Consider the following 144,179-nt stretch of genomic DNA (forward strand, 5'->3'; position numbering starts at 1 on the left):
TATTTTTATATATTTTTTATATGAACATTTTTTATATGAATTTTTTATATGAATTTTCTATATGAATTTTTTATATGGATTTTTTATATGGATTTTTTATATGAATTTTTTATATGAATGTTTTATGAAAACACATATATATCTCCATGCATTTATATCTTGCATCCTACACCAATACAGTCCAGTCCCAAAAGGTATCCAACGAACATTGGTATTTTCTATTTCCATCCATTCAGCACACTCCCTTACGATCTCGTCTCCCCTCTCCCCCATTCCCCCCCCCCCCTCCTGGATGTCCACTCCATTTCTCTCTCTAGTTCCACCTCTGCCTCCACTATCTACATCTCTTTGCCGCTTTGCACTATTGTGTCCCCGCTGAGCCTCCGTAATTCGCTTTCTGAACCACTGGCATAAATGCCCACATCCAAAATGGCCCCTGCACGGCCTGAAGAAGGAGCGGAGCTCCGCAACGCGTCGCCGTTTCACCCCCACTGCATCTCCAGGAAGTGATGTCACAATCCTCCGACCTGCGTACCGAAGCTGCCCCATCGCCGCTGTGGACCTGCAAATCCCCTGCCTCGCAACAGGAGAACATCGCTCGTCCCTCACAGCACCAGCTGTGCAGCAGAATCAAGAGGACACCCTGGATGTGACCACACAGACTGCCCCACTGCTTTTGAGATGCCTGCTTTTAATGGACTCTTGTGAGTAACACTCTTTTATTGATATTAAAGAAACGCAAATTGCTACACTTAGATCGGCACTTGGTTTTTCTCTTTCTCATCTTTCATAAAATATCCCTATTTAGATATATTTTGCCATCCAACACTTATAAAATTAAGTTTAATTGGTACAGGCCTCCAGTAGCTGTTTTATACATTACCACTCAAGGATTAAAAGACTTCAAGTGGTCATTAAAGGTATCACATTCAGTGTCAATAAAACAAACCCAGACTTTACAAACCCTGTGGGATATAGCCACCTCGGAGCAATATAGTAAGAACAAAATGATGGCCTGGAGGATAATGATTTAGCAAATAAGTTCTTTAATTTAAAGAAACAGAAATTATTAGATCTATTAATATCAAGGAGAAAGAAAAAAACTCAAAAAAATAGCCACTAAAATAGCTGAATTAAAAGAAAAATTGAGTCTATTCAAAGAAACGTCAGAATAAAAAGAACAATCTGCTCAAATACAAAAGTTTGTGGATAAAGCTGATAAAGATATCAAACACAAAAAACTTAAAATGATATATTGGAACGATGATAGAGAAAACAAAGTATATAAGTGGCAGGAATTAAACATCAATTAGGTGATTGACTCCAGGGAGCCATCATTAAATAGAGAGGCTCAGTCAGAGACCATAGGAGGGGATGTGATGGAAACACCCACCCACCCTAACATAACCACTTCAATACAGAGCAGTTAGACCCCCTTCCTTCCCAGACCAATTTTCAGCTTTCAGCACTCTCACACTTTGAATGACAATTGCTCAGTCATTCTGCACTGTAACCAAACAAAATTTTTATCATTTTTTTCACACAAATAGAGCTTTCTTTTGGTGGTATTTGATCACAACTGGGTTTTTTTTTCTTCGTGATATAAGCAAAAAAAGAGCAAAAATTTTGAAAAAAAAAACACTTTTTTTTAGTTTCTATTATACAATTTTGCAAAAAATTAATTTTTCTTCATACATTTAGGCCAAAATTTATACTGATACATATCTCTGGTAAAATTAACCCAAATTAGTGTATATTATTTAGTCTGTGTGAAAGTTATTGAGTCTAGAAGCTATGGTACCAATTACTGAAAATTGATCACACCAGATGTACTGATGGCCTATCTCCTTTCTTGAGGCCCTGAAATGTCAGGACAGTACAAATACCCCCCAAATGACCCCTTTTTGTAAAGTAGACAGTCCAAGGTATTTAGTAAGAGGCATGGTGAGTTTTTTGAAGTTATAATTTTTTCCCACAATTCTTGGGAAAATTAAGAAAAGAATTTTTTTTTCTTTTTTTTCCTAAAACGTTGTCAATTTATAGGATATTCCTAACACATAGCATGTACACAGCAAAAATGACACCCCAAAATACATTCTGCCACTCCTCCTGAGTATGGCAATACCACATGTGTGAGACTTTTTCACAGCCTAGCCATATAGAGGGGCCTAACATCCAAGGAGCATCATCATGCATCCTAGCCACTTGCCTAGGCCTATTTTTGACATTTGGTGTTTACAAGCTAAAATCAGTTGTTTTGCTAGAAAACTGCTTAGAACCCCCAAACATTATATATTTTTTTTTAGCAGAGACCCTAGAGATTAAAATGGAGATTATTGCAATATTTTTTATCACACCGTATTTGCGCAGCGGTCTTCCAAACGCAATTTTTTTGGAAAAAATTCACTTTTTTTAATTAAAAAATAAGAAACCAGTAAAGTTAGCCCAATTTTTTTCCATAATGTGAAAGATAATGTTACGCCGAGTAAATAGATACCCAACATGTCATGTTTCAAAATTGCGCACGCTCACGGAATGGCGACAAACTTTGGTACTTAAAAATCCCCATAGGTGACAATTTAAAAATTTCTGCAGGTTGCCATCTTTGAGTTACAGAGGAGGTCTAGGGCTCAAATTATTCCCCTTGCCCTAACGATCACGGCGATACCTCACATGTGTGGTTTGAACACCGTTTACATATGTGGGCGGGGTTTCCGTATGCGTTGCTTCTGCGCGCGAGCTAACGGGGACAGGGCGCTTTAATTTTTTTTTTTTTTTTTTTACTATTTATTTTATTTATTATTTTTTTATTTTTACACCGTTTAACAAAAAAAAAAAAAATTATCATTTTTATTTCTATTACAAGAAATGTAAACATTACTTGTAATAGAAAAAGGCACGACAGGAACTCTTTTTTGTGAGATCTGGGGTCAAAAAGTCCTCAGATCTCACAAGTACACTAAAAGATAGAAAAAAAAATAAAAAAATTATTATATAAAATGAAAAAAAAAAAAAAAAGGACCTTTAAACCGGTTGCTAGGCAACAACATTTTCCGTAGCTCCGGTCCTCCAAGACCATAGAGTCAAGTGAGGGCAAGCTTGCCCTCACTCAACATCCTGTCTGTGAGGATCCGGGACCGGATCGTTTTCCCCGCTGCCGGCGGGTCCGGTAAGCGGGGAAAAGGACCGGACGCGGCGGGAGGGGCACCTCTTCCGCCATCCCGGAAGGGTGATCCCACGGCGAATCCGCCGCTGGGACCACCCTTATCGGAAAGCCAACCGTCCACCGTTTAAAAAAATACCAGGGTTATGGCAGCTATCTGCTGCCATAACACCGGTATTTAGGTTTAAACGGAGGACGTATATAAACCTTTTTGGACTTGGACATGGTGGCTGTATGAAGGGTGACAGGTACTCGGGTACTTTGTTGGGCAGGTGACAGGCAGGTGACAGGTACTCTGGTACTGATGAGCAGGTGGCAGGTACTCGGGTACTCCGATAGGCAGGTGACAGGTACTCGGGTACTCTGATGGGCAGGTGACAGGCAGGTGATAGGTACTGATGAGTAGTACTGATAGGTGATACTGTACTGATGGGTACTGATGATCAGTACTGATACGTGATAGGTACTGATGAGTACTGATGAGTAGTGATGGGTACTGATGAGCAGGCGGCAAGTACTCGGGTACTTCAGGCGTCAGGTACTCTGATGAGCAGGTGGAAGGTACTCGGGTACTCTGATGGGTAGGTGACAGGTACTCGGGTACTCTGATGGGTAGGTGACAGGTACTCAGGTACTCTGATGACGGGTACTCTGTTGACATCAGAGTACCCGAGTATCTGTCATCAGAGTACCCGAGTACCTGTCATCAGAGTACCCGAGTACCCGTCATCAGAGTACCCGAGTACCCGTCATCAGAGTACCTGCGTACCCGTCATCAGAGTACCCGAGTACCTGTCATCAGAGTACCCGTCATCAGAGTACCCGAGTACCTGTCATCAGAGTACCCGAGTACCCATCATCAGAGTACCCGAGTACCTGTCATCAGAGTACCCGAGTACTCGTCATCAGAGTACCCGACATCAGAGTACCCGAGTACCTGTCATCAGAGTACCCGAGTACCCGTCATCAGAGTACCCGAGTACCCGTCATCAGAGTACCTGCGTACCCGTCATCAGAGTACCCGAGTACCTGTCATCAGAGTACCCGAGTACCTGTCATCAGAGTACCCGAGTACCCGTCATCAGAGTATCCGAGTACCTGTCATCAGCCCATCAGAGTACCCGAGTACCTGTCATCAGAGTACCTGATGGGCTAGTGACAGGTACTCGGGTACTTTGATGGGCTACTGACAGGTGCTCTTTATCGGGGGGGGGGGGCAATCAGTGTGTTTGGGGTGCACTATGATTGGTAACTAGCTGTTACCACACTCTCTTCCTCACACAGGATCAGTGTGTGAGGAGGAGAACACGGTGACAGCTAGTTACCGTGTTCTCTGTTGACATTTGTGACCGGCTGTGATTGGACACAGCCGGTCACGTGGTAAAGAGCCAATGAAATTGGCTCTTTACCTAGATCGGGGATCGACTCTGTCCGAGGGACGAGCCTCGTCCCCGACCGCTGCTCTGCGCGCCCCCGGGGGCGCGCATGGCAGAGAGAACGAGCGGCTCGTGCTGGACGAGCCTCATCCCTGATCGCTGCGATGCGCGCCCCCGGGGGCGCGCAGTAGCAGCTAGAGCGGGCGGACGTCATATGACGGCCGCCCGGAACGGTAAAGCCATCCTGCCGGCGTCATATTACTATGCGCCGGTATGGATGTGGATAAATAATACTGGGAATACAGGTAGGAATCCTAGAACTAACCAGAAGAGAGGAGAAACCCAGCCTCCTCCTTTTAGCAAGGACCATCCATCTAGTCATCAACAGGAATGGCTGCTAACACCTAATTATGGAATCTCTACCTATAACAAGTTTCAGCCCCTCTCATATACCAAGACCCATATTATGGTGGTGGACCCAAATATGGGGGGTTCCACAGAGGGGACGTGGAGCCCCCCCCCCCCCCCCGAGGACCAACGCAAGGGGTACTTAGAATCAGAACAAAGGGAGGCCATCTGGAAGGTGAAGGAGGGGGGAGGTCATTTTTGGAACCCTCCATGGCAGGGTCCCTCCTGGCAGGGCCCTGGAGGACCTCCTCCACTCTGGCATGGTCTGGAGAGACTACCTTCTCCCCCCTCTTGACATGGTCCAGAGAGACCCCCTATGGGTAACAAAGAGAGAATTCCCACTGGCAACAGGAGGAATCAGATTGGGAGCCCAGAGGACTCCCAAGAAACTTAGGAGAGGATGCAGAGGGGGAAAAGAATAAAAAGGAAAAGAAACCAGTAGGTCAGGGTATTTTTAATTTAAGTGATGCAGAACTTACTAAAAATGAACTAAGAGTTTTGAAATAAGGTCTAAAGTTTGCCCCAGACAAAGAATTAAACAAATTTAATGCATATATAGATAGTTTGTTAGGAATTGAACGTAAAAATGTTTTTGCAGAAATACCGACCAATAAAAATGATAACACTCCAGTTTTTAAAAATAGTGGTTAAAGGAATAATTTAATTTTTAAACCCAAAGAAATCATCTAATCATTCTCTAGAGGTTTTTAAGTCCATGGTAGAAAAAGATTAGATTACATAAAACCAAACCCAGATACTAAAAAGGTAACACTAAGAAGGGCATTAAAGCTCTAGAAAAAGGAAAATGTAATTAGGGCAGCTGAAAAGGGGTTGTGGGATTGTTAATCTGAGTTGAACAAGGAAGTGGGGGACACTAATACACAGGGTTTTTTTCAGCTGGAACTTGGTGGAATTCAGTTCCACCACCTTTGGCTCAGGCCCTCGCTCCCTGCCTACCACTATCACTTGTAAGCACAGGGGTCTGGCTTCTGTATTTACAAGTGACAGCTTGTCTTGCAATGGCTTCCATAGATCTGATCTCCTGAGTGGCTCCCACTGAGTGCAGGATGAAGACAATGGAGATGCAGGTGCCTGGGATGCAGTGGGGATGCGGACACTCCTACTGGATGATCTCCCTGCAAGCGAGAGAGGCAGAGCCACCCACAGTGTGCGTAGAGGTACTAGAGAAGAAGATGGGTGAAATTGAGATGTGGATGGGGGATGCAGAGGTAAGCAGCCATGGAAGAAGGCTGAGCTCTGCACTCTGTGTGTAGTGCACTCCCAAAACTCTGCACATGGAGCACCCCTAAACTCTGCACTCTGTGTGTAACCCCACCAAACTCTGCACTCTGTACATAATGCACTCCTGGTATTTAAAGCCGAGTTCCACCCAGGTAATACTTTTTTTAATAAAAATACCCCCGGGACAGTCAGGGCTAGTACATTCCACAATGGCTAGCCTCTGATCTGTCCCGGGTTGCACTTACCTTTTAGGAGAAATACTTACCTTGAAAATGTATTCTCCAGCGCTGCCATTTCAGGTGTGGGCAGCTTGAAGCCAGCACGATCCTCTTCTGCATCCTCTTCCGTCTTCTTCGGTCCCACGATGCACTGCACCGGCCCCGCCGTGGTTGAGTTCCTGTACCTATTTTCTGAGAAAAAAAGCCCTGCCAATACATACAAAAAAACTAAAATGGAATCCTATAAATAAACTGAAGGCAAAATTGAAGGGTTTAGTGAAAATGGCCCAGAAAAAAGAGATTCGAACAAAAAAGGAGGCCAGATATCTCACACCAGATGCACCTCGTATACCAGTGATATATCAACTACCCAAAATCTACAAAAATAAGGAAAGACCTCCTGCTGGACCTATATTTTTATTGTTGTTGTGTTTTGCATTGTTAAACATAGTTTGCTTTGCAGTTACCACCATTCTACTTACATAGTTACATAGTAGGCGAGGTTGAATAAAGACAATAGTCCATCCAGTTCAACCTGTGTAGGTGTGTGTGACTGTAATCATCTAACATAGCCCTCAATCTCCTGATCCTTGAGATGTAAGTCTAAGAGTCTTTTGAAAGTCACCATACTACCCGCAGAAACCACCTCTTGTGGTAGACAATTCCACAATCTTGTAGCCCTAACAGTAAAGAACCCCCCACGTTGCCTGAGGTTAAAACGCTTCTCCTCTAATCGCATTGTATGTCCTCGAGTCCTCATGCAATTCCTTCGAATGAACAGCTTTTCTTCTAAGCTGAGATCCCCATTAAGATATTTATAAATTGCTATCATGTCCCCTCTCAGACGTCTTTTCTCCAGGGAAAATAAATCGAGCGATTGCAGCCGCTCTTCATAGGTAAGGTCCTCCAACCCCCTAATCAGTTTAGTTGCCCTTCTCTGGACTTTCTCCAGCTCCAACACATCCCTCCTGAGGACTGGCGACCAGAACTGGACAGAATACTCCAGATGCGGTCGGACCAGAGTTTTATAAAGTGGAAGGATTATAGTCTTATCTCTGGAATACATCCCTTTCTTTATGCATGCTAATATTCTGTTGGCTTTGGAAGCTGCCGCTTGGCATTGCATGCTGTTGCCTAATCTATCATCAACTAAGACTCCCAAATCTTTCTCCATTTTTGATTCCCCCAAGGGTTCCCCTCCTAACGTGTATTGTGTTTTTATGTTTTTGGTCCCCAAGTGCAAAACCTTACACTTCTCCACATTAAACCTCATTTGCCATGTCGTTGCCCACTCCGTAATTTTGTCCAGGTCATTCTGTAGGATATCTGCTTCATGCTGTGCAGTTATTGCCCTGGCCAATTTTGTGTCATCTGCAAAAACTGATAACGAACTACTGATCCCTTCCTCAATGCTGTTTATGAATAAATTGAACAAGGTTGGTCCCAGGACTGAGCCCTGGGGCACCCCGCTTACTACCTCAGACCAGTCTGAGTATGCGCTGTTTATTACTACCCTTTGGACACGGCCTTTTAGCCAATTCCGTATCCAAGAGCAAACCCTGCTGTCGATACCTGCAGACCTTATTTTATAAATTAAGCGCTTGTGGGGAACTGTATCAAACGCCTTAGCGAAATCCAAGTACACCACATCCACTGGTCTCCCCCTATCTAGCTCACAGCTCACTTCCTCGTAGAATGCTAAGAGATTGGTTTGACAAGAACGCCCATTTGTAAACCCGTGCTGGTTACTACTGATGATGTTGTTGTCTTTAGCATACTCTACGATATAGTCCCTTATCATCCCCTCCAAAAGTTTACATATTATTGATGTCAGACTGACAGGCCTATAATTTCCCGGGATATGTCTCTGGCCCTTTTTGAATATCGGAATCACGTTAGCCTTCCTCCAATCCCCTGGTACATCTCCTGTCCTAATACTGTCAGCAAAGATCAGGAACAGTGGTCTAGATATAACCATACTGAGTTCCTTGAGCACTCTCGGATGTACGCCATCCGGGCCTGGTGATTTGTTTGTGTTAAGTTTATCCAGTCTTTCCCTGATTTCCCCCTCTGTTAGCCATAGTGGCAAGTCCTGTGTATTACTACTAACCATACAGTCATGGTCAGTGTACCCCTCCGTTTCCTGTGTAAAGACTGACGAGAAAAAAGAATTCAGCACGGTTGCTTTTTCAGTGTCCTCTGTAACCATCCTCCCATCATCGTTAATTATGTGTGCAATATGCTCTGCCCTAGTTTTTTTGCTGTTGATATATTTAAAGAATTTCTTTGGGTTTTTTTTACTATCCTCCGCTATTTGTCTCTCAAAGTTGATTTTAGCCATCTTGATTTCGTGTTTACACTTCTTATTTTCCTCCTTGTATTGCTGGAAGGCCGATACTGTGCCCTCTGATTTATATTTCTTGAAGGCCAATTTTTTTCCCCTAATAAGTTTTTTAACGCTACGGTTTAGCCAGCCAGGTTTGGCTTTGTCTCTTCTAAATTTATTCCCCATAGGAATGCACTGCAAGATGCCTTTGCTTAATATTGTTCTAAAGCATTCCCATTTTTCCTCTGTGGTCAGTGATCCCAGGGTTTGGTCCCAGTTTACCCTTTCCATCAATGAGTACAATTTTGGAAAGTCTGCCCTTCTGAAGTTTAGGGTTCTTATGTTCCCCACTTGCCTTTTTATATTGTTATTTATACTAAATGTGATCATCCTGTGATCGCTAGAGCCCAGGTTGTCCTGGACTCCTACCTCCGAGATTATGTCTGGGTCATTAGTGATCAATAGATCCAGGATAGCATTCTCTCTAGTAGGGGAATCCACCAACTGCGACATGTAGTTATCCTGTAAGGTTTCCGTGAATAGCCGGGCCTTATGCGAGTGTGCAGTCCCCTCTTCCCAGTCAATGTCGGGATAATTGAAGTCCCCCAATATGATGACTGATCCTAGTTTTGCCGCTTTACCTATTAGTGCTAAAAATTCCAGCTCTACCTCCTCCCCTTGGTTAGGTGGCCTATAGCAAACCCCCACAACTACTTTTCCCTTATCTTTTTCCCTATCGAGTTCAACCCACACAGATTCTAAATCCATGCTCATCCCATCCGTAATGTCACTCCTTTCTAGCACCTTTATATTGTTCTTGACATAGAGACATACCCCTCCCCCTCTTTTACCAACCCTGTCCTTCCGGTACACCGAATACCCTTGGATATTGGCCAGCCAGTCATGTGAGGGGTCGAACCAAGTCTCCGCTATTCCCACAAGGTCTATGTCTTCCTCATGTACTAACATTTCCAACTCATCCATCTTATTAGCTAGGCTCCTGGCATTAGCATATACCCCTCTTAGTTTTACGGAAGTTAAACGTGATTGGCGGTTTTGTTTATTTCTGTTTGGTCTGCTGTTCTCCCGCACAGACCTGCCAATTGATGTTGTTGACCTACTGTCGCTGTTGACCCTACAACTGCCTTCAGTCCTCTGCTCCCTCCTGACTGATTCTACTTCTGAGCCCTCCCCCCCGTCTCCTAGTTTAAAAGCCCCTCCAACTCGGTGGCCATCTTTCTCCCCAAAAGAGCTGTACCGTCCCCATTAAGGTGCAGCCCATCCTTACTAAAGAGCCGGTAGCCGACTGAGAAGTCAGCCCAGTTCTCCAGGAACCCAAACCCCTCCTTCCTACACCAATTCCTCAGCCACTTGTTAACTTCCCTAAGCTCCTTCTGCCTCTCCTGTGTGGCTCGAGGTACAGGCAGTATTTCAGAGAAAACCACCTTGGAGGTCCTTTTCCTCAATCTATTACCTAAGTCCCTGAAATCGTTCTTAAGGATCCTCCACCTACCTTTAACTTTGTCATTAGTGCCCACATGCACCATGACCGCTGGGTCATCCCCAGCCCCGCCCAACAATCTGTCTGCCAGATCTGCGATGTGCCGAACTCGGGCGCCCGGTAAACAACAAACTGTTCGGTTCACGAGATCTTTTTTACAGATTTCCCTCTCTGTCCTCTTGATAATTGAGTCCCCAACTACCACAACCTGTCTAACCTTTCCTGCGTTACGGCCCCCCTTCTTCCTGGAGCCGTCCCTCCCCTGGCAGCTGGGGGAGGGCGCATGCTCCAGCTCTGCCACCCCTGAGTTGATATCCCCCTCAACCTGCAACTCAGCAAACATGTTAGGGTGTACCAACTCAGGACTGGCCTCCCTGACTCTCCTCCCCCTAACATTCCTAACAGTCACCCAGCTGCGTACCTCTGCTGCTTGCGTCTCCTCTATTCCTCCCTCCTCTATGCTGACCCCTGCCAGCGCCTGCTGGGTAATGTCCAAGCTCCTTTTCAGGTTGTAGATGCCACGCAGTCTTGTCACTGTGTTCTCTAGATCCACGATGTGGGCTTCCAGAGCAACAAGTCGCTCACATCTTGCACAGCAGTATTCGTCCTCGATTGTTTCATCAAGGAACGCATACATGCCGCAAGAAGTGCACTGAGTGGCATCCCCAATCCTGTCGGACATTATTACCCACTACTCTATGGGGATAATATTAACGACCTGCTCTTCCTTACCTACACTACCTCTAACTTCCCTGGTACTAAACCTGGGGTACCCACCAGTCCCTAATACCCTTACCAGTCACTAGATACTCACCAGTCGCAAGGATCCTCACCAGTCGCAAGGATCCTCACCAGTCGCAAGATACTCACCAGTCGCAAGATACTCACCAGTCGCAAGATACTCACCAGTCGCAAGATACTCACCAGTCGCAAAGATACTCACCAGTCGCAAAGATACTCACCAGTCGCAAGCTACTTCACCAGTCGCAAGGGTACTCACCAGTCGCAAGGATACTCACCAGTCGCAAGGATACTCACCAGTCGCAAGGATACTCACCCGTCGCAAGATACTCACCAGTCGCAAAGATACTCACCAGTCGCAAAGATACTCACCAGTCGCAAAGATACTCACCAGTCGCAAGGACACTCACCAGTCGCAAAGATACTTCCAGTCGCAAAGCTACTCACCAGTCGCAATGATACTCACCAGTCGCAAAGATACTCACCAGTCGCAAAGATACTCACCAGTCGCAAGGATACTCACCAGTCGCAAGGATACTCACCAGTCGCAAGGACCCTCACCAGTCGCAAAGATACTCACCAGTCGCAAAGATACTCACCAGTCGCAAGTTACTTCACCAGTGCAAGGATATTCACCAGTTGCAAGGATACTCACCAGTTGCACGGATACTCACCCGTCACAAGGTACTCACCAGTCGCAAGGTACTCACCAGTCGCAAGGATACTCACCAGTCGCAAGGATACTCACCAGTCGCAATGATACTCACCAGTCGCAAAGATACTCACCAGTCGCAAAGATACTCACCAGTCGCAAAGATACTCACCAGTCGCAAGGACACTCACCAGTCGCAAATATACTCACCAGTCGCAATGATACTCACCAGTCGCAAAGATACTCACCAGTCGCAGGGATACTCACCAGTCGCAAGGATACTCACCAGTCGCAAGGACACTCACCAGTCGCAAAGATACTCACCAGTCGCAAAGATACTCACCAGTCGCAAGATACTCACCAGTCGCAAGGATACTCACCAGTCGCAAGGATACTCACCAGTCGCAAGGACACTCACCAGTCGCAAAGATACTCACCAGTCGCAAGGACACTCACCAGTCGCAAAGATACTCACCAGTCGCAAGGACACTCACCAGTCGCAAGGATACTCACCAGTCGCAAGGATACTCACCAGTCGCAAGGATACTCACCAGTCGCAAGGACACTCACCAGTCGCAAGGATACTCACCAGTCGCAAGGATACTCACCAGTCGCAAGGACACTCACCAGTCGCAAGATACTCACCAGTCGCAAGGATACTCACCAGTCGCAAGGATACTCACCAGTCGCAAGGACACTCACCAGTCGCAAGATACTCACCAGTCGCAAGGATACTTACCAGTCGCAAGGATACTTACCAGGTACTCAGTTGCAGAGACAGTCACACAGCAGTCAGTCGCAGTACAGGCAAACAGCTATTGATTTCTTACAGAGTACAGTCACACAGCTTTCCCCCTGTTTGCAGCTGCTGCTCTACTCACAGCTGCTGACACACACACACACACACACACACACACTGGGACGGATGTCTCCTCCTCCTCACTGGGCACGGACGGTCCTCCTCCTCTTCTTCCAGGCACTAAGGAAGGCGGGTTCTGACCTCCGCCGCCGCCGCCGCCGCCGCTCTCTGCCTCGGCTCCCGTCCTCCACCTCCGCTCAGTTGCTGGTCCCTGCACGGTGCACCCGCACCCCTTGTGCGGCTTCCCCCGCACGTGTCCCCGCAGCTCCTCTTCCTTCCTCCTCTCTCCCTTGCCGCACGAACCGCACGAACCCTCACTTCCGGTTCTCTAGTGTATAGAGAAAGGCAGAGTGTCTACTGTTTTACTGCACTGTATACTATTATATTGTAATGTTTTATTGTTACCATTGTTTGCTTTGCAGGTACGACCATCAGCTGCAGCACTGAAATCCTGCAAAGCAACAGCGTTTGCTCTCAGCATATACATAAATTAATGATTGCCGCGCTGTAGGAGGTGATCTCACCACCACAGTTAAAAAAAAAAGAGTATATATGACGAAGCATAGGGGATGATGTGGACACAGAGGGCGGATCTTCCCAATGCGTCGTCATATATTTTTTGACACTTTTCTTGGCAGAGATTTCTTCATCCACATCGATCAATGTGAATGAATGAAGAAAAAAAATGTATGCCCATCATTAGAAGTGGGTGGATGCTGTGAGGTCTAATGGTGGGCATACCACACACTTTCTGGCAGAGATTTCTTCAGGCTGCATGAAAAAAAAAAGAACCTTACAATATATGCCCAACAAGGACCTGCAATGTACTGGTACATCGCTGGACTTTGATGGTCATACCAGAAAGATGCCTGCAGATTTAGGCATCATCTTGGTATCATTTTTTACAGCCAGCGGTCGGCTTTTGTGTGAAAGCAATCCTAGCAGCTTATTAGCAGCTAGACTGCTTTTACAAACAGTGGGAGGGGACCCCCCCTCCTGGCGCCTTTCACGGTTTCTTGGGGCTCTCCTGTCCCACCGGGTAACCCAAAACTGCAGCCGGTGGTTCCGTCAGCTGACCATAGAGCTGATTGGAGACCTAAATGGCTCCAATCATCTCTATGGCCTAAGATACCGGAGGCTACGAGCATTTTTTCAATACTTTAAGCGCCATTGGGAAATTGGGAAAGCATCTTATCACACCAATCATGGTGTAGTCAGATGCTTTAAGGGCAGAGGAGAGCTCTAGAGTCTAATAGACCCCAATTTTTTTTTTTAAAAAAAGGAGTACCTGTCACTACTTATTGCTACCATAGGGGATATTTACATTCCCTGTGATAATAGAAAAAAAAAATGAAAGGGAAGGTGTCAAAATAAAATAAAAAAGCAAAATAAGTAATTAAGCAAAAAAAAATTCAAGCACCTCCTGCCCCCGCCCCCCGATGTTTGGACACAAAGGCGAACGCAAGCATTCGTTTGGTGTCATATCTAAACAGCAATTGCACCATGCATGTGAGGTATCGCCAGGAACGTCAGATCGATAGCAGTAATTCTTGCAGTAGACCTCCTCTGTAAATCTGTGGTAACCCGTAAAGGCTTTTAAAAATGTATGTAGTTTGTCGCCGCTGCACTGAGTCCATGGAATATTTTATATTTTGCCACAAGTTTGGGGAATATGACAATTCATTTTTTATTTTTTCAAAAAGTTGTCACTAAATTATATATTGCTCACACATGCCATGGGTATATGTGGAATTACACCCCAAAATACAGTCTGCTGCTTCTACTGACTACAGAGATACCACGTGTGAGACATTTTTGGAGCCTGACCGTGTACTGGACCCCGAAAACCAGAGATGTATAGTAACTAAGTAGAACTACTTCACTACTGTACTTAAGTACCGAAAGGCGGTATCTGTACTTTCCTAGAGTAGAATTTTTTTCTCCTACATCCACTTTTACTTCACTACATTTTTTCGATGATTTCAATACTTCTACTCCGATATTTTTTTTTTTGTGCTGCTTAGTTACTCGTTACTATTATAAAAATTACCATTGCCAGAACAGTAGATGGCAGGTTTCATGAAGCTCAAAACATGTGTATTATCAGTGCATACGAAAATAAAAGCTACTGTATGTATATATAAAAGCTGCATTTGAAATAATAAAAAAACAATATGATGTTCAAACTTTTGACTTCTTTCTTTAATAAATACATAACACAGTACTTGTACTTTTACTTTCAGTACTTGAGTAGCAATTTTTTTTCAAAACTACTGGTACTTTTACTTTTAGTACTTGAGTAGCAAATTTTTTTAAAAAACTACTTGCAATACTTAAGTACAAAAAATGTTGAATACTTTAGTACTTCTACTCAAGTCACTTTTTGATCCAGCACTTCCACTTCTACTCAAGTCACTTTTTGATCGAGCACTTGTACTTTTACTCAAGTATGGGTTTTGAGTACTTTATACAACTCTGCCGAAAACCAATAACCGCCTTCATGCTTTCTAAGGGAGTAAATTGCTAATTTCTTTATCGTACATCATGGAACACAGAGCCATATTCATTACTATATAGGTTTTAGGCCACCTTCAGGTAAATGGACACTGGCAACCAATCGGACAGGAAGTCTCTCTACATACCCCTCCTAAACAGAAATTACCTCAGTTAAGTAAGAAGATTATGCTACATACACCGATCTAAGATCTCTGAATCTAAGGGGTTAGCAATCAGATCCATCCAAAATAGTAATAGTAATAGGAAACATAAGGGTAATAAAAGAACACTGAATTTCAAAAGAGCCAATTTCCCAAAACTGTGCTCTCTGCTAGAAAATATCAAAGGGGATAGAACCCTGGGAACAAAGAACAAGGAGGAAAAATGGGAGTGCTTCAAGAGCATACTAAACAAAGGGATTGGCCAGTGCATTCCAAAGAGAAATACATTTAACCACTTTACCACCGGGGGATTTTGCTGTCTTACGTCTGGGCCACTTTTTGCGATTCGGCACTGTGCGACTTTAACGGACAATTGCGCGGCCGTGCGATGCCGTACCCAAATTAAATTGACGTCCTTTTTTTCCCACAAAGAGAGCTTTCTTTTGGTGGTATTTGATCACCTGTGTGATTTTTGCTTTTTGCGCTATAAACAAAAAAAGAGCGTAAATGATGGTTGATTGGTTTGCGCAAAAGTTATTGCGTTTACTAACTAAGGGAAAGATTTATGTCATTTTTGGTGTTTTTTTTTTAACGGCGGCGGCCTGCGATTTTTCTTGCGGGACTGCAACATTGCGGCGGACAGATCGGACCCCTGACTGACATTTTTGACCCTTTTGGGGTTACCAGTGACATTACTACAGTAATCAGTGCTATAAATATGCACTGTTACTGTAAAAATGACACTGGCAGGGAAGGGGTTAATTTTTATTGGTGATCAAGGGGTTAATGTGTGCCTGGTGCTTACTGACGTGTGTGGGGGGAGGGGACTATGTGACACAAGGACAGATCGAGGGTTCAGCTATGCTGAACCCTGCAATCTGACCCTGCCTGTCACTTAGGAGATCCGCCCGCTTGTGTTTACACAAGCAGGCGGATCTCCACACTCGATTCCCCAATGATCGGGGAAGAGCAGCGGCGGTCACCGCCGCTCCTCCCCTGGCCCGACTCCCGCTGTGACTGAATACAGCGGGAGCGAGGCGCGCGCCGCAGAGAGAGGGGAATGTCTGGTGACGTAGTACTACGTTGCCAGACGTTATCGAGCCACTTTGCCGAAGTACAGCTCTAGTGAGCAGTGCGGAAGTGGTTAAAAGAGCAAAACTAAACCCTGGGTGGCTAAACTCCAACATAAAAATGCATATTAATGCTAAAGAAAAGGCCTTCAAAAAAATACAAGACTGAGGGGTCATTGACAGCATTGAAGCATTACAAAGAGTGCAATAAGAAATGTAAAGACGAAATCGAGGCGGCTAAAAAAGAACACAAGAGACATAAAGCGGAAAAGAGTAAAAAGAACCCCAAGAAATTCTTTAAGTATATAAACAGTAAGAAAGCGAGGCCAGAACACTTTGGCCGCATAAAAGACGACAAAGGAGATTTGGCCACAGAGGACAGGGAAAAGGCGGTAGTGTTAAATAATTTCTTCTCTTCAGTCTTCACAAAAGAATTGGGGGGCTACACTAACCAAGCTTGTAAGGCCAAAATAAATAATACACCTCAGGAAGTACCGCCATGGCTAACAGAAGATAGACTTAGAACTAAACTAGAGAAACTTAACATAAATAAATCACCGGGACCGATCTTTAAGGATAGTTTACAGATAGGTATGGTGCCAGCTGATTGGAAAAAAGCCAACGTGGTTCCAATATTTAAAAAAGGGCCAAGATATATCCCGGACAACTATAGATCGGTCAGCCTAACATCAGTAGTCTGCAAGATTTTGGAGGGAATGTTAAGGGACCACATACAAGACTTTAGTAATGAAAACTTACGGTTAGTGTACTGGTAACGGCCTTTCTCTTAATCCTTCCAGGACGGCCTACATATGAGAGATTGTGGCTCCGCCTCACAGGAAACACAACTAATTTGCAGCTGTTAAAAAGGTCCCACCCATCCTTGAGCTTCAGTAATAGAAAAGTACCTTTCCAACCGAACCTTCAAGGGACACAGTTATTCAATAACATACAGTTACACATATATACATATACATTTTTAACTCACCACCACCAATGGGCGGGAAGTAGGCCGGCCGTCCTGGAAGGATTAAGAGAAAGGCCGTTACCAGTACACTAACGGTAAGTTTTCTCCTTTCACCCTTCCAGGACGGCCTACATATGAGAGGATAATAAAGGAATCCATACTGGCCTACCTTAGGGCGGGACCACTACCTGTAAAACCTTTCTGCCAAAGGCTAGGTCTTGTTGCGACAGTACTTCCACACGATAGTGTTTTAGGAAGGTATCTTGACTGGATCAGGTGGCTGCATGGCGGATTTGCTCCCAGTATGCCTCGGCTCTTTCGGCCCAGGAAGTTGCCATGCCCCTTGTGGAATGTGCCTTTAGATTTGCTGGTGTGGGGGTTCCTGACACCTTATATGACATGCTAATGGCTTGCTTAATCCACCTCGAGATCGAGGGCTTTGACGCTTGTAATCCCCTTCTAGGTCCAGAATGTAGAACCAACAGGTGGCTAGACCTTCTAAACCCTTTGGTTCTTTCCAGATATGCAAGAAGACATCTTCTTACATCTAGGCAATGAAATTTTTGTTCCTTTGCACATTTAGGTTTTTCACAGAAGGATGGCAGGACCATCTCTTGGTTCCTATGAAAGGAAGAAACTACCTTGGGTAGGTATAGTGGGTCTGGTCTCAGAATCACTCTATCTTGGAGAATTTGCATAAAGGGTTCCTTTATGGACAAACTTTGTAAATCTCCCACTCTTCTGGCTGTGGTGATTGCCAACAGAAACGTTAACTTAATTGACAAAATGTTTAAACTAATTTTGTTCAAAGGTTCAAAGGCTTCACTAGATAATGTCTCTAGTACTAGCGTTAAGTTCCAAACTGGAACATTAGTTCTGTTAATCGGAGATGCTCTTCCCTGAGCTAACAAGAATCTTTTAATTAAAGGCTCTTTGGCCAGACTTTTGTCTAAGAAAACAGAAAGTGCCGCTACCTGTACTCTAAGGGTGTTAACTGCCACCCCCTTATCTACCCCGTCCTGTAAAAATTCCAGGATAATCGGGATTGAGGCAGAGGAATTTTTCTTCTAACTCTGCCAAGTACAGAATGTTTTCCAGATTTTGGAATAAATTTTCCTAGTCACTGGCTTTCTACTTAAAAGGAGGGTATCAATGACCCTATCTGAACAACCTTTCTCCTTCAGGATTTGGCGCTCGGCTGTTAACTGAAAAAACTGTGGTCTGGGATGAACCAGAGGTCCTTGTAGCAACAGATCTGGAACCTCTGGTAGTTTCCAAGGAGCTTTCACCGATAGGGACACTAAGGTCGCGAATCACATTCTCTTTGGCCACCCAGGTGTGATCAGGATGAGGCGTAGTTGCGGCCATCCGCTGAGTCTCTGTAGAACTCTTGAAATCAGATTTTGTGGGGGAAAGGCATAGGCTAGCTTGAAGGGCCAAGGCTGTGCTAGAGCATCTAGGCCCAACATACTCCTTTTCCGTGTCAGAGAAAAGAACTGTCTTACTTTTCTGTTCTGCCAAGTGGCAAATATGTCCACTTCTGGCTGACCAAACTTTTGGACTAGCCGTTGAAAATTTCTGGGGTTCAGTTCCCATTCTGTCTGTTTGATGGAATGACGACTGAGGAAGTCCGCTTCCCAGTTGTCCTCCCTTTTATGTACATGGCTGAAAGAGAAATCACTCTCTTTTCTGCCCAACCCAGTGTCTCCTGAGCTAATCTTAACAGGGTGGCCGATCTGGTCCCCCCCTGATGATTCAAGTAAGCTACTGCTGTAGCATTTTCTGAATGGACTTGAACTTCTTTCCCTAGAATGTTCTTCTCGAAGGTTCTTAAGGCCTTCCCCACTGCTTTCAGTTCCCTGTAGTTGGATGAGGCTTGACTCAGCTGTATATCCCAGTTGCCCTGGGCCCGAGCTCCTTCTAGGTGAGCTCCCCACCCTTCGGAACTTGCGTCCGTGGTGATCTTTACGGGTAGTTCTTGACCCCAGAGTCGCCCCTCCTTCAGATTTTGGGGAACTGTCCACCATTCTAGAGATGATTTTACTAGAGGGGAAAGTGTAACCTTCTCGTCTAAGGACTCCTGTCTCTTGTTCCAAGAGATCAGGTGGATAAATTGGAGGTCTCGTGAGTGTAGTTGGGCCCACTCTACAGCTGGAATACATGCTGTCATTAGCCCCAAAACTCTCATGATCTGTCTCCTGGAGCACTGAGGAAGAGAGCGGTTATCTTTTACCACTGAGACCACCTTTTCTTCTGGGAGAAAAAGTTTCTTTATTCTGGAATCTATCTTGTACCCCAGATAGACTTGAACCTGTGCTGGCTGTATTGAAGATTTCTCCATATTTAACAGCCATCCTACTGTTTGTAGGACCGACATCACCCTTTGGGTGTCTGCCATGGCCTGTTTTTCTGATCTTGCAAAGATCAACATGTCGTCCAGATACGGGATCAAATTTAGGCCTTGCAGATGAAGATGGCCTACTATCTCTGCCAAGATCTTTGTAAAGATCCTTGGACTTGCTGCTAAGCCAAAGGGAAGAGCTCTGAACTGCCAATGTGCAGTTCCTTCTTCCGTCACAATTGCGAATCTGAGAAATGCTTGATGCACCGGATAAATTGGGACATGTAGGTAAGCATCCCTTAAATCCAATGTGGTCATAAAGACGTTCTGGAGCAGATTTTTTCTGACCGCATAAATATTCTCCATGGAGAACTTCTTGTATATCAGAAATTTGTTTAAATTTTTGAGGTTTATGACTAGCCGGAATTTTCCTGAGGGTTTTGGCACCACAAATATGTGGGAGTAAAAGCCTTGGAATACCTGACCTGGTGGTACAGGTGAAATCACCCTCTGGTCTGCTAGTTCCAGAATACCTTCTATCAGTGCCTTTCTCTTTTGTTCTACTTTTGAGGGATAAGTCATTGTTATTTTTGACACCGGCTGAGAGGAAAACTCCAGTCGGTAACCTTCCCGAATGATCTGGAGAATATAGGGGCTGGCTGAGATGTTTTCCCATTGGGAAGCAAAATGGGTCAACCTGCCCCCTACCCTGACGCTGGCGTCAGTTGGCCTCTTTGGACTTGGGTCCTGGTTTAAGGAACAGTAAATTGGTTCCTTGTTTTCCCTTTGTTGGACCACCTCTCCTGGCCTGTCCCCTGAAAGGCCTTTTTTGATGTTTGTCCTGGAAGTTCCGAAAGGAATACCTTCCCATTTTGTCCTTGTTCTTAATGGGGAATTTTTTCCCCTTCTCTGCGGATCTGGATAAAGCATCATCCAGTCCTGACCCGAACAGGAATGAACCCTCAAAGGGTAATGCGCAAAGCCTTACTTTGGAAGCTATATCACCTTCCCATGCTTTGACCCAAACTGCCCTTCTAGCGGAATTCACTAGCGCTGCTGTTTTTGCAGATGCTACTATTGACTCTACTGCTGAGTCTGCTAAGTAGGACACTGCTTTTCCAATCACAGACAAGGAATCTATTAGGTCTTGTGATCACTCCATTGTAGAGACATGTTTAGACAATTCCTTGATCCAGAAGTCTGCATTTCTGGCCATACAGGTATTAGCTAGAGCTGTAGTCATATTATGAGTTAGAGGCCCAAGCCTTTTTTAGTAGGGATTCAATCCTGCGATCCATGGCATCCCTAATATGACCAGCCTTTTCAAAGGACAAATCTGTCCCTCTTGATAGCTGTGCCAGAGGAGCGTCCAGTTTTGGACTTTTTTGTAAATACCTCCAATTCCTGTTCCTCAAAGGGATACCTTGTTTTCCAGCTATTTGGTCTGGATAAGGCATGCATAGGGAATTTCCATTCCTGGTGTATCATGTCTTTTAACGACTGGTGAATGGGAATTGTTCTGTACTGGGCTCTTTCCAAGCCTTTGTACACTTTGTCTTTGCTGGAAGATTCCCTCACTGGGGTAGGGATTCCTTCAGTGGCATGCACCACCTTAAGGAGACCCTCCATACATTCCAAAGGAAAGAGGCTTTTGTTTCTTTTGAACTTATCTCTTTCCTCCTCACTGTCACTTTCTGAGTCCTTATCCGAGCTGGATGGACCTCCCATGTAACTAGTGCCTTCCCCAGGATCCTCTTTTTCCCTGACTTGTGATGAGGGAATGATTTATGATCCTGACCAGAGAGACGAGGGTCCTCTTGACCACCCACTATCCTGAGAGGACAAGCTATCCTTGGATACTTCCTCTGTGTGTGTTGGGGTCTGAGGGATAGCTGCTGTAGTCCTGAATGACTGAATAATAGCTAACATTTCCTCTTGCATTGATTTGAGAAAATCCTTCATTAGAATTGATGCTTCTTGCCCTGCTAACGTATAAATACAAGTATGGCATAAGGGCTTTAAGTAAGACTTAGACAATCTATCCCCACAATTTCCACATTTTCTAGACATGCTAGTGTTGGTGTTAGAAGGGGGTTTGGCAGGGGCCTCCTGTGCCGGTGGTAGACCTGTGTATAAACACAAGAAGACAAAAGAGACACACTAATGTGAAACAATATACATCTCTACCACTGCGGCTACTTAGGTCAGGAAATGGCAAGGCATGCCTGTCTTCCAATAGACAGCAGTCGGCCCGCCACCGGTGTTTTCACTTACCCGGTCCTGTCGCCACCTGCGCTGCCGCTTTCTCCTCTATGGGAAGTGCGGACATCTGTGTCTCTTTGGGGTGTTTCAGCCCCTTCGAAGCCAGAGATTCTGCCATGAATTCACATGGACCCGGCGTCTCCTCCACGCTGCGCCTCTTCCGGGTATCACTCGCTCCTCCTCTTCCTCCCGGAACTTCCGGTCTCCACAGCGAGGCTTGAGGCGCGCTCCTTGGCGGGAGATTCAAAATCCTTACCGCCTAGAGGAGCAAATGGAGGAGACTTTTCCTGCAGAGACAACAGGACTTCAGGTATTGAGGGACCTTCACTGTAAGGTAAACCGACTACCTGGCATGTTGGCGACCTGAAAGTTCCTGTTTTCAGGATGCAGATAGGGAGGAACCTGCCATTAGGCCGTCCGTACCTGCCTTCCAGGGGTACCTATCAGACAGTCCTTTGCCTTCAGGTCAGAAAAAAAACAAATGTTCCGATGTGAGGTTGGAAACACAACTGAACTGAAGCTCAAGGATGGGTGGGCACTTTTTAACAGCTGCAAATTAGTTGTGTTTCCTGTGAGGCGGAGCCACAATCTCTCATATGTAGGCCGTCCTGGAAGGGTGAAAGGAGAAAATGGTATTATTAGTAGTAATCAGCATGGATTCATGAAAAATCCTTCTTGCCAAACCAATTATTTTTTTAATAATAATAATAATAATCTTAGGAGGAATTTGGATCATCTTTAACCGGTTGCCGACTGCGCACAGTATATTTACTGCGGCAGTCGGCCCCGGCCAGGCAGAGTGACGTAGGTCTACGTCGCTCGCCTGTCACTCCTTCCAGAGCCAATAGCGGGCGGGTGCGTGCCCGCTGAGGCGCGCGCCCGCCTCGGCTCGTTCACGGAGGAGTGCGGGAGTGTGACTGGCGGACCCGATGTCCGCCGGTCACACTACGATCGCCGGTACAGCGGGAGAAAGACAGAGCGGCTTATGTAAACAAGCCGCCTGTCAGTTCTCCTTGTGTAAAAGTGAAGATCAGACAGTTCTACTATGTAGAACTGTTGATCTTTGTTTTTACACTAGTAGACCTGTCCCTGCACAGTTAGAATCACGCCCCTAGGACACACTTAACCCCTCCCTGTCCAATACTGTTAACCCCTTCCCTGCCAGAGTCATTTTTGCAGTAACAGTGCATATATATAGCACTGATTACTGCAGTAATGTCACTGGTACCCCCAAAAGTGTCAAAAATGTCAGTCAAGGGTCCGATCTGTCCGCCGCAATGTCGCAGTACCGCAGAAAAAATCGCAGATCGCCGCCATTACTCGTTAAAAAAAAAAACACCAAAAATGACAAAAATCTTTCCGTTTGTTAGTAAACACGATAACTTTTGCGCAAACCAATCAAAATACGCTTTTTGCGATTTTTTTTACCAAACATAGGTAGCGTAAAACAAATTGGCCGAAAATTTTAAAAAATTTTGATTTTTACATTTTTTTTTGGGGGAATTTCATATAAAAAAAAGTGAAAAATATTGTTGTTTTTGCAAAAATTACGCTCTTTTTTTGTTTATAGCGCATGATCAAAAAATCGCACAGGTGATCAAATACCACCAAAAGAAAGCTCTGTTTGTGGGAAAAAAAGGACGTGAAATTCGTTTAGTCACGCAGTAAAAAATCGCAAAAAAACCCCTGGTCTTTTAGCAGGAAAATCCTCCGGTGGTAAAGTGGTTAAAAGCCCATTTGGTCTGCTTGCTATATGGTAACGTAGACCAATTTGATCTGGTGAGCGCCCAATTCATTTGTTTATCTGGTGATGGGATACCTTCTTTCACTTTAAAGATATATTGTGTTCACCGTCAAGATTCATCACATTCATGGGACTTTTTTCTTTTTGTATGGAATTTGACATGGGACTTATTTGAATCATTATTTGTTTTTTTCACCATGCTATCACAAGTTGGTATTGTCATGTTAATGCCTTCATTTAATTTTTTAGCGCTCCACTTATTTTCCTTTTTTTTTATTTTTATAACTTGTATATCAGTTATTTTGTGCTGGCTGCTCACACTGTGGTATTAGCGCTTATTAGAATTTTATCCTTTTAGTATTAGAATAGTCGAAGACTGAACCTAAGGAGGGAAAGTGGGACTGAGAACCGGAGGGTGAGCTTGATGGAGGAGTAGCTGGTTAACCCTGACAGAAGGCCAGAGAGGACAGGGGAGACACTGACAGTAGCTTGACTGGGAGCTTGAAGAAGAGTCTGACTGACGAGTATATGGTGAGACCCTGACTAAATAGCCAGATTGGGAGAGAGACTGGAGGGCACCTTGGCTGCAGACTTGAAAGGCAGACCTGACTGAGGAGTGTAATATTGGATGTGCTTGCTAGCTAGAGCTCCAGTTGATGCTTGAATATTGGTGTGAATTTAAAAGGTATTTGTCTTTTTAGATGCAGGGGCTTTATTATTAGGCAGCATTGAGTGTTTTTGTATATAGGGGTCTGTAGTGATTATGCCTTTGAAATATTGGAATTTTATGTATACCCTTAGCTCTGACAAAGCTGTTAAAATTAATTCTTTGTGCAATATAATCCTTTTCGCCTACAGTGTGTTTCATTGCCGACCTACCCCTAAAAAATAACGGTGAGAAGTGGGCGTGGAATAATAATATTGATATTGTTTATTAATGTCCATATTAATATTTGTGTAATCACCACCTATTTACCTACAAGGTTACCCCTTTACCTTCCAAATCTAAAAAACAAAAAAACTGAAGAAGGAGAAAAGTTAAGGAAAAAAGCAACAAGACAAAAATATAAGTAAACATAGGTGGCCATTTTATTGATGTTAAAACATGGGTGTCCAACCTTTTGGCTTCTCTGGGCCACATTGAGTGTAGAGAAATTTTCTTGGGCCGCATATAAAATACAGTGGGTATGGAAAGTATTCAGACCCCCTTAAATTTTTCACTCTTTGTTATATTGCAGCCATTTGCTAAAATCATTTAAGTTCATTCTTCTTCCTCATGAATGTACACATAGCACCCCATACTGACAGAAAAACACAGAATTGTTGACATTGTTGTAGATTTATTAAAAAAGAAAAACTGAAATATCACATGGTCCTAAGTATTCAGACCCTTTGCTCAGTATTTAGTAGAAGCCCCCTTTTGATCTAATACAGCCAGGAGTCTTTTTGGGAAAGATGCAACAAGTCTTTCACACCTGGATTTGGGGATCCTCTGCCATTCCTCCTTGCAGATCCTCTCCAGTTCTGTCAGGTTGGTAAACGTTGGTGGACAGCCATTTTTAGGTCTCTCCAGAGATGCTCAATTGGGTTTAAGTCAGGGTTCTGGCTGGGCCATTCAAGAACAGTCACGGAGTTGTTGTGAAGCCACTCCTTCGTTATTTTAGCTGTGTGCTTAGGGTCATTGTTTTGTTGAAAGGTAAACCTTCGACCCAGTCTGAGGTCCAGAGCACTCTGGAGAAGGTTTTTGTCCAGGATATCCCTGTACTTGGCCGCATTCATCTTTCCCTCGATTGCAACCAGTTGTCTTGTCCCTGCAGCTGAAAAACACCCCCACAGCATGATGCTGCCACCAACATGCTTCACTGTTGGGACTGTATTGGACAGGTGATGAGCAGTGCCTGGTTTTCTCCACACATACCGCTTAGAATTAAGGCCAAAAAGTTCTATTTTGGTCTCATCAGACCAGAGAATCTTATTTCTCACCATCTTGGAGTCCTTCAGGTGTTTTTTAGCAAACTCCATGCGGGCTTTCATGTGTCTTACACTGAGGAGAGGCTTCCGTCGGGCCACTCTGCCATAAAGCCCCGACTGGTGGAGGGCTGCAGTGATGGTTGACTTTCTACAACTTTCTCCCATCTCCTGACTGCATCTCTGGAGCTCAGCCACAGTGATCTTTGGGTTCTTCTTTACCTCTCTCACCAAGGCTCTTCTCCCCCGATAGCTCAGTTTGGCCGGACGGCCAGCTCTAGGAAGGGTTCTGGTCATCCCAAACGTCTTCCATTTGAGGATTATGGAGGCCACTGTGCTCTTAGGAACCTTAAGTGCAGCAGAAATCTTTTTGTAACCTTGGCCAGATCTGTGCCTTGCCACAATTCTGTCTCTGAGCTCTTCAGGCAGTTCCTTTGACCTCATGATTCTCATTTGCTCTGACATGCATTGTGATCTGGAAGGTCTTATAAAGACAGGTGTGTGGCTTTCCTAATCAAGTCCAATCAGTATAATCAAACACAGCTGGACTCAAATGAAGGTGTAGAACCATCTCAAGGATGATCAGAGGAAATGGAAAGCACCTGAGTTAAATATATGAGTGTCACAGCAAAGGGTCTGAATACTTAGGACCATGTGATATTTCAGTTTTTCTTTTTTAATAAATCTGCAACAATGTCAACAATTCTGTGTTTTTCTGTCAGTATGGGGTGCTATGTGTACATTCATGAGGAAGAAGAATGAACTTAAATGATTTTAGCAAATGGCTGCAACATAACAAAGAGTGAAAAATTTAAGGGGGTCTGAATACTTTCCGTACCCACTGTATAAACTATAGGTATATTATTAATAAAGCATCGCCGAACACTCTAACCACCATGACCACTTCAGTGATTTGAAATGGTGATGGTGGTAGGAGTCAGAAACACTGCACATGCAGGGATATTTACAGTTATGTGCTGGGGGCTAGTTCCTCCCCTAGCACATATGACTTAGGCAGCCAGAAAATGTAATGTTCTTATTCAAACATGAATGAACAAGGACTTTAAATATTATGACAAAACACAACTAGTTATTAAAAACAGGGTTCATACACATTTTCACCAATAAAATTCCATGACTTTTCCATGACTTCACGTAAATATTCATGACCTAATGTTTCATGAAATGTCTATGTATACATGTTAAATATAAAGGAAAATCTATGTCACACCCAGCATATTTTTACTAAAATAAATGACAATCTTTGTAGTGTACAGTACCTCTGCAGTTAGGGTTTCGTTTCTGGATACAGCGTGACTCAAAATGGTCCCTTGTTTTACAGTGGATGAGATGGAAGCACCGCTGCCGCAGCTGGGAGCCAGTGTCACTTCAGGCGCACGGGTGAAAAAGCCAGCGATCGTATTGGAAGCTGTCAAGCATGCAGCTGCAGACTGGTGCTTTGCACCTTTAGCATGGCTAGACAGTGCTGCCTCTCCCATGTTCGAAATGTCAAACGTTTTACGACACACACTGTACATTTAGCGGACATGATACAGGAGAAGGTCAGAGACTGCAGACATGATACAGGAGGTGGTCAGAGACTGCAGACATGATACAAGAGGTGGTCAGAGGCTGCGGACATGATACAGGAGGTGGTCAGAGACTGCAGACATGATACAGGAGGTGGTCAGAGACTGCAGACATGATACAGGAGGTGGTCAGAGGCTGCAGACATGATACAGGAGGTGGTCAGAGGCTGCGGACATGATACAGGAGGTGGTCAGAGGCTGCTTACATGATACAGGAGGTAGTCAGAGGCTGCGGACATGATACAGGAGGTGGTCAGAGACTGCAGACATGATACAGGAGGTGGTCAGAGACTGCAGACATGATACAGCAGGTGGTCAGAGGCTGCAGACATGATACAGGAGGTGGTCAGAGGCTGCGGACATGATACAGGAGGTGGTCAGAGGCTGCTTACATGATACAGGAGGTGGTCAGAGGCTGTGGACATGATACAGGAGGTAGTCAGAGGCTGCGGACATCACAGGTAGGTGTCCTTCCGGGTCCGCAGTTTGCCCTACTGGCAGTCACTGGCCAGCAGCAGCCGAGGAGATGATCGTGAACCAATCACTGGCAGCAGGGAGGGACGGCCGCGGTTTGCCTGGAGACACTGTGACTGGCCAGCAGCAGCAATAACAGCCGGGAGATAACAAACCAATCACAGGCAGCGGAAGCGTCACTAGAGGGCGGGCCGGCCGCATGAACGTGATGACGCGGTAACCGAAACGGTTACCGCCCCCTTCCGCGTCATCATCACGTTCATGCGGCCGGCCCGCCCTCCAGTGACGCTTCCGCTGCCTGTGATTGGTTTGTTATCTCCCGGCTGTTATTGCTGCTGCTAGCCAGTCACATCCAGGCAAACCGTGGCCGGCCCTCCCCGCTGCCAGTGATTGGTTCGCGATCATCTCCTCGGCTGCTGCTGGCCAGTGACAGCGCACGGGCATACCGCGGACCCGGAAGGCAAATAGTATGTGGAACTGGCAATAATTTATTAAACATTACGGAATAAAATAATAAATTAAACTTTAAGCAGCCGCTCCCCGCCGCTCCCCAGTATATATTTCCATGACTTTTCCAAAACCTTAGTGGAATCCTAAGTTTCCATGACCTTTCCAGGCCTGGAAAGTGTCATCTCCAAATTCCAAAACTTTTCCAGGTTTTCAAGGACCGTACGAACCCTGTAAAAAACATATTGCAACAATTTACACACGCTAATGCAAATAACCTTTTCTACTTATTTTGCAGACTGCTGGTGCGTTTACTGCTGGTCCGGTTACTGCTGGTGGGTAATGCTGGCGGTTACTGCTAGCTAGTAATGCTGGCGGTTACTGCTGGCAGGTAATGATGGTGGGTACTGCTGGCGGGTAAAACTGTTCATGCAAGTCCTGCTGGTCATAACCTTGGGTACTGCGGGAGGAAGCAGCGGCTGCAATAGAGAGCAGGTGCCCATCAATGTAGCCTCACCGGTGCCCATCAATGCAGCCTTACCGGTGCCCATCACTGTGGGTCCTGCTGGCCTGTAGGTTCTGCTGGCAGGTGGCCATGGCTTGTGGGTCCTGCTGGCCACTGGCCTGTAGGTTCTGCTGGGAGCTGGCCATGGCCTTTGGGTCCTGCTGGCCTGTAGGCTCTGCTGGGAATTGGCCATAACCTGTGCGCCACAGGCCATAGCCAGCAGGACCCACAGGCCATGGCCAGCAGGACCCACAGGCCATGGCCAGCAGGACCCACAGGCCATGGCCAGGAGGACCCACAGGCCATGGCCAGGAGGACCCACAGGCCATGGCCAGCAGGACCCACAGTGTTGAGGGTTATTTTGAGGTTACTGGGTGGGTACTGGGGCAGGATAAATGGGAGTTATATAGATGGGATGTGGGGGTCAGCTGGGGGTGTCAGGGTCTCATCTCAGCAATGGCAGCTGCCAGCTCAGCAGGTCCCTGCACGGCCTCCTCCAGTCCTGGGGGGAGGTTGATGCTCCTGTCCTGGGGTCAAGTAAAATTGCCAGTGCTCAGCCCCGCAGCCTGAGTCAATCATGTCACATGCATCCTGACTCCCTAGCGCTCCCTGCCTCTGCCTGCCTCCAAGATCTGGGAGTTGTAGTTTCCTGGCTGGCTGTGCTGCTCTCAAGTCTCCACCCACTGGGAGATTGAGCATGGCCGTGGACTGCAACTCTCAGAATGCATCAGTGCCATCAGCTAGTTATCGGCTGGCTGCCGCGGCTGGTCACTGCGACCGTGCCCCTTGCCTGAAAGAAACCACATGAAGAAAAAAAAAATGTAAAGACAGGAGACTGTCTGGAGTTCCGCGGCTGGTGGGCCGTATTGCCTGGGGCTCTGGGCTGCATGCAGCCCGCGGGCCGCAGGTTGGACGTGCCTGTGTTAAAACCTTATAATTTTTAAACACTTAAAAACATTGAATTTTATTGAATAAATGTTACATGTAAAAATAAATACCCATAGAAGTCAACCCATAGACGTTCCTTCAAAGCTTCTGACATGTTTTGTCATATGATAAGTCATGTTAATTTATCACATTGTCTGTACAATATTGTTCATTTGTTTTCTCATATTGAATATTCAATAACCACATTGAAAGAGAAAAATAAATAAAATAAATACCCGACACCAAAGCAAGACTCAAGCTATACAACAATAGTCCGTTTATGTATTTAATCACATTGTTTAACAAAAAAGGGGGGCACCAATAGCCCTTACAAAGAATAGCTATGACTAGGAAAGGAAGGGTGGACCAGGTTAGCTTGATTGATAATCCATCTGCGGTCAGACAATAAATACAAGGCTGGTTTCACACGGGCTGTCCAAGCAGGTCTGCCTGTGAGTTTTTCAGATGGACCTAATTGGACCATCCATAGCGATCCATCCAGCGGATTGAAACGGACAGGTGATCCATTATCATCTCACAGCCCCATAAAACAGCAGGCTGTCTCTAGATAGCAGAGGGGACACAGACCTGTCATCTGCCTGCTCAGATATGCATAGTGACAGCCAAAACGGAGGGGGAGGCTGAAAAAGAAAAAAAAAAAAAGAAGAAGCAGAAACTGCCACATATTTAAATTTGTCATGACATACTTCTTAACTTTGGTTAGCTAAAAAATTGGGCCAGGGATTTAAATTTCCATTTCCATGTAGTACAGTACCTCCAAAATTGTTATTGCTCTAACAGGACAATACCTTAGGGATATATGAGATTTCATAGGATAACAAATATCACAAGAAGTGTTAGTGAGGGGATGCAAGATTTCACATAATACCAGATATTAACCACTTTACCGCTGAGTACCGTAGTACTACTGCAGCAAAGTGGCTCATTATCGTCTGACGACGTAGACCTACGTCGTCAGACTCCTCCCCCTGTAGGCGGCGCTCCCGCTGTTTTCATTCACAGCGGGAGTCGGGCCGGGGGAGGAGCAGCGGCGATCGCCGCTGCTCTGCCCCGATCGTCGGGGAATCCAGTTTGGAGATCCGCCCGCCTGTGTAAACAGAGCGGGCGGATCTCCTAAGTGACAGGGAGTGACAGATCGGAGTGTTCAGCATAGCTGGACATCCGATCTGTCCCTGGCTCACTCAGTCACCTCCCCCCACACATGTCAGTAAGCACCAGGCATACATTAACCCCTCCCTCTCCAATAAAATTAACCCCTTCCCTGCCAGTGTCATTTTTACAGTAACAGTGCATATTTATAGCACTGATTACTGCAGTAATGTCACTGGTACCCCCAAAAGTGTCAAAAATGTCAGTCAAGGGTCCGATCTGTCCGCCGCAATGTCGCAGTCCCGCAAAAAAAATCGCAGATTGCCGCCATTACGCGTTAAAAAAAAAAACACCAAAAATGACAGAAATCTTTCCCATAGTTAGTAAACGCAATAACTTTTGCGCAAACCAATCAAAATACGCTTATTGCGATTTTTTTTACCAAACATGGTTAGCAGAAAACAAATTGGCCACAAATTTAAAAAAAAATTGTTTTTTACATCTTTTTTGGGGGGAATTTCATATAAAAAAAAATGTTAAAAATATTGTTATTTTTTCAAAATAAACGCTCTTTTTTTGTTTTTAGCGCAAAAAGTAAAAATCGCACAGGTGATCACATACCACCAAAAGAAAGCTCTGTTTGTGGGAAAAAAAGGACGTAAATTTCGTTTGGGTACGGCGTTGCATGACCGCGCAATTGTCAGTTAAAGTCGCACAGCACCGAATCGCAAAAAGTGGCCCAGGCGTAAGACAGCAAAATGCTCTAGTGGTAAAGTGGTTAATGGACATTTCCAATGTTTTGTCTCTACAAGAAAATGGATGTTGAAAGAATCTCCTGTCTAGTATGGGCCTCTATTTTTTTTTTATCTTCTACTTCCCTGGTTTCTCTCAATCATATAAATGGCATCCCAAATGCTGAATCACAGTGGAGAACAAAAAAAAAAAAAAAAAAAAAAAAAACACTACAGTGCACTGCTGCACACTGAAGAAGGGTCCATGTAGTACAGTACTGTATAACACACTAATGGTTCAACAATGCTTTGTGAATGGGCCCTTACATAAAGATTCCCCTTCTGTACATCTCTAAAAATGATCACCAACACAGAGATAAACAAATAACACAATGTACAGTTTTTTTTTTTTTAAAATAGGTTTTTACCTAAAATAGAATAAGTACACTGAGGAGTGAGGAAACCAACTTATCCAAACAACTAAAAACTAAGAATTCCCCTGGTTACACAGACTGATAGATCACCACCCCCCAGACTGACAACCCCTACTACCAACTACTGACACCCCAGACTGAACCCCCTGCTGCTGACACCCAAGACTGACAGACCTACACCACAGCCGGCCTGATACCCCCCCCCCCTAACAATTACTGACACCTTAGAGTGACCCCATCCAACTGAAACACCAGACTGAGCCCCTTCCACTAATACACGTCACCCCCAACTAATGACAACACAGAATGACCCATGCAGGCTGTGAAATTCAGTATCCTGGCTATATCCACTCTTATAATAATGCAGTCTGAATAATTCTGACGAGGCTGAAGTTGGTTTCTAATTCGTCCAGTTTCTTATACATTACTATGACAAATAAACCTTTTTTCCTCTTATTCCTCTGCAGTAAATCTGTTTTTTTCTACATAAATGTTAAATATTATTTGTGAACAATCAGATTAATAAAAAAAAATCTAGATTATTTGTGTTTTTACTGAAAAAAACGATAGTGAAAAAATATGCATTTTGAATAAGTAACTGAGGAATTTAAGCTGTTAACCACTTTACCACTAGAGCATTTTGCTGTCTTACGTCTGGGCCACTTTTTGCGATTCGGCGCTGTGCGACTTTAACTGACAATTGCGCGGTCGTGCGACGCCGTACCCAAACGAAATTGACGTCCTTTTTTTCCCACAAACAGAGCTTTCTTTTGGTGGTATTTGATCACCTGTGCGATTTTTACTTTTTGCGCTATAAACAAAAAAAGAGCGTTTATTTTGAGAAAATAACAATATTTTTAACATTTTTTTATATGAAATTCCCCCCAAAAAAGATGTAAAAAACAATTTTTTTTTAAATTTTTGGCCAATTTGTTTTCTGCTACCTATGTTTGGTAAAAAAAATCGCAATAAGCATATTTTGATTGGTTTGCGCAAAAGTTATTGCGTTTACTAACAAAGGGAAAGATTTTTGTCATTTTTGGTGTTTTTGTTTTTAACGCGTAATGGCGGCGATCTGCGATTTTTTTTGCGGGACTGAGACATTGCGGCGGACAGATCGGACCCTTGACTGACATTTTTGACACTTTTGGGGGTACCAGTGACATTACTACAGTAATCAGTGCTATAAATATGCACTGTTACTGTAAAAATGACACTGGCAGGGAAGGGGTTAACTTTATTGGAGAGGGAGGGGTTAATGTATGCCTGGTGCTTACTGACGTGTCACGTGTCACGTGTGTGACTTTGTGAGACAGGGAAAGATTGGATGTCCAGCTATGCTGAACAGTCCGATCTGTCACTTCCTGTCACTGAGGAGATCCGCCCGCTTGTGTTTACACAGGCGGGCGGATCTCCACACTAGATCCCCGACGATCGGGGCAGAGCAGCGGCGATCGCCGCTGCTCCTCCCCTGGCCCGACTCCCGCTGTGAATGAAAACAGCGGGAGCGCGCCTCCGGCGGCGCGCGAGCGCCGCCTACAGGGGAGGAGTCTGACGACGTAGGTCTACGTCGTCAGACGGGAACGAGCCACTTTGCCGCAGTACTATTACAGTACTTAGCGGTAAAGTGGTTAAACGCTGTGGGGCCACTAATCTAATGGTGGAAATACAAAGAGTAAGGACCCCTCCATAATACCCAACTGAATCCAGCCTGGCCCAAACTGTGGATTGGCATTAAAACAGGTGCCAACCTTGCCAACTATATAAAGAGTAAGGACCCCTCCATAATACCCAACTGTACCCAGCCTGGCCCAAAGTGGGGATTGGCAGGAAAACAGGTGCCAACCTTGCCAACTATATACATTTTCAGCATTTTGAAAAAGTAAGGGGTTAAATGCCTTGAACAGCATTTAACCCCTTAAATTCCTCAGTTACTTATTCAAAATGCTGAAAATGTATATTTCCACTCTTAGATCAGTGGCCCAAATGCGTTTAACCCCTTAAAATCACCAGTTACTAATTGAAAATTCTGAAAATGTATATACTTGGCAAGGTTGGCACCTGTTTTCATGCCAATCCACAGTTTGGGCCAGGCTGGATACAGTTGGGTATTATGGAGGGGTCCTTACTCTTTATATTTCCACCCTTAGATCAGTGGCCCAACGGCATTTAACCCCTTAAATTCCTCAGTTACTTATTCAAAATGAGGAAAATGTATATAGTTGGCACCTGTTTTCTTGCCAATCCACAGTTTGGGCCAGGCTGGGTACAGTTGGGTATTATGGAGGGGCCCTTACTCTTTATATTTCCACCCTCAGATCAGTGGCCCAACGGCGTTTAACCCCTTAAATTCCTCAGTTATTTATTAAAAATGCTGAAAATGTATATAGTTGGCAAGGTTGGCACCGGTTTTCTTGCCAATCCACAGTTTGGGCCAGGCTGGATACAGTTGGGTATTATGGAGGGGTTCTTATTCTTTATATTTCCACCCTTAGATTAGTGGCCCAACAGCGTTTAACCCCTTAAAATCACCAGTTACTTATTCAAAATGCTGAAAATGTATATAGTTGGCACCTGTTTTCCTGCCAATCCACAGTTTGGGCCAGGCTGGATACAGTTGGGTATTATGGAGGGGTTCTTATTCTTTATATTTCCACCCTTAGATTAGTGGCCCAACAGCGTTTAACCCCTTAAAATCACCAGTTACTTATTCAAAATGCTGAAAATGTATATAGTTGGCACCTGTTTTCTTGCCAATCCACAGTTTGGGCCAGGCTGGGTACAGTTGGGTATTATGGAGGGGTTCTTCTTTATATTTCCACCCTTAGATTAGTGGCCCAACAGCGTTTAAGCCCTTAAAATCACCAGTTACTTATTCAAAATGCTGAAAATGTATATAGTTGGCAAGGTTGGCACCTGTTTTAATGCCAATGCACAGTTTGGGCCAGGCTGGATTCAGTTGGGTATTATGGAGGGGTCCTTACTCTTTGTATTTCCACCGTTAGATTAGTGGCCCAACAGCATTTAACCCCTTAAATTCCTCAGTTACTTATTCAAAATGCATATTTTTTCATCCATTTTTCACTATCGTTTTTTTAAGTAAAAACACAAATAATCTAGATTTTTGTTTATTAATCTGATTGTTCACAAATAATATTTAACATTTATGTAGAAAAAAACAGATTTACTGCAGAGGAAAAAAGGTTTATTTGTCATAGTAATGTATAAGAAACTGCCGAATAAGAAACCAACTTCAGTGAATAAGAAACTGGACGAATAAGAAACCAACTTCAGCCTCGTATAATTCTGTCTCCCACTGACAGAGCACAATTCCACACACAGTGACATCCCCCAGGCCAAACTACTGTCCCCTGCCCTCAGCTGACAGAGCCCCCCCCCCCCCCCAATCCCCACTGACTAATAGACCCCCCCATCCCCCAAACAACTGCCCTGCCACTCCCCAGTAACAACCCCCCCCCCCCCCAACAACTACTGCTCCGCTACCCCACCAACTACTTCCCCGCCATTCACCATTGACAGACACTCACCCCACCAACTACCGCCCCCCCACTACCAGGCCCTCACCGCCCCCCCCCCAACTACTGCCCCTCCACTCACCACTGACAGACCCCTAATTACTGCCCCACCAACTACTGCCCGCCCCCCCCCCCCTACCAGACCCTTACTTCCTAACTTCTGCCACGCCACTCCTCACTGACAGACCCAGACCCCCAACTACTGCTATGCCACTCCCCACTGATAAACCCCCACCAACTATCGCCCCCCCCCCCACCTACTGCCCTGCCACTCCCCACTGACAGAACCCCAGGCCTACTACCAGATCACCACCCCACACCCACTACCAGACCCCCACCACACCAACTACTGCTCCGCCCCCACTACCAGGTCCCCACCCCGCTGACAGACCACCACCCCACCTAAGCCCCCCCACTACCAGACCCCCACCCCGCAACTACTGCTCCCCGCTGACAGACCACCACCCCACCAAAGCCCCCCCACTACCAGACCCCCACCCCCCAACTACTACCAGGCCACCACCCCACCAACTAACATTCGCCCCACTACCAGATCCACAACTACTACCCTGCCACTCCCCACCCCCACTACCAGATCCTCACCCCCCAACTACAAGACCACTACCACCTCAACTACTGCCCCCCAACTCCTCACTGACAAACCACCACCACCCCACCACCTCCCAACTACTGCCTCCCCACTCCCTACCAAAAGAACCTCCAACCTATGTGAAATCCCCGGGGATAAGCACTCAACTTTCAGCATTCAAGCATTAATCCAGCCTGTGCGCCCCACCGGCCACTCGGCATTTAAGGGGTTCATTTTGCTATGCTGCCTGTTCCGCAGCAGCATCTCCATCTCCACGTTCGGCTTGTTTCCCTGAAACCGGCGCAGTCGCAGTAGGGAAAACCGTCTTTCTCGGGGATACAAATCTACATGCTACGCCGTCGTTTACAACCTACTGTTTGCTGTAAGCTTTAGGTCACTCCCCCAGTTCGCTCATTGGTTAGGAACTAACGCCCCCTTTTTTTTGGCCAATCATCAGTGGGTTGCCTGTGTTCCACGGGTTTGACGGGAAATGTAGTTCCTAATGTCTAGCGAGTAACTGAGTCTTTGCTCTACAGCCATTCGGTAAACTACAGGTTCCAGACAGAAACAAACGCTGCTTTATTAATTTTTTTACATGTACTCCCGCCTTACGGATGTGAGAGGCTTGTAGAACAATTGGTGCTTTAGAGGAGTCGTAGTTTGATACCCTGTGTGAGCTAAGGCTACGACCATACGGTGAGAATTTATTCATTACTTTCCAGAGAACTTTCTAGATGTCATGTGGGAGAAACTACGCCTGAAGTATTTGCATTGGGAAATTTTTCATTTACTTGCAATGCGAATGGATAGTGGAAGGTGAAAAGCTTTTTGGAATGGGACATACTAAAAGGAATGACCGTCCCTGGAATAGGAATTGATGTTATTTCACTTTAAATTAAAGTATAAGTAAACTCTGAAAATACATTTCTTTGATTTGTAAGGTTTGGTCTGTTAAAGTGGTATTGTACCCAAAAACAAAAATGTAATATTAGTTTATCTATTCTGAAAGCAGAATTGCCCAACCTTTTTACCCCAGGGGAACCCTTGAAAAAAACTTTAAGGGCTCTTTCACACGGCCGCTCCGTGTGAAAGCTCCGCTGCGGTCCTTTTTTTCCCACGGAGCGGATGACATTTCTGTCATCCGCTCCGTATGCCCGCATATCATCCCGTCCGTTTGCGGATGATATACGGACATAATGTAAGTCTATGGGGGTTTGCGGATGACACCGCTGACATCCGATTTTCCTTCCTTTCCGTTTTTTGAACGGAACAAAAATAGGGTTTTGTTCAGATCCAAAAAACGGAACAGAACTGACCGGAAGAAAATCGGATGTCAGAAGATGGTATTCCGCTGACATCCGCAATGCCATAGACTTACATTATGTCCGCAAATCATCCGCAACAAAATAGGATGATTTGCGGACATACGGAGCGCCCGTGTGAAAGGGCCTTAAAAGAGAAACATGGCTTTGTTTTTTTCTTTTCCAGATACATACTTACCTAATAAAAGAAAAGGAATTGGCAGCACTCCAGGTTGAGTCAAAATCCAGATTTATTGACTGGACATCCAAATATGACAATTGTGACAAGGTAGACGCGTTTCACACACTGACTGTGATTAAGCACACAGTCAGTGTGTGAAACGCGTCTACCTTGTCACGATTGTCATATTTGGATGTCCAGTCAATAAATCTGGATTTTGACTCAACCTGGAGTGCTGCCAATTCCTTTTCTTTTATCAAGTTTTCACAGAGGCGAGCCGGGGCATGCACCTGTGTGAGTCATCAGGCAATTACACCACCTTGAGCAGTGATTCCTTGTCTGTTCAATTACATACTTACCTAGTTGGATGCAGCATCGGTCCCCCGCCACCTCTGCACTGAGAACCGAGCGATGGAACACCGCCAATTGCTCGGTACTGACAGCTCACTGAGAAGAGAGCTGCTGTCAGTCCTCCGCTCTCAGCTCGGCCTCCTCCTTGCTCACTAGAGTGCTGGGCTGTGGCGGGGCGGGGAGCGGCTGGTGAGCCGGGTGTCTGTCCAAGCACCTGGCAGATCCTGACTTCCATTGTCACGATGACACGGTGCCTGGACTGACTTCTGTGATGTCAGCAGAGAGCGGGCTCTTTCACACATTCGGACCGTTCAGATCCCCAAAAAAAATGGACAGGCGGATCTGAACGGTCCGCCTGTGTGAAAGAGCCCACTCTCATGCATTCCTATTGGGGAATCGGATTTCAGCAAAGACATGTCCGCTGACATCTGATCTGTCAAATCTGGACAGATGGAAACCCTATTTTCCATCCGTCCATCGGATCGGATGAGAAAGGACCGGCGGTCCGTTCCCATCCGATTCCCCCATAGAGATGCATGGGGAACTGACAGCTGTGTCTCTGCACACAGCGCGCAGAACAGCTGTCATCCTCCTGCTCAGCGGGGGATCGGCGGATCGATCCCCCACTGAGAAAAACTGAGTCCGTCCGACGGACGGAGTGTGTGAAAGGGCCCTTAAGGTCTCTGGGAACACCTATTAACCACTTTCCCACTGGGCACTTAAATCCCCCTTTCTAACCAGGCCAATTTTCAGCTTTCAGTGCTTTGAATTATAATTAGTCATGCAACACTGTACCCATATGAAATTTTTGCCTTTTTTTCACACAGAGCTTTCTTTTGGTGGTATTTAATCATGACTGGGTTTTTTATTTTTTTGTGACATAAATGAAAAAAGACCAAAAAAATTGTTAAAAAAAAAAATGCATTTTTTTTGTTTGTTATAAAATTTTGCGAATTAGTACTTGATCTTCCGTTCATTGACGGACACAGCTCCTTGGGATTCCTGACCATTGGGTTATACTGCCCCCTAGAGGAGTAGGACCCTAGGCAGAAAAAAGAACTTGACTATGCCTATGGGCAGTTCCAAGAGGTATAGTTCCCCTCTCTACTATGGTTACTATAGGAAAAGTTTTTTCTCAAGTCGTCTTCCAGGACAGCCCATGAGAACTAGGGCCCCTCCTACCAGGACAGGAAACACGTTAACCCTACCAGATAAAAGGCGGTCCTCCAGTCCTCACCCTTAAGTATTCGTGTTTCCTCCGGGCCAGTGTTAATTTCGTTGACTAAAATGTTTTTATTGACTAACACAATTTTAGTCGACTAAAATACGACTAAAACTAAAACAATTCAGATGACTAAAATACGACTAAAACTAAAATGGCATTTTAGTCATAAGACTAAAATACGACTAAAATGGCATTTCTCTTACGTCTTCTGACAGTCGCCGCCCACTCATACAGTCTTCACTACTGGGTATTGGTCTTATCCACAGGAGTAAGCTAGGCAGAAGATTTTGTTAGAAAACATTCACAAAACCTTGTATAGACACACCTACAGGGGGCTGTCCCTCTGGTCCAATACCCCCCTGCTAGCAGCATTTCCAATTCAGTTTGTCTTTTGCCTAGTTAGGAGTAGGCAGGCTTCCCTTGGCTGGGGCTGCAGTCTCAGCCTTTTCTTCTTATTTTTTTATTTCTTAAAAAAAGTGATTTTTCTTTACACTGATAGCATTTTATTTGTTCCTGCGCTTAGTTAGTCAGACTTCGGAAGACTACAGCTTTTGCGGAGCTGGGAATCGCACTGGAGCGTTACGGAATCCCAGCCTGCCATCGAGCGTTAGCAGGCTGTGCGTACGCCCAGGCCTCGCAAACGACCTGTCCCTGTCCTCAGGGACAAGCCTGTGAAGTGGCTACTTTGCTGGGATGTCTCAACTGCGGTACGCCACGTGTTGCTAGCGTCCTGTTCGGCTGAAGGCACCCCCACCCGGAGTGGGAGGCTTCCTGTCACAGAGCGGTACCCCACGTTTCGCTGGACGGTGAGTACCCCTCTGTCTATAACATTATCTGTCAGGGGGTGTATGTGGGGCCTCTGTTATGGGGATGGCAGTCTATGTCGAGTCTATAATATCCCCCTCATGTCTGTCAGTATGGTTCCCGTGTGTCCCTTCCCGGTCCCTGCAGGGGCGCTATAGCAGTTTTGCCACGGTGTGGGGGGTTGCGGGGGTCCCTGAGTCCCTGTGATGCTTGTGCAACGTTTTGGGGGTACAGACATGCTTGTGGGGGCCGCAATCGGTGTAAAACCGCGGGGCCGCCATTTCAGGTGTGGGCAGGCTGTTTGACCTCATTGTGAGGGCAGCAGCCATTCTCTGTAATGCTTTGGCGGCGCCATCTTTAGTGTGGGCAATGTGTTTCCTCAATGTGCTCAGCAGCCATTTTCTCTGAGCCTCCCCCATAGACATACATTGGCAACCATTTTCTTGTGGCTCAAAACTATGTTCTGCCTCTAGTGGCGTGACATCATTTCCTTCTCCTGCCACACAGATCGAGCTGGTAGCATGGGTACAGTATAGGACACTTCTGGGGGATTTTCTTTCTGTTATTTCTGGTTTATATCTCTGCTGGCAGTTATTATTTTTCAGTGCTTCGTAGCACAGGCTAGTTATTCATTGCGGTGGGAACCGCAGTGATCGCCGATTTAAAGGGCCAGCGCCATTTAATTTCTAAGTGTTCTGATGGAGTCCCAGGATAGCAAATTCCCCCCAGCTCTGGTGGAGGGTTCAGGTACTCCTGAATCCTCTGCAATAGTCTCACTTACTGCTGCACTTACGACTTTAGCGTCCAATGTGGATCTGTTGATGTCTGAGCGGGCTTCTAAGAAAAGGCCCAGGCTTTCTCAGTTTTCTGATTCAGAGCCAGATATGGTTGCCATGGACAGTGTACCCCCTGAAGGGTCTCAGTCCTCTCAGTCGGATGGGGAGGAGGTGGAGGATTCCCCCTCCGGGTCCGCAAGAGAACGCGCTGCAATGTCTGCGCTCATTAGCTCTGTTAAAGACACGCTACATTTAGAAGATGAGCCCCACCTGCCGGGTAAGCGGTCTTCCTTTGGGACCCGCAAAGCCCAGAAGTCGGTTTAGGTGTTTCCCTGTCCTACTGAGTTTCACGACACAGTGAATGAACAATGGCGCAATTTAAAGTGCAATTTTGTGGTGCCTAAGCGGTTTCAGTACCGTTATCCCTTTGCGTCTCCGGTGGATTCGCGCTGGACTGTGGCCCCTAAGGTGGACCATAATGTATAGAGAGAAATAGCTGCACTCCAACTTGAAGGTGAAAAATATAAAATCTGTTTTATTCGTATCCAAAAGATAAAATCAATTCAAAGTGTATCCATAGTACAGTCAGAGACAAGAGATGAACGCATAGTAGTTGACACGTTTCACGGATAAACGTCCGCTTAGTCGTAACCATGCACATACATGAAGAGATATTGCTTAAATAGTGGCTAACACTTCCTGAGCTCATCCTTGATCATCGTTAATTGAGCACACAGCTGCAAGTCATCCACACCCAGTTAACAAATGGAAACAGCCCAGCAAAATTTCATGTATGGAGACACCACCCACAGCAAGGCAATTGCAATGGGTATGAAAAATAGAAGACAGAATAAAAGAAATAAAAAGCAATAATAACAAAGATAATGTAGAAAAAAAAGAAGAAAAAGACAAAGCAAAAGCTATAGAAAATAAAAAAGAAATATAAAAATGTAGAGCAAAATAAGAAATAGGAAGCCAGATCCGTAAAATGCATGTGAGTTGCTGGGATGATCTCTCCTAGTACAGACTATAAAACCTCTTTAAAGGAAAACGAAAGAGAGAGAAATCCCTCGATTTAGATAATATGAAATGCATACATGCACCGCCGAAATGGCAATAAAGGAAAACATGCATCTAGGTCTCATGTAGAGGATATCGATGCATATGAAGCATGCCTCCTTAAAGTAACCATATATAAAGTTACACAGAAAAAATGCTATGAAAAAATGAATAAATGAACCAACCCTGGAAAATATAAAATAAAATAAACACTACTAAGAAATGAAAAATCATAATCAATTCATGTATATAATAAATAGCCGATATCATCACAGCTATGTGCTCCATAAACGATAGTGATCGTACAATGTAGTAATATAACATCCTTGGGTATTATAAGCCCCGTACACACATACCGATTGTCGGACGTAAATATTCGGCCGATGACCGATCGGCCGATTGTAGGCTTGTTAGTATGATGCTTCCGACAGCCGACAGCGCATTTTCGGCCAAACAGAATCTGTCGTGCAGGCATTAAAATTTTTCTTGGCCAACACCAGAACGGCCGATTGTTCACCAGTCAGTACAGATTTCGGCCGACAGACAGCCGATTAGCAAGACTGGGCATGCTCAGAAAAGAAAAAAGACAAGGAAAGTTAACCATCACATGACATCACTTCTGCAGTCGGCTGTTGTTGGCCGACAAAATTCGTGTGCAGTCTTTTGCAGTTTTCAACAGACACGACAGCCCTGGACAAAAGACGGCCGATCATTTGGCCGACGATCAGTACGTGTGTACGGGGCTTTATACCCCAATTCTGTTACAACAAAGATACACCTTATTATAACAACATGCATTTATATAATTACATCACAGAACAGTCTAATGCATGTGGTATAAATATATACACAAACAAATTAAACAATGTATCAAAGTGTGTACATGCATGTTACAAAACGTACAGATATCGCATAGGCACAATAACCCTGGTATTCCAGAGTGAACCAAATATCCAAAAAAGGATTCAAACAAATAAGTATAATAATATGTAATAAATCAATAAAGGAAGCACAAAAAAAAAAAAATAGAAAAAACGCAGGAAAAAGAAAAAAAGGAAAGAAAACAGAAAAAAGAGGGGGAGAAAGGAAAAACAAAACCAGAGAGAAAGAGAAGAAAAGAAAACGGAGAAAAAAAATAAATAGAAAAAACGCAGGAAAAAAAAGAAAACAAAAACGCAGGGGAAAAAAAAAAAAGAAAGAAAAGAAAACAGAAAAAGAGGGGGAGAAAAGAAAAACAAAACCAGAGAGAAAGAAAAGAAGAGAAAACGGAAAAAAACAAAAAAAAAACAGAGATAGATAGCAATTGTTGCTCTTCTTTTTTTTTTTTTTTTCCCGTTTTCTCTTCTTTTCTTTCTCTCTGGTTTTGTTTTTCCTTTCTCCCCCTCTTTCTTCTGTTTTCTTTCTTCTTTTTTTTTTGCCCTGCGTTTTTTCTATTTTTTTTTTTGTTCTTCCTTAAGTCCCCGTTCACACTAAGGCGACCTGGTCACCTCACCGGTAGCCGTAGGTCGCCTTCCATAGGGAAGCTGGGGACCCGTTCTAATAGGAGCGACACAAGTCGCTCCAACTTAGAAAAAGGGTCCGGAGCTTCTTTGGGGCGACCCGGAGGCGACCGCCATAGACTTCAATGTTATGAAGTCCGTGGCGGCCGCTCCGAGGTCGCGGCGCGCTGCTCACACCGCGACCTCGGAGGTCGCCCCCCCCCCCAAGTCGGATCGCGGCAATGTGAACGGGGCCTTATTGATTTATTACATATTATTATACTTATTTGTTTGAATCCTTTTTTGGATATTTGGTTCACTCTGGAATGCTAGGGTTATTGTGCCTATGCGATATCTGTACGTTTTGTAACATGCATGTACACACTTTGATACATTGTTTAATTTGTTTGTGTATATATTTATACCACATGCATTAGACTGTTCTGTGATGTGATTATATAAATGCATGTTGTTATAATAAGGTGTATCTTTGTTGTAACAGAATTGGGGTATATAATACCCAAGGATGTTATATTACTACATTGTACGATCACTATCGTTTATGGAGCACATAGCTTTGATGATATCGGCTATTTATTATATACATGAATTGATTATGATTTTTCATTTCTTAGTAGTGTTTATTTTATTTTATATTTTCCAGGGTTGTTTCATTTATTCATTTTTTCATAGCATTTTTTCGGTATAACTTTATATATGGTTACTTTAAGGAGGCATGCTTCATATGCATCGATATCCTCTACATGAGACCTAGATGCATGTTTTCCTTTATTGCCATTTCGGCGGTGCATGTATGTATTTCATATTATCTAAATCGAGGGACTTCCCGCTCTTTCTTTTTCCTTTAAAGAGATTTTATAGTTTGTACTAGGAGAGATCATCCCAGCAACTCACATGCATTTTACGGATATTTCTTATTTTGCTCTACATTTTTATATTTATTTTTATTTTCTATGGCTTTTGCTTTGTCTTTTTCTTTTTCTTCTTTTTCTCTTTTTCTACATTATCTTTGTTATTATTGCTTTTTATTTCTTTTATTCTGTCTTCTATTTTTCATACGCATTGCAATTGCCTTGCTGTGGGTGGTGTCTCCATACATGAAATTTTCCTGAGCTGTTTCCATTTGTGAACTGGGTGTGGATGACTTGCAGCTGTGTGCTCAATTAACGATGATCAAGGATGAGCTCAGGAAGTGTTAGCCACTATTTAAGCAATATCTCTTCATGTATGTGCATGGTTACGACTAAGCGGACGTTTATCCGTGAAACGCGTCAACTACTATGCGTTCATCTCTTGTCTCTGACTGTACTATGGATACACTTTGAATTGATTTTATCTTTTGGATACGAAAAAAAAAGATTTTATATTTTTCACCTTCAAGTTGGAGTGCGGCTATTTCTCTCTATACAATACAGTTGCCTGGACTGCGGATCCTTGCTGCACCTTATTTTGATGGTTGGGATTACCTTATCACTGGAGCGGTTCTTTTGCCCTTTCTGCTGATCTGTGACCCTAAGGTGGACCACACTGTGTCCAGGTTAAATAAAGCCACTTTGATGCCCGCTGAGGATTCTCCGGTGTTTAGAGATCTGGCGGATAGGCGGGTGGAGTCTCTTACCCGGCATTCCTATCTGGTGGCAGGTTCCTTGATGAAACCCGTGTTCGCCTTAGTAATGGTCTCTCAGGCTGTGGTGGAGTAGACTAAGGTACTAAGACGCACCCTTGTGGCTGATTCCACCCCTCCTGTTACTCTGGAGATGGTGGACCAAATTATTCAGGCTGTTTTATACCTGTGTGACGCGGCCTTGGATGACGCCCCTTTAGTCTTACGCTTATCTGCAGTCGCAGTGACGATCCGTCGCATCGTGTGTTTGAAAAGCTGGTGGGCCGACCAGTCTTCCAAGAAGACAGTGTCTGACATCCCTCATGCAGGGAATCGCCTTTTTGGGGACTCCCTGGACGAATTAGTGAAGGGGGGTCACTGGGGGTAAAAGCACGCTGCTGCCCCAGGTTTCCACGGGCAAGTCTTTCTGCGGTAAGCGGGGCCCTTCCTTTAAACCTAACCAGGGGTCCCTTTGTGGCTTCAAGGCACAAGACAAGGGCAAATCCTTCGAGGCCTCTGGTGGCCAGAAGAAGCCTTGGGCGGGGAAATCAAAAGCCGCCCACTCTGGCACGGCGACCCATCCCGCCTCGACCTAAAGGGGCGCCCTCACCCGTCTCAGGGGTGGGGGGACGTTTGCGCTGTTTTCCCGAGCCCTGGCTGGCCAAGGTTCGGGACAGATGGGTTCAGGAACTCATTCGGTCAGGGTACAAGATCGAATTTCGATCACGCCCAACAGACAGATTCTTTCCGAATCTGTTCACGGTGCCCAGGAAGGGGGGCAAGGTGCGTCCAATTTTGGACTTAAAGTTTCTAAACCTCTTCGTGCAGGGTTCAAAAATTCCGCATGGAGTCCCTCCGATCGATGGTGGCCTCCCGGAGTCCGGGAGATTTCCTGGCTTCCATCTACCTCAAGGATGCGTATTTACGCATCCCCATTTACAAAGGTCATCAGAGGTACCTCAGATTCGCACTCGCGGAGGAGCACTATCAGTTTGTGGCGTTGCCTTTTGGTCTTGCTTCGGCTCCAAGGGTGTTTACCAAAGTGTTGGCTCCTGTCCTGGCCCTGTTGCAGGCGCAGGGGATTGCAATCCTTGGGTATCTGGATGATCTCCTATTAAGGTCGAGTTCCAGTGCCACACTGTTGCGCGATCTGTCAACCACGGTTCAGATGTTTCAGGAGGTCGGGTGGACCATCAATTTTCAGAAGTCGATATTGTCTCCTTCTGTTCGCCTCCCTTGCCTGGGGATGGTTTGGGACTCCGCCCAGGCAAAAGTCTTCCTGCCGGAGGACAAACTCCGGACTCTGCAGAACAAGTCCTCATCGCTCAGGACCTGCTTGCGGTCCCTGGGATTGATGGTGTCAGCCTTCAAGGCGATACCATTTGCACAGTTCCACACATGAAAGGAGGATCTCTTTGAGCCACCAAGTCAGAGCGGATCTTCTGTGGTGGCTCCAGTCTCCGGCTCTGACGGAAAGGAAATCCTTCCGGCCGTTGTCATGGACGGTGGTCACCACGGACGCCAGCCTGTCAGGCTGGGGTGGCGTTCTAGGCAATTGTCTGCCCAGGGCACTGTCGATCAAAATCTTGGAACTGCGAGCGATCAGACTATGTTTGCTCCGTTGGTCGGATCATCTTCGGGGCTGCCCTGTGCGTGTGCAGACGGACAACGCAACTGTGGTGGCTTACATAAATCACCAAGGGGGCACCAGGAGTGCCGGGGCGGCCATGGAAGTGGCCGAGATTCTGTCTTGGGCCGAGACGCAGGTCCCGGCGATTTTGGCAGTTCACATTCCAGGTGTGGAGAACTGGCAGGCCAACTATCTGAGCCGTCAGACCCTGATGCCTGTCAGGGCAAAATTTTTTTTTTTAGCCTGTCCCCTCCTGTTGGGGTTTTTCCCCCTTTGGTTATTTTGCTTTCCTGGGTTTGTTTGCTCCTGTTGAACTTTCCTGTTACCCAGTGATTTACCTTTCTGGTACAAGATAAGGTTCTTTTCTCTGAACTGGGTGCTGCGTTGCCTTTTAGACGGTTACGTTTCCCACCCCTCACATCTTCACTGCTTTGGGACATCTCAGTAGTGAAGACTGTATGAGTGGGTGGCCACTGTCAGAGGACGTAAGAGAAAATAGAATTTTTGTAAGAACTTACTGTAAAATTCTTTTCTCTGGGTCCTCCGACAGTCGCCGCCCCCCGCCCCTCTTTTGGGGTTCATGGACCTATATACTGCTTGCTACAAACTGAATTGGGAATGCTGCTAGCAGGGGGGTATTGGACCAGAGGGACAGCCCCCTGTAGGTGTGTCTATACAAGGTTTTGTGAATGTTTTCTAACAAAATCTTCTGCCTAGCTTACTCCTGTGGATAACCAATACCCAGTAGTGAAGACTGTATGAGTGGGCGGCGACTGTCAGAGGACTCAGAGAAAATAATTTTACGGTAAGTTCTTACAAAAATTATATTTTTAGTCCTAAGACTATAACTAAAACTAAATTGAAAATTGACATAAAAATTAACACTTCTCTGCTGGCAATTTCTAAATCAGCAACACAATTCCATCCAGAGCCTGTAATAATAGCACATTAAAGTTTAAACATGTATTGCACCACCACATAAGCATAAGTAAGAGGGCATCTACTAAGCTGCTGAAAACTTAAATTAAGAAAAAGGCTTTTCTTATATTTTTCCCTAATATTTAATGTTGGTAATATATTCAGGTAATATGTGCAATGACATTACAGCCAATAAAGTTTACAGTTTTTTGGGTTTTTGTATTGTAAAGTTGCACTTTGCGGTTTGTCAAAAAGCAATATTTCTGTTTGTTTATGAAACTTGGTTTTATTTATAAAGATGTTATATATCACAATGGCTAATGGGCCATACACACTATACAATTTTCTTTAGATTTTTTTCCTTTAGATTTACCAAAACCATATAATATGAGGTCAAATCTAAACACTTTCAATTTGTATGCAATCAGGCAGGCCCTTGTATTACATAGTTGAAGGTAAATCTAAAGGAAGTCTTATCAACAAAAGTTGTATAGTATGTATCCAGCCTAAATCTGTGTCTGTAGTGTGTGTTCAAACCTTATAATATATTATTAGATTTTTACTCCAGGAGTATACAATTCATTTGGAAATGTTTAAATACAGGGCCTTGCGAAAGTATTCGGCCCCCTTGAACTTTGCGACCTTTTGCCACATTTCAGGCTTCAAACATAAAGATATGTGTATGGTGTAGAAAATCGGCGCTAATTCAAAATAGTAAATAAAATGTGATAAACTCTGTGACAATAACGATGTCCACCATTGTGGATGGTGCTCTATGTGATTAAACCCTGATGCAAAAAAAAAAACTAATTATTCAAAGTAAAATCAATACTCAATATAGAACTGTAAATAGGAGCCTATACACATGGAATCTTCAGTGAATGACTGTGAAAGGACTGTGCATAGATAAAGTCCTCAAATAAAATAGATAGTGTGTCAATCCCAAAGAAAATAATATATATATGGTGCAATCACAAAATAGTAATCATTGCAATCGATGAGAAATGGTGATGATCAATATAATCGTTGATAATATAAATCTGTGATGAAAAAATTCATAAAAAAAGTTATGTGTAAAAATAAATATCTGAGAAAGTCCCACAGTGTCCAATACACAATCACAGATGAATGAAATAAATTCTTCAAAAAGAAAATCTTAAAAGGATCAACCAATCGTATGATATAGCATCAATAGTCTGGATATCGATCCAATCTCCAACAAACAGGTGTGTAGTGGCCGCTTACCTCCCACACACACTATCTGCACATGTGTGTAATCCAAACAAGCCGATTGCTTTCCTTTGAAATGGGCTTCCGACCTCTCTCCTCTCTTGCGGGCATGTAATCACTGATGTTCGCAGTACATCGATCTCCCAATGCAATACAGGTCTTCAGCTGCACAATATGCTCACTTCGAGCCGTTCCGCCTCATAGGGTATAAAATGAGACCACATGGTGCAGTAACTTCAAAAACCAGTTTAATTAGAAATTAAGATACACTTACAATTAAATAGCAACAAACGAGCAAAAAGAATGCTACAAGCGATACACTGTAAAACCTCCGGTTACGGCCGTAAACACGGAGGTGACGTCACCCGGCTCCCCCCGACACGTTTCGTCACTACCGACGTGACTTTATCAAGGGATGTGAGCATGGGTGACTCGCTGCCGGTCTATATAGCATAGCGGTTGCCATGGAATCAATCAACCACATTACATTCACCATTGCACTGCCGATACAATAACGCTTGGTTCAACTAAGCACACGTCCGTGCTGTGAGTTAACCTATGAGGATGATCCTGAGCTTATTCATATGTTCGGTCAACCTCAAAAGACCGTCATACCATAGATAGGCAGATCTCAACGATTTTTTTCATTTTTTTCGGTCTGAAGTAATCAAACAGCAGGGAAATGGTGTAACATATATAAAAACATATGTATATACATGAAATGCCTCAAAATTGTGTATAAAATAAATAAAAATGATAAAAATATGCTAAAAATATAAAAATTCAAATTATATATATAAAAAATCGCAGATATCCAAATATAAATATATAAACTATATCGGTGGCCCTAATAAATATCAGAATGGTAAAAACCAGGAGAAGGTGAATCTAAAAATCAGAGATAAAACAATTTAAATCAAATTCGACATTAAGACCTAATGGAATAAAACTTTGAATTTCAAATATCCATCTGGATTCGGCTTGACTCAACGTCCTTATCTTGTTACTGCCCCTCCAGTGGGCTTTATATTTCTCCACCCCCCCAAAATTTTAAAAGTTTTGGATCTTTGTTATGTTTTTCAGAAAAATGTTTAGAAATACTATGCTTCACAAAACCTTTTTTGATGTTTTGAGTGTGTTCTCGCAAACGTTTCCAGAGGGGTCTTTTTGTACGTCCAACGTACTGAAATTTGCACGGACATTCGAGTATATATACCGTATCGATTGCATTGATTACTATTTTGTGATTGCACCATATATATATTATTTTCTTTGGGATTGACACATTATCTATTTTATTTGAGGACTTTATCAATGCACAATCCTTTCACAGTCATTCACTGAAGATTCCATGTGTATAGGCTCCTATTTACAGTTCTATATTGAGTATTGATTTTACTTTGAATATTTTGGTTTTTTTTTTGCATCAGGGTTTAATCACATAGAGCACCATCCACAGTGGTGGACATCGTTATTGTCACAGAGTTTATCACATTTTATTTACTATTTTGAATTAGCGCCGATTTTCTACACCATACACGTATCAATTCACAGTGGGGACACTGATTAAGATTGGCAGCTTTTTCTTTATTTTTATTTTTTTCATTTTGATTTTTTTGGAATTGATTCACTCCTATCAAACCCCTCTGGGTAGCGCATTGATCCTCTTATTTAATTTAAACATAAAGATATAAAACTGTAATTTTTTGTGAAGAATCAACAAGTGGGACACAATCATGAAGTGGAATGAAATTTATTGGATATTTCAAATAAAAATTGTGTCCCACTTGTTGATTCTTCACAATAAATTACAGTTTTATATCTTTATGTTTGGAGCCGGAAATGTGGCAAAAGGTCGCAAAGTTCAAGGGGGCCGAATACTTTCGCAAGGCACTGTATGTATATATATATATATAAAGCTGGGAGTGGGTATGTCATCCAGGATTCTCAAAAAGGCAGGTTGAGAGGCTCCAGGAGGACTGTTTAACCACTTGCCGTCTGAGTACCGTAGTACTACTGCGGCAAAGTGGCTCGTTATCGTCTGACGACGTAGTACTACCCCCTTCCCGCTGTATTCAGTCACAGCGGGAGTCGGGCCAGGGGAGGAGCAGCGGCGATCACCGCCGCTCTTCCCCGATCGTCGGGGATCTAGTGTGGAGATCCGCCTGCTTGTGTAAACACAAGCGGCCGGATCTCCCAAGTGACAGGCAGGGTCAGATTGCAGGGTTCAGCATAGCTGAACCCTGGATCTGTCCTTGTGTCACTCAGTCACCTCCCCCCACACACGTCAGTAAGCACCAGGCATACATTAACCCCTCCCTCTCCAATAAAATTAACCCCTTCCCTGCCAGTGTAATTTTTACAGTAACAGTACATATATATAGCACTGATTACTGCAGTAATGTCACTGGTACCCCCAAAAGTGTCAAAAATGTCAGTCAAGGGTCCGATCTGTCCGCCGCAATGTCGCAGTCCCACAAAAAAATCGCAGATCGCCGCCATTACGCGTTAAAAAAAAACACCAAAAATGACAGAAATCTTTCCCTTTGTTAGTAAACGCAATAACTTTTGCGCAAACCAATCAAAATACGCTTATTGTGAATTTTTTTACTAAACCTAGGTAGCAGAAAACAAATTGGCCAAAAATTTAAAAAAATTTTGATTTTTACATTTTTTTGGGGGGAATTTCATATAAAAAAAATGTGAAAAATATTGTTGTTTTTTCAAAATTTAAGCTCTTTTTTTGTTTATAGCGCAAAAAGTAAAAATCGCACAGGTGATCAAATACCACCAAAAGAAAGCTCTGTTTGTGGGAAAAAAAGGACGTAAATTTCGTTTGGGTATGGCATCGCACAATTGTCAGTTAAAGTTGCACAGCGCCGAATCGCAAAAAGTGGCCCAGACGTAAGACAGCAAAATGCTCTAGTGGTAAAGTGGTTAACTTGGAGGAGGCTGTGTTTTCAGTTTCCCCTGTGGTTAATAAAATACAGTTGGGGACCTGGAGCTTGGAGATTTCATAGCGATCTGGGTGGGAGGAAATCTCCAATCCTGGGACCAGGTCTTGGGAACAGCCAGCACACTGATTGTGCAGGTGGGTCTGGGCCTTTTAGTAGAGACAGGATCTGGGTTCTTGGCTCCACCCTCCTGAGGAGTCCTGGTATGCAAGGGAAAAGTGTGCATGTCTGCACGGGGCAGACGGAGGGGCCCAAACCTGTGAGCTTGAGCAGCAAGGAAGCTGTAAAAGGAGAGTGTCAGTAGGGGTACAGAGTGTGTACCAAACAGGGACACTGTTAGGGCTCTTTCACACGGGCGTTCCGTATGGCCGTTTTTCATCCCATCCGTTTGTGGATGAAAAACTGACATAATGTATCTCTATGTAAATACGGATGTCATCGGATGATCATCCTCTGACATCCGTTTTTTGTCAGTTCAGTTCAGTTCAGTTTTTTTGAACGGAGGAGAACCCTATTTTTTCTTTTCTTCGGATGTCTGCGGATGTCAGTGGTGTCATCCGCAGACATCCGTATTTACATAGACATGCATTATGTCAGTTTTTCATCCGCAAACGGATGGGATGAAAAACGGACATACGGACCGGATGACACAAGTGTCATCCGTGTCCGTTACAAAAAAAAAAAAAAAGGACTTGATCGGGCAAAAAAAAAGGAACGCCCGTGTTAAAAGAGCCCTTACAGGGTCAAGGGGACCAAGGCCAAAGCCTGAGCAGCAGTGCTGACCAGAGAACCAGGTGGCTTGGTAGTATTCATTTATTATTTCTTTATTGGTGTGTAAAGTTGAAACCCCTGTGTGGGAATCCTGGATGAACTATGTTTTTTCCCTTTTTCTGTAATAAAAGTGGGCCAACAAGCCCTTGAACTGCATAACTGGCATGGACTCATCTCACCGGTATATTACTATATATATACAGTGGGTACGGAAAGTATTCAGACCCCCTTAAATTTTTCACTCTTTGTTATATTGCAGCCATTTGCTAAAATCATTTAGGTTCATTCTTCTTCCTCATGAATGTACACATAGCACCCCATACTGACAGAAAAACACAGAATTGTTGACATTGTTGCAGATTTATTAAAAAAAGAAAAACTGAAATATCACATGGTCCTAAGTATTCAGACCCTTTGCTCGGTATTTAGTAGAAGCCCCCTTTTGATCTAATACAGCCAGGAGTCTTTTTGGGAAAGATGCAGCAAGTCTTTCACACCTGGATTTGGGGATCCTCTGCCATTCCTCCTTGCAGATCCTCTCCAGTTCTGTCAGGTTGGATGGTAAACGTTGGTGGACAGCCATTTTTAGGTCTCTCCAGAGATGCTCAATTGGGTTTAAGTCAGGGCTCTGGCTGGGCCATTCAAGAACAGTCACGGAGTTGTTGTGAAGCCACTCCTTCGTTATTTTAGCTGTGTGCTTAGGGTCATTGTCTTGTTGGAAGGTAAACCTTCAGCCCAGTCTGATGTCCAGAGCACTCTGGAGAAGGTTTTTGTCCAGGATATCCCTGTACTTGGCCGCATTCATCTTTCCCTCGATTGCAACCAGTCGTCCTGTCCCTGCAGCTGAAAAACACCGCCACAGCATGATGCTGCCACCACCATGCTTCACTGTTGGGACTGTATTGGACAGGTGATTAGCAGTGCCTGGTTTTCTCCACACATACCGCTTAGAATTAAGGCCAAAAAGTTCTATTTTGGTCTCATCAGACCAGAGAATCTTATTTCTCACCATCTTGGAGTCCTTCAGGTGTTTTTTTAGCAAACTCCATGCGGGCTTTCATGTGTCTTACACTGAGGAGAGGCTTCCGTCGGGCCACTTTGCCATAAAGCCCCGACTGGTGGAGGGCTGCAGTGATGGTTCTACAACTTTCTCCCATCTCCTGACTGCATCTCTGGAGCTCAGCCACAGTGATCTTTGGGTTCTTCTTTACCTCTCTCACCAAGGCTCTTCTCCCCCGATAGCTCAGTTTGGCCGGACGGCCAGCTCTAGGAAGGGTTCTGGTCATCCCAAACGTCTTCCATTTGAGGATTATGGAGGCCACTGTGCTCTTAGGAACCTTAAGTGCAGCAGAAATCTTTTTGTAACCTTGGCCAGATCTGTGCCTTGCCACAATTCTGTCTCTGAGCTCTTCAGGCAGTTCCTTTGACCTCATGATTCTCATTTGCTCTGACATGCATTGTGATCTGGAAGGTCTTATATAGACAGGTGTGTGGCTTTCCTAATCAAGTCCAATCAGTATAATCAAACACAGCTGGACTCAAATGAAGGTGTAGAACCATCTGAAGGATGATCAGAAGAAATGGAAAGCACCTGAGTTAAATATGAGTGTCACAGCAAAGGGTCTGAATACTTAGGACCATGTGATATTTCAGTTTTTCTTTTTTAATAAATCTGCAACAAGGTCAACAATTATGTGTTTTTCTGTCAGTATGGGGTGCTATGTGTACATTCATAAGGAAGAAGAATGAACTTAAATGATTTTAGCAAATGGCTGCAATATAACAAAGAGTGAAAAATTTAAGGGGGTCTGAATACTTTCCGTACCCACTGTGTGTGTGTGTATATATATATATATATATATATATATATATATATATGTGTGTATGTATGTAGCACCCTCCTAGGTAGGTGCTAGGTAGGTAAGGCCTAGTGTCTCCATCTGCTTATCAGGGGGTCCTGATTGTTAGTTTTGCCTGTTGCATGTATTCATGTGTGATTCATCTGGCCTGAGGGAGTGTCCCCACTGTATCCAATAGGAAAGCCTGTTGGACAGTGGAGGAAACCCAGTCAGTGACACACAGGCCTTCGTAACTATCCCAGTGGTTTGGCACAAGCAGTGTTGCATCCTGGGATATGTTATAAAAGTCAAGGGCACATGTAACAGGGTGTCTTCGGGCTGGAAATCAGGTCCCAGAAGGACGGTGACAGTTGTCTCTCCTGCTGCTGTGGATGGTGGTCACAGGCGGTTGGCTTTGTGATCCAGGATTGTGGAGCTGAGCCAGGAGGTCCAGTGGATGCTTACTGATGGAGTTGGAGGCAGAGCTACCTTTTGAAAAACAGTGTCCATGAGTACCGGGAAGCTTGCTGGGGGTCTGCCCAGGAAGGGGACCACTCCAGTGGAGAGTCAGTGGACAGGTGCCAGCACACACATCTATTGAGAAAGGGGGTGCCAAGTTAGACCCTGAAGAGTAATTCAAACAGAAACACATTATCTATCTTCACTTCAGTGGCATGGTGAAGCAGCGGCCTTGCCGCACACTACAGCTAGTTGTCCTCAAGTATGTGCATGGTTCATAGTTGGAGTATCCCACTTATCCCTTCTCCTATCCCAGTTCCAAATAAAAACACAAAAACCAACACCCCCTGGATTGATTATTGGCTGAGCCAAGGACTTTCAATGCTAATTATCTGCTATCATTTGCTAAGGGTGACGCAGGGGAATCCAGAATCCAGAAAGTGCAATTCTCAGCAGGCGGCAGTCCTCTAGGGGGCATTGCTATATATATGTATGTATGTGTGTGTGTGAGTATGTATAAACACATGCACAGTATCTCGCAAAAGTAAGTACACTCTCACATTTTTGTAAATATTTTATTATATCTTTTACTTTTTTTTTTTTTTTTATATATATTTACGGTATATCTTTTCATGTGACAATATTGAAGAAATTACACTTTGCTACAATGTAAAGAGTGAGCGTATAGCTTGTATAGCTGTAAATTTGCTGTCCTCTCAAACGAACTCAACACACAGCCATTAATTTCTAAACCGCTGGCAACAAAAGTGAGTACACCCTTAAGTGAAAATGTCCAGATTGGGCCCATTGGGCTCTCACTCTCTTACTGGTCACTGGAAGTTTAACATGGCACCTCATGGCAAAAAACTCTGATCTGAAAAAAAGAATTGTTGCTCTACATAAAGATGGCCTAGGCTAAAAGAAGATTGCCAAGACCCTAAAACTTAGCTGCAGCACGGTGGCCAAGAACATACAGCGGTTTAACAGGAAAGGTTCCACTCAGAACAGGCCTCGCCATGGTCCATCAAAGAAGTTGAATGCACATTCTCAGCATCCTATCCAGAGGTTGTCTTTGAGAAATAGATGCATGAATGCTGCCAGCATTGCTGCAGAGGTTGAAGAGGAGGGGGGGCAGCCTGTCAATGCTCACACCACATGACGCACAGTGCATCATATTGGTCTGCATGGCTCTCATCTCAGAAGGAAGCCTCTTATAAAGATAATGCACAAGAAAGCCTGCAAACGGTTGGCTGAAGACAAGAAGACCAAGGACATTGCTTACTGGAACTAGTTCAAGAGTGTGTGGCGGCAACCAGGTGAGGAGTACAAAGACAAGTGTCATGCCTACAGTCAAGCATGGTGGTGGGAGTGTCATGGTCTGGGGCTGCATGAGTGACTGTAGTGTGGCATACTGAAGCAGAGCAAGATTTCCCCCCCCCCCCTTCGGAGACTGGGCCGCAGGGCAGTATTCCCAACATAACAACCCCAAACACCCCTCGAAGACGACCACTGCCTTGCTAAAGAAGCTGAGGCTAAAGGTGATGGATTGGCCAAGCATGTTTCCAGACCTAAACCCTATTGAGCGTCTGTAGGGCATCCTCAAACGGAAGGTGGAGGAGTGCAAGTCTCTAACATCCACCAGCTTTGTGATGTCATGGAGGAGTGGAAGAGGACTCCAGTGGCAACCTGTGAAGCTCTGGTGAATTCCATGCCCAAGTGTGTTAAGGCAGTGCTGGAAAATAATGGTGGCCACACACAATTTTGACACTTTGGGCCCAATTTGGACATGTTCACTTAGGGGTGTACTCACTTTTGTTGCCAGCGGTTTAGACATTAATGGCTGTGTGTCGAGTTATTTTGAGGGAACAGCAGATTTACACTGTTATACAAGCTGCACACTCACTACTTTACATTGTAGCAAAGTGTAATTTCTTCAGTGTTGTCACATGAAAAGATATGACATTTACAAAAACGCGAGTGGTATGCTTACTTTTGTGAGATACTGTACTTACCAAAGCTATTGTACCTGTTCGAGTATTGCCCCTAAGGATTCTGTCTACTTTCCTGCAGAACCTACAACAGCAGATTCTGAAATGTATCCCACTCCACCAGAATAGTTAAGCACACCCTATACCATAGTCCGTCTCAAGGAGGACTGCAAGTTTGCCACTTACAAAATGCCTGTGTCCTGTACTATTCTGTACTGTCAGCTATGACGAAAGATTAGAGGAGCTGAATTTACTCTCTTGAGGAGAGGAGATTAGGGGAGTTATGATCAATATTTATAAATACATAAGTGGTCTATGTAGTGAACTTGGCGTTGCGTTATTCTCTTTAAAGGCTAAGGCCCCTTCCACACATACGGTCCGTTCAGTTCATCTGTTCAGTCATGCTAAAATGTATCAGTTTTTCATCTGTTTTTGCATCCGTTTTTTTACATTCACTACCAATGCAAAAACGGATGAAAAAAAGACCGTTACATAGTTAGTGAGGTTGAAAAAAGACACCAGTCCATCCAGTTCAACCTATGATGTGTGTGTGTGTTTGCTGTTAACCGTACATTGTATACCCCTCTATGTTGTGGTCTTTAAGGTGCCCATCTAATAGTTTTTTGAAACTATCAATGCTTCCTGCTGATACCACTGCTTGTGGAAGAGAATTACACATCCTTACTGCTCTCACAGTGAAGAACCCCCTGCGTATTTTAAGGTTAAACCGCCTTTCCTCTAATTTTAGTGAGTGGCCACCGTTTGTCCGTTTACATCCGTTTTACGTCCGATCCGTTTTTTTGACGGATGAACAATAGGGCATTCATCCGTTCCAAAAAGCGGACATTGACGGAAGCGGATGAAAATGGATGTTAATGGACAATCATCCTAAGGCCCCTTTCACACATACGGACCGGACCGTTCATTTCATCAGTTTAGTCACGTTTTTCATCCTTCGTAATCAGTTTTTCATCCATTTGTCATCTGTTTGTCATTCGTTGTCATCCCTTGTCATCCTTTTTCATCCGTTTTTACATTTTTAACGGATGAAAAATAGGGCTTTTATCCCTTAAAAAAAACGGATGTTGACAGAAGAGGATGAAAACGAATGTAAATGATTGGTCATCTATTTACATCTATTTTTCCATAGGAATGCATTGATGTCTGTTTTTTATCTGTCAACAGATGGATGAAGGATGGACAAACGGACAGCATGTGTGAAAGGGGCCTTACTCCACTTTTGTGGGGGAAAAAAACTAGCAAATAATATGGTGTATACAATTGTGACACAAGACATATTGTAATTAAATGTTATTAAAAAAATGCCTTTTCTTTTCAATCTGCAGCCGCAATAATTTTCTGAAAATGCAATCCAATATGGCTACCTGGAGGTGTTCTGTACACAGAATGTGTACAGAACACCCCCCCAAACATAATTTCCTGCTTGTGTGATAGGCTCACTGATTTTCCCAGAAGTCTGCAACAAGATTCAAGTCAGATTTCAGACATCCCCTGCAACAAAAATGTCACTTTTAGTGAGATTCCCCCAATAGGTAAAGTGATGCAGGCCCAGCAGCTTTCCTTATTTAGTGTCCTGCAGCTGATTGATCATTATGAAACCACTCCCATTAGGGCTCACTCCGCACAGGGGCACAGAGGAACAAACAGAGATTTCTCTTACGTCCACTGACAGTCGCCGCCCCTCATAAGTCATCACTATTTGGTATTGACTTCCGCTCTGCAGGAGTAGCTAGGCATAAGACTTAGTTAAAAGAACAAAAGCATTTAGCATAGACACACCCACGGGGGCTGTCCCACTGGTCAATACCCCCCCTGCAGTGATCCCTCCCAACCCAGTTTGTCTCTGCCTAGCGTCAGGAGTAGTCAGGCTTCCCTGTGCTGGGGCTTCAGTCTCAGCCTTTCTAATCTTTTATCTTTGCAAATGTCAGTTTTTTCTTGTTTTAATAGCTGTTTCTTTTGTCAGCTTAGTTTAGTCAGATCTTCGGATGAAGATGGATTCTTGCGGAGCTGGGAATCGGACTGGCCGCCCGGCTCTCCAGGGCAGAGGGTCAGAGGGATCCCCAGCCTGCCATCGAGCGTTCAGCCATGTGTTCGTCCTGGCATTATGAACGACCCATCCCTGCTCGCAGCAGGGATGCAGCCTGTGAGGTGGCTACCTCACTGGACACATCTGCGGTGCTGCAGTGTCCTGTTTTTGGCTAATGGCATTCCCTGTCATATGAGGACAGCGGCTTTCCGTTCATAGAGGCACCCCACGCCATCCGGTACAGGTAAGTTCTTTCTGTGTGGGGCCTCTGTCTGGGGTGGCAGTCCTGTGTTGCTGTGTGTTCCCCATGTCTGTGCCTGTGTGGGGCTCCCTGATGCGATCCCTGCGGGGGTCTCTTTTACTTGCGGTGCTTTGTGGTTTTGGGGGCCCCTTCCCCCGTGTCACTGCAGTGTTTTGGGGGTGCAGACTGTGTGTACGGCGGCCACAGCGGGTGAAAACCACGCGGTCCGCCATTTTAGGTATGGGCAAGCATGTCTGGCTTCACTGTGGGCTGGTAACTGCATGCTGTGTAGTGTGTTTTGGCGCCATCCGGCGCCATCTTGTGTGTGGCAGAACGATCGTTCTGAGCACGTCTGCGGCCATTTTGCCGAAGCCTCCCATTCATTTCTATAGGCAGCCATTTTCCCTTGGTCTTGCAGCTTATAGTTCAGCCTCTGATGACCTCACCTCCTTTTCCTCTGAAGCAGCGTTCGGTGTGGAAACACTCTGTGGGGGCTCTGCAGACTGTCTCTTCCATAACTCTGTTTTGTCCTTCCTGGCTCAGTTTTGTCTCCTTTTTGGGGGTCTGTGTTCACTGTGCATATAGCGGTGGGCTGCGCACTCCGCAGTGATCTTAAAGGGCCAGTACTTTTTATTGTAACTTGTGCAATGGAATCTCAGGACAGCAAATTCCCTCCAGCCCTGGTGTGGAACCCCAGTCCTGCTGTACCCCCTGTTATACCTGATTTGGCCGGCGTCTTTAGTGTCCAAAATGGAGGTGCTGATGGCTGAACGAGCTGCTAGGAAAAGGCCTAGACTGTCTTTCTCCTCTGATTCAGATGGGGATGTGGCTGCCGTGCCCTTTTCAGGGTCTCGCTCATCCCTGGACCCACTAGGGTCTGAGGGGGAGGCGGAGGTGGAGGGGGTTGATGATTCTCCCCCGGGGTCGCCTGAAGAACGCGCGACTATGGATGAGTTGATTTCTTCTGTGAAAGAAACACTACACTTGGAGGATGAGCCCAGTCCTCCGGGCATTGTGTCATCTTTTGGTACACATAGGACCCGCAAGTCGGCGCAGGTTTTTCCCTGCCCCGCTGAGTTTCATCACACTGTGAATGAACTGTGGCGCAATTTAAAACGTCCTTTCACGGTACCTAGTCAGTTTAAACTGCTTTATCCCTTTGCGCCGTCTACGGACTTGCGCTGGTGTGTGCCTCCACAGGTGGATCACACTGTTGCCGTGTTAAACAAGGCTACCTTGATTCCAGACCCCGGTGTTCTGGGATCCCACGGACAGGAGGTTGGAGTCTCTTGCCCGTCATTCCTACATGGTAGCGGGTTCCTTGCTCAAACCTATTTTCGCGTCCGTCATGTTGGCTCAGGCGGTGGCAGATTGGACTAAGGTGCTTAGGCGCACCCTCGCGTCTGATTCTGCCCCACCTGCCACGCTGGCTATGGTGGATCAAATTCACCAAGGGGTCATGTACTTGTGCGATGCGGCCTTAAATGAGGCCCCTTTGGCTGCACGCCTGTCAAGTGTCGCGGTGCTTAACCGTCGACTGATCTGGCTGAAGAGCTGGTCGGCTGACCAGACGTCGTGGAAAACGGTGGCTGATTTTCCCTATGCAGGGTCTCGCCTTTTTGGCGAGTCGTTGGATACCTTGGTAAAAGGCGTCACGGGGGGGCAAGAGCATGATGCTGCCCCAAAACCCGAAGAACAAGTCTTTTCGTGGCAAGCGGGGTCCCGCCTTTCGACCCAATCAAGGGTCCTTTCGTGCCTTTAAGAATCAAACCAAGGGCAAGCCCTTCAAGGGCCAAGGTGGCCAGAAGAAGCCCTGGGCAGGCAAGCAGAAGTCCAGCAATGCCGATGCGGCGGGTCAATCCGCCTCTGCCTGAAGGGGCGCCCTTACCCATTTGTGCGGTTTCCTCCAACCTTGGCTGCTTCGAATTCCTGACAGGTGGGTTCAGGAAATCATTCGGTCAGGGTACAAGATCGAATTCCTTTCCCGGCCGGCGGACAAATTCTTTCCCTCAAATCTTCATCTGATCCCGGGGCGTCTGAGGGATCTGCATCAGGCGTTGCAGGACCTGCTTGCCCAGGGGGTGATTGTCCCACTGCCTCATAGGGACAGGTTCCGGGCGTTTTATTCCAATCTGTTCACTGTGCCCAGAAAGGAGGGCAAGGTGCGTCCTATTCTGGACCTGAAAGCGCTGAACCGCTTCGTGCGCGTTCGGAATGTTCCGTATGGAATCTCTCTGCTCGGTGGTGGCCTCCCTGAGTCCAGGGGAATTCCTGGCCTCTATAGACTGAAGGATGCGTACCTACACATCCCCATTTTCGAGGGCCACCAGAGGTACCTTCGGTTCGCTATAGCGGAGGACCACTATCAATTTGTGGCGTTACCTTTTGGTCTAGCTTCGGCTCCAAGGGTCTTTACCAAAGTGTTGGCGCCTGTTCTGGGCCTGCTAAGGGCACAGAGCATTGCGGTCTTGGGATATCTGGACGATCTCCTCTTAAGATCGAGCGCCAGCCAGAGCCTGCTGCGCGTTCTGTCCACTACGGCACAGACGCTCCAGGAGTTCAGTTAGACCATCAACGTACAGAAGTCGACTTTGTCTCCTTCATAAGTTCGTCTTCCCTATCTGGGAATGGTTCTGGACTCTGTTCAAGCAAAGGTGTTCTTGTCGGATGACAAGCTCCGGACCTTACAGGACGAGATCAGGTCCCTCAGGGACAAGCCATCCTCGTCACTCGGGACCTGCTTGCGGTCCCTAGGGTTGATGGTATCGGCCTTCGAGGCGATACCCTTTGCTCAGTTTCACACAGTCTCTTCAAGCGGAGATCCTGGCCAGGTGGGACAGACTACCTCAGTCCTTGGATCTGAGTGTCTCATTGAGTCGCCAGACCAAAATGGATCTTCTGTGGTGGCTTTAGTCCCCGGCTGTGTCAGAAGGAAAATCCTTCTGTCCGTTGCTGTGGACGGTGATTACCACGGATGCCAGCCTGTCGGGCTGGGGTGGAGTCCTGGGCAACCTGTCTGCCCAGGGCACTTGGTCGAAGGAGGAATCCTCCCTTCCGATCAACATGTTGGAATTGAGAGCGATCAAACTCTGTCTCTTCCAGTGGTCAGTGACCGACATTCTGTCTTGGGCCGAGACTCATGTCCCGGCAATTTCAGCAGTTCATATTCCGGGTGTGGAGAACTGGCAAGCCGACTATCTGAGCCGCCAGACCCTGGACCAGGGGGAATGGTCCCTGCACCCGGAGGTCTTCCAAATGCTGTGTGTGAAGTGGGGATCCCCGGACGTGGATCTGTTCATGTCTCGGCTAAACCACAAGGTGGTAAGATTAGTGGCAAGAACGCACGATCCGCAGGGAGCGGACACCTCGGATGCGTTAGTGGCCCCTTGGCATCAGTATCGTCTGATGTATGCCTTTCCTCCGATTCAGTTGTTGTCCAGGTTCCTTCGCAGGCTAGCCTCGGAACCGAACTTGGTGATTCTAGTGGCGCCGGACTGGCCACGCCGGTCCTGGTACGCCGACGTTGTTCACCTGGCGGTCGAGCCTCCTTGGCAGGTGCCACTGCGGGAAGATCTACTGTCTCAGGGACCGATCTTCCATCCTGCTTTACAGTCACATGCTTTAACGGCCTGGCTGTTGAAAGCCAGGTCCTGAGAGACAGGGGTCTCTCCCCAGAGGTCATTCCTACTTTAATCAAGGCTAGGAAAGCCTCTTCTGGTAAAATTTATTATCGCACTTGGAAAGCCTATTTTGCCTGGTGTGAGTCCAGGGGGTTTTCTCCTCGCTCATACTCGGTGACGCGGGTGTTGGCTTTCCTTCAGACTGGCGTGGACCAGCGCTGGCTATGATAAAGGGCCAGGTTTCTGCACTGGCTGTTCTTTTTCAATGTCCTGTGGCGTCTCATTCCTTAATTCGCACCTTTTATTCAAGGTGTGCGACATTTGGCTCCTCCCCGGAGGGAGCCTTTGCCTCCATGGGACTTGAACTTGGTTCTGTCCGTATTGCAGCGTTCTCCCTTTGAAAACATCCGGGAGATATCGTTACCTCTGCTGTCTAAAAAGGTTGGCTTTCTAGTGGCTATCACTTCGGCTCGCAGGGTATCAGAATTGGCTGCGTTGTCTTGCCGCTCTCCTTATTTGGTGGTTCACAAGGATAAGGTGGTCTTGCGACCTCATTCGTCTTTTCTCCCTAAGGTGGTCTCTGATTTTCACCTTAATGAGGACATTGTTTTGCCTTTGCTCTGTGCGAAGCCTAAGCATCCTAAGGAGGTTGCATTGCATTCCTTGGATGTTGTCAGGGCGATTAGGGTATACCTGTCGTCCACTGAATCCTTTCGAAAATCAGATTCCCTCTTTGTCCTTCCTGAGGGACCTCGGAAGGGCATGGCCGCGTCGGCGGCGACCATTGCCAAATGGATCAGACAGACCATTGAACAGGCCTATGCTTTGAAGGAACGGGTTCCACCCTTTCCTGTTAAGGTGCACTCTACCAGATCATTGAGTACGTCCTGGGCCTACCGGCATCAGGCCTCGGTGGCCTAGGTGTGCAAGGCTGCGACTTGGTCGACGGTGCTCACCTTTTCCAAATTCTATAAGGTGGATGTTCTGGCCTCAGCAGATGCCTCCTTTGGCCGCAAAGTTCTCAGTGCGGCAGTGCCATAGGGGACCCTTGTTTTTTTTGTGGGTCCCTGGCTGTTGGGGTGTTTATCCCCTGGGTTTTTGTTTTCCTGGGTTGTTGCTCCTATTGAGCCTTTTCTATTGCCCAGAAGGTTCTCTTACTGTGCGTGTAAGGTTCCTTTCTCTGATGTGGGTACTGCGTTGCCTTTTCTGTGGTTGCGTCTCCCACCCCTCATGTCTTCACTGCTTTGGGACATCCCAATAGTGATGACTTATGAGGGGCGGCAACTGTCAGAGGACGTAAGAGAAAACTGAATTTTTGTAAAATCTTACCGTAAAATTCCTTTCTCTGAGTCCTCCGACAGTTGCCGCCCCCGCCCCTCTTTTGGGTTTTTTTCTTGTACACCTACTGCTATTCTACCAAACTGAGTTGGGAGGGATCACTGCAGGGGGGTATTGACCAGTGGGACAGCCCCCATGGGTGTGTCTTTTAACTAAGTCTTATGCCTAGCTACTCCTGCGGAGCGGAAGTCAATACCCAATAGTGATGACTTATGAGGGGCGGCGACTGTTGGAGGACTCAGAGAAAGGAATTTTATGGTAAGATTTTACAAAAATTCAGTTTTTTTGAGAATAACAAAAGATAATGGTAAAGATAATAAAATAAAAAAAAAAGATAAGGAATCTGCAACAAAGTTTGTTAAAAATCCTTGAAATGTTAATAGATCACCCAGAGGGGAATTTTTTTTTTATTTTTTTAACAAAAGTGGAGTTACGCTTTAAGATCATCACAGAGGACAAGGGGTCTCTCTTAACATCTGGATAAAAAGAGATTTACTCTTCAAATACAGAAAGGTTTCTTCACAGTAAGAGTGGTGAACATGTGGTATAGACTACTTCAAAATCTAGTTCTGGCCAGCTCAGTAGATTGCTTTAAAAAAGGTCTGGATTGTTTCCTAAATGTACATAAAATAACTAACATTTATAGGTAAAGTAGATCCAGGGAATATCTGATTGCCTCTTGGGGGATCAGGAATTATTTTTTCCTGCTGGAGCAAATTGGTTCATGCTTTGCTGGGTTTATTTTTGCTTTCGTCTGGATCAACTGTGGGTATAGAATTGGGTATATAGGATTATATGATTTTTATTTATTTATTTTTTTTAGGATTATTTTTTTTCCTTTTTTTTATTGGTTTAAACTAGATGGACTTTTTTTCAACCAGACTTACTATATAACTATGTATGTAAAATGTATAACAACTTGCATGTTAAATGTTGTTTCTTTTTAACTTGTTGAATCATTGTGGCTTCAGGTTAAGTAATTATTTTATTCATTACATTTTTAGCACATTTTTAAATTAGCAGAAGAATTCCAAATTTGTAAATGGCCACCTCCAGGGAAACATCAGAGAGGATATTACTGGAACCATATAAGTATTTACTTCAGCTTCCAGGTACAGTTTTGGTATTATTATTGTTTTTATTATTATTCATATACAGGGTTTATATAGCATCCACAGAATTATTACATCAAATCCAAAAAGCCACGTTTAACCACTTCCCTGACGGCGCATTATAAAATGATGCCAGGAGGAACACTCTGTCCCTTCGGGCGGGCGTCATATGACGTCTGCCCGTTCCCGCTGCTCTCCCTCACCCCTGGGGGCTCACAGCGCGGCGATGGGGGATGCGGCGTATCCCTCGGGACACTGGCTCGGGATGGGAAATGGCTCTTTTCCATGTGACGGCTGTGTCCAATCACAGCCAGCAACATACACTGTCCTCAGGCACGCCGCTCGTGTGTGTCCCCTCGGGCGCAGTGATCGAGGATGGAGAGTGTCACTCTGACACAGTCCATCCCCGATCAGGGTAAAGAGCCTGAAAGCTGAAAATTGGTCTGAGCAGGAAGGGGGTGTAAGTGCCCTGTATGGAATTGGTTAAAAGTTCCTCAACAGTATCAAAAATACTTTCAGAAAAGTATAATAGTGGTCAGTTTGTGCAAAATTATATTCAAACCTGTACCTGCATTAAAGTTTGATGCAATAAAATGTATAGATCACATGACATGAACTACAGAAATTAAATGTACTTTTTAACATTTGTTAACATGTTTCGGGCTCTTTTATAGGCCAAAATGTGCCACAAATTAGTGAACATTCACTTACATCATGCCAATTCATAGAAATTCATCCTTGATTAATCCAACATCAGCATTCTTTACCATAATAATAACCCTATATAAGAAAAGGATAAATATTCCCTTTTTTCCAGCCTATTTTTTACTACATTTACCTAATTTGAGTTGTCAATTAATTTAATTTTCTATTAAAAATGTGATTGTCTATGGCAAGTTCTGCACCTATGTTTTTAATACAGATTAGGAACATCGATATTTTATTTTATTTTATTTATATTATTTTTTTTTTATATTGGTGAAAAACTGCTTGTCCCCTGCGGCCCTGCCCCCCAGTACTATTTAGCCCGAATTGTATCTCTAACTGCAGATAGCTGCAGCCCCCACTGTGGTGGTGTTGGTCCATTTATGAGCAATGATGTCACAGGTAACACTAAGCATGGGGAGAAGGGAGTACAGTTCTCTGTGGTGTGCAGGGCTGTGGAGTCGGAGTCGAGGAGTCGGAGTAAATTTTGGGTACCTGGAGTCGGAGTCGGCAAACAATGCACCGACTCCGAATCCTACTCGTACTAAATTTAGATTGGAATTTAAAAAAAAAGCAAGTTTAAATGTCCCAATTCACAATTAATTACTTAGTATAAGGAAACTTATAATTGAGGAGGCCAAATGTAAAAAGGAAGAACTACAGAAAGTTCTGAAAGGACGTTTTGTCTTCCTTAAAATGGATGCATGCACACGTCACAGAGTCAATTATTTTGCTATTAATGTTAGATTTGTGGATGAAAATAATTACAAAACAATAACACGGACCCTCGGATTAAAGGACACTCAGGCACATCACACCAGTGATTACCTTCAGAAGTTAGTGGAGGGTGTTTTAGAAGATTTTGAAATTACAAAGGAACAGATTTTATGTTGTGACAGATAATGTTTCTAAAATGTTGAGCACAATTGAGAAGATGAACGCAGATGAAGAAGGTAACAAACAGATATTAGAGTTAGAGGAACACAGCTCTGCAAGTATTATTATTATTATTATTATTATTATTTCAGGTTCTTATATAGCGCTGTCAATTTTTGCAGCACTTTACATATACATTGCACATTCACATCAGTCCCTGCCCTCAAGGAGCTTACAATCTAAGGTCCCTAACTCACATTCATACATACATAGTAGGGCCAATTTTATACAGGATCCAATTAACCTACCAGCATGTCTTTGGAGTGTGGGAGGAAACCGGAGTACCCGGAGGAAATCCACGCAGGCACAGGGAAAACATGCAAACTCCAGGCAGGTAGTGTCGTGTTTGGGATTTGAACCAGCGACCCTCTTGCTGCTAGGTGAAAGTGCTAACCACTACACCACTGTGCCGCCCATATTGGAGAAAGTTTAGAAACTGAAGAGAATGCTGACATTTTTTTAGACAACTTTGTTGAAGAAGCATTGAAGCTTGCTACTATTCATAATATGCGATGTGCTGTTCATACACTGCAACTTGCCATAAGAGATGGATTAAAAGATCGCCATGCAGCTACACTAATTGGCAAATTACGGCAAGTAACTGTTGCAGCAAGGGCCCTGAAAACAGATGCAATTTTGAAAAGACGTGCAGGAAAAGGAGCCATTTTGGATCAAACAACTCGCTGGGGAAGCACTTATTTAATGGTGAAGCGTTTGCTTGAACTTAGACTTTATAGAAGAAATGGACAATGAAACTCTTGCATTAACTGAAAGCCAGTGGACACAAACAAAAGAGCTGGAGAACCTTCTTTCTCACCCCTTCACTGTCACCAAGAGGTTGCAATGTGACGATCTAACCCCGGGTAAATTCCTCTTGGAATGGAAGAGCCTGTTATATCGCCTGAACAAAAATGGAGGGTTAATAGCTGAGGGCATTGCATCTTCAATGATGAAAAGAGAGAGTCTTTTGCTGGAAAATTAAATCTTGTTAGTTGAAGAAGCCATCCTTGTTTATCCAGAGATCGTTAGTGATGTGGCCAGAATAGTTACTGCAATGCCACCCACCCAAGTCAGTGTCGAAAGATTAATACATATTAATACAGAGGAGTCGGAGTCGGGGAGTCGGAAGTACAAAAAACGGAGGAGTCGGAACATTTATCTACCGACTCCACAGCCCTGGTGGTGTGTGTATGTTTTTTTTAAATATGTGTTACTTAAAAAAGTCAGTTTACCTTCCTAGTGCTTTCGACTGCGTATATGTGTATAAACAGTTGCAGAACTGTGAAGAACAATTGTCATCACATTTTCTTGCAGAGTAAATCCTACTTTACATGTGAGATTCAAGCTGCTGCTTTTGCCTAATGCAAATGTATGCTACAAGTGAACAAAAAGGGGTGCCAACTAAAAAAGATGTGATAGTATGAAATAAAAGAGTAATGACTGAGTGCACAGTAGACATGAATATAAAGCAGTGAGAAATGAAGAGATATACCAGGAGGAACACATACCTAACAAGAGCCAAACACAGGGTTCACACCCAGCGTCACACAGCTGCTCAAACAATGGGAAGCCGCCAAGCCAACAGAGTCGCTGGAGACAGCCTCCTCATATGAGCGCAGGTGGAAACCTCGTGACAGCACGCCAGCGCCGAAAGTGGCGTCACGTCCCGCACGGATAGGCGTGGCGCCGATGCACTGCGGCCATCCCCCAACCAAACCCAGCTGGGTCAGAGGGGAAAGGGAGGGGGGGGAGGCAGGCGGAGTGCCTTGCAGTTCCCATGGATAGACAGAGCCACGGACGACACCGCTGCCTAATCGCCAATGTCAACATAATTGGTTGTAATAAAAATAAGCTTGGTAGAACGGAGTGAGACCTTGGTTATGACAAAAGGAAATACAAAAAATAAAGGAAAATTAAAAGGGAAAGAAAGAACCGAAATTAGGAAAAAGTATATGGCTGGTAGATCACACCTCCATCCCTGAATCGGTGGAATATGGGAAAAGAAATTTGGGACTTTAAATGAGACTCATGGCCAACAGAGTCTCCATCCCTGATTGCATGTAAGGAAGGACAAAAAATATTTATTAAAAAATATTTAAAAACTTGGGACCAGCTCCTAAAATAGGAGTAAAAATAAAGTAGGAAAAAAGAAAACAATGTAAATTGCATAATAAATGTATTGATAGAACCAGAAATGTATAAAATGTAGCCCCAAAGTATGGGAGTAGCCATGAATAGTACAATGTAAATATACAAGACCATAATGATGGTACAAGGTAATACAGTAATATCATGATGGTAACATAAGTAGGGTACATGAGTAAAACATATTAATGTATATAATCATAGAGTAGTTAATCGCATGTAAAGACTAGTAAAATTGGCCTGTAGAAGACAACGCGTTTCGTGAACAAATTTCACTTCGTCAGGAGTAGGCACAGTTTGGATATCTAGAAGAAATGTATATAAATGAACAAAAATATATACCCGATAATCACAGGGTCTCAAACCAGTAAGGATTTCACTTACAATGTAATATCGAATATGTATACAAATTGGGGGTAGCGGGTCATGCGGGGGTATGTCCAGCCAGGGAACTGAGGGGGCGAAGCCCGCGCAGGTCCAGTAGGTATGATGAATCAAAGGGTGATACAAAGATGGCTCTCCAAGAAAGAAGGGGATCTCACACCCTTACTCGTAGAGGTAAGTATCCAAATTTCTTTTCCCATATTCCATTATGTAAAAAAACTTAGAAGTGGAAAAAAAAAGGCCTTCAAGAAATATAGATCGGAGGGCACATTATCGGCTTTCCAGCAATACAAGGAATCAAATAAGAAATGTAAATACAAAATCAAAATGGCTAAAATCAACTTCGAGAGACAAATAGCAGAGGAAAGTAAAAAGAACCCTAAGAAATTCTTTAAATATATCAACAGCAAAAAAACGAGGTCAGAGCATCTTGCACACATAATTAACGATGATGGGAGGATGGTTACAGAGGACACAAAGAAGGCAACTGTGCTTAATGCTTTCTTCTCAGTCTTTACACAGGAAAAGGAGGGGTACACTGGCCATGACTGTTTGGTTAGCAGTACTTCACGGACTTGCCGCTATGGCTAACAGAGGGTGAAATCAGGGAAAGGCTGGATAAAATGAACACAAGTAAATCACCAGGCCCGGATGGCATACATCCGAGAGTACTCAAAGAACTCAGTAAGGTTATATCTAGACCACTGTTCCTGATCTTTGCAGATTGTATTTTGACAGGAAATGTACCAGGTGACTGGAGGAAAGCTAAAGTGATACCAATATTCAAAAAAGGCCAGAGGCATGTCCCGGTAAATTATAGGCCGGTCAGCCTGACATCAATAGTATGTAAACTTCTGAAGGGATGATAAGGGATATCCAAGAGTTTGCTAAAGAGAACAACATCATCAGTAGTAATCAGCACGGGTTTACAAAAGGGCGTTCTTGTCAAACCAATCTGCTAACATTCTACGAGGAGAGAGCTAGATAGTGGGAGACCTGTGGATGTGGTGTACCTGGATTTTGCTAAGGTGTTTGATACAGTTCCCCACAAACGCTTAATTTATAAAATATGGTCTGCAGGCATCGACCACAAGGTTGGAAACAAAACTGGTTAAAGGGGCGTGTCCAAAGGGTGGTAATAAATAACGCATACTCAGACTGTTCTGGGGTGGTAAGTGGGGTCCCCCAAGGCTCAGTCCTGGGACCAATTTTGTTCAACTTATTCATAAATAGCATTAAGGACGGGATCAATAGCTCAATATCAGTTTTTGCAGATGACAAAAAAATAAGCAGGGCAATAACTTCACATCATGAGGCAGAAATCTTACAGAATGACCTGAACAAAATAACAGAGTGGGCAACTACATGGCAAACAGAGTGGGCAACTACATGGCAAATGAGGTTTAATGTGGAGAAGTGTAAGGTATTGCACTTGGGGACTAAAAACATAAATGCCTAATACACTTTGGGGGGGGGGGGAACCTCTGGGGGAATCAAAAATGGAGAAAGATCTGGGAGTCTTAGTGGAAGATAGACTTAGTAATAGCATGCAATGTCAAGCTGCAGCTGCCAAAGCCGGCAGAATATTAGCATGCATAAGGAAGGGGATGTATTCCAGAGATAAAACTATAATCCTACCACTTTATAAATCACTGGTCCGACCACATCTGGAGTATTCTGTCCAAGTTGTAAAGTTGACTTCTCCGCCCAAGGTGGACCTACCGGTCTCTTGGCTAAATAGGACTACCGTTGTCGTGTGGAGGAATCCCTGTCCTTTAAGGACCTGGGGGATAGGGTGACGCGCTGTGGCCCACAATCTCTACTCCCTGGCGGGGTCTGCACTGGGAACAGTTTATGATTGCCCTTGCCACGCAGACTCTGCCTAATGGGCGGAGTTCCAACGCCGCGACTTGGTGAGGAGCAAGTCCCTCCTGCCCTGGGGGAGCTGTTGGACCAGCTGGCGCAGGGGCTGTAATTTGTTTGCGATGCCGCGCTGGACACGGCTCCTTTTATTGGGTCACCTGTCGGTTTTCAGCGGTGGTTGTCCGGTGTATACTTGGCTTGAAGTGTTGGTCTGCGGATCAAACTTCTAAGAAGGCCTTAACGGATCTCCCTTTTCAGGGGGATCACCTGTTTGGCGCTGCCCTGGATGACGTTATATAAGGGTCTCACGTGGGGAAGAGTGCTTTTCTTCCACAGGCTAATAAGGGTAAGGGCCTTCGTCGTAGACGGGGTCCCTCCTTTTCGGCTCACAAACAGTTTCTTTATCCCTCTGGGACAGTCGATGTGGCGAAGTCCTTCAAGACTTCCTCGGGTGGTTCCAAATGACCCTTGTCTGGTGAACAAGAGATCAGGTTTTTTCCAGACCTGCGGACAAGGACTTCTCAGGCCTGAAGGTGCGTCCTCACCCATATATGGGGTGGGGGGACGTCTTTGCTGGTTCTGGGACCTGCGGCTGGCCCAGATCCCAGGCAGCTGGGTTCAGGAGGTCTTGCGGTCCAGTTGCAAGATCGAGTTTCGATCCGCTTTTTCTGGTAAGGTTTTCCCTTCCAATGTACGGCTATCCCTGGATGGCTTGCAGACTCTCTATGGGGCAGTTCAGGCTGTGGTTCAACAAGGCTGGCCCTACTGGCCCTTGATGGTTCTGTGCGGAACAAAAATTCAAGATGGTATTGGTTCGCACGATGGTGGCTTCCCTACATCAGGGGGATTCATGGCCTCCATAGACATCAAAGAGGCCTACCTTCACATCCCATTATGTGCAGGATACCAACGGGTTCTCCATTTTTGCCATGGGGAAGGATCCCTATCAGTTTGTGGCATTACCCCTTGGTCTCGCTTCTACTCCTCGGGTCTTCACAACGGTGTTGGCTCCGGCCCTGGTGCTGTTGCGGCAGCGGGAGGTGTATCAGTCCTGGGTTCCTGGCTGATCTGCTTCTCCGTGTGGAGTCCCCTACGATGCTGATGACGAATTTGGAAGTCACCATGAGAATTCTGGAGGAGTTTGGGTGGGTTCTGAAGTCATCCCTGGTCCCTTCCATGAGACTGGACTATCTGGGCCTCACTTTGGACTCATCCTCAGTCAGGGTGCTTCTCTCTCCGGGTAAAAAACTCTTGGAACTTCAGACTGCGGATCAGCTGTTACTGTCCAGCACATGGTCGTCCCTTCGGACCTGCATGCAAGTGCTGGGTCTAATGGTGTCGTCTTTCAAGACGGTCCCTTTCGCTCATTCCCTCTCGAGGATCCCACAGAAGACAATCCTTCTCAAATGGGACTAGAATCCAAACTCTCTGGACATTCGGTTCCGGCTGAGCCAGGTGACCAGGGAGTCTTGATCTGGAATTCTTCCTACCCTTTTTTACTGGACAATTGTCACCGCGGATGCAAGCCTGTCTGGGTGGGGAGGAGTCCTCGGCAGGTTCTCTGCATAGGGAGTATGGTCCCTTGAGGATCCAGGTTACCTATCAATGTCCTGGAGTGGGGAGTGATCCAGCTTTGCCTGGTTCACTGGACCGGGCACCTGCAGCTGTCCAGTACACATTCAATCGGACTATGCCACGACTGTGGCTTATGTCATTCACCAAGGGGGCACCAAGGGTGTCCTTGCAGTCTTGGAAGTGACAGGCGTTCTTCGTTGGGCAAAGCGCCTTGTTCCAGCTCTCTCCACTGTTCCCTTCCAGGTATGGAAAATTGGCAAGCGGATTGCCTCATTCAACAGGCCTTGGATGCAGGGAAAGGTCTCTTCATCCGGAGGTATTCTAGCGGTTGTGCCTTCGTTGGGGCACTCCAGACGTGGATCTGTTGGCGTCGCATCTACAGGATACTGAAGCTTAGCATGGTCATCTTCGCAAGGCTGATGCCGGCATAGTCGTGTGTGAGCGATCACGGATGGGCCAAGGTCAGTATGCGCTGCAGTCTGCCTTTCCACCTCTCAAGTGGCTGCCAAGACTTCTTTGCAGGATCGAGGCGGAAGGGATTCCGGTCATTCTCGTGGCTCCGTACTGGCCTCACCGAGCTTGGTACGCCGACCTGGTCAGGCTAGCCGCAGGCGCTCCTTGGAGACTTCCTCTCAGGGAGGATTTATTGTCCCTGGGGCCAATCTTCCATCCTGCAAGTGGGAGGGACCAATGCGCTACAAATGGGGTAAATTAATTCAGAATAACTAATAAGAAGTGGAGCACCGAAATTAGCAGCTGGTTTAGTAGTGTCACCACATACTGGTCAAAAAATACGAGAAGAGGGGAATTGGCGTTCAATTTCTGAATTGGTGGGCCACAAAAAAAAATATTCTCTGTATAAATGCACCTGCACTGTGATAGTCTCAGAGGTCCGATTTAAAGCGCAGAGAGCATCATGAAGAACAAGGAACACACCAGGCAGGTCTGAGATACTGTTGTGGAGAAGTTTAAAGCCAGATTTGGATACAAAAAGATTTCCCAAGCTTTAAACATCCCAAGGAGCACTGTGCAAGCGATAATATTGAAATGGAAGGAGTATCAGACCACTGTAAATCTACGAAGACCTGGCCGTCCCTCATACAAGGAGCAGACTGATCAGAGATGCAGCCAAGAGGCCCATAATCACTCTGGATGAACTGCAGAGATCTACAGCTGAGGTGGGAGACTCTGTCCCATCGGACAACAATCAGTCGTATGCTGCACAAATCTGGCCTTTATGGAAGAGTGGCAAGAAGAAAGCCATTTCTTAAAGATATCCATAAAAAGTGAGGTTTAAAGTTTGCCACAAGCCACCTGGGAGACACACCAAACATGTGGAAGAAGGTGCTCTGGTCAGAGGAAACCAAAATCTAACTTTTTGGCAACAATGCAAAACGTTATGTTTGGCGTAAAAGCAGCACAGCTCATCACCCGGAACACCCCATCCCCACTGTCAAACATGGTGGTGGCAGCATCATGGTTTGGGCCTGCTTTTCTTCAGCAGGGACAGGGAAGATGATTAAAAGTGATGGGAAGATGGATGGAGCCAAATACAGGACCATTCTGGAAGAAAACCTGATGGAGTCTGCAAAAGACCTGAGACTGGGACGGAGATTTGTCTTCCAACAAGACAATGATCCAAAACATAAAGCAAAATCTACAATGGAATGGTTCACAAATAAACATATCCAGATGTTAGAATGGCCAAGTCAAAGTCCAGACCTGAATCCAATCAAGAATCTGTGGAAAGAACTGAAAACTGCTGTACACAAATGCTCTCCATCCAACCTCACTGAGCTCGAGCTGTTTTGCAAGGAGGAATAGGCAAAAAGTTCAGTCTCTCGATGTGCAAAACTGATATAGACATACCCCAAGCGACTTACAGCTGTAATCGCAGCAAAATGTGGCGCTAAAAAGTATTAAAGGGGCTGAATAATTTTGCACACCCAATTTTTCAGTTTTTTATTTGTTAACAAAGTTTGAAATATCCAATACATTTTGTTCCACTTCATGATTGTGTCCCACTTGTTTTTGATTCTTCACAAAAAATTACAGTTTTATATCTTTATGTTTGAAGCCTGAAATGTGGCAAAAGGTTGCACAGTTCAAGGGGGCCAAATACTTTTGCAAGGCACTGTATATAAAACTCAATAAACAATAAAAAAACATTCAATTAATATATAGTAAAACAAGTGATGCAATGCTGGTAAGGTGATCAAATATTGCCATAATATGTAACTGAGCAAAAAGTGCTGAAGTGCTTTTGAAGTGATCAATAAATAATCAATAATAAAGGTGCAAAAGGTGCAATGGAGCAGCACACAAAAATAACTGTGAAAATGCTAACAGCAAATAAACAATCAATAAATATCAATAAAGGTGCAATGAAGCAGCACACAGAAAAACTGTGAAAATGCTAGCAGCAAATATTATAATAGTCCATGCGCCACTAAGCAATGTGCACAATAATAGATAAATAAATAAAGTGGCAAAAAGTGAAAGTTCAAAGGTGTTTCGGTGAATAAACTGAGAATCGCATCCAGTGACAATCGTGTGCAATTCATTCGTGAGCTTTTATCCTGAATTAAGTGCAATGGCCGTTCACCTCCATTAACACTCAAAAGAGTGTTTTGGTGTATTAAATCACCATCAAGGACATCTGGGGGTTATCCAATGAAGTAAAAGTATGATTGGAAAGTCAATGTCTCCTCAGATCTTGGGTAGATGTCTGCAGTGGAAATTCCCTCTCCTTCTAGGGACCTGTATCCTGGCGTATTCCTATGCCACTCAATTATCCAAATGACAAGAGGGGGCTATATATATTAATTGAATGTTTTTTATTGTTTATTGAATTTTATATATACACATTTTTATTGTCATCTCTTATTATCTTTGGATAATTTTCATTTACTTCAATATTTATTTTTCTTGTGGCCCACCAATTCTGAAGTTGAGCGCTGATTCCCCTCTTCTCAAATCTTCCATCCTGCTTTACGGTTGCTGGCTTTGTCAGCTTGGCTGTTTTAAAGCCAGGTTTCTGAAGGGCAGGAGATTGTCTGTCTGTTTCAGTGATTCCCACACCGCTTAAAGCGTGGGAAGCGACTTCTAGGATGATTCTTCATCATACGAGAAAGTCGTATATTGCGTGGTGCGAGTCTCTTGGACTCCCCCTCGCTCTTACTCAGTAGCCTGGATCTTGGCTTTCCTTCAATGGGGAGTTGATCAAAAGTTGGCCTTGAGTATTGTGACAGTGTTCACCGTCACTGGGAGTGAAAGACAGATAACTAATAGTTTGAATTGCTTCAGATGGAACAGTAATATTATTCAGCAATATCTCTCAGGAAATGTAGGAAGGTAAATGGTTTGACTTTTCAGATTGCTGGATAGTGAGATGGGGTGGGGTTTGTTATTGGGAAGGGCCTGTATTCCATTGTTGTATTGTTCTGTCTGCCTCAAGATAAACTTATTATGGGATGTATATGTGTATGTGGATTGGCTGCTTAAGGGGGAGGGGGGCATAGTCCCACAGTGTATACCTTTTTGTGCATGTGTTTGAATAAATAGTCTGTTTTTTTCCCTTCATGAAGTCTCGACTCATATTTGGGGGAACCTGCTACAAGGGATTGCTATGGTCTTTATACTCCCTTGGATAATCACTAAGCTCTTGTAAGAGCTTGTTCCTGCTTCACTCTCCGGGGAAAGAGCTGTTCAACCACTGGAACCTGGAGCCTTGTCGTAGGCCCAGGGTGGGCAGGAGGTGGTGAGACCCCAACCAAGCTGCTGCGGTTCGTGGGGTCTTAGGTGGGTATAGTGTCTTGTGGAGTGCTTGGAGCCCTCGGAAAGCACTAGGAGCATCCATCAACGGAGGTACCAGGTTGGGATGCCGGTTGATCCCTTAAAAATACTATCAAGGGTCAGGTTTCGGCTTTGGCAATTTTCTTCCAAAGGCGTTGGCCGCCCGTTCCCTGGTGCGTGACTTCTTCCAGGGAGTGCGACACTTGGTACTTCCGGTGCGGCCTCCGTCACCAACTGTGGACCTTGATTTGGTGCAGTCGGTTCTTCAAGAACCTCCTTTTGTGAAAATTCAGGGGGTATTCCCTGCCTACCTTATTACAGAAGGTGGCCTCCTTGGTTGCTGTCACTCTGTGCGCAGGATGTCGGCACTAGAAATATTGTTCTGTGATTCTCCCTATATGTTGGTTCATGGAGACAAGTGGTACTTCGTCCGGATCCATCCTTCCCTCCGAAGGTGGTTCTAGTGTTCACTTGAACGAGGACATTGTATTACCGTCTTTGTGTCCTAAGCCCAAACATCCTGAGGAATGTGCATTGCATACTCTGGCTATAGTTCGGGCACTCAAGGTGTACTTGGCATAAAAAGGGGTAGGAGGGAAAGAGCCCGGGGATCACTCCACATGAGGTCATCGGCGTACCCGGAAGTGGTCATGTGACACGCACGGCGTGTCTCCCAACACTGAACGCACCTCTCCCGATGGAAAGCACCAGGACGCCGAAGTAAGGTCCGAGAGACCGGGAGCTTGAAGGTCTGAGACCGAATCCAAAGCCCTGTAAAGCGCCCACGCCATCCCCACGGTGAGGAGAGGTGGAGGAAACAGCGGAGGTAGGATTGACAGACCCGGCTGGACGTACAGAGAGGAAAGGCAGCAGTGGTAGAGGGAGAGCCGCAGCAGAAGAGCAGTAGACCGGGCAGCAGGCATGGTGTGCAGCCCGGTCCTCCCCTTTGAATAGCTGTCCACAGCACGAACTGTAGTGAGCATGGAGGCAATGGGGCTATTTTCATCTGGTCTGTAAACAGTCCGAGCAGGGAGCCTGGAGGATTGGACCCAGCCTACATTTATGACCTCCCCTCTCCTGGTAGAGGGATAGAGATATCTTGTCCTACACCAACGGGCTCGAGTGAGGAGAGCCGGACACCCACCTGATAGGTCTGAGATCCAGCACTTTAAAGACAAGAGAGGGGAAAAGAGCAAACAGATCGGAGGACTACTAAGTAGGTAAGCCTTCCAACTGATTACACCATTGCCTCTACTACACCGTCCCTAAAACTGATTAGTTGAACTGTATATACCATCAAAGGTCCCCACTGAGAGAATTACTCCCGATCAACAAGGACGGAGGCTCTGGGGGAAGTGTTCAGTGGACTTGAAAACGGAGGGGCTGGTCTATTGGAAGACCCCCTCCTATTTATGGGGTTGCCAGTGTATATTCATCTTTTCACCTCCCTTCTCTCTTATACACTCAAGGGAAAAAGGAAGGATATTTTTTCTTTTTCTCTGTCCGGTGTGATAACAGACAGCAGAGAATAGAGAGTGGAGTATTGCATTTAAAGGAGCCCTGACCCTCTGGAATGGAGTTTTAAATAGAACCTACAAGTAAAGAAGAGGTGGAAGGGAAGAGGAGAGGAGTGAGCGGGAAAGGTGGGAGGATGACGCTCACCAAAAGAAAGAAAGGAAAGAAAAATGCAGTAAAAACAGTCAAACAGATCAGAAGGAGAGATTGTAAGGTTCCTCACTAATAGCGCAAGGATGGAACCCGGTGAGAATAATGTTTTGACAAGCCCAGGGCCAGGGGATACACTTAACACACCAGCCACCTCCCCAGCCTCAGAGAATTACCCATATAGCCCAGGGAATGGACAAAGAGAAAACATAGCAACTGATATGCATACACAGGCTTTTATGCAAAACTCAGAATTGAAAGCTATGCTTCAAGCCCTACCAACAAAAAATGACATTGCACAAATGATTAATAAAATAGAAGAAACACACCTCAAAGAAATGCAAGTGTTAAAAAAGGACATGCAAAAGATTTCAACACGCCTTGAGGAGGAGATAGCAGCCAGAAAAATCTTAGAAGAAAAAGTGACATCATTAGAACTAAGCAGAAATACACAGAGGGAGAAGGAAGACACAGTACAACTCCAATTAGAAGAAATATGAGAATAGAAGCAGACGTAGCAACCTGAGAATTTGGGGTCTACCTGAAAACATAAACAATGAAAAATTAAATGAAGTAGCGAAAATTATTTTTAAACAGGTCCTAGGAGATAAATGCCCCGACCGTCTTGAAATAGAAAGGATACACAGATCTTTAGGCCCCAGAAGCAAAGATGAGAAAAGACCAAGAGACGTGATCTGCAGATTACATCACTATACGCATAAGGAGTTAATATTAAGGGAGGCATGGGGAGCAAAGGACATAAATGTGGAAGGAACCTTCCACAGATATTTTTTCAGATATTGCAAGAGGAACACTGAGGAGAAGAGCACTTCTAAGACCTTTACTAGATCTGGCAAAAAAGATGGGATGCACGTATAGATGGGGATTTCCCTTCTCGGTTACATTTCAAAGGGACGGTCGATATTTCAACCTCAGATCTTATCAAGATCGAACGGCCTTCTTTCGGTTTATAGGGACAGATCCCATACAGGTTGAAAACTGGCTGACCCAAGGATCTAGGGAAGGACCTTATCCCTACCCTCAGCAGCAAGAGAAGGGAAGAGAAGTTGGAATAGAGGAAGAGAGAGGATAGGGATGAAACACTTTTTTTTTTTTTTCTCTGGGTTGCTGGCTTTATAGTGTCTATTTTGTTTTTTCTCTTCTTTTCCCCTCCTCTCCTCCAAATAGAGGGATTTTTGAAATTAGGGGGGAGATACCACACACCCTACATTCTCTCTTCCCTTTTTTTTTTTTTTTCTTTTTTTGTGTGGGTGATTAGGGCCTAGGGGTAGAGCACATTTAGAAAGGAAGTGTGGAATTTTTCCAATACTCCCGATCCGTATATAATTTTTGATACACCAATTATTTAAAAAAAAAAAAGGGGGTAGGAGAAGAAAAGCAGTGCCACCTCAGGGTAGATTAAACGGTTATTTATTACATAAAAACAATGTAGTAACTCACACAGAGGAAATAGTAGATCAGCAAATGGTGATGGTTCATCTGCAACACTGTAGGGATGTTAGGGAAGTACACTGTGGCGGCCGTGGTCCTGGCTGTGCCGGTGGAGTCCGACACTTCCTGTGTTTCTGGCAGTGTTCAGTATCCAGGCTTACATCCAATAGTGGCAGGGGGTGCTCGCGTTCGGAACATGCTTGCTCCTTCCTCAGGCGATGCTGATTTATGTGTAAAATTGGGAGTTTTATAGCTGAGGGACTCAGGAGGCGGGGGCTTGTTTCTGTGGAGATGGGATATATACAATGAGTCGTCAGGCCAGAACAGGAAGTCATATGACAGAAAGTCTCCGGGGGTGGGGGCCTGTTGCTGTGGAGATGTGGTGTATACAATGAGTTGTAAAAAAAAAAAAAAAAGGTTTGAAATTAATTTAAAAATAAATAAACATAGAAATAATAATAATAAAAATAAAATTAGAGGTAAAGGAAAAAAAATTATAAAACAATTTAATAATTGACCTTGAAAAAATAAGAGATAATGCACATATATTCGTATGTATAGGCACGTAAAGATAGGAATGAGATAAGTCCATGATGGAGAGGGGCTTCTTGTAAGTAATTGAGATTAGGGTGGTAGTATTTCAAGGTAGAGGAAAAAGCAGAATATGAAGTATTCTGGAGAAATAAGGCAGGATATGAAGTATTGCTATATTTAGGATAATCGGTAGTAGTTTAAAGTAGTGGGTTCACCTCAATTTCTTCATTTAAGCCTCCCGGTGTCAGGGAGTCCAGGCAATATATCCAATAGGATTCCTGAGCACATAGGAGTTTAAACCCTTCTGCTGGAGGAAGATTTTTCGGTATAGATTCGATAATCCACACTTTTGGGTCCCCTGAAGATTGGTGGTGGTGCTGCAGGAAATGTTTGGGGACGCTGCGTTTGTCATTTCCAGCTTCAACAAACCTTCTGTGTTCCCCAAGTCTTTTGCGTAGAGTGCGGAGGGTGCGGCCTACGTAATGTAGGCCACATGAACATGACATGCAGTATATTTCGAACTCCATGGAACAGTTGAAAAAATCTGGAATGGTATATTTTTGTCCTTTTGGTGAGGGGTGTACCATCCTTGATAATCACTACATCGTCGATGTAACGACCATAGAATAAAATAAAATATAAAACAACCCTGGTTCCAATTTTATTAAATGCAGCAAAGGGAACGATCCCCAGAAAATGGGGTGAAGTAGAAAGCCCACATTTAAAAGAATGGTGCAGTAGAGTAAATTATGTGTATAATGTGGAGTTTGTCATCAGTAGACAAGAGGAATAGCCACCGTACATAATTAAAAAATGGGTAAAATGGGCGGATTTGAAAAAACTAGCAACTATGCTGAAATTAATATGTAGCCATTACGGATGTAAAAACTTCGGAAGGTAGGGGAATCGGAAGAGTTGAAGGTAATACTCCTAAATAATGGACAACTGCTGAGAATCTAACGATTATTATTAAAAAGGGGAAAAGAGGAAAAATTTCTTTATATAAATTAGGAGTGAACTAGAAGTAGCTCAAGGAGATAATGGGGAGGTGGTGGGGTAGGGAGAAGGGTTGGGTTACTTGCAAAGTTTATTGAAAATGTGTATTTCTTCTTTTTTTTAAATGTTTGTATAACTTAGATTGAAATTCAATAAAAATTAAAGTTTAAAAAAAAAAAAAGAATATAATCTGGGAGGAAAAAGGATTGTTGGACCAGATGTATCTCTTTTCCCACAGGCCCGTGGTCAAGTTGGCATAGCTGGGTGCGAAATTCGTACCCATAGCTGTGCCATGTGTCTGTAGGTAGAAGTCGCCGATAAACTCAAAATAGTTATGAGTTAGGCAGTATTCTGTGGCTTCCAGGATAAATTGTGCTTGGCGAGGATTCATGTTTGAGTCTTCTAGAAAATGTTTGACTGCTGATAGGCCTACATCATGCAGTATTGCTGTGTATAGGGAGCAGACATCCAGTGACAGCCACATGTAGGAGGGTTCCCATGTGTAGTTGTCTAGCATGTCGAGAAGATGTATACCATCTCTAACATAAGATGGAAGATTTTGTGCCAGTGGTTGTAAAAGTTGGTTGATATAAATAGAAAAATAGCTAGTGACACTCTCCGTGGCTGCCACGATGGGTCTGCCGGCTGGATTGGTTGGGTCTTTGTGAATCTTCGGTAGGTGATAGAAATAGGGGCTATTGTAGAGCTCATGTTTCAAGAAGGCTGTTTTTGTTTTGTTAATAATTCCTTCTGATGCAGCATTATTGATGAGTTGGTGTGCTTCTGAAGTAAATTCTGGTAACGGGTCTTTTTCAAATTTAGTATAGGTGTTTGCGTCTGACAATAGTCTGTCTAATTCTTGAAGGTAGTTGGATCTATTTTGGACCACGATCCCACCGCCTTTGTCGGCAGACTAAATGATGATGATGTTGTTTTTGGTGAGATTAGCCATGGCTAGTATTTCTTCAGTGGAAAGGTTGGAGTGGGAAGTTCAAGTGGTGCGGTTTTGTTGGCAAAGTTTTTGGATGTCTTCATAAACTACCTGGTAGAAAGTTTGTATGTAGGACCCTTTTGGAGGAGCTGAGGTTGAAGATGGATGGTGGGCGAAGCGCCGTGTGCGACACTGGTGGAGTGGTAGGCAAATGTTGGCTAAGAAATTCGACATATAGGTCCTCATCCTCGGTGTATAGTTGCTTCAGATGTAGTAGGGCGGTTAGATCGGAGGGAGTTGAATTTTAGGTCCTTGGGGATAGGGTCAGAATCAAGTGTTTCTTCTGTAGTCTTGTTGTCATTGTTTTTTTTTTGATTTTCATATGGAAGAAGCGTTTTACAGTGCGATTTCTGATAAACCGGTTAAGGTCTATGAAAAGTTGGAACGGGTTGGGGCCAGCGGTTGGAGCAAACGTGAGACCCTTGCTGAGCAGAGATACTTCAGGGGGTGTTAGGGTGTGGTTGGATAAATTGAAGATTTTAATGGTCATCTGGTCTATCGTTTTTTGCCTTTTGCATCCCCCCCCCCCCCCATTTGCCTCTTCAAGGTTTTTTTTTTTTTTTTTTTTTTTGGGTTTGGACTAATAAAGACAAACTTACCGGACAGCTGGGTAGTGTGGGCTGGGCTGAATTTGAGCCTTTTGTGACATTGGTGTCTGGTTCCTATGAGGTCCGGGTAGAAATGGGGTGATTAGCCTTCGTCCTCCGGTTAGGGTTGTCACAGGAAGATGAGGACGTTTTTTTGTTGTTGTTTTTGGACTTTGGTGTTGAGCTGTGGCTGGATGCAGGGAATACTTTAGTAGTTGTAGTAGTTTCTTAGGGTGAATTTTTGGACTGCTGGGTGGTGGGTCACACCGTTATTGGGATATGATTTCCTGAGTTTTGGCGGGGGGTGGACGAGTGCTCTTAGGGAGCAATGCTGTGGGTTTGAATTTAGGTTAAGAGGGGTGTGTTGAAGGTTGCTCTGTTGAGCGAATGGATGGGAAAGATAAGGAGAGTAAAGGCCGAGGGGGGGGAGGGTAGTTTTTCCCTCAGTAATGGGATGTTTGGTGGTGGTGTTATTTGTGCGTTTCCATTGGAAGATGCAGTTGAAGTTGTAATCGTCAAAGTCTCTACGTATTTTCTTGAGTTTGATGCCTAAGAAAAAAACTTCGTATTGTTTTGTGTGCCATTTGAGTTTCGTAAGCCAGGTCATGGGTAGATGCGGGGTATATTGAATAAGAGAACCTACTTGATTTTGAATGTTCTTTAGAAGTTCTGTGTATTTTAATTCTCTTTGAGTGATAATCGTTATCCATTTTTATGTGCAAAATTCAACCACACTGGACCATTCCGTTGAGAGGGAGGGGATAGGAAGGAACATGTCTTGGTGTTCCTTAAACCTCTTGGGCTGATTTTGTGCAGCGAGTATTTTTGCAGGAAGAATGTGTCCCACCATTGGAAGTTAACCATGTTAATCTTATCTTAAATTTTCCAGAATTGTGTGCATAATGGCCTGTATGAGGGGCGAGGTACTGAATACCTGGCTATAAAGAATTCTGATGGGAATAATGTATATAGTTCATCTAATATCCCAAATTTGGATGCTTCTTGTTATACCTGAAGGGTTTCACATGTACTGTCACTTTAAGGCTGGCTCCACCCAGGAGTGATGACAGGGGTCAAGGGGCAGAGTGGCCATCTTGGAGACATGTAGGAAATGTGTGGATATACAGAGCTGTCCTGTAATGCCTGTTGTAGTGTACAGAGAGTCCTGAATAAACATCTGTTGTTCCAGACCAGAGTCCTGTGTCTCTCACAACACGGAGAATATAACAGTGGCGACAAGGATGGGATTTACAAGGTTACTATCCGTGTGAGAAAAGAAAAGAAGGAAAAAAACTCTGGATTGTCCGCTGGATACAAACACCCACAGAGCCCAGCAGGAAAATGTAATTGATTGGGACATTAAGTGAATTTGATGGAGAACAGACAACGTGGAGTTCCTGGATTGAGAGACTAGAACAATATTTTTATGCAAATGCCATCCCAGGCGACAGGCAAGTGGCAGTATTTCTGACAGTGGTTGGTGCTAGGACATATGACACGCTTAGGGATCTCCTTTTCCCTGAAAAACCAGCAACTAAGACTTTGGCAGAGCTCCTGACACTGTTAGGGAATCACTTCCAGCCTAAACCACTAGAGATTGCAGAAAGATTCCGGTTCTATCAGCGACAGCAACAGCCTGGTGAAGATATTAAGGCTTATGTGCTCGCCCTTCGCAGACTAGCCTCAACCTGTTCTTTTGGGGAGTACTTATCGACTGCACTGAGGGCTAAGTTTGTCATGGGACTAAATAGTGAGTCTAGCCAAAAGAGACTGTTAACAGAGAAAGACCTTACCCTTACAAAGGCAATTGAGATAGCTTCAGTGATGGAAATGGCTGTGAAAGATACAGAGGCATTGAACCCCCAGAGCAGAAGGGAAGAGGTTAAAGAGGAAGTTTTCAGAACAGCAGTCAAGCCAACTGCAGCTAACTGTAACTATAGAACCTCACCAACCCAGAAGTCAGTTTGCTACCGTTGTGGGAATACAGACCATGATCACAAAGTCTGCCGGTTTAAGGATCAGCTCTGTCATAATTGTGGTAAGGCAGGCCATCTGAAACGAGTCTGCCGTAGTAAGAAGGTGCGAAATAAACCACCTCTGAACACCAGGACAAAGGAATATATGGTGGGAAGATATACATCGTCATCTGAATCAGAGGATGAGGAAGTGCTCCACAGATTAGACATACATCATATGCATTCAGCACCCTCAGCAATGACTGTAGAGGTAACCGTGGATGGAAAGAAACTCAAGATGGATGTAGACACAGGAGAAGCAGTTTCAGTTATCACCCAGAAACAATGGAGAAAACTTCTGATCCGAACAACTGTCCGTCCAACACCAAACTGCAGACATACTCAAAGCAGATACTCCACCCACTGGGTTACGTGAAAGTACAGGTATCCTACAAGGGTCAGACAAAGAGAATGCCATTGTATATCCTAGAACATGGGGGACCCCCTCTCTTTGGGAGAGACTGGATTGCTCACTTTGGCATGCCAGACATCGCCATAAACCCCTGCAACACCGTGACCATCCCATCAAGAGATAACGAGGGATGGGTGGAATCCCTGAAACAGCGATTCCCACAAGTCTTTGATCGCCAATTGGGAAAAATAAAGCATGACTGTGTGAGACTCAGGCTGAAACCCAATGCCCAGCCTAGGTTCTTCAAAGCTCGGACGGTACCTTTCGCACTCCGAGCAGGTGAGGAAGCTGAACTAAGCCGGCTGGAGGAACAAGGTGTCATCTCAAAGGTAGAGCACAGCGAGTGGGCATCACCAGTTGTACCAGTAAAGAAAGCGAATGGGGACTTACGCATTTGTGGCGATTTCCGCATGGCACTAAATTCTCAACTGGAGATAGACCAGTATCCCCTACCCAGAGTAGATGACATTTTTGCCTCTCTTGCAGGAGGTCAAAAGTTCACCAAGCTTGATCTCAGGCAATCTTATTTACAGTTTGAGGTCCACCCTTCGTCCCGCAAGTTTCTAACCATCAACACTCACAAGGGACTGTATAAATACAATCGGATGGTGTTTGGGGTAGCCTCCGCCCCAGCCATTTGGCAACGCAAAATGGATGAGATTTTGGCAGACTAACCTTTCACACAGTGCCTGTTAGATGACATGCTCATCACAGGCCTGACGGACCAGGAACACAAGCATAACGTGGAGCTTGTGTTGGCGAGACTCCAAGAGCAGGGTCTAAAAGTGAACTTAGCGAAATGCCAATTCATGGTACCTAAATTGGAGTTTTGTGGCCACCTTGTGGATGCAGAGGTTATATACACCACGGAAGCCAAAGTTGATGCTTTAGTAAAAGCTCCAGCCCCAACCAACGTCCAACAGCTGCGATCATACCTGGGCTTGCTGAACTATTACCACAAATTCCTGCCGGATCTAGCACACACTTTGTTTCCATTAAACAAGCTTTTGGAGAAACGCTCCAGATGGAACTGGTCGGCTGCATGCCAACGTGCTTTTGAAGTTTCTAAGCGAAAGCTGTTGGCGTCACGCATGCTCGTGCACTATGACCTCCAAAGGCCTCTCACCTTGGCTTGTGATGCCTCACCCTATGGTCTAGGGGCTGTACTAGCTTACGTTTTACCAGATGGGTCAGAAAAACCTGTGGCATTCGCCTCCAGGTCCTTGACAAAAGCAGAAAGCAATTACTCTCACATTGACAAAGAGGCTCTTGCGCTCATATGGGCAATTAAGAAGTTTCATCTTTACCTGTATGGTAGGGAATTCACCATACTGACTGATCATAAACCACTCCTTCAGATCTTTAGCCCTGACAAAGGCATCTCCCAGACGACTGCGGCCCGTCTTCAACGCTATGCCCTATTCTTGGAAGCATATAGCTACAAAATCCAGTATCGCAGCCATGATGCCAATGCTAATGCGGACGCCATGCCCCGTCTGACAAGGACATTAACAGACTCTTCTCCACCTGTCAAGAGTTGTTGTTACACCAGCCTGTCCTTTCTGTCTTCCGGGGAAGTAGCAGCCCATACAGCCAAGGATACCTTCCTTAAGACAATACTCTCCTGGGTACGGGACGGTTGGCCTGCAACCGGCACACAGGATTATGAACCTTACTTCCGTAGGCGTCTGGAATTAACTATGGCTGGCAACTGTGTTTTATGGGGAGACCGAGTGATCGTTCCACAGACCCTACAGAGACATATTCTGGACTTGCTACATACTGGTCATCCCTGAAACAAAAGGCCCGAGGCTATGTGTGGTGGCTGAACCTCGACTCCGATATCACGACATATGTGAATGCGTGTGCTGGATGTTCACAAACTGCAAGAGACCCTCCTCGAGGGTGCGTCCAGCCCTGGACTTGGCCCACGGTTCCCTGGTTTCGCCTACACTTGGACTTTGCAGGCCCGATCAGAGGACACACCTTTTTGATCATTATTCATTATTGATGCCCATTCAAAGTGGCCTGAGGTCATTCCTGTTACCCAGCCGACGACTAGGGCGACGATTTCCATACTGTTACATCTCGCTGCTACGTTTGGATACCCCAGAGAAATTGTCACAGACAACAGTGCACAATTCACAAGCCAGGAGTTTCAGAGTTTCCGGACTGCCCACAACATCAAACACAAGTTGACCGCACTTTACCACCCGGCTACAAATGGTCAAGCAGAAAGGTCTGTACAGACCTTCAAACACTATTTCAAAGCTACTGTGGCTACAAGTAAACAACAGTCCCTGTCACCCCAGCAGCTGGACTCCTTCCTTTCTGCTTACAGAACCACACCACATGCAACCACTGGGAAAACTCCAGCTGAACTTCTTTTGGGTCGGCAGCCATGGACTGTTTTGGACATGCTCCGCCCTCAAACGGTCCAGGAACATGTATGGCAGTCCCAAGACAAAAGGGTCGAACACGACGAAATTCCCCGGTTTACAGCCCAGCAAAAAGGTATGGGCCCAATCTTATGGCACTTCCAACACTCGTTTGCTTCCTGCTATCGTCGCAGAGACTTTGGAACCCAAAATGTATAGGGTCTGCCTGGAAGATGGTTCCATTTGCAGACGACATGCGGACCAATTGCGTCCTTGTTCTCCGCTGCCCGAATCCCTGACATCGGCTGCACTTCCAGTGTCTCCAGGATCTGCTCCTACCGGATCAGTAGGCATTGAGACTGATGCTTGGGGGGACTCTGAACTTTTGAACTCAGCTCCAACAGAGCCCTCCAGCCCGGGTCCAGAGGTCTGTTCACCCTCTGAGCTAGGGGATCCCCTCTTGGCCCCGCCGGTGTCCATTCCGGCCAGCCCTGCTTCCTCCGGCCCCGAGTCGCTGGGTGCCCGTCCTCAACGATGCTGTCGCCCTCCTGACCGGTTTCAAATGCAAGAGCGGTTATGAGACTTTCGATGAGCCTGCCGAAAGTGATCCACTGCCATGTTCTCCCCATAGCGTCCCTGGAAGTTGTTCTCACATCCGGACGCGGAAGAAGCCATGTAAATCTCCTGAGTTGGAGGACTGTATTGGACAATTACGAGTTACTGTTTTATGCCTGTTCTCGTTTTGTTGTGCTTTTTTTTTTTTTTTGTTTTTTGTTGTTTTTTTTTAGGGATGGATGGAAGGTGTTATACCTGAAGGGTTTCACATGTACTGTCACTTTAAGGCTGGCTCCACCCAGGAGTGATGACAGGGGTCAAGGGGCAGAGTGGCCATCTTGGAGACATGTAGGAGATGTGTGGATATACAGAGCTGTCCTGTAATGCCTGTTGTAGTGTACAGAGAGTCCTGAATAAACATCTGTTGTTCCAGACCAGAGTCCTGTGTCTCTCACAACACGGAGAATATAACAGTGGCGACAAGGATGGGATTTACAAGGTTACTATCCGTGTGAGAAAAGAAAAGAAGGAAAAAAACTCTGGATTGTCCGCTGGATACAAACACCCACAGAGCCCAGCAGGAAAATGTAATTGATTGGGACATTAAGTGAATTTGATGGAGAACAGACAACGTGGAGTTCCTGGATTGAGAGACTAGAACAATATTTTTATGCAAATGCCATCCCAGGCGACAGGCAAGTGGCAGTATTTCTGACAGTGGTTGGTGCTAGGACATATGACACGCTTAGGGATCTCCTTTTCCCTGAAAAACCAGCAACTAAGACTTTGGCAGAGCTCCTGACACTGTTAGGGAATCACTTCCAGCCTAAACCACTAGAGATTGCAGAAAGATTCCGGTTCTATCAGCGACAGCAACAGCCTGGTGAAGATATTAAGGCTTATGTGCTCGCCCTTCGCAGACTAGCCTCAACCTGTTCTTTTGGGGAGTACTTATCGACTGCACTGAGGGCTAAGTTTGTCATGGGACTAAATAGTGAGTCTAGCCAAAAGAGACTGTTAACAGAGAAAGACCTTACCCTTACAAAGGCAATTGAGATAGCTTCAGTGATGGAAATGGCTGTGAAAGATACAGAGGCATTGAACCCCCAGAGCAGAAGGGAAGAGGTTAAAGAGGAAGTTTTCAGAACAGCAGTCAAGCCAACTGCAGCTAACTGTAACTATAGAACCTCACCAACCCAGAAGTCAGTTTGCTACCGTTGTGGGAATACAGACCATGATCACAAAGTCTGCCGGTTTAAGGATCAGCTCTGTCATAATTGTGGTAAGGCAGGCCATCTGAAACGAGTCTGCCGTAGTAAGAAGGTGCGAAATAAACCACCTCTGAACACCAGGACAAAGGAATATATGGTGGGAAGATATACATCGTCATCTGAATCAGAGGATGAGGAAGTGCTCCACAGATTAGACATACATCATATGCATTCAGCACCCTCAGCAATGACTGTAGAGGTAACCGTGGATGGAAAGAAACTCAAGATGGATGTAGACACAGGAGAAGCAGTTTCAGTTATCACCCAGAAACAATGGAGAAAACTTCTGATCCGAACAACTGTCCGTCCAACACCAAACTGCAGACATACTCAAAGCAGATACTCCACCCACTGGGTTACGTGAAAGTACAGGTATCCTACAAGGGTCAGACAAAGAGAATGCCATTGTATATCCTAGAACATGGGGGACCCCCTCTCTTTGGGAGAGACTGGATTGCTCACTTTGGCATGCCAGACATCGCCATAAACCCCTGCAACACCGTGACCATCCCATCAAGAGATAACGAGGGATGGGTGGAATCCCTGAAACAGCGATTCCCACAAGTCTTTGATCGCCAATTGGGAAAAATAAAGCATGACTGTGTGAGACTCAGGCTGAAACCCAATGCCCAGCCTAGGTTCTTCAAAGCTCGGACGGTACCTTTCGCACTCCGAGCAGGTGAGGAAGCTGAACTAAGCCGGCTGGAGGAACAAGGTGTCATCTCAAAGGTAGAGCACAGCGAGTGGGCATCACCAGTTGTACCAGTAAAGAAAGCGAATGGGGACTTACGCATTTGTGGCGATTTCCGCATGGCACTAAATTCTCAACTGGAGATAGACCAGTATCCCCTACCCAGAGTAGATGACATTTTTGCCTCTCTTGCAGGAGGTCAAAAGTTCACCAAGCTTGATCTCAGGCAATCTTATTTACAGTTTGAGGTCCACCCTTCGTCCCGCAAGTTTCTAACCATCAACACTCACAAGGGACTGTATAAATACAATCGGATGGTGTTTGGGGTAGCCTCCGCCCCAGCCATTTGGCAACGCAAAATGGATGAGATTTTGGCAGACTAACCTTTCACACAGTGCCTGTTAGATGACATGCTCATCACAGGCCTGACGGACCAGGAACACAAGCATAACGTGGAGCTTGTGTTGGCGAGACTCCAAGAGCAGGGTCTAAAAGTGAACTTAGCGAAATGCCAATTCATGGTACCTAAATTGGAGTTTTGTGGCCACCTTGTGGATGCAGAGGTTATATACACCACGGAAGCCAAAGTTGATGCTTTAGTAAAAGCTCCAGCCCCAACCAACGTCCAACAGCTGCGATCATACCTGGGCTTGCTGAACTATTACCACAAATTCCTGCCGGATCTAGCACACACTTTGTTTCCATTAAACAAGCTTTTGGAGAAACGCTCCAGATGGAACTGGTCGGCTGCATTCCAACGTGCTTTTGAAGTTTCTAAGCGAAAGCTGTTGGCGTCACGCATGCTCGTGCACTATGACCTCCAAAGGCCTCTCACCTTGGCTTGTGATGCCTCACCCTATGGTCTAGGGGCTGTACTAGCTTACGTTTTACCAGATGGGTCAGAAAAACCTGTGGCATTCGCCTCCAGGTCCTTGACAAAAGCAGAAAGCAATTACTCTCACATTGACAAAGAGGCTCTTGCGCTCATATGGGCAATTAAGAAGTTTCATCTTTACCTGTATGGTAGGGAATTCACCATACTGACTGATCATAAACCACTCCTTCAGATCTTTAGCCCTGACAAAGGCATCTCCCAGACGACTGCGGCCCGTCTTCAACGCTATGCCCTATTCTTGGAAGCATATAGCTACAAAATCCAGTATCGCAGCCATGATGCCAATGCTAATGCGGACGCCATGCCCCGTCTGACAAGGACATTAACAGACTCTTCTCCACCTGTCAAGAGTTGTTGTTACACCAGCCTGTCCTTTCTGTCTTCCGGGGAAGTAGCAGCCCATACAGCCAAGGATACCTTCCTTAAGACAATACTCTCCTGGGTACGGGACGGTTGGCCTGCAACCGGCACACAGGATTATGAACCTTACTTCCGTAGGCGTCTGGAATTAACTATGGCTGGCAACTGTGTTTTATGGGGAGACCGAGTGATCGTTCCACAGACCCTACAGAGACATATTCTGGACTTGCTACATACTGGTCATCCCTGAAACAAAAGGCCCGAGGCTATGTGTGGTGGCTGAACCTCGACTCCGATATCACGACATATGTGAATGCGTGTGCTGGATGTTCACAAACTGCAAGAGACCCTCCTCGAGGGTGCGTCCAGCCCTGGACTTGGCCCACGGTTCCCTGGTTTCGCCTACACTTGGACTTTGCAGGCCCGATCAGAGGACACACCTTTTTGATCATTATTCATTATTGATGCCCATTCAAAGTGGCCTGAGGTCATTCCTGTTACCCAGCCGACGACTAGGGCGACGATTTCCATACTGTTACATCTCGCTGCTACGTTTTGGATACCCCAGAGAAATTGTCACAGACAACAGTGCACAATTCACAAGCCAGGAGTTTCAGAGTTTCCGGACTGCCCACAACATCAAACACAAGTTGACCGCACTTTACCACCCGGCTACAAATGGTCAAGCAGAAAGGTCTGTACAGACCTTCAAACACTATTTCAAAGCTACTGTGGCTACAAGTAAACAACAGTCCCTGTCACCCCAGCAGCTGGACTCCTTCCTTTCTGCTTACAGAACCACACCACATGCAACCACTGGGAAAACTCCAGCTGAACTTCTTTTGGGTCGGCAGCCATGGACTGTTTTGGACATGCTCCGCCCTCAAACGGTCCAGGAACATGTATGGCAGTCCCAAGACAAAAGGGTCGAACACGACTAAATTCCCCAGTTTACAGCCCAGCAAAAAGGTATGGGCCCAATCTTATGGCACTTCCAACACTCGTTTGCTTCCTGCTATCGTCGCAGAGACTTTGGAACCCAAAATGTATAGGGACTGCCTGGAAGATGGTTCCATTTGCAGACGACATGCGGACCAATTGCGTCCTTGTTCTCCGCTGCCCGAATCCCTGACATCGGCTGCACTTCCAGTGTCTCCAGGATCTGCTCCTACCGGATCAGTAGGCATTGAGACTGATGCTTGGGGGGACTCTGAACTTTTGAACTCAGCTCCAACAGAGCCCTCCAGCCCGGGTCCAGAGGTCTGTTCACCCTCTGAGCTAGGGGATCCCCTCTTGGCCCCGCCGGTGTCCATTCCGGCCAGCCCTGCTTCCTCCGGCCCCGAGTCGCTGGGTGCCCGTCCTCAACGATGCTGTCGCCCTCCTGACCGGTTTCAAATGCAAGAGCGGTTATGAGACTTTCGATGAGCCTGCCGAAAGTGATCCACTGCCATGTTCTCCCCATAGCGTCCCTGGAAGTTGTTCTCACATCCGGACGCGGAAGAAGCCATGTAAATCTCCTGAGTTGGAGGACTGTATTGGACAATTACGAGTTACTGTTTTATGCCTGTTCTCGTTTTGTTGTGCTTTTTTTTTTTTTTTGTTTTTTGTTGTTTTTTTTTAGGGATGGATGGAAGGTGTTATACCTGAAGGGTTTCACATGTACTGTCACTTTAAGGCTGGCTCCACCCAGGAGTGATGACAGGGGTCAAGGGGCAGAGTGGCCATCTTGGAGACATGTAGGAGATGTGTGGATATACAGAGCTGTCCTGTAATGCCTGTTGTAGTGTACAGAGAGTCCTGAATAAACATCCGTTGTTCCAGACCAGAGTCCTGTGTCTCTCACAACACGGAGAATATAACACTTCTACTTCATTAATAATATCCATCTGGAAAAAGGTGGGGTGGGGGGGATGTACTTGGCGACTACTGAGTCTTTTTGTGAGTCAGGTTCGCTCTCTGTACTCACGGATGGCCCAAGAACAGGGCTGCCTGCGTCTGCTGCGACTGTTTCCAGATGGATCGAACAGACGGTGTTGCAGGCTTATTTAATTGAGGGTCAGGTCCTACCTTTCCCTGTTTCGTCGCATTCTACTCAGGCGCCTAGTGCTTCCTGGGCTTTTCGCTATACAGGCATCTGTGCTTCAGGTTGCAAGACGGCTACCTGGTAGTCTGTTCACACCTTTGCCAAATTTTATAATGTGGATGTGCTGGCATCTGCAAATGTCTCTTTTGGCCTTTCTTGAGGGTGTTTACGGTTTGTTTCAGGTGGGCCTCATCATTTGTTCTGATGAGTCCTATGTTGCCTGGTTGGCTATGGCACAAACAAAGGTACCGTGTAAGTAGGCCCTTACCCCTAATAGGAATAACAAAAATGAGATAGAGAAAGATGGGGCTTTACGGGCCAGTGGGAGTAGAAGGATCACACACAAAACCAGTTTATATAAAACAATTTAACATTTTATTGAGTTAGAGATAAAAAACATGGGCAAACATGCACATGTTCACAAGGACAAATTAACATAGGAAGAAAATTCCTTATAAAATCAATCAATAAGAGTCATTTGAAATATAGAAATACATCCCGTGAGGGAAAAACCAAAAGCCTGTGTAGGATGGAGAATAGGTATCAGAGTGGAATGCGGTCAATGTAGGTCCCCAGCAAGCCGACGCGTTTCGCTCAAGGCTTCCTCAGGGCCTGAGAGACCAAAACAGACCGCTATTTCTATAAATATGGAATATAACGAAATGACAATTAGTAACTCATAAGTCCATTAGTAAATCATCATTAATACATATATGATTACAGATAACAGTGGTTTTGTACTGACCCTTTTTAAATGACTCAGAAGGTGACAAGTTGTGGCGACACACAGAATAATATGGAATAATAAATATAATTCCTTCAGTAATCATATACAGCCTCCATATTGTACCTCTATTCACATGTTTGTCTAGGCTTGGGTTTCCAGCCTCTCCATCACCACAAGAGCAACGCTGTAAGATAGAACCCATGTACGTATATTTGTATATATCTCACATTCTGGGTATAATGATGGATATTTGATTTCAATAGTTGTTTGATGGAAAAAATGTATTGACCCACCTTTTTATACTAAAGAGGCAATTTATTCTAGCTTGATTGCCAGGATTCTCCAATATATTCAAACACTTTTGAGGGTATAGGTGACCAACACTAGGCATAAGACACATGGATGTAGGGTAAGTTGTAACAAGAAAATTATATATGGTCATTTGAGTCAATTGTACAAAGACTCTTGTATATTGGGGGAGCATTTGGTTCATACCTAATAGCTGCACTTCATATATCCACCTATAGTTTCCTCTTCTTTTACACGAGCCCAGTGGGGTAATAGTTTTGATATATACTTAGAGATATACGGTGGTTACAGCCTAGAACGGTGAAAAACCAATACGTATAAAAATGTTTGTGGTCATCAATTTATTGCCCATATTGATAGGGGGGGGAGGGAAAAATGGAGGAGAAACAGAGACATACACCCACTTATTTATGGTACACAAGTGGCTTCAGGCAGGAAAGGATAACATCATAGCATCCTATTTCAGGGAGGTGGAGAGGACAGTATGTCCTGGACCCAACAAGTCCTGAAACAATATATATCTCCATCTTACTAATAGGCTATATGATCCTAACACCGTAGTGTCAGCAGGAGCAGTATACAGCTGTGTATGAATAGTGTCCATAGTTCATACCTTTATGTGGTTCACGCCAGCAAGCCTGCCTGATTCCTGCTTATTCCTAGGGATCATATATAGGAGGGGGAGGTTAATTAACTCCCTCCACTATTTTGGCACCAGTTTTAATGGGATACAGGTGTTAAAGATCATAGTCTGCTTATTGTTACCGCCGCAGCCGAGGCTGCGTCATTTCCAGTCGCGCCGGAAGTGATGCTGCCCCTTCGGATGTTAGCTGGATTAGTGTAGATGCAGCTTTCCGGCCGGAAATACCAACAACTACCGGAAGTGGCATAGCTGTGAGAAGCGTCCCAGACATAAAGTCTGAGCGCTTTGCGGTGGGCTCCCCCTGCTGGTGCTTAATATTGTTACGTACAACGGTGCTAATTATGGACAGAAAGAGAGGCGGACACTTATCCTGGCATTAGATTACTTTGTGACATGAAGGCTATGTACTTGTAGAGTTAAACAGAAGTGTTCTGAAGGCATATACTATAGCCTACATAAGAGTAAATGAATATATGCTGTCGTCATTGTCACCTTCCCAGTCAAAAATCAGAAGGCACATAGTTTGTTAGATTAATAATATCGTAAACTATACATTCAATTAATATGCGGCAATATATATTTTTACATAAATCAAACATATAATTGAGCATTTTACGGGGTACAATCTTAAACTTTGGGAAATAGTCGGTAATTTCCATTGTAAATATATACCGTATTCTCTAATCTTTGCACGACATACCCCAAAGGAAAAAGGGGCTCCTAGAACAACGAATACTCATGATCCTGAGTTAGACACAGAGTGACACAAGGGTGTCAGAGGAAGGGTTTATAGCTAATTACATCATTCAAGCCCGGTGGTGTAGTTGCCTTAAGGTCATATATCCATCTAGCCTCACGGGCGAGGACTTTTTTGTCAATATTTCCCCCTCTTGCATCTTGGGGAATGATGTCTAAAACAGTGAATCTAATGATCGATTGGTCAAACATGTGCTTGAGGCCGACATGGCCCCCGATAGGGGTATTTATTTGGCCATTATTAATATAGGAGATATGATCTGAAATTCTCTTCCAAAGGGGTCTAATGGTTTTACCCACATAGAAAGCCCCACATGGGCATAGCATTATATAAACTACCGCTTTATTTTGACATGTGACCAATTGATTGATAAATCTCCTGTGGCCATTAGGCATTGTGAAAGACTCACCCTCTAGTATCCATGGACAGAAGTCACAGTTTCCACATTTTTGGAGACCTTTAGTGTGAGGTATTTCATTTATGGGTCTTACATAGTGACTTGTGACTAATCCGTCTCTTAATGATTTTGCTCTTTTGTATGTAATATTCGGATGATCATCTAGATATTTGCTTAGTATTGAGACAAGAAGTATTCTCATGCTCAGTGCCCAGTGACAGCGGCCATCATCCCTAGTCAGTGTATACAAAAAGGATTCCCCTTGTGGTATGGGACTATAAATGCCGCTGAACACTGTGTGCTACATAAAACAATCTTTATTGGTACAAATGAAACAAAATGTAAAAACACAATGTTAGAAGAAGACACAAAAACACATACAGGGCATTAAAATTGCATGCATTTGACAGACCGAATACCGAACCAGGATGTGGACGCTCAGGTACATAGGGCAATCATGGAACCGGAACCGACCCTACGCGTTTCGGGCATAGAATCAGCCCTTCCTCAGGGGTCACCCAGAGTTCCAGATAGAGCACCTAGTGTATCCTTTGCGTCCAACCAGTGGATTGGATCGATCTGTCGGATAAAAACGGTATTGCTACCGTGTGGAGGGATGCCCAGGTTTCCCAAAGCCCGTTCAGGGCAGAGAACTCCGTGAGAGTATCGAGAGTATAGTAGCAGTAACTGCCCGGAGGGACCAGCAGGGTACCACGATGACCAGTCGGTAATGGCTCAACATGGACCGCTCACATGTAGAAGAGTATAGTCATTTGTAATACCTTGAGTATATAGAATGAATGTGACCACAGAGGGTCAAATGAAGTGAATATGGTACAAATCTTATATTGGCGTAGTCAAGATTGTAATAGTGGTTATCCCCAGGTATTCATGGGCTTGGCATCCTCTTTGCTTAGTATTGGGTCATTAGTCAGAAGTTCCCAATTTTTTTGTAAAACATTGCGGACTTCATGATGCTGTTTAGAGTAGGTGGAAATGAATCTGACCTTATTATGTTCTTTATTGATTTTTTTCTTGAAAAGTAGGTCATGTCTGTTATTCCCTTTTGCTTTATTATAAGCTTTCCTTAACATAGTGGTAGTATACCCTCTTTGCAGTAGACGTGCTTTCAACTTATCTGCCTCTGCTTGAAAATTGGAATCACTTGAACAGTTTTGTCTCAATCTTAGATATTGAGAGTAAGGGATACTCTTAATTAAAGCTTTGGGGTGGGAACTCTCAGAATGTAATATTATGTTCCCTGCTGTTGGTTTTCTAAATAGTGTCGACCCAATACTTCCATCCTCCTCAAAGTAGAGGGTGGTATCTAAAAAGTTGATTTGATGATTACTCCATGTCATTGTAAATTTAAAATTAAAGGTGTTAATTTGTAGTCGTTTGAAAAAGGCTTCAAAAAGGTCAATGCCCCCGTCCCAGATGATGAGGACATCTATGTACCTGAGCCAGGTAATTACATGGCTCCGGTACATGGAGAGGGCCTCATCACTGAAAATGTCTCGTTCCCATCCACCCAGGTGCAGGTTCGCATAGGCCGGGGCACAACATGTGCCCATGGCCACGCCCTGCACCTGGATGAAATGGGAACCATCAACAGTAAACACATGATTTTTTAGGATGTGGTTTAGCCTGGTTGGCTATGTTTAGCCTTGGGGACTTGTTCTTTTCTGCTGTTCCCACCCTTCATTTTTTGGCACTGCTTTGGGACATCCCTACTGATATGAATCAGAAGACTGCGTCTGTCAATGAACGATAGAGAAAACTGTATTTTTGACTTAACGTAAAATCCTTTTCTCTTAAGTTCATTGACGGATGCAGTACCCGCCCCTCTACTTTGAGTTGGGTTGGTGTTACTTTTCTGATACTGCTGATACTCATCACTCATTCTCAAATAATTGCAATAACCTTCCGGTGCATAGTGCTTTATCAGGCTCCATCAAAAAGAATGGTTGGAGCCTGAGAAGAAATTATTTTTTTCCAAAAAGTTTAAAAAGGAGGTTCCCCTTTAATGAAGATTTTGGAATCAAATTCTGAAATTGAACGCAGCCTTTTTCTCAATGCGCCAAAGCGACGGATCTTGCGTTTGAGGTCATGGGGATCCTTAGAGAACCCATGGATGAAAGAATGGAGGTTCTGTTGAAAAGGACATGGGAAGTAGTCATGACTAATTTAAAACCCGCAATGGCTACAACAGTAGTGGCCCCTAATTTGGAAGTCTGGTTGGACCAACTTCAAGCCCATTTGGAAGGGGGGACCTCTCGGAAAGAAATCCTTGATTCCCTACCAATGCTTAATAAGGCAGCATGGTACATGGCAGATGCCTCAGCAGAATCGGTTAAACTCTCAGCAAAAGCTGCAGCCTTGGTAAACTCTTCCCGCAGGGCCCTGTGGTTTAAATCCTGGTCAGGAGATTCAGCCTCAAAGGTAAGACTTTGCGGTATTTCTTTCGATGGGGATCTTCTGTTTTGCCCTGACTTAGAGAAAGTCTTGGACCGGACAACCGATAAAAAGAAAGCCTTTCCAATAAAGGCCAAAAAGGTTCCAGAAAGGTGTTTTTTTTTTCGTCCCCAAAAACAGCAAGGGCAGACCTCTAAATTACCAGCCACTAAGAGACAGTGGGGAAGGGGAAAACAGAAGACGGGTGTCCTTTTTTCCTCTCCTAAAAAAACCCTAAATCCCAGTGATGGGGTCCCAGTGGGAGGAAGGTTGGGACAGTTTTTCCCACAGTGGGGAAAAAGCTACCCCAAATGGGTTTATTCTGAGGATCATCAAAGAGGGTTATCGGATCCAGTTTAGGAACACTCCATCTGCAAGGAGGTTCTTAAACCCCCCCCCCTCCAGAGATCCTCAGAAGGCGTCTGCACTTCTGTCTCAAATTGCCAACCTGATGGATCAGCAGGTCCTAGTTCCGGTGCCTCAAGAAGAGACAAATCAAGGTTTCTATCACACGTTTTCGTGGTGAAGAAACCACCGGGCAAGTTTCATCTAATTTTGAACCTAGTGCGCAGATCCTTTTAAAGGTTTAGCAAGAATTGGACCAGTCCCATTTAAAATTTTACCTAAATGGGATTTGGCAACAGTGTTACAAGAATGGATAAAACTTTCACAGGAGGAATCCATGTCCTTAAAGTGGGTTACACTCAAAACATTATTCCTGGTGGCGATTTCTACAGCCAGGCACATAACGAGCTGCAGGCACTTTCAGTGATTGAGCCATTTCTGCAAATATTTGAGGACAGACTGGTAATGTGTACAGATCTGGGGTTCTTACCTAAAGTGTCCACAGGGTACAAGAGATTGTTTTACCTTCCATCTGTACATCTCCAACTAATCCTAAAGAAACAGAATTCCACCTTCTGGTTGTGAAAGCTTGTTTTTTAAACTATTTACAATTATCCGAAGGCATTAGAAAAACGAATGCTCTCTTTGTTCTACATTCTGGTAGAAAATTGGGGCATCAGGCCTCAAAGAACACAATTGCTCGATGGATCAAACAAGCAATTCTAGAGGCCTATAAAAGCCTTAAAAAGGAATGCCCTTTTTCCTGTTTGCTCATTCTACGCGGGCACTATCTGCTTCTTGGGCGGAGTGAGCCAGGGCGACACCAGAACAATTATGCCAAGCAGCAACATGTTCTAGCTACTCGACCTTCATTAAACATAGACTGGACCTCATCTCAGCGCAAGATCAAGCGTTTGGGAGAAAGGTTCTCCAGACGGTAGTCCCCCCCCCCCCCCCCCAAATCTGGTAAGTTCCCGTTGATCCTCTCCTGTGCTGTCCTGGACAGACGACTGGAGAAAAATCAGAGTTACAAAAAAAGGACGAAAATTTTGAAAAAAAATAAAAAACACAGAGTTCGACTTACCGATAACTAACTCGGTTTTTAGGAGTCATCCAGGACACCAGGGTTTCCCTCCCTATATGCTGTTTGTAACTTTGGACAAGTTTTTTCTTGTTCAGAAACCGTTTCCGTGGGAGTCCTTGAGTTAAAAGACTGGGGAAGTGGGATGGCGACTGCCCCTTTATACACCTGTTGCTTTGTGTTTCCTACCTCTTGTGCTGTCCTGGACGACTCCTAGAAACAGAGTTACCGGTAAGTCTAATGCCCCATACACACGTGCAGATTATCTGCAGACTTTTGTCTGCAGACTTACCAAAACCATATAATATGAGGTCAAACCTAAACACTTTCAATTTGTATGCAATCCGGCAGGCCCTTGCACTACATAGAAAAGGTAAGTCTGCAGACAAAAGTCTGCAGATAATCTGCACGTGTGTATGGGGCATTACTCTGTGTTTTTTTTTTTTTTTAATTTTCGGCTTTTTTTGTTTATAGTGCAAAAAATAAAAAACGCAGAGGTGATCAAATACCACCAAAAGAAAGCTCTTTTTTTAAAAAAAAAAAAAATACCTTTATTATTTGGGTACAGCGTCGCACGACCGCGCACTTGTCAGTTAAAGTAGTGCAGTGCCATATCGCAAAAAATGGGTTGGTCAGGAAGGGAGGTAGATCTTCCAGAGGTCAAGTGATATAGAAGGGTAATTTTTTTTTTTCTGTGTTGGGGCTGGTATCATTGGTTTATTTTTAAGCTACATATAAGTGTATGATATTTTTACTGGTTAGTGCTAAAACCATTTCTTTCCTATTATTAATATATTTTAACTTTGTTAGAGGAAGTTGACTCTTTTTAAGCAATTACCAGTATTTTCTTGTTTTCCTGTCTTCTGTCCGCTCCAAAATAGGTTTCTGTAGATGTAATACATTTTCATAACTCTGTTCAAAACACACAAAAAAAAAAGTTCAAATAAAATTGTGTGGACTTTAGCATCCCCCTTATTTTGCCCATGATAAATGTATATTCTTTGTTTTGTTGCATATTCAACCTAATATCTTTCATGGCCTTTTTCTATGAGGTTTTTTTTTTTTTTTTTTGGTAATTCTAGGTAAACAAATTAGAACAAAGTTGTCTCAAGCCTTTAACCATTGGCTTAACGTGCCAGAAGACAAAACACAGGTATTTTCTTTTTCTCCAATTATGTAATGTTCTGATTTATTTTCCTTAGTGTGAAAGCAAAACATATAAAATGGTCATTAACAGTGTGGAGTTTTGTCTGTAAAACTTTCAGAAATGTATTAAAACAATTGTATGAAACAATTTATTCTAATTAAAAATGTTAAATATATTTTCTAAATATAAATTACATTGGTCCATTGCATCGTACTGCATTTAGATGTGCTTATAAATACCCTAAAATACCCCTATTAAAAAAGTAGCTGTTCATCCAGAAATGTATTGAGCTTTCTGTTCATTCACTTATCTGGACTGCTATCTATGTTTCCCCCACCCCAGTATACAAAAGGGAGGGAGGTGTTATGTGGTCCTGGCACAATCCCTGTACTAGGGTGACAACACTGCTCAGTACAGTTGTCACCATGGGACAGGAGGTTAGTTACACTAAAGTATTGTTTTCTCTTACGTCCTCCGACAGTCGCCGCCCATTCACACAGTCTTCACTTATGGGGTATTGACTTCATCTCCACAGGAGTTTCTAGGCATAAGACTTGTAAAAGAACAATAAATCTACATAGTCACACCCATGGGGGCTGTCCTTCTAGTCCAATACCCCCCTGCAATAGCCATCCCAATTCAGTTTGTCTTCTGCCTAGCTTCAGGAGTGGATAGGCTTCCCTGTGCTGAGGCTACAGTCTCAGCCTTTCTTCTTTTTCTTTTATGATTTATTTTCAAAGCTGTAATTTTTTCTTTACATTGCTAGCTGTTTATTTTATCAGCACTAGTTAGTGGATCTTCGGATGAAGACGGCGTCTGCGGAGCCGGGAATCGGACTGACCATCCTGGTTCTCCAGGACAGAAGGTCAGCTGGATCCCTGCCCACCATCAAGCGTTTTGCAGGCTATGTGTTCGCCCTGGCCTCACAAAGACCCATCCCTGTCCATCTGGGATGCAGCCATGTGAGGTGGCTACCTCACTGGACACAGCATAGGTTCGTCCGTGCACTTCTAGTGTCCTGCGTTTTGGCTGGCGGCACTCCCCTGCCATCTAAAGGTGGGCGGTTTCCCGCTTGATATGAGGCACCCCACGCCATCGGGTACAGGTAAGTACATTCTGTGTGGGGCCTCTGTCTGGGGTCGGCAGTCCATGTGTGTCTGTGTTGTCCCCTGTGTCTGTGCGTTTTGGGCTCCCTGGTCCCGGTCCCTGCGAGGATTTTTATTCTCTCACAGCAGCGCTGTGTGGGGTTTTGGGGGTCCCTCTCCTAATGTCACTTTTAGGGTGCTTGGGGATGCAGACATGTGTGGCCACCACTGCGGGGTTAAAAACCGCCAGTCCGCCATTTTAAGTGTGGGCAGCATGTCTGGCTTCACTGTGGGCGAGCATACAGCAAACGATCGTTCCGAGCACATGTCGGTGGCCATCTTGCCAAAGCCTCCCATTAGTTTACATAGGTATCCATTTTCCCATGGCCTGCAGCCTGGTTCAGCCTCCAGCGGTGACATCACTTCCTCCTTTCTCACAGGAGCGACCGAAGAAGCTGGTAACACTTTGTGGGGTTCTGTCCTGCTGTTCTTTTTCCTGTCCTGCCTTGTGCAATCTTCCTGGTCAGTTTTGTCCCTGCAGGGGTTCTGTGTGTCTTATAGCGGTGTGCTGTGGGGGTCCGCGGCGCACTTAAAGGGCCAGTTAAAAAAAAAAAAATGTTTTCCTTTGTTATGGAATCCCAGGACAGCAAATTCCCGCCAGCCTTGGTGGGGGGATTCAGGGTCCTCTGAATCCTCCGCCGTCACTAATTTGGCTGCTGTTGTTTCAACTTTGGTGTCAAAAATGGATGTGCTGATGTCTGAACGTGCTGCTAGGAAAAGGCCTAGACTTTCCTTTTCTTCTGATTCTGAATGTGATACTGCGTTGCTTTTCTGGCGGTTGCGTTGCCCACCCCTCATGTCTACACTGCTTTGGGACGTCCCCATAAGTGAAGACTGTGTGAATGGGCGGTGACTGTCGGAGGACGTAAGAGAAAACTGAATTTTTGTAAGATCTTACCGTAAAATTCCTTTCTCTGAGTCCTCGGACAGTCGCCGCCCCCGCTCCTCTTTTTGTGGTCTTTTTTATACACTTTCACTGCTTGCGACCAAACTGAATTGGGATGGCTATTGCAGGGGGGTATTGGACTAGAAGGACAGCCCCCATGGGTGTGACTATGTAGATTTATTGTTCTTTTACAAGTCTTATGCCTAGAAACTCCTGTGGAGATGAAGTCAATACCCCATAAGTGAAGACTGTGTGAATGGGCGGCGACTGTCGGAGGACTCAGAGAAAGGAATTTTACGGTAAGATCTTAGAAAAATTCCGTCTTTTTTTTTTCCCTCTTTAAAAACAACAAACATGTTATACCTGCCTATTCTGTACGTTGGTTTTGCACAGAGCAGACCAGATCCTCCACTTCTCAGGTCCCTCAGGTCCCATAGAATGCATTAAGATAAAAAAACCATCTGACTTACCAACCACTTTAATGGCAGGATTGCCATGTTAAAATCAAGGAGAAAAAAGTGTAAAGAGGACAACTAATGCAGCCACTACATCTAAGAGCAGGTACGCTGCAATCCTTTTATTTTTGGGGGTTTAGGTATGCTTTAAATAAGTAAAAATAGTCATGCATTATATCATATACTGTAGGTAAAAGCAATGATTAAGTAAAAATAAAAGAAAAATAATGCTGAAACTCCTTTCAGACATGCCTGCTCTGCTTTTCCTTTTGCTTTTATTGCACTCCTTCACAGATATTTTTAATGTCCTCAGCAGAACTCATAATTTAGTAAATGTATTAATTTCAAATGTTTGAAAAACATAAACTGCTCACTCTCGATGGTGCACAGCATAGTAAAATGTAGTGGCATTCTCCAAAGCACAGTGGTGTGCATGATGTCACTACCCTGCACATCTACTATGAATGTTGAAAAAGTAATATTCCAACCAAACTTCATAGATCTTTCTCTGAATCCCTTGTTGCCAAAAATATTTCTATAGATCTATAGCAGCAGTCTCTAAACCGTGGCCCAGGGGCCGGAGGCGACCCTTTGTTTGCCTTTATCCAGCTCTTGGGGTACTTTTTCTCTCACTGACACCAACAGTGGGGCATTATTCCTGTTACTGACATCAACAAGGGGCACTATTTCTCCCACTAATGCAAGACACTATTTCTCCCATTGACACCAACAATGGGGCACTATTTCTCCCACTAATGCAAGACACTATTTCTCCCATTGACACCAACATTGGGGCACTGTTCCTCCCACTGACACAAACGATCAAACACTATTCTTCCACTGACACCAATGATGGGGCACTATTCCCCCCCTAATGCCTAAGATGCACTATTTACTCCCACTGATGCCAGAACAATTTTTAATACTGATAGCATAGCCTGCCCCCCCCCCCCCCCGCCAAAACATCTGAAGGAGAGTAAATTGGCTATCACTGATCTATAAAATATATTTGCAGCATTTCAGAGGTGTGCCTTCTTCGGTAGCTCCACATATACAGTATGTGCACCTTTGCTTGTGCTCACACTCTATAACATGATCCTAGCACAAGGCCTAAGTATAAAAACATAAATGAATCAATAAAGATAAATTAGTTAGAATTTACCTTGATGTGAGTTGGGATTACCTGTATTTTAGGTAGGATTCCAAAAAAAGCAAAATGCACACTATTGTTTCTTAGCCCTACCAGTCAACACAACAAAAACATTTTAGACATATGTCTACTATTATGTCTACTATTAATATTTACCACTACATGAAAGCTCAATTTATCTTGAAAAAAATGAGGCATTATTCGCCTGAATACAATAATTAGTTGCAATGATATGTGCAGTTTTACTTACACATGCCAACGTTGCAAAACTGAGTTCAAGCATTAAGGTTTGTTTTAACTTCCATTGTTAAGGGTTTAAGAGCTATGAATAATAAAACAATATAAACTTCTATATTTAATGCCCTCAGCTGTGAAGTATTCATTTTAAAAACCCCACTGCATTCCTTTCCTTGCTATCTATATAATAGATTATATTTGTTTCAAATAATGTCTTATTGGGAATAGTACATGCCATAAAAACCTTTTCCAGGTACAAATAGACATACAACACTGAAATGACAAAACTTTTTTAAAAATTACCTTACATTACTATGTGTTGCATACTTGTTTTTAGCCCGGCTTGGAATTGTGAGTTTAGACTGGTTATATCCTTTGCCCCCACTCTATAGCCGAAAGACGGATACAGCACGGGCTTAAGAAATAGCTAAAATGACAATGAAAGGAGAAGTTATCATTATGGGTGATTTCAATCTTCCAGATATAAACTGGAAAACCAAAATACAGAGTACAGATATTCTAAATTCCCTACTGAGGTTGTCTCTGCAACAAGTGGTTGAGGAGCCAACCCGGAGGGAGGCCATTTTGGATCTGGTATTCACAAATGGGGATTCGGTATATGATGTCATTGTAGGCGAAACCTTGGGATCCAGTGATCACCAGTCAGTGTGGTTTAATATAAGAACTGTGAAAGAGTCACACCACACAAAAACAAAAGTTTTAGATTTTAGAAAAACAGACTTTTCAAAAATGAAATTAGTCATAAATGAGTCCTTATCAGACTGGTACGGATTACATGGAGTCCAGGAGAAATGGGACTACTTAAAAGGTGCATTATTGAAGGCAACAGAAAATTGCATTAGACTTGTCAGTAAAAGCAAAAAAAGGAAGAGACCACTGTGGTACTCAGCAGAAGTGGCCCAAATCATTAAAAATAAAAAGCTAGCATTTTGTAATTATAAAAAAACCCAGAGCAATGAAGATAAGGAAATCTACAAGATTAGGCAGAAAGAGGCCAAGCAAGTTATAAGAACTTCTAAAGCGCAGGCAGAAGAAAAACTAGCTCAGTCTATGAAAAAGGGGGATAAGACATTCTTCAGATATATAAATGAAAAAAGGAAATTAAAACAAGGAATAACTAAATTAAAAACAAAGGACGGAAGGTATGTAGAAGAGAATAAAGGGCTAGCCGACTGCCTTAATGAATACTTCTGTTCAGTTTTTACAGAAGAAAAAGAAGGAGAAGGACCTCCACTTGAAAGGATGACTAATGAATCGTTTGATGCATGTGTCTTTACAGAGGAAGACGTTCTAAGATTGCTGTCTAAAGTGAAGACAAATAAGTCACAGGGTCCTGATGAGATACACCCAAAATTATTAAAAGAGCTTAGTGGTGAGCTGGCAAAACCATTAACAGATTTATTTAACCAATCATTAGTAACAGGAGTCGTCCCGGAAGAATGGAAATTGGCAAATGTCGTGCCCATTCACAAGAAAGGTAGTAGGGAGGAATCGAGCAACTATAGACCAGTGAGTCTGACATCAATAGTAGGCAAATTAATGGAAACCCTATTAAAGGATAGGATTGTGGAACATCTTAAATCCCATGGATTGCAAGATGAAAAACAACATGTGTTTACTTCAGGGAGATCATGTCAAACAAATCTTATAGATTTTTTTGACTGGGTGACTAAAATAATAGACGGTGGAGGTGCAGTAGACATTGCATATCTAGATTTTAGTAAGGCTTTTGACACTGTCCCACATAGAAGACTTATCAATAAACTGCAGTCATTGAGCATGGACTCCCATATTGTTGAGTGGATTAGGCAGTGGCTGAGTGACAGACAACAGAGGGTTGTAGTCAATGGAGAACATTCAGAACAAGATCATGTTACCAGTGGGGTACCTCAGGGATCTGTACTGGGACCAATTTTGTTTAATATCTTCATAAGTGATATTGCAAAAGGCCTCGATGGTAAGGTTTGTCTTTTTGCTGATGACACAAAGATATGTAACAGGGTTGATGTTCCTGGAGGGAAACGCCAAATGGAAAAGGATTTAGGAAAACTAGAAGAATGGTCAGAACTCTGGCAACTGAAATTTAATGTGGATAAGTGCAAGATAATGCACCTGGGACGTAAAAACCCAAGGGCAGAATATAGAATATTTGACACAGTCCTGACCTCAGTATCTGAGGAAAGGGATTTAGGAGTAATTATTTCAGAAGACTTAAAGGTGGGAAGACAATGTAATAGAGCAGCATGAAATGCCAGCAGAATGCTTGGATGTATAGGGAGAGGTATAAGCAGTAGAAAGAGAGAAGTGCTTATGCCGCTGTACAGAACACTGGTGAGACCTCACTTGGAGTATTGTGCGCAGTACTGGAGGCCATATCTCCAGAAGGATATAGATACTCTAGAGAGAGTTCAGAGGAGAGCTACTAAACTAGTACATGGATTGCAGTAAAAAACTTACCAGGAAAGGTTAAAGGACCTTAACATGTATAGCTTGGAAGAAAGAAGAGACAGAGGGGATATGATAGAAACTTTTAAATACATAAAGGGAATCAACTCGGTAAAGGAGGAGAGCATATTTAAAAGAAGAAAAACTACCACAAGAGGACACAGTTTTAAATTAGAGGGGCAAAGGTTTAAAAGTAATATGAGGAAGTATTACTTTACTGAGAGAGTAGTGGATGCATGGAATAACCTTCCTGCAGAAGTGGTAGCTGCAAATACAGTGAAGGAGTTTAAGCATGCATGGGATAGGCATAAGGCTATCCTTCATATAAGATAGGGCCAGGGACTATTCATAGGATTCAGATATATTGGGCAGACTAGATGGGCCAAATGGTTCTTATCTGCCGACACATTCTATGTTTCTATGTTAATTTGTCAGAAGGGCATACATGGACCTCCTCCCAGGATCATGCTGATTCCTGAGTCCTTCGGACTCTTGTGATTACAGATCGGGGTAAAGGGCCAATCACAGCCAATCTTTACCGCTTTATTTGAAATAGATTGGTGCGCTAAACTGACAAAATTCCCACAAAATTAACAATGAATTCAATAAATGAAAAATTATGTGAAAAAATCCAAAACTTAAAAGTCCATTCTCTTGTGACAACGTGCAAATGAATAAACTTTTGGTGACTGGAACAATAATGTGAATCCTGAAACTCAATTCAATAACTGTGATAACCACGTGAGACGATCCCCACCACCGACAGGCTAATCTTCTTACCTGATAGACTTGGATCAAGCGTGAGTAAAATAAATGCCAGCTCAATCTCCATGCACCTTCACCCGGAGTGTATATACACCGCAAGCCGCTTACCAGATGTCAAGTAGGTTTAGCATAGGGAATAGAGTCTCCTCACTCCAGAACACAGGCTGTCTGCTGGTGTAACAATCCCAATACAAATGTTGTTCTGTCTCCTTATGGCTCCGCAATCGATATGTAAAGGATGCAAACGGACCAATAGTGCATTACCCCCGATTTATTTAACCTCCCCCATCCGCGCTACAGCCTATATACGGCTGCAGCGCGGACTTGAATTTTCGGGAGGCCGTTTTTAAACGGCCTCCCAGTGACACGCCCCCCGCGCGCTCCCCCGAGCGCGCAGCAGGGAAAATCTGTGTCGGCCGTGTCCCTTGGACACGGCCGATCACAGATCGTGGTGAATGGCCAATCACAGCGTCCATTCACCACGTGATCGGGCCGTTCAATGAGCGATGATCTCATATGTAAACATATGAGATCATCTCTCATCGCCGGCGCTCCTTCCTCACACAGAGCCTGCAGTGTGAGGAAGGAGGGGGAGCCTCACAGCGCCGGGGACACAGAGACATGTAATCAGGGCACTGATCACCAGTGCCCTGATTACTAAAAGGTAAAAACATACACACAGTGCCCCCCCATCAGTGCCCGCCATCAGTGCCCCCATCAATGCCCACAATCAGTGCCCATAGTGCTGCCAGTCAGTGCCCATCAGTGCCTGCTCATCTAGGCACTGATGAGCACTGACTGGCAGCACTATGGGCACTGAGTGTGGGCACTGACGGTGCTGCTCATCAGTGCCACCCGTCAGTGTCCAGTGCCATCCGCCAGTGCCCATCAGTGCCACCTATCAGTGCCCGTCAGTGCCGCCTCTCAGTGCCCAGCAGTGCCACCTCTCAGTGCTCATCAGTGCCGCCTATCAGTGCTCATCAGTGCCGCCTATCAGTACTCATCAGTGCGGCATATTAGTACCTCCTCATCAGTGCCCATAAGTGCCACCTCATCAGTGCCCATCAGTGCAGCCTATCAGTGCCCATCAGTGCCGCCTCATCAGCGCATATCAGTGAAGGAGAAAAATTTATTTTCAAAATTTACTCGCAGAAAATAAGAAAAACTTTTTTTTTTTCAAAATTTTCTGTCTTTATTCTTTTTTTTTGTAAAAAATAAAAAACCCAGAGGTGATTACATACCACCAAAAGAAAGCTCTATTTGTGTGAAAAAAATGATAAAAATTTCATATGGGTACAGTGTAGCATGACCGCGCAATTGTCATTCAAAGTGTGACAGCGCTGAAAGCTGAAAATTGGCCTGGATGGGAAGGGTGTTTAAGTGCACAGTAGGCAAGTGGTTAAAAGTAATAGGCAAATACACTTACATATCTCCTTAGGATCACAGGCATTAATCGAATATTGGAGTCAGGAACGCTCCGGCGTCCGGCTGCAGCAACGGACATGCGGGATGATGCGAGTAACGGCGCGACACGCCTCCTCTCTGACGCGTTTCCTCTTACGAGACTTCCACCGAGATAGGAGGGCTATCTCGGTGGAAGTCTCGTAAGAGGAAACGCGTCAGAGAGGAGGCGTGTCGCGCCGTCACTCGCGTCATCCCGCATGTCCGTTGCTGCAGCCGGACGCCGGAGCGTTCCTGACTCCAATATTCGATTAATGCCTGTGATCCTAAGGAGATATGTAAGTGTATTTGCCTATTACTTTTAAATAAATCGGGGGTAATGCACTATTGGTCCGTTTGCATCCTTTACATAACGATTGCGGAGCCATAAGGAGACAGAACAACATTTGTATTGGGATCGTTACACCAGCAGACAGCCTGTGTTCTGGAGTGAGGAGACTCTATTCCCTATGCTAAACCTACTTGACATCTGGTAAGCGGCTTGCGGTGTATATACACTCCGGGTGAAGGTGCATGGGGATTGAGCTGGCATTTATATATGTATTTTACTCACGCTTGATCCAAGTCTATCTGGTCAGAAGATTAGCCTGTCGGTGGTGGGGATCGTCTCACGTGGTTATCACAGTTATTGAATTGAGTTTCAGGATTCACATTATTGTTCCAGTCACCAAAAGTTTATTCATTTGCACGTTGTCACAAGAGAATGGACTTTTAAGTTTTGGATTTTTTCACATAATTTTTCATTTATTGAATTCATTGTTAATTTTGTGGAAATTTTGTCAGTTTAGCGCACCAATCTATTTCAAATATCACTTTTAATAACACATCTTGGTAGCAGCTTTACGCACGTTTATCAGCGCACCTTTATTTTTCACATACAATCTTTACCGCTTGACAACTTTGTCCAATGACAGCTTATCACAGAAGTAGACACAAGGCGGTTATCGGCATTTCTTTCCTCACGCTGACAGTGTGAGGAGAGAAAAAGAGAACCGATAACCAGCTTGTGTTAAAAGGACATTTGCACTGATTATCTTTGTAGTTCCACCAGTGCTGCCAATCAGTGCCCGTAGGGTATCCGTATATAGTCAGAATATAGACATGGATATGGAGAATATGTATTTTCCATGTATATTTAATTTACAGTGATGAATATTTTGTGATATTCCCAATAAATATGCAGTTCTTTTACTCCTAGTGACTCAGGTGTTCAACTCATAAAGCCCCACAGGGCAAATTGTTCTTGTTATTACCTGCAAAGGGTGGTCCAACTCAATATTGAACCCTAAGACTAAGGCTAAGAGTGGAATACCATTTAAATTTCATGTGCATGTAAAGGCAGGAGTCCCTACTTTTGACAATCTAGTGTAGCTTGAGAAGTATATAAAGTGTAGCTGGATTACAGTTTATCACAAAAAGGTAGCTTTTTTTTTTGTATTCTCTCGCTCTCTTTCTCTCTCTCTCTTTTCACACTGTATAATTGTATATTTTTTCTGCTGTTATAACAGGTAATAATTGAAGTTACCGAAATGCTTCACAATGCCAGTCTACTTATTGATGACATTGAAGACAACTCCAAACTTCGCAGAGGTTTTCCTGTTGCCCATAGCATTTATGGGGTTCCATCTGTTATAAATGCTGCAAATTATGTATACTTTTTAGGATTAGAGAAAGTTTTAACACTTAATCATCCAGATGCTGTCAATGTTTTCACCCAGCAGTTGCTTGAACTGCACCGTGGACAGGGATTGGACATATACTGGAGAGATACGTATACTTGTCCTACTGAAACTGAATATAAGAATATGGTTTTGCAGAAAACTGGAGGTTTGTTTGGACTAGCTGTAGGCCTAATGCAGCTGTTTTCATCTTATAAAAAAGATCTGAAACCTCTGCTAAACACTCTTGGACTTTTCTTTCAAATCAGAGATGATTATGCCAATTTAAATTCTAAAGAGTATAGTGAGAACAAAAGCTTCTGTGAAGACTTGACAGAGGGAAAGTTTTCATTTCCTACAATACATGCAATTTGGTCAAGGCCTGAAAGTACCCAGGTACAAAATATTCTGAGGCAGAGGACAGAGAACGTAGACATCAAGAAATACTGTGTGCATTATCTAGACAAGGTAGGCTCCTTTGAATACACAAGACAGACTTTAAGAGAGTTAGAAAAGGAGGCATATGGACAAATTGAATTATTAGGAGGAAATCCTGAGTTGGTTTCAATAATAGAACAGCTGAGCCAAATGTACCAAATCCCATCATAATCTTGCCAATTGCTGAGTTTAAAAGTGTAACTTATTACAAAGATTTGTTTATCATTAAAATATTAAATACAACAACAGAATAATTGTGATTGATTTTTGTCTTTTCTATATTAAAAGTGGATTTTGTGCTCTTTAGTCTTCTTTTATGCACAAGCGTATTACAACAACCCTATAATGTAAAATCAGCGCAAAACAAAAACAGTCCTGTAAACTCATTAAGTCCTATCAATGTGGTTATGGAACACATACATTTCATAAATATTAGCATGAAAATTGTCCCCCTTCCTCAGCTGAGTATGATATGCCAGAGCAAGAGCTAATCACCTTTCCTTACTGGAATAGGTATACGGTGATTTTTCCAGTATCATATTTTAGAAAGTGAGCAATTTCTTAGCCATTTTTGGTAAAGAAGGGAAGGGTTAGAATCTCTTACAATTTTAATTTGCTATATGTACTTTGTTTTGAAGATTTTTCTGCCTAAGTGACAAGTGTCAAACAGAACAGGAAGTTAGCGGAATCTCAGTGTGGACATTTAAAATCTGACCGAATGTCTAACCATTCTCCACTACAGACAAAATTTAATATAAGTTCCCCATTAGTGTTCCTCCTTACATCAGGTGCCCCTACCAGAGTAATTTATTATATTGGGTACCCCCATCAGATTACTCCCATAAATGAGTTGTCACCATCAGAGTACCCCTTTATATCAGGTGTCCCCATCAGAGTGCCCTCTTAATTAATGTGTTCCCATCAGAGTGCCGCTTACAGCAGGTATCCTCATCAGAGGCCCATTCTGCCGTTTGACCAGAGGTTACCAGGAGTCATTTCTGGGAGGGATGATTGAAGTCAAATAAACCATTTTTCTCTTACATCCTCTGACAGACGCAGCCTCTTCCAAGTTTCATCACTATTGGGTAATGGTGCCCTCTGCAGGAGCAGGCTAGGTAGTGAAACTTCATTAAAAAAGCTTTAACTAGACACACCTTTAGGGGCTGTCCCTCTAGACATTACCGTTAGACACATAGAGCTTACTAATCAGTTTCTTGCTGCCTAGCTCAGGAGTAGGACCTAGGATACCCTGCTGGGACTCCGGTCTCAGTTTTTTGTTTTTTCTTTGACGTGATGGCATCCTCGGATGCTTCCTGTGGCCTCAAAGTTTTGAGCACTGCGGTTTGTTGAAGACATATTTTCTCTTCTTGGGGTGAATTTTTGTTCTGGGGTCAGCTCCTGTTGGTTGAGCTTTTGTTGCCCTGTTGGCCATGTTTTTTTCTGGCCTTGTTGGCACGTTACCGTTCTGTTGGTTGCGTCTTTTCCCACCTCTCACACCTGCACTGCTTTGGGACATCCCAATAGTGATGAAACTTGGAAGAGGCTGCGTCTGTCAGAAGACGTAAGAGAAAATAGAATTTTTGTAAGAACTTACCGTAAAATTCTTTTCTCTGAGTCCTCTGACAGATGCAGCCCCCGCCCCTCTATTTTAGGGTTGTTTGTCTTCCTGTCCTGCTTGCTACAAAACTGATTAGTAAGCTCAATGTCTGAGGGTAATGTCTAGAGGGACAGCCCCTAAAGGTGTATCTAGTTAAAGCTTTTTTTAATGAAGTTTCACTACCTAGCCTGCTCCTGCAGAGGGCGCCATTACCCAATAGTGATGAAACTTGGAAGAGGCTGCGTCTGTCAGAGGACTCAGAGAAAATAATTTTACGGTAAGTTCTTACAAAAATTCTATTTTATTTGACTTCTGTATAGTTGGTTATTATACTGCCATCTTGTGGTTGTTTTGGGTATTGCACCATCTTTTTCTGTGTTTCTTTTTGTGCCCCTCCCTTATTTGTGATATATTTCCTGCTCCTTCTCATTGTGCTTATGGGATAAGAGAGGGCCAAACTAAACAACACACCTCAGGAAGTGCCGCCATGGCTAACAGAAGATAGACTTAGAACTAAACTAGAGAAACTTAACATAAATAAATCACCGGGACTGGATGGCTTGCACCCGAGGGTTCTTAAAGAGCTCAGCCAGGTGATTGCCAGACCATTATTCTTGATCCTTAAGGATAGTTTACAGACGGGTATGGTGCCAGCTGATTGGAAAAAAGCCAACGTGGTACCAATATTTAAAAAGGGGCCGAGATATATCCCGGGTAACTATAGGCCGGTCAGCCTAACATCTGTAGTCTGCAAGATTTTGGAGGGGATGTTAAGGGACCACATACAAGACTTTAGTAATGAAAATGGTATTATTAGTAGTAATCAGCATGAATTCATGAAAAATCGTTCTTGCCAAACCAATCTATTAACCTTCTACGATGAAGTGAGCTGCCACCTAGATAAAGGTAAGCCTGTGGATGTGGTGTATCTGGACTATGCAAAGACCTTTAACACCGTTCCCCACAAACGTTTACTGTACAAACTAAGGAAGGTAGGTATGGACCATAAGGTGAGTACCTGGATAGAGCACTGGCTCCAGGGGAGAGTCCAGAGGGTGGTGATTAATGGGGAGTACTCGGATTGGGCGGGTGTGGAAAGTGGGGTCCCCCAGGGTTCTGTTCTGGGACCAATCCTGTTTAATTTATTCATTAATGATCTAGAGGAGGGGATATCTAGTACAATCTCAGTATTTGCAGATGATACTAAATTAGGCATGCCAATATCTTCTATGCAGGATGTGGAAACCTTACAAGTGGACCTGAACAAAATAATGGGGTGGGCAACTACATGGCAGATGAGGTTCAATGTTGAAAAATGTAAAGTAATGCTCTTGGGGGCCAGAAACCAGAAAGCAAGCTACTCACTAGGGGGGGAACCTCTGGGTGAGTCTAGGATGGAAAAGGACCTGGGGGTACTGGTAGACAACAGGCTTGGCAGTGGCATGCAATGCCAAGCCGCTGCAAGCAAAGCCAACAGGGGATTCACTCCAGAAATAAAGAGATTATTCTCCCGCTCTACAAGACTCTGGTCCGGCCACATCTGGAGTATGCTGTCCAGTTCTGGGCAACGGTCCTCAGGAAGGATGTGCTGGAACTGGAAAGAGTCCAGAGAAGGGCAACAAAAATAATTAGGGGAATGGAGGACATCAGCTATGAGGAAAGACTACAAGCACTGAACTTATTCTCTCTGGAGAAGAGACAATTGAGGGGGCATATGATATCAATGTACAAATACTGTACTGGCGACCCTAGCATAAGGAACAAACTATTCAGAGAAAGGAGATACAATAAGACACGTGGCCACTCACTAAAACTAGAGGAAAAGCGGTTTAACCTTAAAGTGTATAAGGGGTTCTTCACTGTAAGAGCGGTAAGGATGTGGAATTCTCTTCCACAAGCAGTCTTATCAGCAGGGAGCATGGATAGTTTCAAAAAAACTATTAGATGGGCACCTTAAAGACCACAACATACAGGGGTATACAATGTACGGTTAACAGCAAACACACATCATAGGTTGAACTGGATGGACGGATGTCTTTTTTCAACCTCCCTAACTATGTAACTATGTCTAGACCTCACATGCTATTTTCTCTTATTGGGGAGCACATTACTATTTTCTGACCTGCAAATATCGTCTTTTTATTCACCTACCACATCTTGTTGTCTGCTATACCAACTGCTTCAATAAAGATCCACGCTGATGAGAAAATGTGTTTGTGTTCAGGTATCTCATAAATAGTGTCCATGGCGATTGTATCTGCTTATACAGGCCAGATATAGAGGTCTCAGCAAGGTATAAGTCACAATTACAACAGTCGCAGTCAGAATAGTCAAAACGTGGTAGAATTCTTACAGACTGGTGTGTAGCGTGTGTTCAATCTGCAATCAAGCTCAGTGCCATCTGCCATCTTGTGAAAGCACATGGTCGCACAAGCTTTCTGCACTTTACCTGTGAGGGGATAAAAACTGTTTTTATGCATTGGACTGTGTTATCTCATCTGTCTAAGCTGCTGTTCGTCTTCTTAACCTCCCTGGCGGTATGATTATGTCTGGAATTACATACCAAAGGCGGTACAATTCTTTTCATGGAAATTTGGCGTTATGTATTATAGGCCTACAATTCTTAGTAATTACTGACTTAAACCTGACCAAAACAAGACTCTAGTAGACATCCCAGATGTAATAAATTTGAAACACAAACGCATGAATTATAATCGAATCAATAATATTATTTTATTATTTAATATATAATATATATAATAAAATTATATTATTGATTAGATTATAATTCATGCATTATATATTATATATAGATATATGTGTGTGTGTGTGTGTATATATATATATATATATATATATATATAAACACATATATATATAATATATAACGCATGAATTATAATTGAATCAATAATATCATTTTATATATATATATGTGTGTGTGTGCATATTATATATATATATATATATATATAATATAAAGTGTGTTTTGTGTTTTGTGCAACTTTTTTTTTTTTTTTTTGAATTTCCCTCCCTAGTTCCGCTCCCATGCAGCATTGCTGCTGCAGGGAACGGAACTAGGAAGTGATCGTACCGACGGAGGGACGGAGGAGCGGCGGGACTCTCGGCTGGCGGTCGCAGCAATGAGAGATCATCGCTGGATCGCCAGGATAAGGTAAGAGAAGCTCCGCTGCGCTCTCTGCAATCCACCCCGAGCGTGACTCGGGGTTACCGATCCTGCAATGAAAAATCAACCCCGAGTCACGCTCGGGATTACCGCTAAGGTGGTTAAAAAGCAACAGTACCCATTGTTTGCAAAACTTTAAAAAATGTCTAGACAAGGTTCTGAGCTCTCTTTTTATCACTAAATTAACACATAACGCCTCTGACCACACAGATGTACAAGGAACAGATTCTGCAGATATTGCAGAGCACCCAAACGCACGATCATTTCAACACAAACTTAGAACTATAAAACCTCTACTGATGAGTTCTCCAGCAATCTGTCAGATCCATGTTGTCGACTCAGTGTTGTGCGATGTGCGACTCAGTGTTGTGCGTCTGACCGGGCTGTGCGACTTAGTGTTTTGCGTCTGACCGGGCTGTGCGACTGAGCATTGTGTGTCTGACCGGGCTGTGCGACTGAGCGTTGTGCGTCTGACCGGGCTGTGCGACTGAGCGTTTTGCGTCTGACCGGGCTGTGCGACTCAGTGTTGTGCGTCTGACCGGGCTGTGCGACTCAGTGTTGTGCGTCTGACCGGGCTGTGCGACTCAGTGTTGTGCGTCTGACCGGGCTGTGCGACTCAGTGTTGTGCGTCTGACCGGGCTGTGCGACTCAGTGTTGTGAGTCTGACCGGGCTGTGCGACTGAGTGTTGTGCGTCTGACCGGGCTGTGCGACTCGGTGTTGTGCGTCTGACCGGGCTGTGCGACTCGGTGTTGTGCGTCTGACCGGCCTGTGCGACTCGGTGTTGTGCGTCTGACCGGGCTGTGCGACTCGGTGTTGTGCTTCTGACCGGGCTGTGCGACTGAGTGTTGTGCGTCTGACCGGGCTGTGCGACTGAGTGTTGTGCGTCTGACCGGGCTGTGCGACTTAGTGTTGTGCGTCTGACCGGGCTGTGCGACTCGGTGTTGTGCGTCTGACCGGGCTGTGCGACTCGGTGTTGTGCGTCTGACCGGGCTGTGCGACTCTGTGTTGTGCGTCTGACCGGGCTGTGCGACTCTGTGTTGTGTGTCTGACCGGGCTGTGCGACTCTGTGTGGTGCGTCTGACCGGGCTGTGCGACTCTGTGTGGTGCGTCTGACCGGGCTGTGCGACTGAATGTTGTGCGTCTGACCGCGCTGTGCGACTTAGTGTTGTGCGTCTGACCGGGCTGTGCGACTTAGTGTTGTGCGTCTGACCGGGCTGTGCGACTTAGTGTTGTGCGTCTGACCGGGCTGTGCGACTCAGCGTTGTGCGTCTGACCGGGCTGTGAGATTGTGAGTGTTGGGTGACTGACCGGTGTCAAGTGAGTGGAGCGGAATACCAGAGGGTGAGAAGGTAGCGTTAGGAAGCCAGGAAATAGCCACATAGGATAGACTTAAATCGCTGAATCCCCATTAGATTAGATAGTAGGTACAATGCCCGGCGGGTGTGGGGATGCGACTCGGTGTACATCTTGTGATATGTATGCGTTCCTCGGTCATGCGATCAAGGGCGAATACAAATGCGCAAAATGTGAGCACGTTGCTTCCCTGGAAGCTCAGGTCCTGAATCTAGGGAAGCAGCTGGCAACACTGAGACGAATGTCCATACCGGAGGAGAGCCAGGATTGTACCAATCAGGTGCAGACAGGGGCCTGCACAGAGGTGGGCGGAGTATCGGAGGTGCAGGCATCAGAGCAGAGCAGAGGGGTGACAGTTAGGAGGGGTAGAAGGGGACAAGTCAAGGAGGCTGATCCTGGGCTGGAGCACCCCAATAGATACGCCCCGTTGTGTGATGTTGGGGAAACCAGTCAGGGACCAGCATTGCTGGAGCAGAGCGACGCCCCTAGCTGCCAGGGGACTAACTCCTCCAGTGAGGCCGGGAGAAAGGGAAAGGAAAGACAGGTGCTGGTGGTAGGGGACTCAATTATTAGAAGGGCAGACAGTGTAATCTGTGACAAAGACCGTGTGCGCCGAACAGTCTGTTGTTTGCCGGGCGCTCGGGTTCGGCACATCGCGGATCGGGTGAACAGATTATTGGGTGGGGCTGGGGAAGACCCAGCTGTCATGGTACACGTGGGTACCAATGACATAGGCAGAGGAAGACGGAGAGTCCTAAACGATTTCAGGGACTTAGGCGCTAAGTTGAGGACTAGGACCTCCAAGGTAGTATTTTCCGAAATACTACCGGTACCTCGAGCCACACCAGAGAGGCAGCGGGAGATTAGGGAAGTTAACGAGTGGCTGAGGAGCTGGTGTAGTAAGGAGGGTTTCGGGTTCCTGGAGAACTGGGCCGACTTCTCAGTCGGTCACCGGCTCTTTGGTAGGGACGGATTGCACCTAAATGGGGTGGGTGCAGCCGTACTGGGTGAGAGGATGGCCAAAAAGTTAGAGGGGCTTTTAAACTAGGGAATGGGGGGGAGGGTACAGATGTAGAATTAGCCAGTGGAAAGCAAGTTTCAGAGGGCAGAAATGGGGGCATTAGCGGTAGGGTGTTCGGAGCCCCTATACCCAGGGTGGGTACGGGGAAAAATCAAGAGAGCAGCCTAAAAACATCAAAATTACGAGGCTTATATACCAATGCCAGAAGCCTGGCCAACAAGATGGGAGAGCTGGAGCTGCTGATGTTTGAGGAGGACTTAGATTTTGTGGGGATAACTGAGACTTGGTTTGACAGCTCTCATGACTGGATGGCGACCATTCAGGGGTATTCCCTTTATCGCAGAGATAGAGAGGGTAAAAAAGGGGGAGGGGTATGTTTGTATATTAAGAACAGTATACAGGTAAATATGAGGGATGATATTAATAATGGAGCTATGGACGAGGCAGAATCCCTATGGGTAGAGCTTCAAAGGAAAGGCACGGTGGGGAAGGTAATATTGGGCGTATGCTATAGGCCCCCAAACCAGAGGGAGGAGGGTGAGGTGGACCTCATGTTACAGATAGGATTGGCAGCAAGGATGGGAAATGTCATTATAATGGGGGACTTTAATTATCCTGATATAGACTGGGCAGAAGGAACCGCGCATTCAGCCAAGGCTCGGCAGTTCCTAAATGTTTTGCAGGACAATTTCATGGGTCAGATGGTGAATGCACCGACAAGAAACAATGCGGTACTTGACCTACTGATTACCAACAATACAGACCTGCTCACGGACATAGAAATACGGGACAACTTAGGGAACAGTGACCATAGGTCAATTGGTTTCAGTATTAATTACAGTAATAGGAAACACAAGGGTAATATAAGGACACTGAATTTCAAAAGAGCCAATTTCCCTAAACTGCGCTCGCTGCTAGAAAATATCAATTGGGATAGAACCCTGGGAACAAAGAACACGGAGGAAAAATGGGAGTGCTTCAAGAGCATACTTAACAAGGGGGTGGGCCAGTGCATTCCACAGGGAAATAAATTTAAAAGAGCAAAACTAAACCCTGGGTGGCTAAACTCCAACATAAAAATGTATATTAGAGCTAAAGAAAAGGCCTTCAAAAAATACAAGACTGAGGGGTCATTGGCAGCATTTAAGCATTACAAAGAGTGTAATAAGAAATGTAAAGATGAAATCAGGGCGGCTAAAATAGAACACGAGAGACATATAGCGGAGGAGAGTAAAAAGAACCCCAAGAAATTCTTTAAGTATATAAACAGTAAGAAAGCGAGGCCAGAACACATTGGCCCCATAAAAGATGATAAAGGAAAAATGGCCACTGAGGACAGAGAAAAGGCGGAAGTGTTAAATAATTTATTTTCTTCAGTCTTCACAAAGGAATCGGGGGGCTACACGAACCCCGCTTGTAAGGCCGAACTAAATAATACACCTCAGGAAGTGCCGCCATGGCTAACAGAGGATAGACTTAGAGCTAAACTAGAGAAACTTAACATAAATAAATCCCCGGGACCGGATGGCTTGCACCCAAGGGTTCTAAATGAGCTCAGTCAGGTGATTGCCAGACCATTATTCTTGATCTTTAAGGATAGTTTACGGACAGGTATGGTGCCAGCTGATTGGAAAAAAGCCAACGTGGTACCAATATTTAAAAAGGGGCCGAGATATATCCCGGGTAACTATAGGCCGGTCAGCCTAACATCTGTAGTCTGCAAAATTTTGGAGGGGATGATAAGGGACCACATACAAGACTTTAGTAATGAAAACGGTATTATAAGTAGTAATCAGCATGGATTCATGAAAAATCGTTCATGCCAAACCAATCTATTAACCTTCTACGATGAAGTGAGCTGCCACTTAGATAAAGGTAAGCCTGTGGATGTGGTGTATCTGGACTTTGCAAAGGCCTTTGACACCGTTCCCCACAAACGCTTACTGTACAAACTAAGGAAGGTAGGTATGGACCATAAGGTGAGTACCTGGATAGAGAACTGGCTCCAGGGGAGAGTACAGAGGGTGGTGATTAATGGGGAGTACTCGGATTGGGCGGGTGTGTTGAAAGTGGGGTCCCCCAGGGTTCTGTCCTGGGACCAATCCTGTTTAATTTATTCATAAATGATCTAGAGGAGGGGATATCGAGTACAATCTCAGTATTTGCAGATGATACTAAATTAGGCATGCCAATATCTTCTATGCAGGATGTGGAAATCTTGCAAGCAGACCTGAACAAAATAACGGGGTGGGCAACTACATGGCAGATGAGATTTAATGTAGAAAAATGTAAAGTAATGCACTTGGGGGCCAGAAACCAGAAAGCAAGCTACTCACTAGGGGGGGAACCTCTGGGTGAGTCTAGGATGGAAAGGGACCTGGGGGTACTGGTAGACAACAGGCTTGGAAGTGGCATGCAATGCCAAGCCGCTGCAAGCAAAGCCAACAGAATACTGGGTTGTATAAAAAAGGGGATTCACTCCAGAAATAAAGAGATTATTCTTCCACTCTACAAGACTCTGGTCCGGCCACATCTGGAGTATGCTGTCCAGTTCTGGGCACCGGTACTCAGGAAGGATATGCTGGAACTGGAGAAAGTCCAGAGAAGGGCAACAAAAATAATTAGGGGAATGGAGGACATCAGCTATGAGGAAAGACTACAAGCACTGAACTTGTTCTCTCTGGAGAAGAGACGCTTGAGGGGGGATATGATATCAATGTACAAATACTGTACTGGCGACCCTAGCATAAGGAACAAACTATTTAGAGTAAGGGAATACAATAAGACACGTGGCCACTCACTAAAACTAGAGGAAAGGCGGTTTAACCTTAAAGTGCGTAAGGGGTTCTTCACTGTAAGAGCGGTAAGGATGTGGAATTCTCTTCCGCAAGCAGTCGTATCAGCGGGGAGCATTGATAGTTTCAAAAAACTATTGGATGGACACCTTAAAGACCACAACATACAGGGGTATACAATGTACGGTTAAAAGCAAACACACACACATAGGTTGAACTGGATGGACTTGTGTCTTTTTTCAGCCTCACTAACTATGTAACTATGTAATCCATGGAAGAGAACAACATACTGCATGTCAGTATTGCTGTGCTTTAATGATGAACTGGCTGAATTAAGAGACCCTATAGTTCGCCTGTCTGCAGTGTACGACTGCTACCAGCGGCTGTCTGCAAAATACACAGCTTTCTTAAAGGACTCTTTGTTTTTTTTATATGCAATACATTTTTATTGACACTAGACAACAAGAAATTACAAATAACAACATAGGCATCACAGAGCCGGACCATAGAAAAAAAAAAAAGTACAGAAAGATAACATATCCACAAAAAACAAATCACAGCATACAGAACATCAATACTCAGCATCTATACCCTGAATGACAGGCATGGACCATGAAACACCCATCTAGTCTAGCAATTGTTTTTTTTTTTTCCTCCTAAAAAAACACTTGCATTCTGGGTATGATGATCCTGAATAAAAAAACAGAGTTAACAAATCAGCACATAAAGAAAACGACAACAGTCCTTTAGAATGTGCAAGATCCCAAGTCCCGCTCCCAGTTCAAAGCTTCAGCCTCCCACCATGTCTTTGCCCCTTGTTCACCTAATCATCTATGTCAGCCTTTCTCAACCTTTTCAACACACAGGAACCCTTGAAAAAAATGTTCAGGTCTCAGGGAACCCCTTCTAAAAATGTCTGTATTTACAACTCATGATACATTAGTGTTATGGTCAGTGGGATGAATGCTCCTTACACTTGTGGACATTGGGAAGAATTACCTTCTCCCAGATAGCTAAAAAGATCAATGGTGTCAGGGGAACTTATCTGAGAGGCAGAAATTGCTCAAGGAACCCCTAGCAGCCTCTGGAGGAACCCTAGGGTTCCACGGAACCCTGGTTGAGAACCACTGATCTAGGTCATCCACCAGAGTTTCTGTAGAGTCAATCTATCGGAACCATACTTTCCAAAAATGTTTGGAAGACCCACGGGCCTCATATGTCATTCTACAAAGCTGAACTTCCGCATGAATCAATTTTATACATTTCCAAAGTTAAGGATTCCCTATGGATCCTCCTAGCTTTAATTTCTATTCATAGAAGAAAAGGAGTTGGAGGAATAATTTGGTAGCCATGTCCGACCCTTCACCCTCAATAACTCCCAGGAGGCAAAGAAAGTTACATATATTGAGAAGTTAAAAGTGTCAGCATTAAATTCTGTCACATGAGACCAGCTTAACCACTTGCCGACTGTCTAACGACTATTTACGTCGGCAGTCAGACCCTCACAGGCAAAGCGACGTAGTACTGCGTCGCTAGCCTGTGAGGCTCTAGGGAGCGAGCGAGCGCCACTGGAGGCGCGCTCCCGCTCGCTCACGGACCCCCCCCCCCCTCGCATGTGCCCGGCAGACCCGATGTCCGCCGGGCACTCGCGATTTTCCGTTACAGTGGGAGAAAGGCAGGTGGCTAATGTAAACAAAGCCGCCTGTCATTCTCCCCTGTGTAAGAATTGAGATCATACGGTTCTGCTATGTAGGGCCGTTGATCTCTGTTCTTACACCTCAAGCCACATCCAATCACAGTTAAAAGCATGCCCCTAGGGACACACTTAACCCCTCCTTCTCAAATAAAGTTAACTCCTTCCCTGCCACTGTCATTTTTACAGTAACAGTGCATATGTATAGCACTGATTACTGTAGTAATGTCACTGGTAACCCCAAAAGTGTCAAAAATGTCAGTCAAGGGTCCGATCTGTCCGCCGCAATGTCGAAGTCCCGCAAAAAAATATTGCAGATCGCCGCCATTACTAGTTTAAAAAAAAAATGACAAAAATCTTTCCCTTAGTTAGTAAACGCAATAACTTTTGCGCAAACCAATGAAAATACGCTTTTTGACATTTTTTTTTACCAAACATATGTAGCATAAAACAAATTGGCCTAAAATGTTAAAAAATTTTGATTTTTACATTTTTTGGGGGGAATTTCATATAAAAAAAATGTGAAAAATATTGTTATTTTTGCAAAATTTACGTTCTTTTTTTGTTTATAGCGCATGATCAAAAAATCGCACAGGTGATCAAAGCTCTGTTTGTGGGAAAAAAAGGACGTCAAATTCATTTAGGTACAGCGTCGCACGACCACGCAATTGTCAGTTAAAGTCACGCAGTGCCGAATCGCAAAATAGGCCCTGGTCAGGAAGGGGGTAAAATCTTCCGGGGCTTAAGTGTTTAACCACTTGCCGACCGGGCCATAGCCAAAAGACGGCTACAGCGCGGTCATCTAGTTCTGGGAGGGCGTACATGGACGTCCTCCCAGAATCGCGCGCCCCCTGGGGCGCGCACATGGGAGTGTCCGTGCTCGCCGGGTCCCGGGGACCCGACGCTACACGGATCGTGGTAAAGGGCCAATGAGAGCGGTCCTTTACCACGTGATCGCTCCGTCCAATGACGGAGCGATCACTTCACAACAAACCGGCGCATGTCCGGTTCATTTCTTTCCTCTCCTCGCACGCTGTACATAGCGATTGGTACAGCGTGCAAGGAGAGGAGATCCCATAAGGGATCCCATAAGTTACTTTGACACCTAAGAGTGGGAGATTAAACCTGTCTGACTTCACCAGATACATGATTCGCCAAAAGCTCATTAACATTCGCCTCTCAAAGTTTGAAGACTGTCCAGAGAAATAAAGCTTGGAGATCAACCTTCAAAGCTGCTATTGTTGATCTCAACCTTACTGCCAATGAGGAACTTGATTTGCTTATAAAGTGGCTGGGGCCAGAATCTGCAGATTGTGTTAAAATCCTGAGAGCAGTAAATGTTGGCTACCCAGATGCAGGTCTTGCTCCTGCATAGGCAAGACTTGAGCAAACCTATGGTAGCTCTGAAGCCATAGAAAGCGCTCTATGCAAGAGACTGCAAAACTTTCCAAAAATAGGAAACAAAGATCATTGCAAGCTTCAAGACCCTCGTCTACATGGGCTAAGCTTTCTAGTGGTGTCTAAATCAAGTGGTGTCTAAACTGCCATACAACTTTCAAGAGAAGTGGGCACAACAAGGCTGAAGATATAAAAAGATATTGTATCTTTTCCTCCATTCTCATATTTTTGCAGGTTCATCAGTAAACAAGACTGGACGAGAAATTATCCCAGTTTCAGCGAATCTAGCTTGTCTGCTTCATTGTCGTCAATGTATGATAACAAAGCAGCTAAACACAGAGACCTATATAAAAAACAGTATCTGGTAAAAAGAAAGACCTCTCACCTCCCATATCCTCTCCTGATCAGCAGAGTCAAGGATCCTAATCATAATGCTTCATAATGCTAATCATACCTGCTTCAAGTACGCCTGGAGTATTCTGTCCAGTTCTGATCGCCAGTCCTCAGGAGGGATGTGTTGGAGCTGGAGAGAGTCCAGAGAAGGGCAACTAAACTAATTAGGGGATTGGAGGATCTTAATTATGAAGAGCGTCTGCAATTGCTTGATTTATTCTCGCTGGAGAAGAGACGCCTGAGGGGGGACATGATAGCAATTTTTAAATATCTCAATGGGGATCTCAGCTTAGAAAAAAAGCTGTTCAGTCGAAGGGATTGCATGAGGACTCGAGGACATACAATGCGATTAGAGGAGAAGCGTTTTAACCTCAGGCAATGTGGGGGTTCTTTACTGTTAGGGCTACTAAATTGTGGAATTCTCTACTAGGGATGATCAAACGGTTCGGGTCAACCATCGGTTCGACCCGAACATTGGCTGTTCGAGGTTCAGCCGAATTTAGAACTTATTGCTGAAAAAGTTCAGAATTCGGCAACCAGAACCGACCAAAATGCAATGGGTCAGGAAGTGGGCTTTAAAAGCCCGTGATTGGACCAGAACCATTAGTAAAAGCCAATTGAGGAGGCAGGAGAATGCTAGGAATGTGATTGGAGTGACTAGGGGGTCCCTAGGCCAATCATTAGTGAATACGCCCCCCCAGTATATAAGATAGCCCCGGCAAAATCCTAGCATTGTAATACAGGACATGGAAGAGAGTGGAAGCAGTTCTGTTAAATTTGCTTCAAAAGTGTCATTTAGCATTTATTAGTGTGAGGAAAGGGATATCTAGTGTAGTTAGAGTGCTCTTTTACACTTTAGTTAGATGCGAAAAATTAGTTTCTGTAGGGAAAGTGTTAAGTGCCAGGGTGACCGTAATGTAGTGTAGGGTGAACTGACTCCGACTGCTATGGCAGGGTGACCAAACCCTTCCATATCAGGGTGACCGATATAGAGAAAACATTGTTTCTCTTATGTCACATTCAGAGCACTGATATGGCTTCTCGCCGGTCAGCTTGCTTTTTGGCTGCAGGCGTTTATAGGGATTTTTTGAGGACATGTTTGGAGTCAGGCATGACATCTGAACATGTGTATAGGGGGTATATATACACACCCATGTATGTATATATACACCTGCACATATACGTGTGAAAGGAGCAGAACACTATACTTGCGCTAATTAAATAATTAACACCAATATGGCTCCGCTCCTATAACACCTATATATGTGTAAGAGTAAAATAAATATAAGTGTGTGTGTATATATATACCCCTTTACAGAAGTTCAGATGTTTTGCCTGCCTCCAAAGAACCCAAAAAAATGCCCAAAAGAACGCTAGCGCCAAAAAAATGCCCAGGTGTGTTGTTGCGGGCATTTTTTTGGGGTTTCTGGAGGCAGGCAAAACATCTGAACTTGTGTATAGTGGTATATATACACACATACTTGTATGTATTTTTATACTTACACATATATAGGTGTTATAGGAGCGGAGCCATATTAGTGTTAATTATTTAAGTAGCGCAAGCATATATTTCTGCTACTATCACACCTATATATGTCTAGGTGTATATATACATATAAGTATGTGTGTATATATACCTGTATACACAAGTTCAGATGTTTTGCCTGCTTCCAAAGACGCCCAAAAAAATGCCCAAAAAAACGCTAGCGCCAAAAAAAAAAAAAACGCCCAGGTGTGTTGTTGCAGGCATTTTTTGGGGGGTTTTGGAGGCAGGCAAAACATCTGAACTTGTGTATAGTGGTATATATACACACACACTTATATGTATTTTACACTTACACATACAGTCAGGTCCATAAATAATGGAACATCAACACAATTCTAATCTTTTTGGCTCTATACACCACCACAATGGATTTGAAATGAAACAAACAAGATGTGCTTTAACTGCAGACTTTCAGCTTTAATTTTAGGGAATTTACATCCTTATCAGGTGAACAGGGTAGGAATTACAACAGTTTGTATATGTGCCTCCCACTTTTTAAGGGACCAAAAGTAATGGGACAGATTAACAATAATAATTCAAACTTTAATTTTTTAATACTGGGTTGCAAATCCTTTGCAGTCAATTACAGCCTGAAGTCTGGAATGCATAGACATCATCAGACGCTGGGTTTCATCCCTGGTGATGCTCTGCCAGGCCTCTTCCTCAACTGTCTTCAGTTCCTGCTTGTTCTTGGGACATTTTCCCTTCAGTTTTGTCTTCAGCAAGTGAAATGCATGCTCAATTGGATTCAAGTCAGGTGATTGACTTGGCCATTGCATAACATTCCACTTCTTTCCCTTAAAAAACTCTTTGGTTGCTTTTGCAGTATGCTTTGGGTCATTGTCCATCTGCACTGTGAAGCGCCGCCAATGATTTCTCAAGCATTTGGCTGAATATGAGCAGATAATATTGCCCGAAACACTTCAGAATTCATCCTGCTGCTTTTGTCAGCAGTCACATCATCAATAAATACAAGAGAAGCAGTTCCATTGGCAGCCATACATGCCCACGCCATGACACTACCGCCACAATGCTTCACTGATGAGGTGGTATGCTTTGGATCATGAGCAGTTCCTTTCCTTCTCCATACTCTTCCCATCACTCTGATACAAGTTGATCTTGGTCTCATCTGTCCATAGGATGTTGTTCCAGAACTGTGAAGGCTTTTTTAGATGTTGTTTGGCAAACTCTAATCTGGCCTTCCTGTTTTTGAGGCTCACCAATGGTTTACATCTTGTGGTGAACCCACTGTATTCACTCTGGTGAAGTCTTCTCTTGATTGTTGACTTTGAAAAACACATACACCTACCTCCTGGAGAGTGTTCTTGATCTGGCCAACTGTTGTGAAGGGTGTTTTCTTCACCAGGGAAAGAATTCTTAGTCATCCACCACAGTTGTTTTCCGTGGTCTTCCGGGTCTTTTGGTGTTGCTGAGCTCACCGGTGCGTTCTTTCTTTTTAAGGATGTTTCAAACAGTTTATTTGGCCACACCTAATGTTTTTGCTACCTCTCTGATGGGTTTGTTTTATTTTTTCAGCTGAATGATGGCTTGCTTCACTGATAAGATCCAAAGATTCACTTTGGATCTCATATTGAGAGTTGACAGCAACAGATTCCAAATGCAAATAGCACACTTGAAATTAACTCTGGACCTTTTATCTGCTCCTTGTAAATGGGATAATGAGGGAATAACACACACCTGGCCATGGAACAGCTGAGCAGCCAATTGTCCCATTACTTTTGGTCCCTTAAAAAGTGGGAGGCACATATACAAACTGTTGTAATTCCTACACCTTTCACCTGATTTGGATGTAAATACCCTCAAATTAAAGCTGAAAGTCTGCAGTTAAAGCACATCTAGTTTGTTTCATTTCAAATTTATTGTGGTGGAGTATAGAGCCAAAAAGATTAGAATTGTGTCGATGTCCCATTATTTATGGACCTGACTGTATATAGGTGTGAAAATAGTGAAGCCATATCCCTGTTCTATAAGTGACATAATACAAACGATCTTTTTCTTCTGGTTCTGGACATGCTACAGAGCTGAAACTTCACAGGTACACTTTTTAGACCCCCCAGATACTAAATCCAAAGAATTTTTTTTTTTTTTTAATTTTTTCAATAATTGGCTCTCTATCAAAAATAACAATTTTTAAGAACTTTTTTGTGTGATTAATAGTCCCTGGGGCATGACCCAGAACCCTAGGCTCTTATTAGGGGCATTTATTGGTGTTTTTTGATTACCGAAGTTCGGGTCCCATTGATTTCAATGGGGTTCTGAAATCCGGGCCGAAATTTCGGGAAGTTCGGATGTTCTGGCCGAACCGAACTTTTGAAAAGTTTGATCATCCCTATTCTCTACCACAAGAGGTGGTTTCTGCGGGTAGTATGGTGGCTTTCAAAATACTCTTAGACGTACATCTCAAGGATGAGAACATTCAGGGCTATGTGAGATGATTACAGCAACACACACCTACACAGGTTGAACTGGATGGATTTTTGTCTTTATTCAACCTCACCTACTATGTAACTATGTAATGCCCTATTCACAAAAAAACCTGACCCCCCTTAACAAATGTCGCAAGCTTAGGGCAAAGACTGTCCAAGAACGCAGGGAGATTCTTGCGAAACTTGGAATATGCTATAGGTGCTGTGCTTCCTATGACAATTTTGCTAAAAATTGTAAAGTTGTCATCAACTGCACAGAATGCATGTTACAGCTATGCATCCTGCTCCACTTCCAGACAATCCACAGCAGCCATCTACAATGGACCCTGCTTCAAATCATGGTGGGAAGCAACAAAGCGAAGCTCCAGCCACAACAAATGTTTCTTCCTCATGCACTGAAGTCTGTGTAGAAGGATTAAGCCACAAATGATGTGCCAAGGTATGTCTAGTCAAAATATATCCAAAGGATCAACCTGAGAAAGCTACCAGGATGTACTGTATGCCATAATAGATGAGCAGATGCAACACCTGTTCTGGTCATGTATAAACCTCCGGCAGAAGGGTTAGTAGTCTCCCATATCAGGCAAAGAAGGGCTAACCCTTGACAACATTAGTTGAGTGTGACCAAATACCAGACAACCGGGAAGAAATTCCTAACCCAGAAGCTGCATATCACCATCCCCACCTAAGGCACCTGGTTACTGCGATTGCGCCTCCTGTTCAGAGAAGTCTGGGCTTACAGAGGGACTTATTAAAAGACACCCTAAGCTTTCAAGTCTGCTCTGCAGACAAACCATTTACCAAACGTGATGTTCTTTCAGTGGTGAACAGTCTATGCGATCCACTGGGATTTGTGGCTCCCATCACCATACAAGGTAAATCCTTATTAAGAATAATGTATATAGTTACATTTTCTAAATCATTGTTTGTTTGACGTCTGTATAGTCGGTTATTATGCTGCCACCTTGTGGTTACTTTGGTTATTGCACCATCTTTTTCTGTGTTCCTTTCTGTGCCCCTCCCATATTGTCTAGGCCACACATTCCGGAACACAATACCATGTTTTGACCTTTCATTCATCTGCCACATCTTGTTGTCTGCTATACCAACTGCTTCAAAGAAGATCCACACTGATGAGAAAAATGTGTTTGAGTTTAGCTATATGCAGGGGCGGACTGAGAACGCTCAGGGCCCCCGGGCAAAATAAATCAAGGGCCCTCTTCCAGGCCCCACCTATGTTCCGCCTCCAGCCACGCCCTTGCCCTGCCTCCAGCCACACCCATGTCCCGCCTCCAGTCACACCCACATCCCTCCTCCAGAAGAAGGGGAGGAGAGCGGATGTGTGTCTGCTTTTCTCTCTCCCCTCTATCTGGCGGCACCTGCTATGCCAGGCCCAGACGCCGGAGATGGGCAAGCAGCTCTCAGGATACATATTTGAGGGAGGGGGCACTATAATGGGGTGCAGTGCTGCCAACCCCCCTGAGTGAAATTTACTGAGAGGGTGTCCAAAATTTACTAACAGAGCCAATTTTTTAACAGACAACTCAAAAAATTACATAAAATGGCTAATTTCAGTGCAAAACAGTGCAAATATCAATATTTAGGCTATATATTGTGTTAATTGCACATGTTACTAGTGTGATTAGCAATGTGTTTTAGGTATGACAAAAGGCCAAAAACATATTTCTCCATTTATATGAAGGTCAGGGTAATAAAACCCAACACAGGGTCTTCCTTTACAGTGTAAGTGGGAACTCTGTGGACCCTGACGTAAAAGAGAACATTGTGGACCCTGATGTAAAGGAGAACTCTAAGGACTTTGATGTAAGAGGCTTTGCTGTGGACTCTGGTGTAAAGGGAAAATCTGATGTAAAAGAGTCTCTGGTCACCACAGTCACCTTTACACAAGACTCCATAGAGCTCCCCCTTACATTACTGCCCACAGAGACTGCATATAATGCAGAAGAGATGGTCAGAGACTGCATACATGGCACAAGAGATGGTGAGAGACTGTCGACATGGCACAAGGGATGGTCAGTGTCTGCATACATGGCACAAGGGATGGTCAGTGATTGAATACATGGCACAAGGGATGGTCAGTGACTGCATACATGGCACAAGGGATGGTCAGTGACTGCATACATGGCACAAGGGATGGTCAGAGACTGCATACATGGCACAAGAGATAGTTAGAGACTGCATACATGGCACAAGAGATGGTTAGTGACTGTATAGATGGCAAAAAGAGATGGTCAGAGACGGCATATATGGCAGAAGAGATAATCAGAGACTGCATACATGGCACAAGAGATGGTCAGTGACTGCATACATGGTACAAGAGATGGTCAGAGACTGCATACATGGAACAAGAGAAGATCAGAGACTTCATACATGGTGCAAGAGACGGTCAGTGACTGCATACATGGCACAAGGAACAATCAGAGACTGCAGACATGGCACATGGGACGGTCAGAGACTGCAGGCATGGCACAAGGAGCTTTCAGAAACTGCGGGCATGGCACAAGAGATGGTCAGAGACTGCAGGCATGGAACAAGGGACAGTCCGAGACTGTAGGCATTACACAAGGGGTGGTCAGAGACTGTGGGCATGGCACAAGGGATGGTCAGAAACTGCGGGCATAGCACAAGGGCCGGTCAGAAACTGCGGGCATAGCACAAGGGCCGGTCAGAGACTGCGGGCATAGCACAAGGGCCGGTAAGAGACTGCGGGCATGGCACAAGGGGCAGCCAGAAACTGAGAGCATGGCACATGGGGCAGTCAGAAACTGAGGGCATGGAATGAGGGGCAGTCAGAGACTGCAGGCATGGCACAAGGAGTGGTCACGGTCTGAGACTGCAGGCATGGCACAAGGGGTGGTCAGAGACTGCGAACATGGCACAAGGGGTGGTCAGAGACTGTGGGCATGACACAAGGGGTGGTCAGACTGCAAGCATGGCACAAGGGGTGGTCAGACTGCAAACATGGCACAAGGGGTGGTCAGAGACTGTGGGCATGACACAAGGGGTGGTCAGACTGCAAGCATGGCACAAGGGGTGGTCAGACTGCAAGCATGGCACAAGGGGTGGTCAGAGACTGTGGGCATGACACAAGGGGTGGTCAGACTGCAAGCATGGCACAAGGGGTGGTCAGAGACTGTGGGCATGGCACAAGGGGCAGCCAGAAACTGAGGGCATGGAATGAGGGGCAGTCAGAGACTGCAGGCATGGCACAAGGGGTGGTCAGAGACTGCGGGCATGGCACAAGGAATGGCTGGTACAATGATAGTCACAGCCAGATTCTGACAGCATAAAGATAAAAGTTTGTAAGCCCTACCTTCCAGAGATGGCATTGAGAAATCTTCATCTGTGATGGTACCAGTGCCACTGCACCCCTCCCCCTGGTCTCACTCGTCACAATCTTCTCCAGGCTCCTCTCCCCCTTCTTACTTAGCTCCAGGCTCCTCCCTCGTATCTTCAGGCTCCTCCCCCTTGTCTCACTCGGCTCCTTCCCTCTCCCTGGCGGGCATAGCACAAGGGCCGGTAAGAGACTGCGGGCATGGCACAAGGGGCAGACAGAAACTGAGAGCATGGCACAAGGGGCAGTCAGAAACTGAGGGCATGGAATGAGGGGCAGTCAGAGACTGCAGGCATGGCACAAGGAGTGGTCACGGTCCGAGACTGCAGGCATGGCACAAGGGGTGGTCAGAGACTGCGAACATGGCACAAGGGGTGGTCAGAGACTGTGGGCATGACACAAGGGGTGGTCAGACTGCAAGCATGGCACAAGGGGTGGTCAGACTGCAAGCATGGCACAAGGGGTGGCCAGACTGCAAGCATGGCACAAGGGGTAGTCAGAGACTGTGGGCATGACACAAGGGGTGGTCAGACTGCAAGCATGGCACAAGGGGTGGTCAGACTGCAAACATGGCACAAGGGGTGGTCAGAGACTGGGCATGGCACAAGGGGTGGTCAGAGACTGTGGGCATGGCACAAGGGGCAGCCAGAAACTGAGGGCATGGAATGAGGGGCAGTCAGAAACTGCAGGCATGGCACAAGGGGTGGTCAGAGACTGCGGGCATGGCACAAGGAATGGCTGGTACAATGATAGTCACAGCCAGATTCTGACAGCATAAAGATAAAAGTTTGTAAGCCCTACCTTCCAGAGATGGCATTGAGAAATCTTCATCTGTGATGGTACCAGTGCCACTGCACCCCTCCCCCTGGTCTCACTCGTCACAATCTTCTCCAGGCTCCTCTCCCCCTTCTTACTTAGCTCCAGGCTCCTCCCTCGTATCTTCAGGCTCCTCCCCCTTGTCTCACTCGGCTCCTTCCCTCTCCCTGGCCTCACCTGGCTCCAGGCTCCTTTACCTAGTCTCCAGGCTCCTCCCCCTTAATCGACAGGCCCCTCCCCCTCATGTAGATCGGCTCCAGGCTCTTCCCCGTGCTTCCCCTCATCTGACATGCTCTCCAGTTCAGCGGCCATGGTGTGTGTGCTGCTGAACTGGAGGTGTTCCTGTCCCTCTCTCTGCCATCGCCCAGATGGAAGGAGCCGGGATGGTTTTTTTCAAGATACAGTGATGATGATGTATGCTTTTAAGAGAGGGGGCGGAGTCTTCAAGCTGAGGCTGTCTCTCTGCCCTGCATCTGGTTCAGTAGTGAAGTAGGCAGTGCCGGGCCCCTCCTTCCACAGAAGTAGCGCCGACTGCCGGTGTCCCTCTCCTCCTCCTACTTACGTAGCCCCAATAGCCCAATGTTGTCTCTCAGAGACAACATCGTGTGAATTAATTCTGAACTGGGCGGCGGGCCCCCCTCCCGGCCGGGCCCTCGGACTACGTCCGAAGTGCCCGACCGCTCAGTCCGCCCCTGGCTATATGACTGTCCGCGGTGATTGTATCTGCTTATACAAGCCAGACATAGAGGTCTCAGCAAGGGCTAAGTCAATAATACAACAGTTGGAGTTAGAATACTAGTAGCCTTAAAAGAAAATTTCTGTTTATTGATGATCGGTCTGCTTTGTGGAACTCTCTTGAAGGTCTCTAAGAAGTCTGCCCTTTGAAGCCTTTGAAGACATGGGACATCCAAAACAATAACCTGGTGCTCTCCTCGAGCACAGCCAGGTGCAGGATTCACCACAACACTCTCAGGCTCAGTGTCAATGATCTGTTCAAGGTCTTCTCTATGAATAACATCAGTTTGGTATACCACACAATTAACTTCTTTATGGGTTGTGGGCAAAACTTCTTCTGCGGGTTCATCCTCATTTGTGCCTTCTAGCCAGAGAATGTTAATGCCTGCAGTAGCAGGCGCGCCCTGGACTAATAGTTGCTGCACAGTCCCTCTATTCAGCAAAGCAGAAATGATGTCCACCCCATTGTTACACACAGAGGCCTCTTTCATTAAGGTTAACAGGTCTGTTTCCCACGTGTCCCAGTCCTTTTTTCTGTGCTCTTATTAGAGGTACTACGCAGTACCACTCCAACTGCTGGAGACATAGGACAGAGTGATTCAGCAACAGACACATTGCACAAATCCCTTTTGTCCAAACTCGACTGTGGTAATATATTTTTAACCACAACAGGTTGCAGTACCCCACCCTCGCCACCATGAACAGACGGTGCTTCATTCAACACATCAATCTTTCCATTTTCATTGTCAGCATTGACAGAATGCATTAACCCATTATCATCATGAGTATTTTCAAACATTTCCATTTTAACATTTTCCCACCACCAGGTTCAAGTACCCTCTTGTCCATCAGAGCGGCACCATAGTTGTGCCAGGCAGCATCTGGCTCCAACACACAGACCTCCCTGGAGGTTTCTAGAGACACCCCTGGAGCCTTATATTGTTACTAAGGGAGATAGCATACCCTGCTTAGAGGTCACCCCTTCCTCATTTAATTCAGAACCTAGTCCAATTGACAGGTGTATACACAACAGCAATTTCATACTCCTTAACCACATCCATACCGGCGCATAGTAATATGACACCGGCAGGATGGCTTTACCGTTCCGGACGGCCGTCATATGACGTCCGCCCATTCTAGCTGCTACTGCGCGCCCCTGGGGGCGTGCAGCGCAGCGATCAGGGATGAGGCTCATCCCTCGGACATAGCCCATCCCTGATCAAGGTAAACAGCCAATAGAAATTGGCTGTTTACCACGTGATCGGCTGTGTCAATCACAGCCAAACAAATGAGCGGCTCCAGCGCGAGCCGCTCGTTCTCTCTGCAATGCACACCCCCGGGGGCGCGCAGAGCAGCGATCGAGGGCGAGGCTCGTCCCTCGGACAGAGCCAATCCCCGATCTAGGTAAAGAGCCAATGAAATTGGCTTTTTACCACTTGACCGCTGTGTCTAATCACAGCCGGTCACAAATGTCAACAAAGATGAGGGTAACTCACTGTTACCAGGCTCTTCTCCTCACACACCGATCCAGTGTGAGGAGATCTGCAAACAGTGAGTTACCAGAGTATTACCAGAGTATTGTGGAATTACTGTGCCCAGATTGCCCCCACCAAATAAAGAGGACCTGTCACCTGCCCATCTGAGTACCTGTCACCTGCCCATCTGAGTACCTGTCACCTGCCCATCTGAGTACCCGAGTACCTGTCCCCTGCCCATCAGAGTACCCGAGTACCTGTCCCCTACCCATCAGAGTACCCGAGTACCTTCCACCTGCTCATCAGAGTACGCCTGAAGTACCCGAGTACTTACCGCCTGCTCATCAGTACCCATCACTACTCATCGGTACCCATCAGCACCTATCAGTATCAGTACTGATCATCAGTACCCATCAGTACAGTATCAGTACTACTCATCAGTACCTATCACCTGCCTCTCACCTGCCCATCAAGGTACCCGAGTACCTGTCACCTGCCTATCGGAGTACCCGAGTACCTGCCATCTGCTCATCAGTACGAGAGTACCTGTCACCTGCCCAGCAAAGTACCCGAGTACCTGTCACCCTTCATACAGCTACCATGTCCAAGTCCAAAAAGGTTTTCACTGCCGAAGAGGGCTGTCAATTATTATCCCTGACGGATGAAAGCAGCGGGGAGCTCTCACTTTCCGATGCCGAAACCCTTTCTGAATCTGGTTCAGAATTTGAGCCCTTTGAAGGCTTTACATCCGGCATTGAATCGGAGGAGGAAGAAGTTCGGCCTAAAAGACGCCCCACTGAAAACCAGGCAGACACCAACAGCGCCAATGGCCAATCGGCAAACGCCAACGGTGCTGGACCCCAGGAGGGAATGCCCAGTACAAGCACTGGAATTTCACACCAGCCCCAAAGAAGCAGAGCCCAAATGCAGCTTCTGAATGCCTTGGCAAACCCATTGTGGCTGCCTTCTAGCTCTGGGTCAACTACAATCCCCCCCTTCACAGCACAGCCAGGTTTGCAGGTCAACACCCAAAATTTTGTTCTAATTGATTTTTTAAATTTATTTTTCCCTATGGAGTTCCTTCAAAGCATCGTCGACCAAACAAATCTTTTTGCCCAACAGTTCATAGAGAACAACCCCACCTCATATCATGCCCGTCCTTTTGAATGGCGACCCCTAACAGTAGAAGAGTTCAAAGTGTTTTTTGGCCTTACCATCAATATGGGGGTTACAAAAAAAAATGAGCTGCATTCTTATTGGTCCACCAAACCCATCCACCATATGACAATTTATTCATCAGTCATGTCCAGGTCCCGCTATGAAATTATAATGCGCTTCCTGCATTTTAATGATAATTCCCAGTGCCCTCCCCGAGATGATCCCAATTTTGATAAACTCTATAAAATTTGCCCCCTGATTGATTTCTTTTCCAGACGGTTCCCCGAAGTTTATGTCCCTGACCAAAAGATCGCTGTGGACGAATCATTTCACAGGCCGGCTGGCATTTAAGCAGTACATTCCCAGCAAGAGGGCTAGGTACGGCTTAAAACTAAACAAGCTCTGCGAAAGCAAAACGCGATATGTGTACGCCTTTCGCGTGTACGAAGGCAGAGACTCCCAGCTCCAGCCCCCTGAGCGCCCAACGTACATGGGAGTAAGTGGGAAGATTGTTTGGGACCTAGCCTTCCCACTGTTGCAAAAGGGGTACCACATTTATATGGACAACTATTATACCAGTTTGCCCCTTTTCCGCGACCTGTACCTGAAGAAAACCTTGGCCTGCGGTATAGTAAGAAAAAACTGGAAGGGCTTCCCGCAGAGTCTTGTCACCACTCCATTACAAATCGGGGAATCCGCAAACCTAAGGAACGAGGAAGTAATGGCTTTGAAGTGGAGGGATAGTAAGGACGTTTACATCATGTCCACTATCCACGATGACACCTCAGTGGAAATTAGAAGACGACATGTTCCCATTGAAAGTCCCTTTCAAAAGCCTACTTGTATCCACGAGTACAATAAGTACATGGGGGGGGGGGGGTGGATTTAAACGATCAAATGCTGCAGCCCTATCTCCCGACACGAAAGACCCTCTTTTGGTACAAAAAAGTTGCAGTGTACTTTTTCCATTTGGCCACGCATATGTCACCTATAAAAAGTCCACAATAACACCAATCCCATTCCTCCAGTTTATTGAAGATATTGCCACTGCCCTGATTTACCAGCAAGGATCCCCCCCAGAAATCATGCGTTCGGATTGTGTCAGCAGACTTCATGAGCGCCATTTCCCTTTCCATATCCCACCATCAGAAACCGGAAGAAGATGCCAAAAAAAGTGTCGGTTGTATAGCAAAAGAGTATTTAGGAAAGGCACCAGTTTTCATTGTACCGATTGTCCCTCCCAACCTGGCCTATGCATTGGAGAATGCTTCAAAATCTATCACACTGCCCTAAACTTTTAGTCCATATTTCAATCAGACTGCCATTTTCCCTTTTTCAATTTTTGTGCTGAATATTTTCCTGCTGCCTCAACCAACCATATCACTGCCTTCCTTGTGAACCGACCCTGGCCTGTATATCGACTATGCCTCTGCCTGCCGTCTGCATTGTTTATCCACCATGTTTCTGCCTTTCAAGTGAACTGACCCTGGACTGTTTATCGATTATGCCTTAGCCTAACGTCTATTTCTGCCTTTTACCTGCACTGACCTCGGCCTGTTACGACCATGTTTTTTGCCTGCCACTTAGACTGATCTTTCGCCCTGCTACTGTAGCAGTGGGATTCAAAATGACACAGGGTTCTCACTTTTGTGAGGGGCTTCAGAATATAGTGTTCTGATATGAGAAAACCAGTTTTCGGTTTTCTCTGGGTTTGTAATCTCGGAACAGGGTCTGGAGTCCAGAGGCTTCAAAGCGATTTGGGTGGGAGAAGCCTCTACCCCTGTCCCCATTCTTTCCCGACCGAGGCCCTAAGCTTGATGGTCCTGCCTGCTGCCTGGACCAATACTTTGGCTGTGCTAATCATATCCCTGCCTGCACTGACCCAGGACTTTTTATGGAAAATGTGCCTGTTGCCTGGACCAATACTTGGGCTGTACTGACCATATCTCTGCCTGTACTAATTATGGACAGTATTCCTGCCTGCTGCATGGACAATCCTTTTTCTGCTGCTGACCATATCCCTGCCTACTACCTGGACCAATGCTTTGGCTGTGCTGACAATATCTCTGCCTGTATCCTTTGCTCAGCAGAATGTATTTTGGTATGTATTATGCTATGTGTTAGGGGCCTTCAACAATGTGATAGGTTGTCAGGAATTTATGTGAGTGATTTATGTCCCTAGCCACTTGCCAACCGGTCCAATGTATATATACGTCCTCCGTTTAAACCTAAATACCGGTGTTATGACAGCAGATAGCTGCCATAACCCTGGTATTTTTTAAAACGGTGGATGGTTGGCTTTCCAATAAGGGTGGTCCCAGCGGCGGATTCGCCTCAGGATCACCCTTCCGGGATGGCGGATTAGGTGCCCCCCCCCCCTCCCGCCGCGTCCCGGTCCTTTTCCCCACTTACCGGACCGGCCGGCAGCGACGAAAAGGATCCGGTCCCGGATCCTCACAGACAGGATGTCGAGTGAGGGCAAGCTTGCCCTCACTCGACTCTATGGTCTTGGAGGACTGGAGCTACGGCAAACGTAGACCTTAAAGGTCCCTTTTTTTTTTCATTTTATTTTATTTATCTATTTTTTTTTTTCTTCTATCTTTTAGTGTACTTGTGAAATCTGAGGACTTTGTGACCCCAGATCTCACAAAAAAGAGGTCCTGTCGTGCCTCTTTCTATTACAAGGAATGTTTACCTTATAATAGAAATAAAAATGATCATTTAAAGCGCCCTGTCCCCGTTAGCTCGCGTGCAGAAGCGAAAGCATACGGAAACCCCGCCCACATATGTAAACTGTGTTAAAACCACACATGTGAGGTATCGCCACGATCGTTAGAGCAAGAGCAATAATTTGAGCTCTAGATCTCCTCTGTAACTCTAAGATTGCAACCTGTAGACATTTTTAAAATGTCGCCTATGGGGATTTTTAAGTACCAAAGTTTGTCGCCATTCCATGAGCGTGCGCAATTGTGAAGCATGAAATGTTGGGTAAGTCTAGGATGGAAAAGGACTTGGGGGTACTGGTAGACAACAGGCTTGGCAGTGGCATGCAATGCCAAGCCGCTGCAAGCAAAGCCAACAGAATACTGGGATGTATAAAAAAGGGGATTCACTCCAGAAATAAAGAGATTATTCTCCCGCTCTACAAGACTCTGGTCCGGCCACATTTGGAGTATGCTGTCCAGTTCTGGGCACCGGTCCTCAGGAAGGATGTGCTGGAATTGGAAAGAGTCCAAAGAAGGGCAACAAAAATAATTAGGGGAATGGAGGACATCGGCTATGAGGAAAGACTACAAGCACTGAACTTAATCTCTCTGGAGAAGAGACGATTGAGGGGGGATATGATATCAATGTACAAATACTGTACTGGTGAGGACCCTAGCATAAGGAACAAACTATTCAGAGAGAGGAGATACAATAAGACACGTGGCCATTCACTAAAACTAGAGGAAAGGCGGTTTAACCTTAAAATGCGTAAGGGGTTCTTCACTGTAAGAGCGGTAAGGATGTGGAATTCTCTTCCACAAGCAGTCGTATCAGCTGGGAGCATTGATAGTTTCAAAAAACTATTAGATGGGCACCTTGGAGACCACAACATACAGGGGTACACAATGTACGGTTAAAAGCAAACACACACACACATCATAGGTTGAACTGGATGGACTGATGTCTTTTTTCAACCTCACTAACTATGTAACTATGTATCTATTTACTCGGTGTAACATTATTGCCTTTGGAAGACCGCTGCGCAAATACGGTGTGATAAAAAATATTGTAATAATCTCCATTTTATTCTCTAGGGTCTCTGCTAAAAAAAAAAAAAATATATATATATATATATATATATATATATATATAATGTGTGGGGGTTCTAAGTAGTTTTCTAGCAAAAACAACTGATTGTAGCTTGTAAATACCAAATGTCAAAAATAGCTCCTAGAACGCCTGAAGTTGCTACTTGGATTTGGAGTCTCTTTATGTGGCCAGGCTGTGTAAAAGTCTCACACATGTGGTATTGCCATACTCAGGAGGAGTAGCAGAATGTATTTTGGGGTGTAATTTTTGCTATTTACATGCTATGTGTTAGAAATATCCTATAAATTGACAACTTTGTGTAAAAAAAGAAGGTTTTAATTTTTTTTCCACATTTTCCAAAAACTTGTGGAAAAAAATGACATGTTCAAAAGACCCATAATGCCTAATAGAATATACGTTGGAGTGTTTGCTTTCCAAAATGGGGTCATTTTGTGGGCTTTTCCATTGTCTTGGTGCTCTAGGGCCTTAAAAAGTGTGATAGGTAGTCAGAAAGTTATATGTGTATTTATGCTCCTAGAACGCCTGAAGGTGCTTCTTGGATGTTGAGTCTCTTTATGTGGCCAGGCTGTGTAAAAGTCTCACACATGTGGTATCGCCATACTCGGGAGGAGTAGCAGATTGTATTTTGGGGTGTCATTTTTGCTATATATAGAAATGTGTTTGAAATATCTATGTGTTAGAAATATCCTATAAATTGAGAACTTTGTGTAAAAAAAATAGGTTTTCATTTTTTCCCACATTTTCCAAAAACTTGTGGAAAAAAATTACATGTTCAAACGACCCATAATGCCTCATAGAATATACGTTGGAGTGTTTGCTTTCCAAAATTGGGTCATTTTGTGGGCTTTTCTATTGTATTGGTGCTCTAGGGCCTTCAAAAGTGTGATAGGTAGTAAGAAAGTTTTATGTGTATTTATGCTCCTAGAGTAGCAGAATGTATTTTGGGGTGTCATTTTTGCTGCGTGCATGCTATGTGTTAGCAATGGCTTATAAATTGACAACTTTGTGGGGAAAAAAAGAAAAAAAAATGTTTTCTTAATTTTCCCAAGAATTGTGGGAAAAAATTATAACTTCAAAAAACTCACCATGCCTCTTACTAAATACCTTGGACTGTCTACTTTACATAAAGGGGTCATTTGGGGGGTATTTGAACTGTCCTGACATTTCAGGGCCTCAAGAAAGGAGATAGGCCGTCAGTACATCTGGTGTGATCAATTTTCAGTAATTGGTACCATAGCTTCTAGACTCAATAACTTTCACACAGACTAAATAATATACACTAATTTGGGTTAATTTTACCAGAGATATGTAGCAGTATAAATTCTGGCCCAAATGTATGAAGAAAAATACATTTTTTGCAAAATTTTATAATAGAAATTAAAAAAAAGTTTTTTTTTCCAAAAATTTTGCTCTTTTTTTGCTTATATCACGAAAAAAAAAACCCAGTTGTGATCAAATACCAAAAGAAAGCTCTATTTGTGTGAAAAAAATTATAAAAATATTGTTTGGTTACAGTGTAGCATGACTGAGCAATTGTCATTCAAAATGTGAGAGTGCTGAAAGCTGAAAATTGGTCTGGGCAGGAAGGGGGTCTAACTGTTCTGTATGGAAGTGGTTAATAAGCATCACATTATCAGATTCAATTTTTTTTTTTTTTTTTTTACAAATCTGTTTATTGATTTTATACATACATCAATCATACCGTACACATGCACATAAAGGTAGCAATGACAGTTACAAGAACAGAAACAACAAAAAAATAATAATATAAAAAAATATATAAGTCCTTCCTTCCTTCCCCCATGCATAATCCTCACAAGGATACTTTTAATATTCTCTAGAAACAGAGCTTCCCAACTCCTACACAATACCGAACTACTTCCAGGATTAAAAAAGGTGAGACCAAACCCCTATGCGGCCGTACCAGAATCGGCTAACGACCCTGACCATATCTTGTCAAATTTCCTCAAACAACCCCTATGTGCATAGGTTTCTCTATACAATGGTAAATTACTATTAACCAAACCTTTCCAAAAGGAAATAGTGGGTGGAACCCTTTTCTTCCAGTGTAAGGTAATGGCCTTCCGTCAGTGTTGGGGGTAACTAGTTACAAAGTAACTAATTACAGTAACTAAATTACTTTTTTGGGTAACTAAGTAAAGTAACTAGTTACAATACTAATATTGGTAACTACACTACTTTACTAGGCTATAAGAAGTAACTACACTACTTTACTAGGCTATAGGAACGCGCTTTCCTGCGTTACCCAAGCCTTGCGATACAATCGTTATTTCGAAGAATAGAGAGAGATGAAGTTTATGACTTTTTGTTGCACTTTATGTTTTATTCTGTTTTTTCAGGTTTTGTTCTCATGTTTCCCAAAGCCTGTGTTTATACAATAAACTCTATGCAGAAAGAGTGTCATGTATCTTCTTCTACACGGTCAATTAAGAAAGAGGAAAGTAAAGTAATAAGTAGTGAAGTTACTTTTCAAATGCAGTAACTAGTAAAGTAATCTCATTACAATTTACAGAAGTAACTAGTAACTAGTTAAATTTTTTAAGTAACTACCCCAACACTGCCTTCCGTGCATAAAACAGAAGAAGACTCACTAAGACTTTTTAAGCTCTGGTATGTAACAAAGCAGTCACCAAACCCAGTAAACAGATTTCGATGGTCCTGGGAATAGAGATTGTTGTATGTGCATTGAGTACCACCAAAACTTTCTTCCAATAACTAATAATCTTAGGACATAACCAGAAAATATGTATAAAATTCCCAGCACGGTCTCCACAGCTCCAACATTCAGGGGAGTGGGATGCATACATCCGCTGCAATCTAGCAGGAGTGAAATAAGACCTGTGCACTATTTTATACTGAAATGGTCGGTCCCGCAAGGAGACTAAACTTTTAAATGGTAAATCCCAGATCTTATCCCAATCCTCCGGGCCTAAACCTGGCACGTCCCTCTCCCATTTAGCCCATAATTTATCTAATGGAGATAATGCATCCACTACTAAATGAGCGTAGATCCGAGACATGCGCTTTTTATTACAATCCAAATGAATCAAAGATTACAACTTAGACTCCTCTACCTGCAAAAGTAAATTCAAAAATTGACTCCTGAAAGCATTGGCAAATTGACTGTAGTAGAAATAATAAGTAAATGGAATCCTAAACTCTGCAGAAAGTTGAGCAAAGAACTTCAAAAAGTCTCCTTCCACCACCTGAGAAAGAGACTTGATCTTGTATTTATTCCAATCATCGGGTCCGGTAGCTTAAAAAAATGAGGTCGAGCTGGATTCTTCCAGTCGGCACATTCGGATACCCCAATACAGAAGAACCACGTCCCCTAAATAATCCAGCCCTCCATGCCCTAACCGTGGTGGACATCGAAGGTGTCAATGAATACGGGGGCCCCCAATCCCTGAAACACCAGTACACTTAAAGCCTCCAGTGATCCAACTATGGCTGCCTCCAGCATTGTGGCTGGATTGGTCTGGTCTGGGGGAAATCACCATGCCACCGTGATCAACTGGGAGGTCAAATAATACTTCTGCATATCCGGAGAAGTCATCCTACCCTGGAAGGCAGGCCTCATAAGCGTGGCTAACCAGTATCTCGGAGGACTAGGGGACCATAGAAAAGAAGAAAAAACAATGTTTAGCTGAGGAAAAAAAGGACTTCGGAATCAACGACGGACAGTGGCGTAAAATGTGACTAAACGTAGGCATTATTTTCATTTTGATCAAATTTACCCGACCTAATACAGAAAGACGCAGGCGTTCCCAAGATTTAAATT

The 144,179-nt window shown here is 44.6% G+C and overlaps 1 protein-coding gene across 1 annotated transcript; it reads left to right on the forward strand.

The window, feature by feature from the left end:
* The first annotated feature begins 36,271 nt into the window (after positions 1-36,271).
* GGPS1 (geranylgeranyl diphosphate synthase 1) lies at positions 36,272-111,831 on the forward strand. The gene is made up of 4 exons (XM_082249961.1): positions 36,272-36,533; positions 64,675-64,782; positions 100,866-100,936; positions 111,004-111,831. The coding sequence occupies exons 2-4, from the start codon at positions 64,713-64,715 to the stop codon at positions 111,760-111,762; spliced, it is 900 nt and encodes a 299-aa protein (XP_082106087.1). The 5' UTR covers positions 36,272-36,533; positions 64,675-64,712; the 3' UTR covers positions 111,763-111,831.
* Positions 111,832-144,179: the final 32,348 nt, after the last annotated feature.

Source organism: Pelophylax lessonae (assembly GCF_965119305.1).
Source record: "Pelophylax lessonae genome assembly, chromosome: 3".
NCBI classification, from domain to species: Eukaryota; Metazoa; Chordata; class Amphibia; order Anura; family Ranidae; genus Pelophylax; species Pelophylax lessonae.

Bases quoted from the DNA above. Each gene is read 5' to 3' on its own strand.
- GGPS1 (XM_082249961.1), top strand. From the start codon at position 64,713: ATGGCCACCTCCAGGGAAACATCAGAGAGGATATTACTGGAACCATAT. The intron at 64,783-100,865 runs GTACAGTTTTGG...TGGTAATTCTAG, and splicing joins GTATTTACTTCAGCTTCCAG to GTAAACAAATTAGAACAAAG. The intron at 100,937-111,003 runs GTATTTTCTTTT...CTGTTATAACAG, and splicing joins TGCCAGAAGACAAAACACAG to GTAATAATTGAAGTTACCGA.